Source organism: Carassius auratus, chromosome 21, assembly GCF_003368295.1.
Source record: "Carassius auratus strain Wakin chromosome 21, ASM336829v1, whole genome shotgun sequence".
NCBI lineage: Eukaryota > Metazoa > Chordata > Actinopteri > Cypriniformes > Cyprinidae > Carassius > Carassius auratus.
In genome coordinates this window covers 12,612,520-12,737,775 of record NC_039263.1, presented here as the reverse complement: position 1 = coordinate 12,737,775, position 125,256 = coordinate 12,612,520, and the positions used below count along the sequence as shown (strand labels likewise).

Sequence of the window (125,256 nt, the reverse complement as noted above, 5' to 3'; positions counted from 1 at the left end):
TACTGTGTAGATTTATTACGTACAAATAAAAACAAACAAATGCATGTATATATTCAAGAAAAATATGTTATGTTTATATATTAAAAATATATAATGGATGCAATTAATCATTTGACAGCACAAATATATATATATTTATTTAAATATATATATATATATATATATATATATATATATATATATATATATATATATTTTTTTTTTATTTATCATTATCATTTTATTTATAATTTAATATAAAGAAATTGTATGCAACAATAGCTGTTTTCTTGGCTGTTTTCTTGAGTATAAATGTGCTTAATTATTTTTTTGAACGGTGTAATTAATTTAATTGAAGTAGCTTACTGTTACAAAATGTATGTTATAATTTATTTGTTATGTCTTGTAAGATTTTTGTCACTTTTTATAGATGTTTTTTTAGAAACCTGATTTACACAGAATCATTAGAGTGTTGCATTATTGTTCACTGGACGGGCACTGAGTGTTTCTTTAGACACAAGCCAAGCATCAAGCAGTGAAGGTCACATGTTATGTGTTTGTGATGGGGGTTGGGTCTTTTATTCCAGTATACTTCAGTGTTTAAGCGATGAGTCACCGAGTGATTTGTACCTCATAGTGCAGGGACAGGGACATTGTTTCCCTTCCAGTGCTTTCATGATTGCCAGCTTAAAAATGTATGCAGATTTTTTACGGTCCCATCTCCACCACCAATGTGCTTCACATCCACATTTTGCCCCTGGCAGCATTCTGCTCACAAAGTTAGAAAATATGTTTTAAATAGACTTCACCATTGCAGGTATTTTTGAATATTTGTTTATTTGCACTGGTAAACATTATTGCCTTCAAGAAGCACTCTGGGAAAGCGAGCGGAGGCACACCGCTTTCACTCGAGGCAGATCGGGAAATATTTTATATTCACGACACTCATATCTACTGTGTCACAGCACATATCGTTCAGATTGAACACATTTATTTTTCCAAATGCTTCTGAAAACACTTTTATTTGATTCATTAGCCTAACCATTTGAAGTTGGAAAGCTGATGTTTTGCATTTTGAATATGTGCACTTTCCTCACTCAACAGAGCCGAATGACTGGATGTGTTTTCCCACAGCTCATTTCAACTAACTGTTATTTGCTCATCAGTGATTCCCCCTTTTTTGTGTCTAGACCAAGACCTAAATGGGCCCCGTGTGGAAAGCGAGACCTCTCGTCATCAGTTTTTATTACTAATTAAGACCGTTACCTCAGAGCATTCAATTCAATGAGGTCTCCAAAATGCACACCATTTTTAAACCAGGGAGATTATTTATGTCCGTCCCAAATGTATTAATCCGATAAACAAGTACATCAATTGAGTGGATATTTGAATTGCTGCAGTGCAAACCCAACAGTAGCAATTATTAATATGGTCCTGTACTCGCATTTCTCTTAATGGTGTATTTAGAAGGGAGATTACTGGTTTAGTCGACTTGCGGAAGTAAACAAGACATTATCTCGTAATCTTCAGCTGTGCACTGTCACTATTTTCCTCAAGCGTGAATCATGATCATTATTGGTTAGTTTCATCTACTCTGTGAGACGTCGTGGTGCTCCAAAATGAAGGTAGGTGATCACTCCATGCTCCATGCTCCATGCTCCATGCACTCCAAAATTTGTATGTTAATGAACAAGGAATGCAGTGTGAAAGACATTAGTATGATGGCTTGCTTGAGACTGCCTGTTTTTTTATTTTATTTTACCTTCATCCAGAGTTGATTTGTCTCTGGAGATTTCCTGCAAGGCAACCCAGCTGAAGGTCAGATTCTCCCTCTTAATTCTTATTTTGTTTTAAAAGTCTTGATGAAGTGTGATAATCATTGTCCTTGGAAATTATGTAGTCCATATGAGTTCTTTTAATACGCAGTTAGTGGATTTTAAAACTACAGTACACTTAGTAACTTCAGCAGTTGAAGCCAACACATGGCGAATGTGATTTGTATACGTATGCATACGTTTTCTTACAATCTGCTTATTCCCCAAAGATAGTTAGGTTTAGGGTTGGGGTTAGAGGTGGATCATATTGCTTTTTTTTTTTTTTATGTACATTTCTGTCAAAAATCTAATTGATATGAAATTCATACAAAATCACTTTGACTTTTCTCATAAAATCCAGTTGGTTGAAACATAAAACTGCAAGTCACTTGCAATAATTGTTACTTTAAATTATGTGAGTTTACACATGAATTACGACGAAAATTACGAACGTTGAACCAAAAATAATGAAGTTATAATATTAATTTATAAATGCTTTCACTTTTTTGGATTTTGATATTACTATTAATTGTTATGTTTACACTGTAAAAAGAAAAGTTTACACACATTTCCCTAACTCTACACTCTAAAGTCTGTAAGACAGGGTCCAGTGTATCTTAATATGAAGGGATTTTCTATATCTGCATTTTTATATTCTATATCTCCATAGAAAACAAAAATAGTACTGATAATTTATTGACAGGATATTATCGGTTTAGTTTATGGATATTTCTTTAAGCTATAACACACAACACAAAGCAATGCATAATTCAGATCGCAAGTAAAGAACCTACGAAAAATCTATATGGAAAATCTTAAATCATCTTTTCCACTATAGATAAAAATCTTTCCTTCAGTGTAGACATGACAATTAAGATAAGGTCAAATGGTTGAAAGCGTATTAACTTTACTCTTTTTGGTTCAGTGTTTCCTGGTTCAACCATGGTTGTCGTTTTGAATAATCCTTCAACTCTTCCCATGGCTACAACCTTCCAGTTTATTTCAATCTACCACCATACAACCATTATAGTAGCCAGAGCCATGCAGTTTACTAGGAAATACTTTGCGACATTTAAAATGTGAATCATTATTAAAGATTTACCATATAAGTGTCTGATGTACTTGCTCAGTAATGAAATTCTGTGTATAGAAGCATCGTGTGGCTTTAAATAATAAATGTCACTAGGACATAAAAAGTCAATTCAAACTTCCAATAGAATGTTGCACACTGAACTCTTCTGAAGTGCAACAAGAAATTAGGTAATAAAGGCTCAAAATCGAATTAACAGCAGTTGAGTTATTCATAGGAATTTGCATAACATCTGTCTTATCCAAATGATCTCAATCTGCTAATTACTGCTCATTTATTGTGTCTGCCTCTGTAATGTGTCCTGAGACAGAGGGAAGTGAACGTGAAATAAGGGTGCTCAGGTATGGTCTCATTCAACTCCAGAGCTTCCACTGACTGCATTTAGTCTGCATTTTAGACTCACGATTAAACAAAGGGATTCACTGTTGCATTATACTGGAAGAAGAACATGACAGGTTTTAGAGCATGTTGTGCAACCCCAAAGCAATGCTCTCAGGAGCTTCCAAACAAGAACATAATTGTGCTCTTAACAGATAAAATGCTTCGCTAAGCATTTTCCACAAATGTAATGAGCAAAAAAGGATCATGGATCCTAAAGATACATACTGTAAGTAGCATAATGCAACTTTGATTGTTGGAAAGCTGCAAATTATTCATTATTTAGCTTACCACATTTTCCAAAATAAAGCTGGTCTTTTTTTTACAATACATTTTAAGACAGCAAACCCATTGAGAAAGTAAAAAAAAAAAGTAAGAAAACAGCAAAGACGTTTTTAGCTACATAATTATAGCTAATAGTTGTTTCCGGCAAGGTGACATTGACATTGCTTGGGATAGTATCCGTTTAGAAGGAAAACGACCAATTTAAAAGCCAATATTTCTCGCTGGAAGGCTCTCTGGGACACAGCTGAGGGTTTCAACATTTAGATGATTCATCATGGTAAATTCTGGGATCTCATAAAGCCTGTATCAATTTATAGGATTCATCCATTTCAGGATCTGGTTGGAGGAACTGTGGCCTCAAAAAAATAACATCCAATTCAGAAAAGGTTACAACTCCAGGACGGTACGCCCCACGAAGCAATAATAACATTGAATGACCCTCATGCTCAGGCTTTATTATACTTTTCCAGCACATGATTATTATCACTATCCTTGTGCAATATATTGTGACATCATTTGCTACTATCTGCAGGATGAAGGTTTAGACTGGGTGCTTTTAAAATTGCTGTCTTTTTATTACACTTTGAGGTCCTTTGTAACATTTATTAATCCTTTCTGTTTGTTTTACACTGATTGTTTTCTGTATGAGAACGTTTTTTAATCTGCATGAGAAAAATGTATAAGTTTGTTATTGTTGTGAGAAGGGATGCACCAGTATTACAAGTCTGGATGGTAAACTGATCATTTTAAATTTTCAAAACTGATAATTGGTTAATATTCAAATAATATATTATTTTGTCTGAATAAATTAAACATCATTCAGTAAAATAAACAAACAAACAAATAAATAAATAAATAAAGGCTAAAATGGCTTCTAGGCAACACAGAATAATATAAAAAAATATATATTAACTTTGATGATTGATAAGAAATTACATTTAACATTAACTATGGCAATGGGATAATCTGATGGTGATCTGATACATATATATATATATATATATATATATATATATATATATATATATATATATATATATATATATATATATATATATATATATATATATTTATATATTTATATATATATATATTTAACCCTTTTGTTATGACCAGTTTAGATTTTCTAGTTGTTGGAAATACTGATTAACCTATGTTTTTTTTCTTGATTTTTTTGTGACTTTTTCTCATTTATCATCATGAACATGCTTGCAAAGTTTCAACATGCTGGTGTTTTTTGACATATACAAACAAAATTACTATTACGTTTGTGATGTTCGCGGGTCAATTTGACCCGCATATTTTAATGCTCTAAGGAAACTGTACTGACCCAAAATAATAAAATTTATTGGTTATATTTTGTTATTTTATTATTTTACTACTTTATGAAGCTAAAAAATGAGGATTACCGCACTTATTTCAATACAGAAAAATATTTTGTAAGCCACAAATGGTCAAAATTACCTATCATTTATGTTTTCAAGCTAACTGAAATAATATTAAACCTTTTTTTCTTTTATTGATATTTTGTGACTTTTTCTCATTTATCATCATGAACATGCATGCAAAGTTTCAACATGCTGTGTTTTTTTACATATAGAAGCAAAATTAATATTACATGTGTGATGTTCGTCGGTCAGTTTGACCCTCATAGACCGCCATTCAAAAGAAACTTTACAGACACAAAATAAAAAATAGATATTTTATGCATGTCAGACATCAGCTCCAGTTCTAAAGTGTAAGTGTATCTAAAAGTGCTCTAACCCTAACCAAACACACATCAAAAAGCTAAATCATTGTGTTCAAAATTAATGGCAAATTACAAAAGACAAACCTTAGCTACCCAGAGAGATTCTGAACATGGAGGGCAGAAACGTGCATCTGGAGTCAGACCCACAGAAAATAAAGGAGTGAACTCAGATGATAGGAAAAAAACGGAAGAGATGTGAGGTGTGCCCATTCAAGTGCGACAGCAAAACCAGCACCATGTGTGTGAAGTGCAAGAAATTCAAATGCCAAAACACACACTTGCTGTGTGCTCATGATGTCAAAAGTAAGTTCTTGACTTTATGAAATGAGTTTACAAAACAGCCAACTTAAGAAAAATAAATATTTTCATTATACAGCTACATTTAATTGTTCAGTTATGATGTTCTAAGAAAAAAAAAAATGTATATGCAAAATATACATTTATACAAAAGTCTGCATACTGTTTATTTTCAAATTTTGTCAAAACAAAACATCTTTCAAAATGGTTAAAACATTTTTTCATTAAATTATACCTTCAGATATATTTCTGGGGGAATATTTGACAAATGTTGATAATAAAAGTTTACAGTTTGTACCTGAATCTTTGTTGTTTTTCATAGTGTGATTTTTTAGGAATTGTATTGTATCCAATTAGGGTCAATTTGACCCGCTCCATAAAGGGTGTACACAGAAATCGAACAGTGCACAAGGGATATATATATATATATATATATATATATATATATATATATATATATATATATATATATATACAGTATAGAAAGTGGCAAAAAGGGAGGAGAGATCCATCAAGCGACTGGAAGAGTTGATGCTGTTCGATGGGCCTGTGACAGTAAGTGTTAAGATACTGAATCACTCGAACAAACACCCACACAGCTGATCCCGTCACTGACTCATTCACAAAACAGCAGTTAATGTCTTATCCCACCTGATCCCATGTTTTACTTAATCAGAACAGAAGATCTCCACAAAGGATGATCAGATCACACGCTCCTAACAACCAAATGCACCATTATGTTGTTAAGTGTTACAGTGTTTCAATGGAGCAAGGCTTTGGTGTTATGTTTGAGATTTTGTGTTAAAGAATGGAAATGTTCCTGACACATAAAAGAAAAAAGAAAAAAGTATTTGACGTAAATCCTAATTATGACATGAAAAATTGAAATTATGAGATTCAGTCATAATTATGAGATGAAGAGATAATTGATCAAATTTTAAAATTATGACAAAAAGTGATAATTACAAAACATTTTATGTGTTTGTGTATAATGTACAGTACTGAAACTAGATGAAGTGGGTCTCTTGGAGCATCTTGGAGACATTGCCACAGTTCTTCTGGATTTATCATTTGGAGAATATCCGCTTTACAACAGTGTCTTCTGTGTCAGCCGCGACACAAGGATACATTTTTTTATGTGTATTTACGTTTTAATTTGAATGAAAACAGCTCATCCGTGCAGTGTAGCATCTGTGATTCTGACAATGTCTTTCATACTTTTCTGGACCTTGACAGTGTAATTTACTTGGCAGTCAGTGGGACAGTCACAAGCCTCCTGGTTTTCATCCAAAATATCTTAAATTGTGTTCCGAAGATGAATGAAGCTTTTACGGGTTTGGAATGACATGGGGGTAAGTGATTAATGACAAAATGTACATTTTGGGGTGGAGTATCCCTTTAATGGTGTATCAAGGTGGAAGAATTTCTATCACATGGACAGATGTGATGTAGTGGGCATCAAGGAAATAAAGTAAACACACCAAGCATCATGTAACTATGAACATCACCCGGGCATGATGAAATCTCCCAATGTCATCTGAATGTTGTGAGAACAGAGCCAGTGGATGTGCTCGCTGAGCTGTAAGAATAGTATTACCCCACTGTTGTGAGCTGATAAGTCCCGCTGAACTTCCAGAGCCCCGATGGCTGCTTGCTGGAAACTCTATCAGCATGCTGCAGTGAGTTTGTCTCGAGCCAGTGAAATTAGACAATGCTGTTCCTCTGCTGTCATGCCTGTTATATAGAGGCTTAACACAAAGTGGCTTTGCTTCATTTTTCTTTAACAACACCCATGTTATGTGGTGTTGTTTGTACTTTGGCCATGAGTCACTGGGCCAAGCAAAGGAGCTGATGTGTCAATACCGAGGAAGCATTCGCTTTGGATAGTAAATGCTTGACAAATGCTGAGATGTTCTCATAAGGCCCTATAAACAAGAGGCACTTTGGCAGCAACTTATCTGCCATTGTAATGCAAATTCAGATCTCTCTCAAAAGGGCTGGCTTGGAAAATCACTGTAAGAAGTTAGTCGAAAACATTTCCTTGTTCAGTCATACATCCCTTGGCTGAGATTTCTTGCCATTTTTGTAGATTTTTTATTCATTTATTTTTATTTTTTATTTTTTGCAATCATTGCATAAACATGCATTTTAATGCATTGGGAAAGATAATTGTTGACTATAAAAAAAATTCTGAGTTATGGAACTGTGCAGTTATACCTTACATTACCTAGCAATGCTTTATAATAAATAGTTTTATTTCAGACTGAATTAGACTGGCTGGCACTTGACCCAAGAAGCTCACTCGGGGTCTTAACAATTAAGACATAAATAATAAATGCTTTTTATTTCAGCCTGATTGGTACCGCATAAATTATTCATGGATATTTAATATATTACAGTTTATAAGTGCATACATTTGCAGAGTTTTAAAATAGTCTCTGTGGCAATGAAAAGGATTTGAATGGTATTTAATTGAATACAACTGTCAAATGTATTTATGACATTTATTTTTTGGCACTATTTAGCCTAACATATTGCACTCCATTACTTTTTACAAACAAGTTCCAATGTAATTTTTTTACAGTGATTTTTTTTGCCAAATTGAAATTCTATTGTGAGATATAATCATTTTATTGGAACACTAAAGTAATGTAGGCCAGGGATGCCTAGGTCAGTCTGGCCAGATAAGTTCAGTTAAGGTCTTCCTTAAAAAAAAATTCTGCATTTAAGATTGTATTTTTGAATCATTGATGTTTTTTATCTTTTATTTTATCAGACTGCTGCATGACTATATCTACAATCTAAAATGAGTCATGAATCCCGCTTTAGAAACACACTCCCTCAGCATGACCTTCCTTCAAATTTTGTTGTCCCGTCACACAACAATATAAAATTACAATGGCATGTCCTTCATGAAAAGAAGTCAGAATGTTTTCTGGCACATGCCACTAGCTAATTCAATAATCTCTGTTCCTTTCCTTGCATAATGCCATCCTTTTTTTACAGTACATTTCATGACTGATTATAAAAAATAATAATAATTGACGTGTACAGATGTTTCAAATACGCATTTCTTGTCCACAGTTGTTTAATGGCCTTCAAGTTTGTGCTGTCAGCTTTTAATTCAGATCCTAAAACCTCTAAGAGCATTTATTCTTATCATTAAGTTCCAGGTAAACTCATTGCTTGATGCTGTCAGCTTTGTCAGATTTGCAGTCTATGCCTGTATGACTGTGGGCAGATATTGATCTTATAAAGATGATAAAACACTTTGTTATCTTGAGTGCAAGGACATGTGACCCTGTTTTTACTTAACTGCGGCTGTCAGATGTGTTTTTCACTTATTAGATGTGCATTATATCAAAGCAAACAAATGTTGGACACATTTTCTAGTTCCAGAGGGCCAAAAGATGTGTAAAACATTCAAATAACAGCACAGAATGTTCTTTTCCCTACTTGATCCTGGTTAGATTTCACTTAACTACTTGGGTACATCTTGTAAATCCAGATTTAGAACTTATGTCCTGGGGCCAATAGGTCCCTCCTGCTCCTGATAGATATTAGCCTCATCAGCTAGAGAACATCCATCATGCACAGGCCTCCTGCCTCTAGAGATTCACCCATGAACCTTTAGTGTCCGTCAAACTGGGCACTGCTGAGGCTTCCTTATTCTCTTTATGCTGGGGAAGTCTGCAGATACCTTGGTATCTAAGTTGGTATAGGAGCAGGGGTCTGACAGTGATGAATATAAATTGCATGAGTAACGGTATGCAGGGGTTTTGAGGGTCTTTCGATTATCAGGGGATGGAGATTGTCCACCACAGAAGTAAAGCCACCTGAATGTGTGAAAAGCCTCATAGGAACCAGAGACGTTAAAGGTATTGTTTAAGCCAAAATGAAAATTTTGTCATCATTTACTCACCATGTGAGTCGTTCCAAACCTCTATGAAATTCTTTCTTTTGTGTAACTCAAAATGATAATGTACTATAACCAGGGTAATCACTACACTTTTTAGTGGGGCATGTGCCCCAGTGAAATACCACTGTGCCCCAGTACAATATTGCTAATAAATCATTTTCTGATGGTGGAGATTAGAGTACAGACGTGCTAATATTATCCCTGATATTTTAGCAATAATGAGCAGTGTTTAATATGAGCTGTTTAGAATCAGAGCTAGCGATTCATGATTGAATTTGTCAGTCCATTCAGTCAAATGGATTTGTAAAAACGTCTGAAATCATCGGCGATTAAGTTTGATTTATTTACTTACACATTGAATCATTTGCAGCAGTTTCTCACGGCTTGAAGGGATATTTCCCCCAAATTAAAAATTCTGTCATTAACAACTCAATGTCATGTCGTTCCAAACCCATAAGACCTTCATTCATCTTCGGAAAACAAATTAAGATATTTTGGATGAAATTAGAAAGCTTTCTGACCCTCCATAGACAGCACAGAGACGTAGGACATCATTAAAATAGTCAATTGTGAATTCAGTGGTTCAACTGTAATTTTATGAAGCTACAATTCTATTTCTTCTCTTCTGGGATATCTGCCTCCATTATTGAGGGTACCACAATGCATGCATGTGCATTCCCCTGCTCGTAAACAAGGCTCAGCACGTGTGTGTTCTACATCAGCAGCATTATATTATGGGTCTCGCGATATACTGATATTGACGATAACAGTGATGTTAAAATCATGAAATATCGACATTGTGTTAATTTAGGGTGTGACGATATTGGTGACGGTATTGGTGATAACCACAAAATTTAAAATGAACAGGACACTTATAACACGACACACAAATAGCCTAATCCAGTGCCAGTACCTGGTTGACGTCCCAGGTGTCAGTGCACCTTAACGCTGACACGTGTCAATCAAGAAGAAGACACAGCGTGCGGCCGCACTACTCGGAGAAGAACCATGTTCAAACAGTAAGTTGCCATTATTTTACTAGTCAAGGAATGGGAAAAGATACATTAACCTGTTAACAGCAGTTTCCTGTGTTCATATATTTAAATAAAAGGGTGACTATTTTAAGTACCGCGTTTTCTTTGTTCTTTTACTTTTTGTATGTGTATTTGCAGTCAAGTCATGGCTGATACATGTACTTAGCACTTGATTTCTTTGTTCAAATCTATTACACAATTAAAAAACAAATCTGTCCACATTGCAACATTAAACTCTGTAAAATGTTATGTTGGTCGCAGTGCCATGCACTTATTGCCTCATCTGCAGGCTTTCTAGATGCACATTCAAACTGAATTAGACATTAAATTACAGGTAAACAAGTTAACAGATTAAAGTATCAGTATTGATGTTAATATTTATTCATCATACTGTTGAACTTGACAGTATTTTGTCTCTTTTTATTTCATAGAGAGCTTCAAAGAAGACAGAGATGTGCCCTGTGTTTATCGGTATCCATATGTTCACTGGATAAAAAGAAAAATGAAATAAAGTAAAAATGTATTTGGCTGATTCCCCAAGCCTTCTATAAATCCTGTGAATATTGTGAATTATTTTAGCCACAATAACCGTGGTTTGAAAAATCTAATACCGTGACAGCTGTCAAACGATTAATCGCGATCCAAAATAAATCACATCCAAAATAAAAGTTTTTGTTTACATATATGAATGTGTACTAAAATATAATAAATAAAAAAAAAAAAAAAAAAAAAATATATATATATATATATATATATATATATATATATATATATATATATATATATATATATATATATATATATATATCCAGAAGTCTGGAAGTATTCGGACACTGACTGAGTGGTAGTATCTTTGCTATGGGAGAGTCAGAGAGTTTCTGAATTAATCAAAAACATCTTAATTTGTGTTCCAAAGATGAAAGAAGGTCTTAATGTTTGGAAGAACATGATGCATAATTAATGTATGAGTAATTAATGACAAAATTGTAATTTTTGGGTGAACTATCTCTTTAAGTGAACTATCTCTTCTCTAACCTTCAGTTGCTAAAAAAAGTGGTCAGTTTATTCTTCAACATTTCTCTTCATGTTCCACTGAAGAAATAATATCATTTGGGATTGGAAGCAAAGTTTTGTTTGACCTTTGTACTTGCTGAGAGAAGAGAGGACTGAATTAAGTGAGAAATGCCATTGTGGTGCCTCAGCACAGACTGTGACAGGAGTAATGTACTGCTGTTAGTGGTAGGTCAAATGAGACGTGTTTGGGTTTGCCCTTGCTTCCAAGCACATCCCAGTGAGTACTCAGCTCAGAATACATTTCAGTCTCCTTTAACACATTCCACATCCCAATAACAATCATTAAATTAAGTGGTCTAAATGTATTTATCTGTATTTGGGTTGTTGAGGTGACATGGCATTTTCTCTGTCCCACAAGATAAAAATGTATATAATTAATATTGTCACAGAAATGTCATAGACATGTCTTTGTCCTACATGGACCTGTTGTGCCGAGGGGCTGGGGTGGGAGATTTAGTAACATGATGAAAATTAAATGTTGTCTCTGGTATTCTGGTCTGTAACCGTTAATGCCTTCAAGGGGCGTGGCTTTAGAAGGAGTGTGGTACGTTCGCTTTCAGTGCTATCAGGCTAAAGTTAGCATTTTCCAAGCTCTTCTTCTGCACTTTTAATATAAGTTACTCTTTATGTAATTGAAAGTAATATCAAACAATCATGATGTTGTTCTGAATGGCCCTGATGGTGTAAATTAAAAGTAAACAAATACAAAACTTGTTTTCTATAAAAAAAAAAAATGTTTTACATTAACTGTTTGCTCATAATGTACTCACACATTATATTCTTCTATAGCTCTGGATCATTCTACATGGGAATTACTTACCAAATGATTTTTTTCCCTCTATCTGCTGGTAGAGGATCATCAGCATAGTGATCACTTAATAAACACTAGCCTAGCCTCTTTTCTGTCTGGGGTTTCAGAGACACTCGTAATGGCCCCTCATTAGTGGCTCTACCTGAGAGAGTCCTGCTAAAGTCTTATTCCTGATGATCTCCGAATTCAAGCCAAGAAAGAAGTTTAATGCACATTCAGCGGAGTAATTAGTCAACCAGAAACAGTGGCTTTAGTTTGAAATAAAAGTAGATTTCTATTTTGAAACAAACAAGAATATATTATGTGAAATATGATGGGAATTTCAGCCCTCAGATTTCACTTTCTCTCTTATGTAAAATGCATAGCAGATTACAAACCTGGAGGAACCTAGATCACATATTTGGCATAAATAAGAGACCTATGAAGGGCATATATCATTTGCAGTCAGGTTGGATTTATGAATGATTTATGATGTAAATGACATCAGTTCAGGCAAAGGTTAGATCCAATGACTTGATTAAAAAAAGTTTATTTAATGTGAAACAAATATTTAACATTCAGTTGAAATTTTAAACTGCTAAACAGAAGTAGCGTTGAAGGTGACTCCAAGTGAGCTGACAAATACCTGATTAAATTACCAATATTCAAAGCATTGGGAAGTTTGCTCTGTTATGATTTATGAAACCTTAATCTCATATGTATCCATATGTTAGATTAATGTTTATTTCTCAGTTTAATTTACTCACAACATATTCCAGTGCCTCAAACATGTTGTATTTGTTGTTTCAACCTTGAGAAATGTGAAACATTTCACTGAGAGACATTTATTGACTTGTAGTGATGAATGTTGTATGCCCTTTCAATTTCCCTCCCAAAGCTTGTTGAATGTCACAACCTTGATGAAGAGGCCGGTTTATTGAATATTGATCTTAATTGCCAGGTCACGGCCCTGTCACTGCCCGACTGTGGACCTTGGGTCTCTGATGACCAATTAACTTGAAGGTTTGTCAGTTTTCATTCAGCTGTGGATCCCAAAGGGATCAAATGACTTACACCAAAAGGCTGCTGAGATGTATAATTCAAGCTCACAAACCTAGTGAATGAAACAAATAAAAAAATAAATCAGATTAACAGTATATCCGCATGCAATATATTGTGAATTTAATTTATTACATGGCTCTCTAGAATGGAGTTTAGCCTAAAAAAAATATGATGAGGATGGTGTGAAGGTTCTTTCATAAAAATATAAAGACACCTATATATTTTTGGTTGTAAAAATCCAATTTTATCATGCCAGATAAACATTGAGTTTTATTCTAAAGTTGATATTATAAAGAGAAATAAAAAGATAGTTTCCAATTTAAAAAAAATTATTTATTTTTTTTGTCTGTATTAAACATTTTGCTTTCTAGGGACCAATATTAGTCCAAATAAAAGCAAAAATGCATGAATAGATCAAATTTTATGCAGGCTACGATACTGAACCTCTATCACAGTTTAAAAGCAATGGGGATGCATAAATCAGACAATGTGGAAACATCTGATTTTGACTTAATTTGCTCATTCCTTTGGTTGAGGTCACCTTTGTCATACTGCTGTTTGGCTATTTTTCAAATTCATCTAGAGACTCTGCATCTACAGATGAATACCAGATGGTTGAGAATATGCTTTTCACTCTCCTTCTCACCATCCTTACCTTGGCCTCCTTCATTTCTTCTATTGCTCCTCCTATTCCATGCTTCAATGTTTTAAGTATCTTTCCCTCCCATGCTGTCCTAGTGTCACCTGAGCTGTAGAAACCACGTCATGTTCATTGAACCTGGAAAAGAACACAGAGCCAGACTCTGTGTTTATTGTCCTTGCAGTTAAAATCAATCTGAGATCAGCTCACACTGTCCACAAAACCAGATAGTTAGAGACCCAGAAACATTCCTCCAAGTCCCAAAAGAAGCATATGAACTCACAATACAAATGTCATCAAAGGCCACCCATTATAATTTGCGGGCCCACCCTTTATGCTCATACGCTCCCCATTTTTCACTCAGTTGCTGTATTTAGAGCTGAACCCTGAGGTGCCCTTTTCTACCCGTGGCCTATTTCCAGATGGACCACGTGGGCAGCGAACGGCAGAATTGTGATTAAATCTGGAGACCCACAGGTCCCTCAAAGCCTAGAGGCATCTCTCTGTTTTCCTCTTCGTATTGAGTCTCCTTTCTCTTTAATTAGTGAACATAGCTGGGGGGCGTACGTGGGTGTGCGGGTCTAGTGCACATAGCGGGCAGAAAGTGAAAGATTCTGATAATTTGCATATTACAAACATCAGCATTTACCTGAGGAAACCAAAATAAACAACGCCAGAGGTAGCCAAGACTGAGACATTTCAATCCATCATCCAAGTTTGGCTAGTGTAGGTGTTGAAGTATATTAATATTTGCCATTAACACCTTCTGCTTCTGTAGGTGTTTTTTAGGTGAATGAACTTGCCATTCTTCTGTGAGTGTCATGTGAAAGGGAGTCTCTTCTCCATATTAAGCACGTCCTTGATTTCACTCCTCCGCTAATGCTGTAATGAATCAAATCCTGCCCTTAGCAACAGTATTAGTCTCTCTATCTCTCATTCTCACTTTGTCTCTTTATCTCCCCCTTTTATTCCCCATCATCCGGTTTATCAGTCTTGTGTCCCTCTTTTCTGTCTGTTGAAATGTACAGATACATTATTAATCTGGCATGTTTTTTCATCTGATCTCTCCCATGTCTCTGAGTGGCACCTTCTCAGTATAAGAACAGTGAAGTGTCATTGTTTTTATTTATTTACAAAATAAATTTTCTTAAGGCTGAAATACACCACACAACTTTTAAAATGTGACCGGAATCATGCACTTACTGACTTTGTAAATAGTCACAGAGGAAAACTGGCCATCAAGCGCTAAACCACGGAGTATCATACACTAACAGACTTTAAAGTCCTTCCGATCACAACAAACTCATGCAGAAATGTGTGCATTGTTGCTAGGAGATGCCTGACAAATAAAAATCAATGGATCACTCGATGCACTCCCGAAGCCCCTTTCGGTGAACAGTTCTTAAAATAGCAGTTTTTTCTTAGCCTGGTGAATATTTTTATCATCTAAAGAACCTACTATAAAAAATGTTTTGTGGAATTGATTCGTTCCGTGATGTTGAAGGTTTATCATGGAAACTTAGATGCCCATAAAATAACTTTTATTTGTTTATTACTTATGCATTATTATTATTATTATTATTATAACTTATTATTATAATCTCTTTCTGATTTGTACTGTGTTATAAATTGACCTTCAGTTTTAGAAAGGAAACTATGTAAATACAGTTTATTATTAATGATATTTTAAATACAGTGAGTTATTTTTATTAATAATACTTATTAATATAAGATTTAAAAACCAAATGTTTAATTTCATATTATAGTTAGTGCAGTCAAATCGATTAATCATGATTTATTGCATCCAGAATACAGTTTGTTTTCATAATATGTGTTTACAGAGTATATTTATATGTATAGATAAAAAACACACATATACATGTATATATCTAAGATCACATCCTTGTTGATCCTGGAACAACATTCCAATCCACCAATCAGAATGGAGATATACATTTTCAGGAAATATATGTTTTAGGCTTAAAATAAGTGTAAGGTGCTTCTACACTCTTGTTAATCATTTCCCACTGATTTTAGGAATAAATTATGAGTAAGGTAAGGCTTAGGGGTAGGGATTGGGTTTTTGGACAATAATTCTGATCCAGGATCATAAAAAGATGTTGATCCAGGAACATATCTTACTTGGCAAAATCACAGCGACCAGATAGAGATAGTGTTCAGGAAACCTGTTTGAAACCAGTCATTATTATTTGTGCAGTTCTGTTAGATGGAGCTAGGCATGCAGAAACACTTCAGCTGTTATGTCTTGGTAATTTCCATCCAATCGTTCGTTTTCCAATTAAACTGTTTCTCCCTTTCTGTATCTTCCAGTTGAATCTTGGCTGATTAGATGACCGCTTTCTCTTTGTCTTTTGCTCCTTTTCAAGGCTGTTTCCTCTCCCTTCTCACAGTACACAGGCTTTGATCTCACTTACGTTTTCCTCCGTAGCTCTGAATCAAAGCCACTAACCTGCTCTTTTTTTCTCTCACTGAGCAGCATGAAAATAATAATAGACAGATGAAAGGAAGAGGTGAAGCAAGCAGACTGACTACCTACATTAACGAGAGATTAATTTCAGTATCGCCATGGGCTCCACACAGATTCACAGCTCACTTCGTCAATACCACTCCTACCGTAGCACGATTTATACAATCCATAATAAAGGTTCAGCTGATAAACTGCCATGATTCAAACTGATTGCCGCTGGCTCTCTGTCCGTTTTTTTCTTAAGCACTTATTGAGTTATGTTTAAGGAGCTGTTTGAGGTGAAGATGCTGCTAAATACTTCAGTTCTCTAATAATTTTTTCTATTCCTTGACCATTCAGTGCTACTAAAGGAGTGTTAAATGTTGATGGTTAAACAAACAACTTGAAATAGATAACCATCTAATACAGTTTGATATTTATTTCTCACAATTGTGACTATATCTCACAACTGCTGTTTGTGATTGCAATTTTGCCATAATGCAACTTTACTGTACATCTCACAATTGTGACTATATTTTTCCCAAAGCTGCAAACTTGTCTCACAATTATTATTTAATTTGTAATTATTCAGACTTTATTTATCTTACCTGTGACTTTATTTGTAGTAACTGTGGCATACAATCTTACAATTACAGCTTTTTGTCAAAATTGAGACTTTAAATCTCACAATTGCAAATATTAAAAAAAAATTGTGACTTTATATCTAACAATTACAAGTTTTTTCTCACAAGTGTGACTTTGTCATAATTGTGACTTTACATCTCACAATTGTGATTATATTTTCTCTGTAACTGCACACGTCTCACAGTAACAACATTATTTGCATAAACGATGATTTATTTCTCATAATTTCAGCTTTGTCATAACTGAGACTTTATATGACATAATTACAGCTTAATTTAACATAATTACAGCTTATAACTTTATTTGCATAAATGGGGAAGTCGTGGCCTAATGGTTAGAAACTTTGACTCGTAACCTTAAGATTGTGGGTTTGCATCTGACTGAGGTGCCCTTGAGCAAGGCGCTGAACACCCAACTGTGTGTGTGTGTGTGTGTGTTTGTTCAGTGCTGTATGTGTGCACTTTGGATGGGTTAAATGCAGAGCACCAATTCTGAATATGGGTCACCATACTTGGCCGTATGTCACGTCATTCACTTATTTCAACCTTGTCATAACTGAGACTTAGTAGCTATGACACAATTCCAACTTTATTTCTCATAATTGCCATGTTGTTTCTCTAAATTTAACTGGAACTTTATATCTTTACAGTGAATTCATTTTAACATTATCTTGCAGTTAGACTTGTAAATCTTGTAAACTTGTAAATTGGACTTGTAAATATATTATATTATTAAGAAAACTCTTTGAATGAGAAGGTGTGTCCAAACTTTTGGTCTGTACTGTATTATATATAAGCTATTTTAGATGTCAATTTTACATGTACTATAAATAAACGATACATAGATGAGAAACAAATTGTCCCACTACTTATAATAACCACCTTTACTTCATTATTGAAATAATGAAAGTGGCTCAATCGATATAACGTATTGCTTTAAATTAGAGTGTGGAATTCTGGCTCATAGTATGTAGAGGTCATTCCTCCCCTAAAGACAGAACTCCTTTCTCGTCCTCTCCTTCACCTGCTGCATGCTGGAATTCTGGGGGAAGAGGTTAACTCTGGTTTGTCCCATCAGTGCTTCAGTTAATGGATGTGTTATGTGCTCTGTTACAGGACGAGAGGGGGCTGGGAAGCTCACATCAATGATACATAACAGCAGATACAGTATTGTGTTAGGATGGTTTGTGGTTGGAAATGTGTATCTAAGTCGATGTGTGTGTGCATGTGTTTGCATGAAGTGCTATCCATCTTGTTCCCATATGTGTGTTTTGTTGAGGCCCTGCTGTGTACTGCTCTGAATACTTTCTCTCATGAGACTGCTGCTGCGGCGCGGACAGTGTCCCAGTGACATAACGTGCTTATCTTTGATTGATTTAGTTTGGTGAGGTTCAGAAAGATTGTATTTGTTTTCGGATTTCGTCGAAAGAGAATGCCGTTATAATCTAGCCGATTGCAATGCTGCTAGTAAATACATGGCATTTTGTTGAATCTATCTCCCAGCAGCCCTCCTCCAACCTAACTGCCTCTTACTCTCAACACCTCCTGAATGTGTGGGGGTCAGGACTGAGTTTTTCTGCGGACGTCTAGCACACTAGTGTCTTAAGGCATAATGAAACTTATTTTCATATTAGCATTCCTTGTTCCAATAAAATCAAATATAGAATAAATAGAATAGAATAAAACATACCTAAAGGAAACGTTCAGTAGTGTAACAGTTTGTTTTTACTAACACCACAGGCATACCAAGATCTCCCAAATCTATTATTTTCCTCTCCGTACTGTAATTCTGCCATGTTTGTCATCTGCCATGGCCAAATGTATTTTCGATGTACAATCGACCAAGCAATGCATTTTATCTGCCTCTGCTCTGACATGGTTTGTGGAGCATATGTTCAACACTGCATCCACCATAAATCAAATACAGATAGTCAGAGCCATAAGGACAGAGAGAGACAAAGAGACATCACTCCATGACTGAGATATTAACATTTTTGAACCTTTTAATGCCAAGGACACTCCAAAATGATAATGCTCTATAAAGGGACCCTTATCCTAAAGCATGGTAAGGCTCTCATGTATATTAATTTACATAGTTTGTAGGTTTGGATACTCCAGGATACTCCACTCCAAAATGAAAATTTTGTCGTTCCAAACTCGTAAAAGCTTAATTTGTCTTCGGAACATAATTTAAGATATTTTGGATGAAAGCTGGGAGGTTTGTGACTGTCCCATAGACTGCCAAGTGAAATGTCAGGGTCCAGAAAAGTATGAAAAGCTTCGTCAGAATAGTCCATCTGCCATTAGTGGTTCAACTGTAACGTTATGAAGGGACGAGAATACTTTTTTGTATGTGAATAAAACAAAAATAACAACTTTATTCAACAATTGCTTTGAAATATCTTCAATTGTGTTCCGAAGTTGAACCAAGCTTTTACGGGTTTGGAACAACATGGGGGTAAGTGATTAATTACCAAATTTTCATTTAGGGGTGGAGTATCCCTTTAACAAGGCCTAATAAGGGCTAAAATCAGAGCAGAAAGTCTTAAAGTCATAAACGCATGGCACAGAATTGTGCAGGGACTGCAAGAAAGAAATTTATATATATATATATATATATATAGAAATATATATCTTCCTCAATAATTTTATTTCCCATTTCAGTGTGTCCATTTCCATTTTGCAGTCTGATCAGAAGATACAGTAAAAGTTATTTCCACATTTGTAAAGGTTGAGAGGAGAGTGTTATTCAAGCTATAAGTTTCTTTTTTCTCTCTCTTTTCTTCTTTTTTTTTTTTGTAACAGAGATCTGTTGAAGCATAGCTAAAAATAATTAGAGTTAGTATTATAAGTATATTAGTGTATTGTAATAAAAAGATAAATATAAAATAAAGAATACAATTATACAAATTCTAAAAATTTATAAAATTATAAAAATTTTATAAATATTTTAGTTCAAAATCAGTAACAAAACAGAAAATACTGGCAAATAAAAAGTAATATATATATATATATATATATATATATATATATATATATATATATATATATATATATATATTATAAATGTATATAGATTTAATGGACTGAGAGATGAAATGTATAAATTAAGATTTATTTGTTTAGTTTAGTAGTTGTTGTTTTTTGTTATTACTGAAGTTTTTTTTTCTATGTGGCCTCCATGAACCTCAGTTTGGAACGCCCTTTTATCCCTCATCTAACTGTCGCTTTGTACTTTTCTTAGTAAGTTTCTTTTTCAGTTTCTTGTTCTCTTTTGTGACATTTCTGTTAGCTTCTGCTTTTTCATTTTCATGTTTTTCTCTCCATTTCTTCCTCTATATTTGGCCTGTGCCTCCATTCTCATTCTCAATATCAAAGAGGAGCACACTTGCGGACCATCTCAATTGGAAAGATGAGCTACACAGAATGCAGGAGAACATCACCTTTCCCGGCAGTCATATTTTTGACTCCTCATAGCCTGTGCACATAATCAGAGAGCTCTCCCTCTGCCTAGTCAACATTGATTTATCAGGGAAACTTTGTGGGTGATCATTATTCTGCAGGGTTCCTCCAGCAGCTGATAAGGACCATCAGGATCATCAATCCTAAAGGCTCATATGCTTGTAGATCAGAGAACAATCAGGAAGGAAGGTTTGGCCCTATTTTTGCTTCTCTGGCTGTGCAAGTGGAGCCTCATTCCTCATGGGACTACAGATATTTACTTTGTACCATGACTGTTTATCCCTGCTGCTGAAGCTACTGCTTTAACCTGCCAGATTTGGTGCAGAAAAGCTCTTGGTAGTTATTGGTGGGTTACTGTTCATGTGACAGCAACATGGATTGCAAGGACACACACATTTTGTTTCAGTTCAGTATAAATTAAACTTAATCTTGTGGCATGGTATTGACAAAAATAATATCAACGTGTCCCTCATTTTATGGGTTATACATTGAGGCATTTATATTGGAAGTGAATCCGTAAATGTCCTATGTCGATGTAAATAAAAGCAAATGTTAAATACACAGTTGTAGGTTTCAATAGCAAAGCCATAAGTGGTAGGCTAAAGAATATGTGTGTTCATTATATAATTGTAAAAAAGCTTAAAAAATAATTTTATGCAGTAAATTTCTTCGTTTTCATGACAACCTAAATCCTTGAAATTACCTTAAATGACCTTTTAAAAAATTATGAGCCTCAAATTTCTGCATTCAATTTCTGCTTTTAAAAAACTGGCTCCATTTACTATTACCATAAGTGCCTCACCACCACTATAACAATAACAGCACAGATGAACAATATTGTTGGAAGTACTTTAAAAACTGTTGTTTTTTTTTTTCAGCTGATGAAATATAAAAAAATAAACTTTATTTCTGCAGTGAAAAAGTAAATAAAGTGAAGCTGAATTTTTGTAAGTTTATTAATATGGAAAAATATATATTTTTTAAATGAAACATATATTTTGGAAAACATGTTTTACTCTAAAACTGTGTGAAAATCAAAGCTAAAGCTAAATAAGTTAACTTCCCATTAATTTCCAGTGCTGAAATGTATGACTGTGAAAAGTACAAGTCAACACAGTCTCACTCTCTACTCGTCAAATGTCTGACGCATGGTCAAGTGATCTGGCGTCACTTTTTTGACGCACTGGGTATACCTTTGGCGTTATTTTTCAACGTGCAGGTTAGTCCGATAGACTTCTATAGAACTCAACAGCGTTTAAATTTGACGTCTTGGTTCAGCACACCGCAACTACACTGAATAAATAAAAATAAATAATAGGCTACAAAAAAAATATATATATGACAGAGATCGTTTTTATCTGGCCCTCCAACTTGTTTTTGAGGTTTAAATATTCTCGCAATCTGATATTAAAGTGATCTCTGTGCCAAAGCTTAGCGCGTTCATCAGTGGTGAGTTTAACAACACTCAACTGCAGGTAAAACAGCATTCATCGGTGAGTTTGACCAAAGCAACACTCAACTGCAGGGAAAACGGCATAAAAAGGTGAGTTTAACAACGCTCCAAGGCGCGTGCAAGTAAGCAGTTTAACCGTTTTCTTACACACCATTCTCGCTTATCGCTTATTCATAGTTCATCATCTCTATGAAATCACGTTCAAGAAGTCTCATTCAGCACACATCGCGATACTTGCCATCAGTTTCCATGTGCCACAGGGTCGGTGAGTAGATATAATTAATTACGCTCTTTTAATGCCTGTTATAAAATGTATTCTGTCTTTATTAATCAGATTAGCGCCATATTGTTTACTCGCTGTATTATATCAGTCATCCTCGGCTGTCTTTGAGTTTCATTGCGTTTAACTAAATGAACACACCTGCTAACTAGTGTGATTAAACCCTGTCGGTCACGTGACGTGCCATAGACTTTCAATATATTCATTTCATGTCAAAGATGTAAATTTGTAGTAAAATCATGGTAACCACGGCATGTACAATAGCAACAAATTAAATTTGAAGTTAAAATCCAGGAACGGGACATTTACCATGTTTTTTCCTCAGTAACTGTAGTTCTACTATGGTATATTAATAACCAATACAACAATACAATAATCATCAAACTAACTTTGGTTGTACAACTGTAATTGTCGTTTTTGATGTGCTTTTATATGACAGATATCACACATTTACTGTACCATGCTTTTGATACATTTTTATGTAAATCCAAAAAAAGTAAATAAATAAAAGGAAACATTTTTCCCTTCCTGCAGTTCATTCATATCAGTTTATATTTTAAATATTTTGCTCACAAAACATTATTAAAATTCTGTTTATAATTCTATTTTATTTTACCCCCCTCCTCCTTTCTTATTTTTATTATTATGTATTTTTTTTGTTGTTGAAAAGATGTAAAGGAAGCAGTCATCCCTGTGGTGTTTGTGGAGAGGTTTTCCTTCAGAAATGGAGAAGACTGAAAGCTGCGGAGGCAGACATTTGCAGCAGTAAGTCTGTGTTGGTTTTACATTTTTATCAAACTGCTGTTATAAATTGCACATCATTTGTTGTTTCTTAAACTTTTGCACTGTCCAAATACCCACACTTGCCATCTTTGCACTTGACCAATCGATTATTTATTTGACGTCTTTCCTATGTTTAGGCCAAGTGTTCGAGTGAGCATGATGACCACAAGTGTGTGTCGAACTTTTCATCACCTGATGACAGTGGTTCCCAATCCTGATCCTGGAGAACCCCAGCACTGCACGGTTTTGGCGTCTCTCTTATCTCACAAACACACTTTTGAGGTCTTGGAGTCTTCACTGATGAGCTGATGAGTTGAATCAGGTGTGTTTGATCAGGGAGACATCTCAAATGTGCTGTGTTGGGCTTCTCCAGGACCAGGATTGGGAGCCACTGCCTTATGGGACACACTTAAGTGTTTACAGAGATTTATTTTTTTTTTTTTGATTATTATTCAACTTTGCATTTTAAAATAAATTCTAATTCTCTTTTCATTAGTCCCTATTACAGAGGACAATTTAATTTTGGGGGCTTCTAATTAAGTGAAAAAAAAGCAGTTGCAAATGATGTACAAAATAAATATACTTTTCTGTACACCAAGAAAACATGCAACACTTTGTTTTACTACCAAATTATTCTCAGTATCTAATTATTATTATTATTATTATTATTATTAATAATATTTCACATACATTGGAAAGGTTTCCGTGAGCAGATCAATTACACTACTGATAACATTCCTTTAAGCATGTAATATATTTTTTTATAATTCATATGAATATAGCTTGCTATTATTGACTAGCTTTTAATAATAGATGCATTTAATATATAATTATACAGCATCTTTACAGAGGCTGGTTTTATGGTCTAAAAGTAGCATGTAATAATATTTCCTTCCTTTCTGTCTTTCAGGATTGTTCGCAGATAATGATGTTCTTCTCGATCATGCACAAGGACTCACCTCTTTAACTCTTTATCTTCCCAACACACACAGAAATGCTCCCTTGATTAGTGTTTAGACTTTGCAGTGCAGTTTTGTTTTAGTTCTAAGCTTATAATGAATACATTGTGACCTTCCAGCAACCCATATATTGTATACAGAACCAGTGATCAAAACAATGGTTGAAAATAGTATTTTTATATTGATAAAGCATTGTGTTCTCTTTTTCAAGCTTCATACAGTAAACTTTACTTCTGGTGCTTTTATCATAAAAAAACAAACATCAGTTCTCATCAGGAGTTTTCGTAAAGGACGTATTCATGCACAGCCATCCCCTAGTTCCAGTCATGAAGTGAATGATGTTATTGTCAGTTTTATTTCTGCATTTTTATGTAGCAGGTGTTTGTTTTCCTGAACGTTATCTTTCTTCCTTTGTTCGGACAATCAGTGTTTATTTGATGCTGTGCTGATGGAGGTTTATAGATGATATTGCACACTTGACATGCATGTCTTCATGGTCTTTATTTTCTGAGTTTGAAACAGTGTGTTGTATCACTTTTTGGTCAAATAAATTCTTCAGTGTTCTCTGAAAGACTATCTGTATTTACTTTTTTTTTAAAATAAAAGTATTTGCAAAGAATTTGTATTCTTCATAGTGGCAAAAACAACTTATTGACAGAGGATGCAGTGCAGTTATATGGGCAATTTGTCTTTGAATCAGTTTTTTTAACTCTGTTTTTATTGCTAGATTTCAATTGGTAAAGAATGGCAAATCACAGAAAAACAAAAGTGAATAATTTTTATAGATTTAAAACAAAACATAACATGCAATTTAAATGTTACAAGCTAATCATTTGATTAGAAAATGCACCTGTCTTAGAAAAAAAAGAAAAAGATTTAATGAGAGGAATCGGTTCGATAGAACTGCGAATGCTGGCCATGTGCTCATCAATATTGCCCAATTTTTGTCAAGCTGAAAACAATAATTAGCGCATTTGCATTATTGTTGGAGGAAGGTGTAGACGTTAATAAAACACAATCTAATAGGTAGCAAATGTTATTGATTGTTAACCAATCTATCCCTTCAGCCGAAAAACGAAAGTCATCGGTCATAAATGGATAAGGAAGCGTGACGCCGCTGCTCAGCTTTGATATCATTGGCTGTCAATGTCCCTTGTCATCGCAGGGTTGTCTGTGGTTGGACTATCCTTTAACCCATACTAAACAGCGCATCGTGTTACAAAAGAACGTTTTGCTACTATTATCACATTAGTAATATATTAAGTCAACAATTAAGGGTTGCTATGTTGAGGAAAATTACCTCTTTAGCGAGATCCTAACCCTAACCCTAATCATAACTTCGATGAACTACAAAAAACAGCCCCTAGTTTCGCCTTTCCATATATAGAACGACGGAGGCTTGTGGGTAATGTAGTTTAAATCGTTTTATTGACGAAATGAAATAAATAATATATTTAATGGAAAACTGGATATATGAATAGTTTCATTGTGTAAACCTCTATGATATAATTGAAAGACAGAGTGAAATTTGGTATTTTAGAGGGAGCAATATTTAAAATGGCTTTATGAAACATTTCCATTTATTTCTGAAAACTGTGCCCGACATTATTTTATCAGCATAGCATAAGTAAAAATTCTTCTGGTTTTCTCTTTGATTCATTAATTGGACTCTGATTTACAGCCATTTCAAATGTACAGTTTTTGGCTCTTCCGGGGGGTGCTACTGGGCCCCTGGGGGTAGAAGGGCAGTAAAACCTACATGTATGTATTCTCCTCATAATGGACAACAAACTGAGCTGAGTCACATTTATATCTGACAGTTTTCACAGACTAACCTTTTCTTATTCTTATGTCATGAGCAGTAAAGCTTTTGACAGGACATGGTGAGGCCATCTGATGAAACATGGCAAAATTAGAAAGAAATGATTTAATAATAAAAATTATAGATTATTTATTTTATTTTTGAAGTTAACAGTAATAAATATAATGGATAAACCTGCAACAACATGCCATTATCTATTCCCCACTGTTAAGCAATAATCAAGGACAATTTATACACATTGTGATACTTCACTATTCCACAAGGAATAATTCATGGAGTACTCAGAATACTATATATATTAACTAATTAGCAACAATCAGTGTAAAAATGTCCTCCTCATCCCCTTATCTGGGTCCTCAGATGCTGAACATCAGTAATGTGCGTGCTCTTGGATTTAATGCAGTACAAGATCCATGTTGATCATTCCTGCTACATTCTCAGTTATCCCTCAAGTGTTTGTAACTATAAAGTAAATGGCTTTTCAAAATAATTCATCTAGTAAATCCCTTTATATAGATATATATATAGGCATATTTGTGATTAAATATATACAATACTAACTTTCTGGTGTATTGTTGTTCCAGGTGTCATTAATGTTTAAGCAAAAAATAATCCTGGTAATTAATATGTAGTTTTTCAAGTGTAGAATAAACCCATAGTAGCCTACAGTATCTAGTAAAATTATGAATTTACCAAGAATTTTCAACACACAATATTCACCATATTATTTTTATTGAAGCATAGACTATGAAGTTGATAAAGTAGCTTCAAGACAAACACAGTTCAAGGAAAATAATAATGGATCAAAAATTCATTAATATCATAAATTAATCAGTTCACACAGATGAGTGATGAAATGTCCTTAAAAGTAAAAATAATCCATCCAGTCAACTGTGATACAGATCATGTGATACATTTAAGACATGTGATACTGTTCCAGAAAATAATGATTCCCATCATCACATCTAAACTGGTTTCATCTCCCCATCGTGTTCTTCTTCTCTCGTGTCTGGAAACAGTTTGTGGTTGATATCCAGCACTGGTGTGGTGTAGCCTTTTCTCAGCCAGAGGATCTCTCAGTCCTAAGATCCCAGACCTGGTCAAAGTGAAACACACAATACAGATTAAGTTGTTTAATTGACAGAGAGCTCAGCTTATGTTCTGTGTGATTTTAGCAGGGTGAGCAACTATGACCCTTGTAGTACTGTACACTTACCATTCTTCAAGCTGTTTTAAGACCTTTTGAGAAGCTTTTTCTCTGAAGACAATTTACCACATCCTCTTCTTTCAGTCCTTTCAAGAGCATCACTTGGTCAAAACCCCTCATTTGGTTGATGAGATCATCTGTACAAATTAAAATACTGCAATAAAAATTTCATTCTGCAAGAATTAAGGCAAAGACTTGCTCATGAGACACCCCTTAGCATGTGACAGAATTTTTTGCCTCTATAATTCATCTATTGTTGCAGTAAATGTGTCTTTTTCCCCCTCTCTAATCTATCTTCAAAGTTCCTGACTTCTCTCACAAATGTGTTTTAGTGTAAGGCCTGGCTTCAAACCAATCAACTATCAATCCACAATTTATAATACAACATTTATAAAACTTGTATTCTTTTATTTAAGACAAACAGTTGGTGTTTTTTTTTTTTTTTTTTTACTTAAAGTTTAAAAATATTCGGGTCACACTTTGCCTACATGATTTAATTGTAATAGCTGTATATAATTTTTTTTTTATTAAGAATAAAAACATAGAAAGAATAAATTACGGCTGAGATGAACAGTCCTGTGAGATAAAATCATAAAGTGCTGTAACACATAACACAGCATTGCACAGCATTGCTTCAACACACACATACCAGAGGACTTCAGTCTTTGTTTGGGCTCAAGATGGCCGTCTTCATTCCTCATGAGCAAATCATTTCCTTGGTCTTCCTTCTCTTCTGAAAAACAAGATAATCTTACTCTGTGTGCAATTAACATTGCTCATTAAACATATAATTAAGTTAATTTAAAATAAGATTCAGACCAGAGCATTTGATGAGTAAATGTTGATTCAGAAATATTTTAAACAAATGTACCTGGGAAGAGCTGATCATGGCAAAATTCGCTGAGACTCAGTAATAGCTCTTTTAGTTTTTAGGAAGGTTTGTGAGGGTTAGCTCTTAAAAGAGCTGTTGAGCTTGAACAGCATTATCTGCAAACAATCCTGTAAGACAGAAAGAAAGAAAAATATTACTACATTACATGCATCTTATACATTACTGTGCGTATGTGTGTGTGTAATTATACAGCTATATTCATATATATATTAAAAAAAATTATTACAAGCTAACAGGACTGTTATCAGTAGTGCGCAAGTCTTAATAATGCCAAAGCGCAGTGCCCTTAATGAACACTAAACCCACATTATCTCCAATACCGCTCCGGAGCTCTATACCAGGCTTAGTGTATCCCATCATGCATCAATTTTTGGAATAAATTGTGAGACCTTTTGTCGAGATCTCACAAGGGGTCACGGAAACCTTTACAATGTATGTAAAATATTAATAATAATAATAATAATAATAATAATAATTAGATATTGAAATTAATTTTTCAATTAATTTATTTTAAAATGCAAAGTTGAATGATCAAACTAAAAATCTCTGTAAACACTTAAGTGTGTCCCATAAGGCAGTGGCTCCCAATCCTGGTCCTGGAGAAGCCCAACACTGCACATTTGAGATGTCTCCCTGATCAAACACACCTGATTCAGATCATCAGCTCATCAGTGAAGACTCCAAGGCAGATAAGAGAGACACCAAAACCGTGCAGTGCTGGGGTTCTCCAGGATCAGGATTGGGAAACACAGTCATCAGGTCATGAAAAGTTCGACACACACTTGTGGTCATCATGCTCACTCGAACACTTGGCCTAAACATAGGAAATACGTCAAATAAATAATCCATTGGTCAAGTGCAAAGATGGCAAGTGTGGGTATTTGGACAGTGCAAAAGTTTAAGAAACAACAAATGCTGTGCAATTTATAACAGCAGTTTGATAAAAAGGTAAAAACAACACAGACTTACTGCTGCAAATGTCTGCCTCCGCAGCTTTCAGTCTTCTCCATTTCTGAAGGAAAACCTCTCCACAAACACCACAGGGATGACTGCTTCCTTTACATCTTTTCAGCTAAAAAAAAATACATAATAATAAAAATAAGAAAGGGAGAGGGGTACAATAAAATAGAATTATAAACAGAATTTTAATAATGTTTTGTGAGCAAAATATTTAAAATATAAACTGATATGAATGAACTGCAGGAAGGGAAAAATGTTTCCTTTTATTTATTTACTTTTTTTGGATTTACATAAAAATGTATCAAAAGCATGGTACAGTAAATGTGTGATATCTGTCATATAAAAGCACATCAAAAACTACCATTACAGTTGTACAACCAAAGTTAGTTTGATGATTATTGTATTGTTGTATTGGTTATTAATATACCATAGTAGAACTATAGTTACTGTGGCAAAAACATGGTAAATGTCCCGTTCCTGGGTTTTAACTTCAAATTTAATTTGTTGCTATTGTACGTGTCGTGGTTACCATGATTTTACTACAAATTTACATCTTTGACATGAAATGAATATATTGAAAGTCTATGGCACGTCACGTGACCGACAGGGTTTAATCACACTAGTTAGCAGGTGTGTTCATTTAGTTAAACGCAATGAAACTCAAAGACAGCCGCGGATGACTGATATAATACAGCGAGTAAACAATATGGCGCTAATCTGATTAATAAAGACAGAATACATTTTATAACAGGCATTAAAAGAGCGTAATTATATCTACTCACCGACCCTGTGGCACATGGAAACTGATGGCAAGTATCGCGATGTGTGCTGAATGAGACTTCTTGAACGTGATTTCATAGAGATGATGAACTATGAATAAGCGATAAGCGAAATGGGTTGTAAGAAAACGGTTAAACTGCTTACTTGCACGCGCCTTGGAGCGTTGTTAAACTCACCTTTTTATGTCGTTTTCCCTGCAGTTGAGCGTTGCTTTGGTCAAACTCACCGCTGAGTGCTGTTTTACCTGCAGTTGAGTGTTGTTAAACTCACCACTGATGAACGCGCTAAGCTTTGGCACAGAGATCACTTTGATATCAGATTGCGAGAATATTTAAACCCTTAAAAACAAGTTGGAGGGCCAGATAAAAACGATCTCTGTCATATATAATTTTTTTTGTAGCCTATTATTTATTTTTATTTATTCAGTGTAGTTGCGGTGTGCTGAACCAAGACGTCAAATTTAAACGCTGCTGAGTTCTATAGAAGTCTATCGGACTAACCTGCACGTTGAAAAATAACGCCAAAGGTATACCCAGTGCGTCAAAAAAGTGACGCCAGATCACTTGACCATGCGTCAGACATTTGACGAGTAGAGAGTGAGACTGTGTTGTACAAGTGTATCCATTTTTGTCAGGACCATTTAACCTCTTCGAATCAGGTTATTGCTTATTTGTGTGTGTGTTGCAAAATCATAAGTTGCAAAACCTTTACCAAGCTTCGTACTATTCCAATAAATCTAAAACGATAAATTTTCTGGTAAAAAATTAGCATATATCACCAGAGGTTTAAACATATATTTATAACATAGAGCATTACATATAGTTCTAGTTATCTTTATAGTTATGTTTCAGTTGGTCACTTTCGATGTCACATCGATGACCATCGAATGAGAGGGGGTTCAGCGAAAAATCGGCAGCTGTCAGCAGGAAGTGGCTGTCACTGGCAGCAGGAAGTGGCTGCCAATAAAACCGGATGGCAGCTGTCGCTAATACCCGGAAATTGGAGGAGGCTGCCGGCGGCAACAAGACAAATAAGTAATTATATACGCTTATGATTATGTTTAATACTTTTTAAAATAAGTAAAAAGGTCAGTATTGTATATTATTTGATTTAAAATATTGATCAAATATAAACAAAGAAATAAGATCATTTTGCTAAACGTTAATTTCCAGCTGAATGTTTATGCATGCATGTATCATTGTTTGTGTGAAATAAAACAATTTGTATTTATATTTATATATATACACGAGAGTGGCACTTACTGGGTGTATGTTGTATATTTATTATAGGCTATATACACAAATGACTGAAAAGAGAGAAGTCTCAGAGACCTTTATTTAAAATCATAATTTGCGGTTATATTTGTAGTATTTCAAGAAACAACTATATATATATATATCTAGTATAAAGTAGCTTTTAAATTTGTAACTGGGTTAGTAAGTTGTCAAAGTCAGTGCTTTACAATGTAAACAGTATAAAATATATCCAGTAAGCAAGCAGACTAAAATATCAATCAGAATCACTAACAACAATCCGGAGGGATTTTCAAGACTCTTAGATCAGAACTGAGGAGTTCTGATGGAGTTACTTCTCCAGCATCTTGCACCAATCACTGTACAACCCAGGGTGGATGTGCATCTCTCCTCATTTTCCTCTTGCAACATGGTCAAGTCAAGCATTGTTTATTTATATAGTGCTTTTAATAATACAGATCAAATCAAAGCAACTTTACAGTATTAAATAGGAAAATAGTGTGTCAGTCAATAATGCAGAAGGACATTAGTAAACTCAGTTTGTAGTCAGTTTAAAAGGCAGTTTATCATTGAATTCAGTGAAGTCATCCTTCAGCTCGGTTCAGTTTAAATAGTATCTGTGGAATCATTTGCAATCATGTCAATGAGATCGCTGTAAATGAAGTGACCACAACAAAGCAAACCAGAGGCGACAAGGAACCAAAACTCCACCGGTGACAAAATGGAGTAAAAACAAGGTCTTTACAGGGGATCTGTATCTGGGGCTCTAGTTGTCCTGGTCTCCGCTGTCTTTCAGGGCTGTAGAGGTCCTTTCTAGGTGCGATCCACCATCTGGTCTGGATACGTACTCGATCCGCGTGACTGCAGTGACCTCCGAATAAAAAAGAAACAGATTAATATAATTGATGTTAATATCTATACGATGTTTGATAGGGAGCCAGTGCAGTGTTTACAGAACTGGGCTAATCCGGTCATACTTCCTGATTCTAGGAAGAACTCTAGCTGCTGCATTTTATTATTCATAAGAAAATGGTGACATTAATACCTAAATTGCTTTATTAACAGTAGACATGCATGCACAGCCATATTAATGATTATTCCCATTGCATCTTGTCATCATGTACAGAGCAGTGATTACATTTTCATGCATAATTTGCACACCTGGTAAGCAGTTGATGTAAACCTCGTCGCAGTGTCTGCAGGGTGTACATTTTGTTGAATTCCTGACATGGCTTAGACTTGTTCTCCATTTTGTTCCACCTGTATATTGAGATGAGGAGTATGAAAACAGCATTATTACAAAGATAAACATTCAGACATGGCAACTGAGAAATGTTATGTTATGGCACCTTTTTAAACCTCTAATCAAATATGTAAAAGAAAATACTCAGTCAAGCCAGCTGGATTGTGCCCTCTTTCGAAAGGAGTCTGTATACAGTACAGCAGACTTCTGAATTTGGAACAAACCAAAGACAGACTTAATATTGTAGCATCACCCTCCTCCAGGATCACGTAAAGAAGAATTTCCAACAGGACAGCATCTGGCAACTATTGGGTATTACAAAAAAAAAAAGGTGTCAATGCCATGGTTTTGTCTCAAGATACACATCAGTAATGTTTTTTTTTTTCTTTTCTAAATGCATGTTTACAAAAGCTACTTCAATGTAAAAATTATAGTAAAAAAAAAAAAAATTGTTGTGCATTCACATGCTTACAACTTCAACTGGTACACAGAACAGTTCTGCACATGCATAGTATTAGAGAAAACACACCTCGATAGTGTAAAAAAAAAAGGGATTCTTCTTTTAAGAACTCTTAAGTTAATGTATATCACACAATCTCCTGAAAGACTTAACATGCAAAAATATATGGTTAGTGTTGCACATTTATCTTCTATCATTCCAGTCAAACAACATTCTTTTATATTATTCAATAGACTGTTAACACGCTAACAAACGTTCAAATTTAATGGTACGTCAAACGGTAGGCCCCAAACAAGGTACACAAACAACGTTGCTACCACTAATTAGATTTTATTGAACAATTAAACCAAAGTAGGCACCAAGTCTACCAAGTCGTTCACCAAGATAACAATTAAAATCAAACTTACAACGCAAAAAAACATTAATTACTCCGATGACCAATTTCTGAACTTACCGTTTGATCAATCGCAACCATTACTGAAGCGTTTGGGTGCAGTTATATCTGATTGGTTGCGCCCACGTTGGTCGATACTGATTGGCTCCCACCGATCGGCAGGTCCCGCCTACCATCCGGCTGCCAGTTACTGCCTTCCGGCTGTCAGTTACTGCCTTCCGGCTGTCAATGGCAGCCACTTCCTGCTGCCAGCTGCCGATTTTTTATCTGAACCCCTGCTGCATCGAATTGAGAAGCTCGCCAGAGAGACCAATCTAATTTGAGTGTAAACTAAACGAGCCAATGGACATTGACATGTGATAATTGCATACAGCTGCCGCTCATCACAGAACAAACATAAATGGGCACTAGGTGAAATGCATATTCAGCTTTTCGCTTCAGAGCCAGGTGGGTGTAATTATTCTGCTTACCAACAAGCTTCAGTGTCTGAGAAGTCTCTGAGAGAAAGCCTCTGTGCACGAGTTACGGTGCTGCAGTGGGTAGTTGGATTCTTCATTGAGTGGGTGCACACTACATACTGCATTACCCCCTATAGCTGGATTTGGTCGAACAGACAGCACTCCTCAAAGAGTAACATGCTCAGTCGTTGTCAGGCTTGGGAGGGTTACTTTTAAAATGTATTCAGTTACAGTTACTAATTACTTCATAAAAAAAAGTATTCAGTAACGTAATCCAAGTACCACAATATAAAAGTAATGTAACTGATTACTTTTGGATTACTTCTGGATTACTTCAAGGTCAAATATTATTTTTTAAAAACAACAACATTTATTAAGAATTTCACAGCCCTGAATTAATATATATGTAAAGGACTATACAGACATCTAGTGCATGGTATTGGTATTACAGATTATTTTGTTTTATTTTGAAGAAAATATAATAAGAAAGAATTTTAAGGAAATGTTTCTTCAACAGGAAAATAGAGAATACAAATGCATTTTTTCCCAAGCAAATATAATAAGAACACAATTTTTTGACAATGTAAAATGTTTCTTCAACAGGAAAATAGAGAATACAAATTATTATATTTTCATTGGAAAAAAAAGAACAATTTTTAGACAATGGAAAATGTTTCTTCAAAAGCAAAATAGAAAATAAAAAAAAATTTCTCTCTTTGCAAATATAAAACTAATTTTTAAAAGTGCAAATGCTTCTGGGTTGGATGTCGAATCCTTCGATGAAGAAAGTGTTTTCGTTGCTGGAAGGCACAGTTTGCACTGTACAACGTTGTTTGCATTTTCTTCTTTAACAAAATAGCAGCGGAATTTCCATGAAATTAACGCGTATTTGCCCGCGGGCAGCATATCATTTAGCAGTAGTGATTCAATCTGCGTCTGAGGAGATTGTAGACAGCTGTTATTTGCGCATGCACCAGCGGGTGTCACACGTGACTCGCGTGAGTGATTAATCAAGCTTCGCTTAATATAGTGTTATTATGCCAAAATACTGATTTATTTAGTTTTAAATGAGACCATTGTAATCCTGAAAGTATTCCCCCCCTTTTTCAAAATGTAACTATAATCTGATTACTACGTTTTTTGACGTAACTGTAACGGATTACAATTACTGGATTTTTGTATCCTGATTACGTAACGCCGTTACATGTATTGCGTTACTCCCCAACCCTGGTCGTTGTTGAACTGCTTGAATTGCCACTCAAACAGTTTCAGAGGCTCCTGGGGCATATGAGGGGCATGGCAACATGGCATTCATCCAGTGCAAATTACACCGGCCTGCCACCAAACTTTCAGCTCGTGGTCAGACCTTGTGTTCCTTTGGGCAGGAGTGACCCTGTCAGCTGTTTAATTCCCTGACCGAGGGAACATTCAACACGGATGCTCTGGCATAAAGCTGGCCTGGCACACAAGAAGCCTGCGCAAATATGCATTCCCCCCAGTAAGCCTCCTTGCACAGACTCTGTGCAAAGTCAGGGAGGATGAGGAGTAGGTCCTGTCAGTGGAGCCTTATTGGCCCAACCGGACCTGGTTCCCAGAATTGATGCTCCTCATGACAGCCCCTCCCTGGCAGATTCCTTTGAGAAAAGATTTCTGGCAGATTCATCAGAGACAGGGCACCCTATGGCATCTGTGTCCAGACATCTGCAAACTCCATGTTTGGTACCTGGATGGGACACGAAGGTCCTAGGTGAACTACCCCAGGAGTTAGTGGACACCATCACTTCGGCATGGGCATCGTCTACAAGACATGCCCATACCTTGAAGTGGAACATGTTCATCAAGTGGAGTTCTTTTCATTGAGAGGACCACCAAAGGAGCTCAATCAGAGCCATGCTTTCCTTTCTGCAGCAAGGGTTGGATCCCTCCAGCCTTAAAGTTTACATTGCTGTAATATCTGCCGACCACGACCCTGTGGATGGTAAGACAGTTGGGAAGCTTGACCTAGTTGCCAGGTTCCTCGGGGGACGAATCCGCCTCCACCGCCCTCCATACCCTCTTCGAACCTGAGTCTGGTCCCCAGAGCAATTCAGTAGGTCTCATCTGAGTCCTTGCAATCAGTCAAGCTTAAGTTTCTGTCAGTGAAAACTCTGCTCCAGGTTTCTTTGGCTACCATGGAGAGCATAGGGAACCTGCATGCATTTTCAGTCAATGAATCATGCCTAGAGTTTGGGCCAGCTGAATCCCATGTATATCTGAGACCTTGGCCCGGCTGTTGGCCAGTGTTCCTACCACTCCTTTCAGGGATCAGCACTGCTCCCGGAGGAGGTAGACCCAGCCCTAGTTTTGCTCTGTCTTGTCCATGGTTTAAGACTGTACGGGGGCTGGACACAAATCTTCAGGACCTCAGAGCAGCGCATTGTCTGTTATGGAGGCCAGCAAAAGGGGAAGCTGTCTCCAAGCAGAGGACTGCCCACTGGATAGTGGACGCCAGTGCTTTGTTTGTGAGCTCACTCCACCAGGAGTATTGCATCCTCCTGGGTGCTGGCGCTTGGTGCCTCGCTGACAGATATTTGTAAAGCTGTGGGCTGGGTGACCCCATAGGTTCTATAGTCCTTGTGTTCAGCCAGTATCCTCTGGAGTTCTCACCTCAAACAGGGAAAGACACCAAGAGGCCCTTTCTAGTGTCGGCTTGCTATGTCAACTCTCTCTAAAAGAGTTTCCTGCTGGGCAAACTCTTATGAGCTCCGCCATCACCCTCACCCAGCCAGATGTGGCAGATCATCTGGCACCAGGCCTACACTTTATTTACAGCCGTATCACACTGCAGCACAACACTGGTTGCCCACTGAAGCTAAGCAGAGTTGAGCTTGGTTAGTATATGGATGGAAACCTCCTTGGAAAACTAGGTTACTGCTGGAAGAGGTGTTAGTGAGGCCTCACTCTGTGATCTGTGTGGGTACTAACAAATTCCCTCCACAGGCCCTTGTAAATCATAGCCTCTTAATAATCCCCTTCCACTGAATTGGCTCTATAACTCTCTCCTGTCTATCTGTAGCTGGTGTGTGGTTTCCCAGGCAGTCACATTCTGCCTTCTCTGTAAAGAAGTGAACCACCTTAACATCTTCCATATGAAGAGAGGCCCTAAGGGGTCATCCCATATGTGTAAGTGCCACCTACAACCCACCCTCAGGGAGGATGTGGCTTCCACAACGTTCCCTTTTCCACTGAAAAGGGCAAGTTTTCCCAGTGTAATCAAACTCATACTGAGTAGATCATACACGAACAGCAGTGATTGGCCTTCCTTGAATAAGCTCTGTCTCATATTCTAATTAGGGATACAGGAGACTTGTACTGACACTGGAATGTGCTGCATCCATGGTGCTTCATTGTCATTGACATGAGACGTCATCAGTGTGACGTCTCTGTTCCCACCTTCAGAGAATGAGGGTTATGTAACTGAGACATTATTGTTTTTTGTATGAAAGTGCCATAACTTTTTTCTTTTTAATTTCCTTCTCTTTTCTGGAGGCTGAATTTTTTTTTTTTTTTTTTTTTTTTTTTTTTTTTGTGGTAATCAGCATTGTGCCACAAGTGCTGTTGACTTGTACTGAACCCAGAATATTCCTTTAAGATCTTGAGATGGACAACTGAGCCTCTGTAGTCTAACCACAATATTACCATCAACTTTTTTTTTTTATTTTGCAAAAAAATCAGCATGAAAGAACATTGCCAGAGCTATTTACCCATGATCAGATGGTCAGTCCCAAGATAGTCCCTTACAATTATAAGGTCAACAAGACCACATGTCTGGTATCAGTGCACTAATTTGTCATCTTCTTAATTTCTGTAAAGAAGGCGTGACACAGGACAGCTCGGAGGGGATTTAAAAATGTTTGCCTGACAAGCAAAGCCATTTTGTCATCAATGTTTGTCTTCATCTGCCACCTCAAAGTGAACAAACAGTGAGAGAGGGCCATTATTTATTCAGAAGGCTTTAGGTGTAAAACTAGCTCGAGCTGTTTTATATTTTAAGGCATGCTGCTTTGATTTCTTAGAGCTATACGACTGCCCTAACTGATGGCTCAGTGGCGGATTATAAAACAAATTTTACAACTACACAAAAGTTATTTTACAGCAAACTTGTTCTTGGGAGTATTCAATTTTGATTATAGCTAGAATCATGAAACTACATTTGTGTGGTATCTCTTTTTCAGTTTTCTCTCTAAATAATAGCAGCTTCTGTCTATCACTTAGCATTAACTCTTTATCTTTTGTGTTTAAACTTCCATAATATTTTATTGCACATGTAATCAAACAAGTATTAGTGAGAAAGTGTGATGAGGCATGTTCTTCCATGTGAGCAATGAAAAATGTTTTGAGGATAAGAAGGCTATGAGTATAAATGTGCCGTAGATAATTAATTCAGTTTTCCAATTAAAGTTCTCAGTGGGAGTTTTTCCCCTCAGGGATTTACAAGCTTTAAATGAAGTAGGTAGTGAAGTGTAACTACATCTGATGGAAAGGTTGACGTATTTTACAAGTGAGAGCACTGAAAAAATATCTGATAACATTTTACTGGCAATACCACAACACTTTAACTTAATTGTTAAAAAAAAGATTAATGGAGTAAATCATTGTAAAAATTGAGGAGTTTTAAAAAAAGATTTAAAGGCTGTTTCTATTGTGTCTGAAATGATGATGGTTTTTGTAAGTCTATAACTGTTTTTATTATAAATGCTTCATTTTTTTTAAAATTCACTTGCAATTAAAGTGATGTGTGGCCAAGTATGGTGTGCCAGACTGCTGTGGCACCCAGGGAGCAGTTGAGGGTACAGTGCCTTGCTCAATGGTCTCACCTCAGTCATAGTATTGAGGTGATAGAGAGCACTGGTCATTCACCCAAGTCTAACTCTATCCAATAGGCCACGACTGTGAATGCATCACATTTACATTCTGGAGGCCTAGAAAGAGTGAACCACTTTTCTAGGTCAAGCAGCATCTTAATACTGACTGACATGTGGTGCCTGGAATTCTGTGTCACTTGTTGTTCACAGTATTATGATCTGAATTGTGCGGCTGATTGATTCTTTCAAATCCAGTGGGGCCTATTATGGATTTAATGAAGCAGACTTTAACATGGTCTTTTAGATCCACTTTGATCTTTAATGCTATAATGGGGGGCATCTGTGACGGCATTATAATGGATTAGCTAAAAAAGTGTCTTGAAAATAGATGCATTTTGGAGCTACAGCATGACATGATGGGACTGTTTAGTGTGTTTTAATGAGTGCACATTTCCATGTAATCCTTCAGTGATATGGAGGTAAATATATTTGTCTTGCTGTTCATGATGGACAGCCCTAAATGCCTCCATTGATTTATAAAGATGATATAATTAAACAAAGAAGTGTAACAGTTCAATAAATGTTAATATTTAGTAACCCTGACAAAAATAGTTTGCAACGAATCCACAGCAGAATTAACCGCTTATCTCTGTCTCTGGGCAACACAATGTCAAAATCAATTTGACAGTCAAATACATTTTTTAACTGAATTAACAAATTGAGTAAATGATCCAATGAGTCTTTCATGAAGTAAGTCACATGTCCCAATGTTTTGATCAATGAATTGGTTGAGGGAATGATTTAATGACATTTAATGAATTGAATGCTTTTTTTCCCATTTGTTTAAGTAAGAGGTGAAGTGCATCACCAGAGTATTCAACGTGCAAATTTTAGGGGTGTAATTTTTGGTTTGAAAACACCACTCACATTAAAAAAATATTATACAATATTGTATAATTATGCGAATTGGGACTTTATAACAAGTAAGTATTTAAAGGAAATACCTACTCAGACAGTACACAATTTTTATATAACCAATGTTGCTACTAACTAATGTTTTAAATTAGCCTGCAGAAAGACTCCATGAATATCCTACTAGATTATTTTTAGAATAAGAATTAGTTCCATTTGGGGCTCAAGCCCCTGCCCCATTAATCGCCAACACTAAAGTGCCCTTGTGGTCCGGTTTGTGTGCCCCCAGATCGGAATTGCAACTGTGCCCTAGCAACATGGCTTATACCCTGCCCCTCCGGAGGTCTGTGCACGCCCGGGTAGAAGTACCAACTCAGTGTTTACAAAGCAAACATGCAAAGAAAGTCAAACGACCTTTACAAAAAACATAAAACAAAGATGCTGGACAATTCTGATGTTGAGGGGGGAAAATGAAATGTTTTTGACCTACCCTTCCTTTTTTAAATGAAGTTAACTACTAAACACGCGTGACCTTCCAATGTGATCATGCAATGTGTGAAGTCGCAGACACACATCGCGGAGCTAGAGCAAGATGAGCATTTTTTATTTTTTTATGTTTCATCTCACAATTCTGACTTTTTTCCTACATTTCCAAGAAGGAAAAATCACAATTGTGAGAAAAGGTCTGAACTGTAAAAAGTCACAATTAATTTGTAAAAAAAAAAAAAATGTATCTCAGTCCTCACAATTCTGGCTTTTTTCTCTAAATTGTGAGTTTAAATAAAGTGATGAAAAACAGTGAAAAGTCTGAGTGCTGTTGTTATTTGAGCACTTATAGAAATAGAAGGGATGGGAAGCATGAGATTGAGGTGGGATTACAGAAGAATCGTCATGGGAGTGAAGTAAGTGTTTGTTCATATTCCTTTGCATTGTGACTGACTTAAGGTGAACAAGCATGATCCTCCCAAATGTTCGCTTAGAGCTCCATTTTATTACCTGTGATTTTCCTTCATCTTTATCCCTAGAAAGTGGCTTGCGTAAGGATTCATGTTCCATTCATTGGGAAGAGATAACTTTCATCTAAGAATTCTTAATGCCCCTGATGACTATATTTAGCTATTTATGTATTTGTTGGTTTGCTTTTTTTACCCTCAGCCAGTCCTGCCGCACTTTGTTAGTCATTTGATACATAATTCATTTATGCAACATGTATATGTGTTGAAGCAAGTCAATTGAATTTTCTGGCTCAAGGACAAAGGCTCAGCAGACTTTCTTCTGTGCTGAATCCAGGCAAATTCATTTCAGTGATGGCAGTAAGAGTAAATAAACAGATGGATCTTGTGGTGATCGTGAGTGGAGTAGTAACAAAAGGAGAAGGGCCTTCACAGTTGGTTTGCGAGTGAAGAGAAGTTGTCAAGGGTGTTGTATAGGGCTCTTATGCGCAATGACTTTCTGTATATTTGACCAAAAATCTAAGCCAACTCCCTGTTAATGCCCCCAAAAGGAACATTTGGATCCTGGCCCAGTTTCTAAAGCACAAACAAAGCAAAAACACATAAACAGGGTTACATGTAGTTCAAGTATGCTGGAATGCTATGGAGTCAGCATTGCATACACTTAAGAATTGTAAACCTAGAAGTGACACTTCATGAAATGCAGAGATGCTGACCTGCCACCACAAGATTGCTCCAAAGAGACTTCAATTGCTTTAGATCTGCTAAATTACAAAGATCAGTAACTAACAGCAGAAAACAGGTATTCAAAGATGTTGTAAATAGTATAAATTCATTAAAAAAATAATTTAAGAAATAATTAAATTAAAATTCCTTTAAATAAGTTTAAAAATGCATGTATTTGAATGTTAATTTGCATGTTTGATTTAAACATGTTGGCACTTGAAATGATGATATCATGATTTCTTTTAACTATCTGTAGAAGGAAAAATAGTTTCACTTCCTTTTTGTTATCCTTCCACAATTCCCATGAAAATCTCTGTCTTGTCACTTTATCTTTAGCAGTGTGCTTGTGTCATTTTTATTAAGTGACAGTAACAAGACCCACTTTCACAAGATTAAAAGGGATCCATTGTTTTTTATGCTCTGTATCATTTTTGTGCTTGACTTTACTTGCAGAGATGGATAAAGAAAAGAGAAATGGTGAATTTGTTAAGATAACTGTCTTCTTGTTTTAAAATGATTTTATCTTTTCATTGTAAATTCAAATTTATGATTAACATTATTGTTGCATTCATTTGTAAAATCTGGCGTCGTGAAAAATCTTCCATTCATCTTTTGTACAGAAAGGATCTCATTCTGATCTAATTAAACAGACACATTAGAAACTGTTGCATTTGTATAATGTCTATGTAATTTTAGTTTACTATGTTCAGGGATTGAAGATTAAGTGTATATAATGCAAAGAGAAGACTGAATATATGACTTGCAGATTTAGCACATTTTTAGGAGGGGTAATTTCCATTCCAAAGGCCTTGAAGCATTTTAATGAAGCCTGGGTGAATTGAATTAGACCTGATCTATGAGGTAATGACAGCATCCATATGTTACATCTTGTTTTATGCAGCACATTCTTCAACTCTAAGTGTCATTTACAAACATTTAGTGTTTATGGTGTGTGTGATGGAATGGGATGGGATGGTCTACATCAAACCAACCATGACTTTTCATTCACATGGAGTCTTTAAATACAATTTATTTTTAAAATGACCTCATGAAATATGCAGGATAGATTCTCTATTGAAACTTCAAACTCCTTGATGGAAGTTTGACCGAAATGTGGTGAATCAATAACTTTGTAGTCAATTGAAACATTTATTGTTTAATTTATCTTAAAATAAAATATTTTGAGGAACTTTTGCAAAATCTAAAGAACTCTTTCCCTCGCTAAAGAACCTTTAGTGCAAGGTTCTTCCCTCATTGCCAATAAAAGAACTTTTATTTTTAAGAGCGTCGTTCTGTAGTCAACATTCATATGAAGAATAGGTTTATCATTTTCCATCTGCAGTAGTAGCAAGCACTTCAATGCCATCTCAAGGTCATTTGTGACGCTGTTGTTGAACTGATTTCTTCATGCCAACGTGGCTTCAGTTGCTAATTAAACAGATAAAAGCTAAATATGTAATGCATTTGTGTCGCTTCCTTTATAGGTTCTCAGAGGACCAGATGCATTTCAAATAAACTTCAAGTGATATAATAAAAATAAAGTAATTATCATTGACATTCATTCACGCTTCTGTTATCTTTTCCTTTTTTGTCACAAACTATTAAGCAGTGCATGTTTACCCTTTGAGACTGTGCTAATGGTCTTATTTTTAATTAGTAAGAATACACCATAATTGAAAATGCATGATCACTACATCTTTGGGCAATGCAGCCACAGCCTGTTGAGAATAAAAGAAGGATAATGATGTAATCCTGCCACTTTCGAAAGAAAGAAAATACAACATAAAATTCTCACTTTGCTAAAATATCTTCAATACTGAAATCAATCTTTCAGGATTAAAAATGAGGAAGTTTGTGTCTGACAGGCAGCCGCTATGTCATCAAGACCTTGCAGTGTTCAACAGGTAGAATATATATATATATATTCACAATGGTCAACATCATCAATTCAACAATGTTTTTTGTTTTTTTCTGAATGCCATTTAGCAGAAGAACTGCCATTTTTCAACCAAAGCATTCTCATTATATGAAATTGCAGGGAGTTGGCTGTCCTGTACTTTTTAAACAGTGAACTTCTGTATCATCTCTGAATGATTGTGATAAAAATGGGATGCTATGAGTAAAGCAGTCTATCCTCCATGTCATTTATACATAAAGGCGCAAGAACATGTTTCACACAGTAAGCCCTATAAATTTAGGAGTGATGTAACCTGACTCCAAGATATCAAAATTAACATGTGGTTTAAAATGTGTGATCATTTTGATGAAGGTATATGACAAAACGGATCCAAATATGATGTCAACTCTTTCTGACACCCGGTCTCAACTTGTCAGCATTACAACTTACACCAAATAAATAGTGAAATAGTATAACAATTTTTTTCAAAATAGTATTCAATAATTATATATATATATATATATATATATATATATATATATATATATATATATATATATATATATATATAAATCAAAATAGGCAGACACTCGTCTATGTGTTCAATCTGTCAAACACAAACCTCAGTAAATGAACAGCAGAAATGTGTGCATTTTGTCTCTGTCTGCTAATAGTGATACATTACTGATCTATTTATAACTCCACCCTACACCACTCTCTCTGACACACCTGCTAGATCTCTGAAGGAGGGAAACATTCTGGAGCAGATCGGCTGTACTCCAGCCGTTCAATGGCTGCAGGGCAGCGCGCCAATCTCAGACGTTATCGGCACCATAGATTTATTGCGACAGAATTTTTTTTTTTCTTTTCTTTCTTTTTTTTTTTTTTTTAGCGTTTTCGCAAGACACACACAAGAGAAGGGGGACTCCATTTTTTAAGACGCTATAAATCTGCCCGGGTGCATTCGGCAAGGACTTTAAATGCAAACACACCCTCGGGTGCGCGGCGGAGAACGCCTGTTACGCGCGAGGCGAGCGCGAGACGGGGGCATTTCCGAGCACATCTATTAAATGGTTGAACTTTAAAATATACGACAGTGGCTTTGGGAACGAGCATTTCACCTGATGGATCTTCAAAAAACTCTACCGCGTTGGCAATGGGGCTGTCACATGCCAACGCGACCGAGAGGAGATAACTGGGGCAACTGAAAATATCAGTTTTTCTTCTGAATTAGTCTGTACAGCATACTACATATGAGACCAACGACAACCATAATTCCAACCGAGAATATTTCACAACGCCCTGAGACTTAAGAAACAGAGTCTTTGAGGAGGTGAGTGCCATTCATAGGATGTCTACATGCCTAGATGCAGTGTAAGGCGAATCAAAATTGGGTTATTTGACACCTGTTGTGAAAGCAATAGTGTCCAATAAACAGCGTAGAGGGATATTCACGAGACGGTCTTTATCGGGTGGCATTTTTTTTTCTCAAGGAATTCTGCATCAAAAAAGTTAGTCTGGCAGTCTAATAATGTAAATTTTAACAATTCACTTCAATCTTAGTTTGCTTTTTTTGGCAGTAAATATAAAACTTTAGCTTTCAGCTTTCTGGTCAATCATGAAATAGCAATACAATATTTACGAATAAGAAGCGCTGAATCTGACCGCTGTATCAGGAAACATTGGATGCTTTATATACGGTCACGATAATACTGCATATTGTCTTATGCATAATTAAACCTAATCTAATTAACATCCACATTTAAATTTCGATAATAAAATATTGACAATAAAATGCCACCCAGTGATGCTTAACCTATTTAAATAGTGTTGGTGTCGGAGGCGTTCATTCGCGGTAAGAGCAAGGTGATATTTGAAGGACTAGTGATGTATGGCACGAGTGAGTTATGGCTTGTCACTCCAGTCTCCAGGGGCGAGGGGACTGAAGGCTACAAGCCCGCACTCCGAGCTCTTCGCCTGGGCTGTCCGTGGAAACGCAAGCGGCAGGGATTTCGCTCGAGTTTTGCTGGGACCTCAGCCTAAAACGCTGTAATAGTCCATATATTTTCTTCTATATTACCAATATTATAATAAACGATAATGGGTCCGGAAAAGCATGAGTTAGAATTGCCTTTGCCCTACGTGGATGTGTCCGGTCCGTGTCCAACTTACGGAGAAGAGGAAACGGAGCTGTGCGTCCAGAGTCACTCAGAGCCGTGGAGGTAACAGAGAGGCGTCTTGGGCTCACACACAGCATGTTGTTTTTAGGTTAACAGAGTGGAAAACTATGCCTTTAATGATTTTAAACAGGGGTCGAACCCCCCCTTTGTTTTGTTCTTCATTATCAGAGGCAGTTTAGCTGTTATTGAGGGGAGAGAAGTGTTCTGTGCAGATCGTTTACTGGCACTGTGTGAGAGAGCTCTGTTGGTCTCTGGTCTTTGAATCATAATTGAGTGTCAGGGACTGATGCCTGATTTTTAGCTTTCACAGAGACCAGACAAACAAAAAGCTTTTTGAGCTGTAATAGCCTATTAGACATCTGTTGAAGGCTGGTGATTGAGCTGATAACGTTGCATTTATTTAGGCTATTTATATGAAAAGTGACAATTCTCGTTTTTGAATGTTTTGTCACGTGAAAATATGCTTCATGTAGTAACCAATTATTTAGTGCATTCATTCAAAACAAATCTCTTGACTGTTTTAACAAGACATTCAGTTTCATTAACATATTTGATTTTACTGGGCTGAACATATAGAAATTGCGGACAACACTTAAGAATAGGGAACACATATTCACTATTAAGGACTGTATGACTTTTCCCTCAGTAAACTGCTAAATTTGCTGCTTATTAATAGTAAGGTAGTTGTTAAGTTTAGGTGTGGGGTAGGATCAAGGGATCTAAAATATGGTCATGCAGAAAAAGGCATTAATATGTGCTTTATAAGTACTAATAAACAGTCAATATGCTAGTAAAATGCATGTTAATAAGCAACTAGAAAGGATAAATCCTTAAAATAAAGTGTTACCAAAAGAGCAAACTGGAAACAACTACACATTTCCACTTTTACATGATGTGCTATAATTGTCGTCTTGGTTTGCTTTAGTTTATCTTTATGGTCTCTTGGAGCTGGTGTTTCAGCTCTAAACTTCACATGCACATTTTATATTGAAAAAGGTGACATTTAAACCAAAGTGAATGGGTTGAACTGTGTTTTTGATGTGACTGTTATGAACACTCAGTGTTAAGTGCTTCACAGCATGCAAAGGGTCCCTGGAGCAGCTCTGACATTTCTCTGATGCAACTTCACTCACGATGTCAGATCTTTTACCGCTTCTCTACCTCTTTCCTCATCTTTTTAAAGAAAATTCATAAGATTAACATTTGAAGACTGGCATTATTTGTGGACTAAACATTCAGTTTTTGCATTTCAGTCAAAATCAGCTTCAGTCTGCAATTTCAGTCACCTTGTGTGAAGGACACATGATTCTGTCTCAGATGCCATTTGGATGATTTTGTCTTTATTCAGTACCTTTCTTAGGCTTATTACCCTTTGTTTGACTGAATGTCTTCTATTGCTTTGAGGATGCAGCAGTTGACCTTGTGAAGGTGCATCCTTGTTGTTGTGGCTATGTGTTTCTGTTTTGGTCTTTAATGAACTGGAAAACATGTAGTTGCAGCATCTGTAACCCAAATGGTAGTGAACCCTCTTTAAAAGGTCCTGGATCATAGCCAGGAGCAGATGTGCAAAAGCAAAAAGCCAAGATAGCACCTGCTACACACGATGTGTAAGAGCCTCACACCTCTTCCGGTACCGGACGATGTGTTTGTCCCATGAGACCCTATGAGTCAGACCGGATAAAGGATGTCTGGGAAGAATCCATTAATATAGAATCATATGTTATTTATCATGCCAACAGTGGATGTCACTTCCTTTCAGTCTCCTGCTCTTTCTCTATCTGGCGCACTAAGGGCTTAATGTGACTCCAGTTTCGCTCAATATCTATTCACATCAGCATTTACACACTGCATGTGAATTAGATTTGGGGCAGATTGGTATGCATATAGGCTTTGGAATAGAATGTTTGTCAAGGTTACTCTGGCAACCTCAGGATAATGTACTTCAGAATCCGTTACCAAAGCAACAACATACAGTACAATTTGCCCCTGGTTATTTGTAATGTGCATGTCTTTTAGCAAATAAGTGCCAAGAAATGGAACAGTTTGAATGACCTTGTGTAGACTATTTGAAATGCATTGTGTTAAATTATATTTTTATTTATAAAGAGCTCCATCTACAGTACCGTTCAAAAGACTCTGTTCTCTGTGGTTGCATTTGATTGATCAAAATGACAGAAAACAGAATTGTGAATTATTATTAGAATTAATTATCAAATTATTTAATTATTTTATAAATGTATATATTTATATTACATATTTTATTTATTTATCAATATATTTAAAAATGGAATTAATTCCTGTGATGGCAAAGCTAAATTTGTAAAATATTCAAATGTTAATATATTTGAACATTTAATGCATTAACTACATTTTCAAAAATGTCTAATATTCAAGTATTATATCTTTATAACATTAATGATAAGAACAGTGCTCAACAGTTTTGTGGAAACTACATTTTGTAGGATTTTTTGATGAATAGAATGTTCAAAAGAACACCATTTATTATACTTTTTTTTCAAACAGTCTCAGTTTTGATGAATTTAATACTGAATAAAAGTATTAATTACTGATCCCAAAAAATGTAACATTATAGTGTTGATATCCAAAAGTGAATCAACCGACTTATCAATGGCTCTTTTGAAATATTCATGTGTAGCTGCCCTTAACTGAACCCAGTATCAATCAAACTGCACCCAAAGCTGCCTTCAGCTAAAGCCTCTGTTAATATCTGTGGTAATTACAGTAGCACAGATCCCTGTTGTACAGCTAGGGATCGTCCTTGGTGAGCATCTCCACAAATTAGCTGCTTCACTCCCTCTGTCACCTCCTCGTAATTTTCCCTTAATTCACATGAAACTGTCTCAACAGAGGCTTTGTGTCTCTGAGTAGAATTAATCAAGGATTCCCCATTATAACTTTGGAAACTTTGGAAAAGCTTGGGGTTTGAGGTATTTTAGATCATTTTAACAGCATCTAAGCCTTAAATGAGTAAAACAGACCAGACACTTGAGACACATTCAAGCACTGATGCCCTGACAGTATTTCAAAACAGTAAGAAAACAAAAACCTAAAGCCCGTGGAAAATGTCTCATCTTTTGGCAGGCTGCTAGAAACAGCTCCACGATTACAATCCATGAACAATTGTGCCACTACATTATACAGCAACTTATCTACCTTGACACTGTCATTGTTCTACTAAATAAAGGCCCTGTTGTGCTCACAGGGGGAAAAAATCAATGGCTTGAAAGAATGAGCCCTCAGACAAACGTTTACAACGGGGCCATAGGTAGTAGAAATGTAGGTAACACTTTAGAATAAGGTTCCATTAGTTAATGTTAGTTAACTACTTTCGTTAACATGAACTAAGCAAGAACAATCCTTTATTAAAAATAGTTATTAAAAATCATTAACATTATTTATATTTATAGATGTAATTCAGGGCTCAACATTTTTTTTTTATCATCAAAGTATATGCAGTACTTGTCAAAATATTATGATTAAAAAAAATTTAATCAAGTCTCTGCTCACTAAGGCATTTATGTAATAACGGTAATATCGTGAAATAATATTATAATTTAAAATAGCTGTTTTCTGTTGTCATATATATTTAAATGTAGTTTAATAGATTTTAAAATAATTGAGCACCAATAACAACTGAGTATAAAATCAATCAGCATACTAGAATAATAATGCTGAAAATGTAGATTTGCTATCACAGGAATAAACTACATTAATTCAAAATTGTAATAATAATTCACAATATTATGTTTTTACTGTATTTGTGATTAAATAAATGCAGCCTCTGTGAGCATAAGGGACTAACTGCATAAATACATAAAGAAATCGTGTGTGTGTGTGTGTGTGTGTGTGTAGTTCTAAAATCTAAAAAATGTGGAAAATCCAATCTAAAAAAAAATCTTTTTATTTATGAGTTTAAAGTATTTGTTAAATCCCTATTGAATCTGGAGAAATCGCTCAAGCCCTTTTGACAGTAGTGACAGAAAGAAAAATTTAAAGCCAAATGCTTCTCCAGTGAGCTCATATAAATCAGAGTGACAAGATTTTTGTCACATTTTCATCTTTTTTCTTTGTCCCAAGTAGCATTCTGGACGCATGAGCTGTATATGTATTTGTGGTAAGTACATGAGGTCCATTTATTCAAGCAGCCTCTTACACTCCCATATGACCAACAGAAGCAAGACGAGTGGGTGTATATGCTCTGCTGTGGAATTATGTGTGTGTGTACATGTGGGCATTTATGTATTTGAATGGTATCCTTACTAAATGAACTTGATTGAACACACCCACAGTTGTAAATTCATGCACCTTTCACACAGTGGTGTACTGTGCACTGAAGAACCTGTTTGTCTGCACTCCATCCTTCTTTCTAGGTCTAGTCACTTTCATTCAGCAACAGACATGAGATCATTACTCACTTTTGGAGGCTTCGGTGAGGCTGCAGGCACAGTGGTTGCGTGCTCATCGATTCATTTCAGTTGTTTGTTGTTCCTTTGAAGGGTGAAGATGCCTTTTCACCATGTAAGAGCTGGGCTGCTCTACACAGACAACTACCTGAGCACCTCTCTCTCCGAAACTAGTGAAGAACAGCTTGCCAACATCTCCACAGAGGAGCTTGGCGGTGAGTGAGTATGTGTGTGTGTGTTTTGTTTGGATGGCTGCTATTTGTCTCAGTGTCAATGTCTATACTTTTAGAGAATTTTAAAGTATTGTTTGCCCCAGAAATTAAAATGTATTTAATTTAATTTCATTGTTTTATTACTCTTCCTTGTTCCTTAACCTGCTGTTATTTGTTTTTATTGAACACATAAAAACATTTTATTTTTATTCACAAAAGTTTCATAAAATGTTCATATTGACCACATTAGTAAGGTAAAAAAATAAAAAAAATAAAAAATAAACTTTTTAAAGTTTTGTGTAACACATTACAAATTATGTGTTGTACTTAAATGAAGCATGAATTTTGGTTATGACACATGCAAGAACCAAATGCCATTTTGGGAACAAGACATCTGGCACATTTTGAATTGAATGTGAATGCACATGAGATTTCATAGCTTAAGCAGAGGGGAAGATTTTAAGTTGATTTTAGTTTGTGCCTCATGCAATGGAAGAAAACTTAGAAAAAATGGATATATTGTCCATTTTAGAGTTTAATTGCCACCGGTAACTATAAATAATTCTAAATTAATTCATTTATATGAAGAAATTCCTCAGAAAAATATAATTAAATTGGTTTGGAACAATAAAAAAGATGGTTACATGATATAAATGTAGCATTTTTTGGTCAACTTCTTCATCCTCAATGTTTTAACATGATCATTCAGTGGTACTTAATAACAACAACCAAAGGAAACTCAAACTTAAAAAAATTACTGGAGTTTCTACAGCTAAATCTTACAGAATATTACTTTTTAAACATTTTACAAGATGTAGCTGTAATTCACAATGCATTATGGGTCAAATAAGGTTTTACAGTTGTTAACAGTATATTTCCATGTCAACTGTAATTCATTTACAAGAAGCAGGTGTTGTCACTGTAGTGTGGCATTATGGGATTGCGCGCGCATTATTCAAATCTGAAATCCAGCCGAGTGGAGCAGTGCGAGAACGATTGAAGATTAGAAGCTTTATTCATAATTCCTGGTAAGTTGACTTAATTTTACTTAAGAAATATATCCTTTTATATTTAAGTTCATGTGAAAGCGATATCATGTCACAATAGCCTCCTATCATGACATTTAGACAAGTGGCCTTGGTAACTAATGTGCAGTAAACTGGAAATTGCTATAATAGCATAGTTCTGCATAAATAGTCAAATTCTGCATTTTTCTCATTTTGGAAGTAAAATTTTCTTATTGACAGCATTTCAAGTAGTGTTTACCTAACTTTTAACATAAAGCCCAATACGAACGATTGGCAAAATTTGTGTGAAATACATGAGGTAAATGTTCAACTTTTGAGTTTATTTATAACATATGATATAAGTAGCATTTTCCAACATTTATTAATTGTATTTTCAAAAAATTGTCATTACACAGTTGTAATTTTTAATTTTTGCATTGTACGCCATGATTGGTGGTACAGTTCTACAATGTGATATTATAATTTGATTTATAATGATAAAATGTAAGAGTTTGTTTATATATTAAAATATATGCCTTTTTGGGTGTTTATTTTGGTATAATTTATGTAAATGCATTTAAAGAAATCACAAGATTATTTTCTTTATTTCTTGTAGGTGCAAAAAATAGCAGCTGATATGGAGAAATGACTGATGCTTCAAGACTAAAGCTGATTATATTAGGTAATGTATTCATTCTTTAAAACATTTTATAAACTTGTAAATTAGATTACATTTTATATTGAAATACTGCATTGTAAGTTACATTATTGCTTATATTTATTCATTTCAGGTGCACCTGGTGGCTTTTGACTATTTGAGGGTCAGATGGTTGTGAATTCATACCTCAACTTTGTAGCTGGATTTGTAGTCTTATTTGAACTTCAGTCTGGCGTCCCGGGAGCAGGCATCTTTTTCACACGTACATTTTTTCAAAGGTTACATGTTTTACTTGAGTAATTTCATTTGCAACAAAGGTTACTAATTTAGTTAAAGGGATACTCCACCCCAAAATGTCAATTTTGTCATTAAACACATTAAACCCCCATGTCGTTCCAAACCCGTAAAAGCTTGGTTCATCTTCGGAACACAATTTAAGATAATTTGAATGGGAACCAGGAGGTTTGTGACTGTCCCACTGACTGCCAAACAATTAAAAATGTCTAAGTCCAGAAAAGTATGAAAAGAATCGTTAGAATAGTCCATCTGCCATCAGTGGTTCAACTATAATTTTACAAAGCTATGAGAATATTTTTGTACGCAAAGAAATAAAAAATGATAACTTTAGTCTACAAAGTCATTATTTTTTATAATAATAATAATAATAATAATAATAATTCCTTACATTTATATAGCGCTTTTCTAGACACTCAAAGCGCTTACATAGTCAGGGGGTATCTCCTCATCCACCACCAGTGTGCAGCATCCACCTGGATGATGCGACGGCAGCCATAGTGCGCCAGAACACCCACCACACACCAGCTTACTGGTGGAGAGGAGACAGAGTGATGAAGCCAATCAGCAGATATGGGGATTGTTAGGAGGCCATGATGGTCGGAGGCCAATGTGCGAATTTAGCCAGGACGAGGTCACACCTATACTCTTTTCGAAAGACATCATGGGATTTTTAATCACCACAGAAAGTCAGGACCTCGGTTTAACGTCTCATCCGAAGGATACGCACCACATTGATTTGCTGTTAATGTTCAAATCAAAGCATAAATAAACATAGAAAGCATATCCGCGTGACTCTGCTGAGACAGAACAGCATATGCAGTTTGTGTCCAGCGGATATTCTCCAAAATGGCGCTACGCTAATGCAGAGGAGACGAATTGTTATTTTTGTTTTCTTTTCATACAAAAAGTATTGTCGTCGCTTCATAATGTTACGTTTGAACCACTAATGGCAGACGGACTATTCTTATGATGTCTTTCATACTTTTCTGGGTCTTGACAGTGTATTTTAATTGGTAGTCAATGGGACAGTCACAAGCCTCACGGTTTGCATCCAAAATATCTTAAATTGTGTTCCGAAGATGAAAAAAGCTTTTACAGGTTTGGAACGACATGGGGGTAAGTGATTAATGGCAAGATTTTCATTTTGGGGTGGAGTAACCCTTTTAGTACTGGTAAATGCTGATTGTATTGTATAAGTGGCATTTTGACATTTATTTTATTGAGCTAGATTCATTCAATACTTAACTTTATCCTGATGCTTCTACTTGTTTTTATGTGCAGATGTTTTCTTGGAATCACAACACTCACTGGATACAAGACGGATACAGATAGGCAAAACAAGTGGAAAGGTCTCAGAGAAGAGAGACAACCCTCGTGTGTGTGCTCATCTCAGAAAGTCGATGGACTTTCAGTATGTGTTTATTAAATTGTCTTTTGCAGGAATATTCTTAATTTAATAGAACATAAGCTAAAAAAATAGAATTTGTGATTTAATGTTGATTCCAGCATTTTATTTAAATCCTTTTCTTTAAAACGTTTTTTTTTAACCAAAATTATACAAATTCTGTTGATTGAACTTCATTTTTATAGAAAGTTAATGTTCTACTCAGAAAATGTATTTTTTGTTTTAACAAGTGTTTGTAGTTATTTTTGTGATGCAATGTTATTTTTATGATACGATTTTAACTGTTGAAAGACTGAACATTTTATTTTACCAGTAAAACCTTGCAATGTCTTTCTGCCAGTTTTAATAAATACTTATTTGCAACATCATTGGCTTGGTTTTTATGAATTTGTCAATGTATTAAGATAGAGCTCATGATAATGCATTTATAAAATTATTCTTTACAGAATTTTCAAGTTATTACAACATCATCTTGGATTTAGGGGTATTTACAAGATCTTATTTGTAACTTTAGTTGCCAGGTAAATACTACAATTTAATACAATTACAAAAGAATGCTGTAAAATATATTTACATGATTTTATCTCCAAATTTTGTTTCCAGGTAATTACAAAATATTGCTGTAAAATAAACTACAATATTAATTAAATGTTACTGTAAAAAAATACTGCAATTTACTGTATTTCACCTACAGCAATTAACTGTAATTTACCTTGCAGTAATATATACAGGATTTTATTGGCAACTTTTTGCCAGTAAAATCCTGTAAATTCTACAGTACATTTTTACAGTGCATTGTTAATTCGCTTATGCCTGTGTGTGATAAACATTATAAACCCATTACAGTCACTGCCCCACTGCAGTCCATTGTAACTGGAAATCTCACTTTCCTCATCTGGAATGTCTTGCCGGTCATGTGTTGAGGCAGTGCCTTAGGGCACACAAGAAGAAAATCGATGGTCTGACTGCTGGGTTAGAAGGTGTCATGAATACAGTGGTTGATTTGAAGAGATGTCTGAACTGTGAAACTCTCAGATGGAATTAATGTTTGCAGCACCTCCTTTGAAAATGATTGTTTTGGCAGACTAGGAACCGAGGGCTGGCCACAGTGGGAGGTTCTGTGGTTTGCATATTCATGAAATGAGGGATTAAATGTGAGAGTAGCAGTTCAGACGAGATCTGTCTTTGCAGAAAGAAAAATTCTTGAGGGAGATAAAGAGGACCTTGTTAAATAATGAGCCACTGACTGAATCAACTTATCAATTCAATTAACTCACATTGAATGAAATCTAGTTGCCTTGCTATAAGCCTTTGGACATTTGTCTAAATCTGTTAAAAAGTCACATGTAAAGCATAAAAAGAAGCTAAAATATAATTAAGTCAAGACAAAGAGGCTTCTAAGAAAATGGGGCATGTGGAGAGGATTGGCTTTTGCTAATGGCAGAGGAATTAACCCACATGTCCTAATGAGATTGACATTTTGTTCTTTTATGCTTAAGGTTCCAGGGTCACCCAATGCTTTATTTTTTAAATACCAAGAGTAAAATACTTTTTTTAAATGAATTAACCTATGGTAGTTAATTCCTCTACTTAAATCCCTCTTTTTATTATGTACTTTCAGAAAGGTCAGTTATTTTGGATGTGTTCACACTTTGGCAGGTTTGGTTCAATTAAAATGAACTCTGGTGTGATTGTTTAATTAGTGCGGTTCCTTTAAATAAGTGCAAATGCTGCCATTTAAACCTTGGAGAGCAGCAAACATGTCAACTGAGACCCACTTTGTCGGGTGGTCTCGGTCAACATCCAAACAAACTCTGGTAAAGTTTAACTGAATGATGCAATACATTGTATGTGTAACTTTTACACATGGAGTTCTCATCCAGTAAAAATACAACCATATGAAATACAATGAGCCCAATTAGCCCAAAACGCAGCACTGTTTTGGATGTCTGGTTGGTTCCATTGTAAATTCTGTGTCATAAAAGCAGTCATATTAGGTTTATGCCTTTTGTTTTGTTTTCTTTAGGCTCTGTGTTAAAAATGGCCATGTGAATGCTGTTTTATTTGATTTGATTATATGTTAGACATCAACTAAACATTTCTCACGGTGCCTATTTGAAGTATATTATCAAATTTTGTTTACAATCCATTCTTACAAGATTAAGAAAAGTCTTCAAGTGACTAAAGTATCAACCTGACACTTCAAGGTTAAATATGTTATGAACTATTAATACAAGACCATTAAGGTATTTCCGATGCCAACAGATTTATTTAAAGGAATGCAAAAAACATCCAGGCTTTGGGAAATGCAGGAAGCGCTCAGTTCAGCATATTACAAGGCAAAGGCTCCTCTACCTCTTTATCCCAAAATAACACCAAAGTGTGTCTTTAAGATGGCAAAAAGGTTTCATACACCTCAGAAAAGATACCAGATATGCGTGCTATTTTGGTTGTTGCCGTTTGTGATTTGGTGTGGGTTGCTTAACCCGAGCTGAACTGAAAAACCGGCTCTGATGCCCTTTGAAATGGTGGATAAACGTTCAGTCACAGCGCACTAAATACACGGCTTTGAGAACAGAACGAGCTGCATTTAGTATTTCTGCTGTTTGTGCGATAGTACACTGTGTTACTGCTGAGAAAAGCAAGCGTTATATAATACATGTCACCTAATGCTTGCCGATGACGTGCACATTCCACTTGAATTATAAATGTGTCTATTGGGTTATTTGTGTTTACTGACTGTTCTGCATTTCTGTTTTGTCTCGTTTCTCTGCAGAGATTCGAGAGGCGTTCCGAGTTCTAGATAGGGATGGGAATGGATTCATTTCAAAGCAGGAGCTGGGTATGGCCATGCGCTCTCTGGGGTACATGCCCAGTGAGGTGGAGCTGGCTATTATCATGCAGAGACTGGACATGGACGGTGAGTCAGTCTCTTTCTACATCTGTCTTATTCTCCACACAAACAAAAGAAGCGTCTGTCTTCTGATCATCTGTGAAACAGCTTTACATTCTGTCACAGACCCCTTCCAGTCCTCGCACTGGACAGATATATGATATTCTGAACAGTTCATGCTTAGAAGCAATCACAGAACTGAACAATTTATCCAGCACAGTGGGGCTGTAAATACACCAGTGAGTGAGGTGAATTCGGAGAAGCCTGCATCTTACTGAGTGTGTGTGTGTGTGTGTGTGTCCGGCTTCAAGGGTCCTCAAGGTCAGGTCATTATTGACTGAATGGTTTGAGAACATGCATTGATTTAGCTCTTAAAACCACCTGGAAGTTTGTATTTATTTATTTGTTTCTGTAGGACAGTTACAAGTGTTGAATGTAGCTTACAATGTGGGTGTAGGAAGATTTTTTAGACCTCATAATATGAATTTTGATTGATAAAGATCAGTATTACATCCGTTTTATGATGCAACGAAATAAAATGTCATTTCAAAATATATATTTTTAGGATCTTTATTTGGCATAAATGGTTATGAAGAACCTTAAACATCCATGGAACTTTTCAAATGCAGATAAGGATCTCTATAGTCAAAAAAGGTTCCTTATATTTCTAAAATGTTCTTTAAAATGGTTCTTTTAGGAACTGTTCACTGAAAGGTTCTTTGGGAAACCAAACATTGTTCTTCTATGGCATCATTGCTAAAACCTTTATTTTTAAGCTGGGCTGCATCTCAGGTTTTGACTCTTAATCATAAACCATATATAACCTCAGTACAGAATGCAGATATGAATGCACCTCTTTATTTCAGTAATAAATATTTAAGATTCAGCAGTAGACTGGAGATAAAGTTTTGCAGCACAGTGGGAACATTAGCCTGATAACACACTTATCACTTTGAGATCCACTGTCGCTCTCAGCTGCTGTCGCCTTTCGTATAGCTCAGACAAGTCATTTTCTTCTTTTCAGGAAAGGTTGAGAGAAAGATTGATAGCTGTTATGCATGCTTACCACTGTTCACACGCCATGATATTTTTGTTTTTGTTTTTGTTTTTAAAAGAGTTCTGGTCGAATGTCTGTCAAGAGCATGCACCTTAAGGAGATGATTAGATTCAGTTTAACTTTAAACTATTAATGAAAAAAGGAGTTAGCAGCTGCAAATTGATCAAAATTTTAATTTGCCTGGCGCATGATATTGGCTTTATTGAATGAAACAGCACAGGAAACCAATGGCAAATGAAATGTGAAAAGAAAAAGATCATTGTCAGTTTCAGATGCAGGCTAATGGTTAGATCAAGTCAATTTGAATATATCAGATCTGTAGCCTGCTTAGTTCAAAGACATAAACAGTTTCATTTAGCTGAACCGCACCAGTAAAAACAGCATAACAAAGTAATCACCAAAGCGGTGCATGCAGATCCTTTTAAATTATAATAGTTCCTGAGACTTAGGTAGATGTAGATTAGTGATCCCTGAAGGGCAATTAATAATTCTGTTCTGTTCTGTTCTTTAACTGATTTTAAGAACTTTAACAAGCTGTTCTCCTGAGGTTGAATGTAAATAGTTTCTAGCGACAGGAAACTGCTGTGCAACGTAACAAATTTTCAACCAGTCAGAATATATTTAATGATTATATTTAACTGCTTGTTTTAAAATGTGTTGATTTTAAATATTAATCTAAAGGAATAATTCACCCTAAAAGATGTATATGAGTTTGCTTCATCATCAGAACAGATTTGGAGAAATTTTGCATTTCATCACTTTCTCACCAAGGGAGGCTCAGAAGTGAATGGGTGCCGTCAGAATGAGAGTCCAAACAGCTGATAAAAACATCATGCTTTTTTTATGTGAACTAATCTTTTAAGTGACCATTAGATTACAGTGAAAGTATTCCAGATATGAAAACATCATATACAAAGATATTTATTCAATATGGACAAATACGATTAAAAAAACAAATCTCATTCAAACTGATAACCAACATGGTACTAATATACACTATATACCCAAGATCCTTAATTTTTTTTACTTAAACCAATTAAAGCTCTTTTTGTCATTCTCTCTGATTCTAAACCAGATCTTCTCTTTCTGATGCAGGTGATGGACAGGTGGACTTTGATGAATTTATGACAATATTGGGACCTAAACTTGTTTCTTCTGAAACCAGAGAGGGCTTCTTAGGAAGTACAATAGACAGCATATTCTGGCAGGTATGAAAAGCATCCATCTGTTTTCTGTATCTCAATGTTCTCTTGTCTTGTCTCATTATTTGGGTGTACATTTGTATTCTGAGTAGGCAGATAAGATTACGGGTCACACTTTGCCCTCTTCAACTGCTTCCTCCGTCCCATGACAACTGGTGAATGTGATTCTTCTCAGCCTGTGGGCTTCAAAGTGAGCAGGCAGATCTTACCATTTCAAAGTGAACATCCATTCGTATAGTGAGGAAATCACTTCCAAGAGTTTCACTTCCAAGAGATTTCTTTGAGCATCGGGGAAGGCATATTAATTGAAAGATTTGCCACTTAAAAAGGAAGTATAGATCTGAATTAGTCATCACAGGCATTTGGGCAGCGTTTTCACTCTCTCTCTCTCTCTCTCTCTCTCTTGCTTGGTCTTCATCTCTGCTTTTATTAAATAAGAATTTAGACCGAAAAAATTGCTGACTTCCTGTCTTGATTGAGCAGTGTCTGAGTTTATGTTTGCATGTCAATGTGTAGCGTCTTTCCCTCACAGAGGAAGCCAAGCGATGTGAGTAGGAGTGAGGAACAGCAAGGTCACAGACACTGGTTTTCTCGAAGGTGATTTAAATGCTCATCTCAACACACCTTTCGTGGGACACAGTGACTCATAACTGCAACAGTAATCTATGTAACATCTTCGCACCAGCATACCAAGCACCCTCTCCCTCTCTGATGTTATTATGAGGCCAATACAAGTCTAATAACGGCACAATGACAAAACCTCCTGGGAAATGTTGTGTTTTGACAGAGCAGCTGTTATTGGTATCATTTCGGTTTTCTACTAGAGATCCTAAACTTTTCTTGCACAGTTCAGATTTTGAATATGTGGTTTAGTGTTATTGTTCAAAAACTTGAGGTCAGTAAAATTAGTGACCCTGGACCACAAAACCCATTATAAGTAGCACGGGTCTATATATACTGTGTGTGTGTGTGTGTGTGTGTGTGTGTGTATATATATATATATATATATATATATATATATATATATATATATATATATATATATATATATATATATATATATATATTTGTAGTATTAGACAACAATACATTGTATGGGTCAAAATGATCAATATCTCTTCGTTAAAGTTCATCTTCAAAAATCATTAGGATATTAAGTAAAGATCATTTTGTAAATTTCCTACCATAAGTATATCAACTCTTAATTTTTTACTTTTAATTAGTAATATGCAGTGTTGGGGGTAACAAGTTACAAAGTAACGGATTACAGTAACTATATTTCTTTTTTGGGTAACGAAGTAAAGTAACGCATTACACTAATAATATTGGTAACTACGCTACTTTACTAGACTATAGGAACGCGCTATCCTGAGTTACACATGCCGTGTTTGCCTGTGTGTAAAGTTCTGGGCCGGGTTTCCCGATAGCGATTGATCTTAGCACTTAAGAGTGTTTTATACGAGTAATTTATCGATCGTTCGTTATTATTTGACGTGTGTTTCCCAACATTGCATGTAAAGCAATCACACGTAGCTGTGCTTCAAGTGCTACCTAGGAGTCGCTCTCCGTTTGTCAAGTGCTGAAATGTCATCTTATAGACGGTTCCATCGGGCGCACGCGCCTGGCCCTAAGTTAACTTCCGGTCTGTGTTGTGTATATCGGTCTGGCTGCGGTGCCTTCTACAAAAGCAGTTTAAGTTAAGGTGATGAGTAGATTTTCCAAAAGGCTTTGTTGAATGAACATGAGCACATACTGCATGTTTAATAATAATAATAATTCCTTACATTTATATGTTTAAATATCAAAACGACAGACAGGTGTTTTTATATCACTGTATTTCTGAAGTAAGACTTGCATGTTATATGCCTGATAAAGCAGTGTTTGTGAGCTCAGCGCTGCTTTGTTTCCAGCTGTTACTGGGGAAACCTCTATTTCTCGCGCTTTAAAGCATCTCCTGAACATTTCATAAGGCTATTTTAAGAAAAATTGAATAAATGAAGTTTTTTTAATGCATTTAAATAATTACACATGCTAAAAAAAATCAAACATATGGTGAAGAATAAATAAAACATTTCATAGGGCCCTAAATATGTAATCTTTTTTAAACTTTTAATAAAATGCTGTGAAAATGTATAAGTGTTATGATTCAAATTAATTAGACATGCTTTTTGATTAATACAATTACATTTAACCATTAAAAAGGAGTTGAGAAAAAAATAAAACAGAAAAAAATGGAATCTAGAAAAATTAAAATGGAAAACGGAATTTGGAAAAAATTCCCTAAAAATTTTAAGTAGTGAGGTTACTTTTCAAATTCAGTAACTAGTAAAGTAATCTCTTTACAATTTACAGAAGTAACTAGTAACTATATAAAAAAATTTGAGTAACTAGCTCAACACTAGCAATATGCATTGCTAAGAACTTCATTTGGACAACTTTAAAGGCAATTTTCTCAATATCTTGATTTTTCAGATTTTCAAATAGTTATATCTCGGCCAAATAATATCCTATCCTAGCAAACCATATGTCAATGGAAAGCTTATTTATTCAGCATTCAGATAATGTAAGAATCATCTGATGTAAAATTTGACCCTTTGTGTTCCAGGATCACATTTTTTTTTTTTTTTTATAATTTATTTAGCAGGGATGCTTACTGATCTAAATCGATCAAATTGATCAAAATCTTAATCTCATTTATTAATTCATAAAAACCTAATTCTACAAATATAAATCATCAATTATTTTTTCGATTTGTAATAATAATACCAATATTAATAAAAACCAAAACATTTAAACAGACTACAATGACAGATTTAAGTTAATGAACGATTTACACTTAATTTATATACATTTACAGTACAGTACATCAATCCTGTTACCTTTTGATTTTTTTCCAAGATTTTTTTCTTCAAGGTCAAGTGCATTTTTGCAGGCATTATCTGTAAAGTTCCTGTCAAAAGCTGTTTGCGTCATAAAACTATTCTTATAAATATTAACGCACCATGTCTTTGACATTGAGGTCTGGTAGATTGATGGCCTCTATATAAAGAGTCACACACAGTGCATTGGAACCAGATCATGTCCAAAAAGCTGTTGATTTTTAAATCTGTAGATGTGAAGTCATAAACCAGTGAGATAGAAAGTTAGCTCTGATCTGTCAGCAGAAAGAAGTTGTGTGTGTCCTCATAAGGATGTCATCTCAGATTGGATTTGCATGCTGACTAGGACATTTTTCATCCCAAGAACCTCGAGGCCCTTTGTGTAACATGACAGACTGAGCACGTATTAGTGGGGAGCGTTTAAAAATGTTCTTAACAAGATTGTCAATGGGGACGTCAGAGTGGAGCCAAGAGCTAGAGGCAATCGTGGATTATTAGGAACACATAGCCATAAACAAGCTTGTTTTCCCCACCTTGAGGAACACACACCTGGGGAGTGTGTGTGGTGTTGTTGCCAACAGCCCTGTTTTGACAGTGGAAATAAAAAACAGTCAGCATTAACCAGCATCACTAACAGCACATTCTAGCTAAACATGATGTATAATTCATGTGTATTTCTATTTTTGTTTTACTAGTGTTTGTATTACTATGTTGTATTACATGACAAGCACATTTCTGATGTTTTCTACGATTCTTGAAAAAAAAAAAATAGGAAAAATAAAAAACTAAATTCACATTTTTTATCGTACTGAGCCAAAATGTTTATACACTAGTGTAAATATATAAATATTTGGCAAATGAAATTGTCCCATTCATTTGTGCTTAGTAATTAAGCAGAATGATTTATGCAAACTTTACACAAATCAAATCTCACGAGACCAAATTCACATTTATGTACAGAAATTGTACAATATTATAAAATGTATAAAAAATTATTTTATATTCCATTTCTGGAATATAATGTCAATAAATAACTGATAACAAAAATATCTGAGCAGAGAGGGAAAAAATATGAAACTGACTTGATATTGTAAGTCAGTGCCAAAAAAGCATGGAACTTCTAAGGCTCATGAATATTAATTAGGTGATGTAATATTAGAACAAGCTAATTAATAATCAGCCCGGTCTTTTCTCTAGATAGTGACATCACAAGCCACAAACTTTGCAAAACCACTGGTCTGTTGGAAACTTTGAGCTGGTCAAATAGTCTACAGACATAAAATAAAAATGTCAACACATTTTTAGCGCACAATATTTTGCCTACAAGTGGATTGGGCTATAATGTCCTAATGGATTTGTTTGTTTGAAATCAGCTCTATGTTTAGTATTCATGCAAGTAAAAGGCAATAGTCCTGTCTCTGTTGTGTTATGAAATGAAGATTAAAATATTTTTTGACAGCTAGTTGAAGGAGTGGGTGAATAAACAGAAGAAAGAGAAACTAAGAGAAATATGAAAAATGCAGTGAGCCAAGATTATAGAAGAATTCAGGAATATCCCCAACAGTCACGGCAATATTACCGAGTTTGTCTCTTTTTCAACTCTCCACAGCTGACAACTCAATTAAGCCGTGAATCAGCCCGGCGCTGTCCTCCTCCATGTCCGGCCCAGATGAATGACACCAGCATCTCTCTAACATCGTCTGCTTGTATAGCCAGCGGCATCAATGCTACGCTAGAGCCATAACTGTCTGATAGGAAACTAAAAACCTCTGTGGAGGCATTTAGAGCAGCATCACAAACAAACTCAGCAGGATTGGATACACAAATATTCACTTTTCAGAGCCATTTGTGCTGACGAGTGTAGAAGGGAGATTACCACTAGGCAGTGAATTTAAAATACTGCAAGCTTTTAACAACACAAGAAGATGGCCACATTTGTGCAATCCACAAAGGCTGCATTTTTTGATCATAAAAGCAATAACATTGTGACTCATTATTAGAAATTAAAATGATATATTTAAAAATGTGATTCAAGTGAGTGACAATACATACAGCCAAGTATAGTGACCCATACTCAGAATTTGTGCTCTGCATTTAACACATCCAAAGTGCACACACACAGCAGTGAACACACACACCATGAACACACACCCGGAGCAGTGGGCAGCTATTTATGCTGCGGCACCCGGGGAGCAGTTGGGAGTTCGGTGCCTTGCTCAAGGGTACTTCAGTTATGGTATTGCCAGCCCGAGAATCAAACCCACAACCTTATGGTTAGGAGTCAAACTCTCTAAACATTAGGTCACTACTTCCCTTATTCCTGTGATGGCAAATCTGAATTTTCAGCATCATTACTCCAGTCTTCAGTGTCACATGATCATTCAGAAATCATTCTTATATGCTGATTAGGTGCTGATGAATAAAAAGTTGAAAAGGAACAGGCTTTATTTAAAAATTATAAACTTTTGTAACATTATGCACATTTTTACTCTCACTTTCAGGCATTTCAATGTGTAAATGCTGCATTAATAATGTACCAAAATTATAGTAGCATTCAGGTATTTGACGTATGTATCATGTATACATGTTTGTGTGTATGTGTGTGCGTGCGTGTGTGTGTGTGTGTGTGTGTGAACGGAATGTGTTTATATTATTTACATACAAAAAACATTTACTTCAGTGAAAGTTTAGATTTTGCATAATTTTTGAATGAAAATCAAAATCAAAATTATAATGTTGTGCTTTCCAAACTGAATTTGGCTGTAAACAACGGATTCGAAAACGCCCTCACCTGCCATGATTAAAAACGCTGTGTAAACATACTGTAAACATTGTGTCAACTTATTATGCAAGTATGATGAACAGCGATAAATGGGCGGATGCTGAAGTGCAGGCACTTGCAGCAAATGTAAAAAAAATATAGTTTTAAGTCATAATGGGTGCTCCTAATATTAGATGAATATGATTGGTGATCATAACATTTAAAAATCTTATCAACCTGACCACAAAAGAGATTTATTTCTGTTACAATATACGATCAGTGCTAAAACAAGGAATCTTTTTTGTTGTTGTTGTTTTCGTTGTTGCTAAAAATGAACATTCTGACGGGGAAAGTATTTGAATATAAATTGCAGCAGGGCATAATATATCATATCATGAACAAGATGAATGACTGTCAATGCACGGATCACTCAGAATGCAGACCATTTTTTTCCAAACATCATTTGTCTACCTGTGGACAGATTTTTGGCATTGCAGCGTTACCTTCTCCATCTTGCCTTCACTCGACAACATGTGCTCCCATTTCTTCCCTCCCATTGGCAGTCGCAGCTCATTTGCATAAAGTGCAACTTTTCTCAATTTTGTCACATTGCTGGACACGCCCACGCTTGCGCGGTGCTGCCGGAAATCACAAACTTCTGGTCATTTTATCACTGCAAATGGCTGCATGTTAAGTTGCTGCTCTTTGAGTAGATAAATGTGTATGTACATAGGTTAATGACACCTGTTTTCTGCTTGTAATTCTCTCATCTGCAATTATCCTGTTGATTGCCTTCTATCGTCTGAACACTTCAGCTAATGGAAAGGGGATGAAAGTAGGACAGATTCATTGCTTCTTTCACACTGGCGGTCATTAACATGATGAGATAACAATCAGGCCCACGAGCAGATGGGTCCTAACTGTGTCAAATGTCACATGTGGAGACTGTGACAGAGACACTGCATTGGTTATGTCTTAAACCTCGTAAACGGCTCATCGACTGTGTGAGTGTTTTCGCCTATGAATGCTGATCACTCCATGCATACATGCAAAACTGGATCACAACAGACTCTGTGCAATTTAAAATTAGCCAATATTTAACCAGGTCCCAGTGCAAGTACTTGATATAGAGTAGCCGCTGTTAGAGAAAGTAGTTTTTAATATTGGCCCAGGTTTCGTGGAGATGAATGAAAAGGAGTTCATTCAAAGTAATGGATGGCGGATAAACCCCAGACCCTCCTGTTACAATCGCCCTGCTCCCAAACGCACCATTCATGCCCAAATGCCATCTGTTCAGTTCACAGATCCCAAAGTGACAGTTGCAGAACTGGCAGCTGAATTACAGGCTGTTAGTGCCTTGGAAATGATTTCACAGAAGACAGTTGTACGTGTCTGTGTCTGTGTGCTCGTAGTTCAAGGGTATTATAGTAGGGGCATATCACTGCACTTCCTCAAACGATTTTTCAGTGCTTTTTTGGCAAGCAGTAATAAGATGTTGGAGTCTCTGATAAGACACCACAGACGATCCGGTCCCCCCTGATGTCTTGACAGAGTGATATAGTATCGATTGGCAGACTGTATGAGATATTCTGAATCATCTCGTCTTGATTAAGGATCGGCTTACTTAGATTCTGCTGTGGCTTTGAAAAAATCCAGATAAAAGCAGGAGATAAAAATAGGTCTGTCAAATTAACATTTAATTTAATACAGTTAGTTATTTTAAAATGAACACATTTAATTATATATTGAGAAATGTTCCCTCAGTGCAAGCAGTTTGAACTGAAGTATTTCCTCCTAAAGGCAAAGTATGTTTTTTGATTCCACAGACTGTTCAGAGAGAAAGATATAACAACAACAATAATATTGATAATAATAATGTAATATTTAATAATATTAATTAAATTTAATTAATTATTAAATCAATTATATTATAATTTAAAAATTGAAGTATAATTATTAAATAATTATATTAATTTAGTAGTAGTAGTTGTAAATAGTAGTGTTGTTTTATTTATTACTATTATTTTTTTGTAATTTCTTTACTCATCTTCCACAATAATGTCTTCATCCATTTAATATTTATCCACAGCCAGGCCAGAGAAAAAAAATGATAATAAAATAATAATAATAATAATAATAATATTTTGTCACAATAATGTTTTTGAATGATGTAGGGTATATTATGTTTTGAGTCCATATACTACTTCTACCACTACTACTAATTATTATTCAATTTTTTTTATTAAAGCAACAATATTTTGACTTCTAAAGGGCCTTATAAATAAATAATAATTATTATTAATGTATTATTATTATTATTATTATTATAATTATTAATAATAATTTTAAATAAAACAATATTTTAACTTTTAAAGGGACTTTTTTGTAACTTACTCGGCTGTCAAAGTAATGTCTTTATACTATTGTAATTTGGTAAATATTCACAACATACTATTATTTGCATTCAATTTGAATAATTGTTGTGGAAAAGTGAAATTCATTTGAATGTTTTTTAGTAGACTAGCACTAGCAAAAGTATACAAAGATTTTGATTTGACCATCACAAATAACTTGATCAATGCCAACCAGTAGACTGAATTTCACGCTGCGTCTGTGGAGTCAGCTGATATGGTCATTCGCTCGTCTCTCCTCACATTAGTGAAGCTTATCGCTCTATACCAGCATTAATGTGGCTCTGAGTTATAGAGGAGAGCAGGCAGACAAGGAATGGGAGAGAAAAAGAGCCGAGCTCCTATTTGATTGTGACAAATGTGTCTGGACACCTTCAACACGGCACTTACTGCCCCGTCCCTCGCTCAGTGGGTCACCCAAACACATCAGCCTCTGACAGATTCCTTCATGGCCCATCTCCCCCAGCGCGCAGATCCTCTTAGCCGTGTGACATGAGAGCTGGCACAAACCAGACACACTTTTAACACCACTTCTAGGCTTTGGAGTGGACGGCAATAACAAAGTGTGAACTTGAAATATTAAGACACAATTGCTCTACTCCAAAAACATATCATCCATGAAGACTCCTCAAAAAAAAAGATAGGCAACTTAATTATGTTGCTTTTTAAGATGCATCTTTTTGGACAGATTTCTGTGGCAGCATCATATAGAGCCTTCCCAGAACGCAGAGCTCAGTAAAATATCAATTGCGGATGAAGCGAGTGAGATGCTTATTACACATGAACTTATATTTCATTAAGTCTTAATGTAAACAGTTCAGACTAATGAAAAACTGATCATTTTAATCAATATTTGTGTTTGCTGTTTATTTTTATGCTTGAGTGTAGTTATTAGTTTCACAACATGCTAAAATCAAACTAAAAGTGGTCCCCGGTATTGTTTCTACCTTATTTAATCCATAAAAATGTGTTTTGTTGGTGTAAATGAAAGCATATAGGTTGATTCAGTGATGTTAAATAATTAGTTCCTGAAGACTGAGGCGGTTAACTTGGTTTTTGGAACAGGTTTAGTATATTGTAATTAAGAAAGGCATGGTTGAATACAAACTGTGAAAGTTTAACAAGCAATGTGTAAATCATCTCAATAATTTGCCAGTAGAACAGGCATTTTAACTCTCTGAATTAGTTTATTATTATGAATTTGTTTGTTCTGTCTTTCTTTATGAGAGCTGTTCCAAATCATGTACCAATTAATCATGTACCTGGCATTAAAACGAGAATGTTTGGGTAATTGAAACGTTAATCACCTTCTCTGCTGGGTGATACTTCAGGATTGATTGTCAAAGATGGAAATCAATACAGGCTTTTAGTGCCTGCACTGTAAAATAAGCAACACAGTGAGTGTAAATCTGAAATAATCAGAGGCCACTCAAATGCCTGTCATATCAAACAGACTGCGTGGATTACAGCCAAAACACACACACACAAACACACACACACACACATTAGCATTTACTCACACAGTGCAGACCTCCTACAAGATCGCTCCTGTATTGGTGTCATAAATGAAGTTCAACTGAACGTGGAGAAAAAAAAGGAACGCATAATGTGACAATATTTTTTGGATTGATTTCCCCCCCTGAATTTATTGTTTAAATTTTTCATGCTTCATATTAATGTTTTAGTTGGAACCATGCTAGTTTAATGCAAACATGATTCCAAAACAGTTGAGATGCTGTACAAATTGTGAATAAAAACAGAATGCAATGATGTGGAAGTTTCAATTTTCAATATTTTATTCAGAATACAACATAGATGATATATCAAATATTTAAACTGAGAAAATGTATTGTTTTAAGGGAAAAATAAAGTTGATTTTAAATTTCATGGCATCAACACATCTCTAAAAAGTTGGGACAAGGCCATGTCTACCACTGTATGACATCCCTTCTTCTTTTTATCACAGTCTGCAAACGTCTTGGGACTGAGGAGAAAGGTTGCTCAAGTTTAGGAATAGGAATGTTGTCCCGTTCTTGTCTAATACAGGCTTCTAGTTGCTCAACTGTCTTAGGTCTTCTTTGTCGCATCTTCCTCTTTATGATGCACCAAATGTTTTCTATGGGTGAAAGATATGGACTGCAGGCTGGCCATTTCAGTACCCGGATCCTTCTTCTACGCAGCCATGATGTTGTAATTGATGCAGTATGTGGTCTGGCATTGTCATGTTGGGAAATGCAAGGTCTTCCCTGAAGGAGACAACGTATTGGATGGGAGCATATGTTGTTCTAGAACTTGGATATACCTTACAGCATTGATGGTGGCTTTCCAGATGTGTAAGCTGCCCATGCCACACACTCATGTAAACCCATACCATCAGAGATGCAGGCTTCTGAACTGAACGCTGATAACAACTTTGGTTGTCCTTGTCCTCTTTCGTCTGGAAGACATGGCATCCAAGTTTTCCAAAAAGAACTTCAAATTTTGATTCGTCTGACCACAGAACAGTTTTTCACTTTGCCACAATCCACTTTAAAAGAGCCTTGACCCAGAGAAAATGCCTGCGCTTCTGGATCATGTTTAGATATGGCTTCTTTTTTGACCTATAGAGTTTAAGCCGGCAACGGCGAATGATACGGTGGATTGTGTCCAACGACAATGTTTTCTGGAAGTATTCCTGAGCCCATGTTGTGATTTCCATTCAGTAGCATTCCTGTGATGCAGTGCTGTCTAAGGGCCTGAAGATCACGGGCATCCAGTATGGTTTTCCGGCCTTGACCCTTACACACAGACATTGTTCCAGATTCTCTGAATCTTTGGATGATATTATGCATTATAAATTCAAACTCTTTGCAATTTTTCTCTGAGAAACTCCTTTCTAATATTGCTCAAATATTTTTCACCGCAGCAGGGGGAATTGGTGATCCTCCGCCCATCTTGACTTCTGAGAGACACTGCCACTCTGAGAGGCTCTTTTTATACCCAATCATGTTGCCAATTGACCTAATAAGTTGCAAATTGGTCCTCCAGCTGTTCCTTAAATGTACATTTAACTTTTCCGGCCTCTTATTGCTACCTGTCCCAACTTTTTGGAATGTGTAACTCTCATGAAATCCAAAATGAGCCAATATTTGTCATGACATTTCAAAATGTCTCACTTTCAACATTTGATATGATATCTATATTCTATTGTGAATAAAATATACATTTATGAGATTTGTAAATTATTCTGTTCCTTTTTTACTCACAATTTGTACAGTGTCCCAACTTTTTTGGAATCAGGTTTATAAAAATATGAATACCTACTATATATAAAAGCTTATTATTAATATTAATTTTCAAATGATTAATTGTGATAAATCACATCCAGATCATCAAGATTTTGTTTCCATAATATATGTATGTGTGCTGGGTTTATTTATTATGCATAAATAAATACAAACACATGCATGTATATACTTTGAAAATATTTACATGTATATACATTTATATATATATATTTATATTATATTTCATATTGTATATACATGTATTTAATATATACGCTTACCATATTTTTCTTAAACATGTGTTTGTATTTATACATAATATAAATACATGCATATACACAGTATATGCATGTAGTGTGTTGGATCGTGGTGTGTAGTAGTGTGTTGGATCGTGGTGGACTCCTACAATATACTTTTCAAATCATCTCATTATGTAAACCATAATTCAGAGAGTAGACTTTTTATGTTCAAGCACACGCTAACTAAATTAGTGTAATTATTCTGATAGAGAGCCTCAACACCTCTAAAACAACTTGCAGTAAATTGCCTCACTTAATTCCATGCACTTATTGGTCATATGAAGAACAACAGCATTAGAAGTGATCAACACCCCTTGTTAACACAACAGGGATTCAATCTTTTCTTGTTTTATTGCATCATAATTTTTTGGCCTTTTGGCCATTTTTATAGATTGAAATGTAGTGTTTCAGATTGCTGGTGAGTTTCCATGAGTGTTAAGCTTCTTCACTGATTATACTCTAAGCCACTGAGAGGAAAACACATAAAAGATATAAGAAATTATATGATATTACAGAGTTCATAACTAAGACATTTATAGGTTTCTTGCATATTTTTTCCTTTTAGAGTATAGTCAGTGCTGGAAAAAGAGTTGCATTTGAAGTTGAAGGGATCCCATGAGAGTGTCTGGATGGGTGTGAATAGCTGAATGACAGAGATGCACTCAGTGCCGTCATCTTGCTCCTCAGAAGAGACAATCCCAGCTGATAATATCTCATCGAGGCTTTACGCTCGGCTTTGTGTAAGTGACATTGTCTGACAGGCCTCCGTGATAACATCAGACAAGCGTTGGTTCTGCATCTGAACTGAATCCCCAGGAGCTTCTAAAGGGCACAGGTATGTGTGTTTGTTATAAGAGGTTGTTGGTTGTTGGTTGTTAGCATGGTCCAGTTAATTATTGCTAGTAGACGCCAGAACCACACCATCTGAGGGTGAAAGGCTTCCATTCAAAGATCACTGTGTGTTTGGATGAAAAAAATATATAATTTCATTATATTGTAGTATAATATGATTTCATTATTTTATAGATATTCCTGGTTAATTTAAGTAAGAATAGTAAATTGAAAATTAAATAATGTAAATGTGTATAACTGTTTTTTATAGGAAACTATATTACTTTAAAGGGACAATAAGTAACTTTTTAGGTATTTTATTATCTAAAATCAATATTTTTATTCATAAATATGCCCTCAATGGTGTACAAATACCTATGCCAATGTTTAAACTAATCCTCGTAAATGAAGAATTTATTATCTTTATATACATGGGACGGGAAGGTCGACGGAGGCTTCCATGTAGTTCCGCCATCTTGCAAAACTATAATAGCAGAGAGGGACAAAAAGTACTAAGCCAACGCGTTTCCACAACGCGTTTTCGGTCAGAGCCAGAAACGCAGGTGCAGAGCAGTGAGAGGCGCTTGAAACTGCACCGGCAAGTTTAAAAGTCTGGATTGCATTCTTATTATGGACCATACATATGCCGCGCCACAGGAGAAGAAAACATAGTCGCCAAAACAGTCAAAAATAGAACGTAAAAGGAAACGTGACCGTAGATTACAGAAAACAAGAGTTAATGTCGGGGAAGCTTTTTCTAGGTGGAAAGAGCTAATGCTGGATAAAGATTTCAAAAGAGACGCTGAAGTGGCCAGTTTTCTTCTCGACAGGTAAGTCAGTGTTACAATCTATATTACAATATTTTTTTTATATCTAACAATGCACATTATTCAGATGTTTTCCACAGTCAGTAATTCATACTGTAACATTCGTTTGTTTGTTGTCATGTTGCAGTTTGTTTGAAATAACACACCTGTTCACCTGAAGGAAAACTCGACGAAGTGCTATTAGAAGACATCCCGTCAAAGCTTTTTGGTACATATCGCCTACCGTAGATGCAACGCGCATTTGAAAAAGCGAGGCGCTGGAGAGCAAAATTAGTTTGAATGCAAAATACAATTTCACCACTAGATGGGAGTAATTCCTACTTACTGTCCCTTTAAATATTTATTTCTATTTATAAATATTTATTTGTTGAACATATAAAATTTATATATGTATTTATATATATATATATATATATTTATATATATATATATATATATATATATATATATATATATATATATATATATATATATTATTGTAAAGTTATTTACTTGGTTATCTTTTTTAAATCTGATTAAATTAAGTTAACTACCAATAATGAGCATGCATCTCGACTGGCTTTTTGGTTTGCTGAGTTAAAAAGTATGCAGATATATAATGAAATCACTACATTTAAATGATGTACATTTCATATGCTTGAACAACATCAGTGAAAACATTTTAGAACGACTTGCAAAGATTTCAAGAGTCTGGAATAAATGTGTTTGAGTGGATGGAAGGACACGCTCCGCAATGTAATACATATTTTCTCATACAGTTCAATAATTGATTGAGTCTGCCAAAACAGGCTAACACCCCCACCACCAAAAGCTCATTCAAGGCTTCCGAGGAGACCCTTGACACAGAGTTTGCCGGGAAATTGGAAAAGTTCAAGTCTGTCTCTCGCAGTGATTCTGAATTATTGAACCAGCCCAAATTTGCCTGCTCTTCTTTCTTCTTCTGGTTCTTCTTTATTCAGCTTTCACCCAGCTTCAGGTCACAGTGACATTGCAGTTCAATGAGGAGAGTCTCTTAGATGAGTGTGTTTCAGTTGAGGATGCTTTTGGTTGCAGACCAGTAAAGAAGTGAGGAACTACTGGACACGTCAGCATTGATGTTGAATCTCATTTTGCATCAGAAAGACTGTCTAGTGTGTTGATCAATTTGTGTGCTGTGCTTCTATTCAGTGTTCACCACTGCCTGAGCAAAAATGAGTGTGATTGAGCAAGTAAACACTTGATTAATGTAGTGACTGGCTCGTCTGGTCATTTTCCTCTTTCCCTACTAGCTTCAATTCTCCCATAATAAATGACTGTAGGATCTGAGCACTGCCCCACAGACGAGCACTGACAGCCCAGTCGTGCTGAGATTTGACAACAGGCCTCTTGTGTTTCCACGCAGTTTGACATGCAACAGATGTCCCTGGAGGAGCTCAAACACGTCCTGTTCCACGCCTTCAGAGACCACCTCACCATGAAGGACATCGAGAATATTATCGTCACCGAGGAAGAGAGCTTGAAGGAGAACTCAGGAAACTGCCAGACCGAATTCCAGGGAGGTAAATAGCAATGAGAACCATTTCATGTTAATTGACGGATCCTGCAACAGTTTGCTGGACTCAAGTTTACAGACACTGGAAACTTTGCAAAACTCCGATGAGGTGAAGCTTAAAGTTCTGACAGTAACTCGAGAATTGAGTTCTGTATGAATACTTCACATGATCAGCAGAGCGCAGCAGGGAATGGCCAGTTTTTCTGAAGCCAAGAGGTATTTTTCAACACAGGCATTCCAAAAATTCTTCAAGCCTTGAATCAAACCAACTGGCTCGGAGTTAAATCAAACCTTTTTAATTCAAATCAAGGTACTTAATGGATTTAATGAGACGATGAAGTACTCCTCCTATGAAAATAATCATATTTAACATTATTGGCTTGTTGTCATTTATGATAATAAAGTACAATATCACATTTAATTACATTTAAACAAAAGTATGTAACTACAAATAATTAAGTATTTAGAGTATAGTCAATAAAGTCATTTTCAGTGCATCTTAATCTATTGAAATCTACAGAGGCATGTATCATGGTGTAATAAACTTTTCAACTTATAGTGGTTTATAAAAAAAATACTATATAATCAACTAATTCAATTCATACAACAATTATATTTAAAATTTGAATTACGTTTATTTACATTTTGATTGATTATATTTGATTAATTATATTTATAGATGAATAAGTAGTAAGATTGTTGTCGATATGTCATTCACAATGCTTTATGGAAGTGAGAGCGACTTTTCTGATTGGTCGATCTAATGTATACTTAAAAAAAAGCTGAAATTGCATTGACTTTCAGCTTCTACAGGAGCATGTATTATGTTTATAACTGACTTGTAGACAATTATTGTAATTATACAAATGAAATAAAATATATTTTCAAAATATTTAATTGCAAATAAATAAATAGTGTTGTCAATAATGTTTGCAATGCAATGCCTTAGTAACAGCGACTTCTCTGATTGGTGCATCCAATGAAAAGCTCGCTTTTTTAAATGAAGCTAAAATCACATTGACTTTTGGCTTCTGCAAAAGCATTTATCATCGCTTAATAATCACAGTGCTCATAGTAGGTCTTGAAAGGTTTATATGTTATCATTAAAAATCCATTTCTTTATTGATTTTTACATCTGGAGCCAGGCTATTAGGCTCTATAGCCTGGTGTGTTTGCCCAGAAACTGGGCATTTAATGAGATGAGAGTTCTGTGCTCTCAGTGCAACATAGGTTTTGTTTGGAATGAAAAGCATCTGGTAAATGAAAGCAACTATAGTGTAATATTTTCTTTACTCCCAGCATTGATTACTTTTGAATTTCACCCACGTTACTGAACCAGATGTTTTCATCAGCCAACAAAAGTAAAGGGAATGAATGGAATTCAGAAACAGGGAAATTATCGTAAAAGCTGGCATGCAATTATGTTTCAGCAGTTCGATATTTAATCTCAATATGCAGCACAGAATAACAACACAAATTGAATGGAATTGAATCTGCTGGCCTAAGAAAAAGGTGAATGAAATGTAACAATTTCATGCCTCGAAATCCAATTAGTCTGTCACAATGTTTTAAAATATATGCTTTATTGGCCCACACCGTGCCCTTAAACGGTTTCACATTAATATTTCTTTCTGTCTGCGTGTGTGTGTGTGCGATCATGAGTGTGTCAAGTCCAGTGAGGCAGCTCAGCCGAGCCGAACGTTTTGTTTCATTATTGTTTATATTCAAAGCCTCATTATGCACTGAGATCAGCAGCAATGCTGGATCATTGTTTGGATGGCTTATGCTCATTGTGTGCTTTCATCTCTTCTCATTGATGCTCTTTTACAAATGCTCTGTTCTACTCCATCAGTGCATTCGAAAAAGAAGAATCGCCAGACGTGTGTCCGCAAGAGCCTCATCTGCGCTTTTGCAATGGCCTTCATCATCAGCGTCATGCTCATCGCAGCCAATCAGATGTTGCGGAACGGCATGGAGTAGCCCCGCCCACTGTGAACCCTGCTTGATCTGACCTCTCTTGAGAAACATGCATCAAAAACTCCACTTTCTTTTAGTTCAAAGAGCTTGGGGAGCCCACCGAGCAGAGGATATGAATCCCGAGAATGAGTTTTGTGTTTTATATTTATTTCGCCAATTGTGATATTGACAGACTCTTAAACTGCAGTAAGGGATGGATGTCCTCCATCATCATCTTGACAGGAACATGCAAGGGCTCCTCACTGAATACCATTTAATGCAATAACATCCCGTGTCCCTCCGCACTTCAGCGTGTTTTTCTCATTCCTGTCTTTGGAAGGCGAAGACTTTGTACTTTATCTCGCTCCAAGTCATGTCAGATGGGAACGATGAGGAGTGATTGGCAGCCTGTCCAGTGGAGCCGCTGCAGGATGTCTGGCATCAAGAGCGTGTGCATGTTCATCTGAGATGCACTGCATGTTTTGTTCGCAGCATTGCGGCGTTGAAGCTTATTTATGGAATCTATTGAATATATTCTTGAAGGGACTGTGTGTATTTTAAGAATAGCATACTACCATAATATCACTTTTACAGTATGCAAAGAAAATCACAAACTACCACATGCAGGATATAATCTGCATCACACAGTGCATCTTAATGGTTTGAGTATGATTTTATTCTCCTTCTTTCATTGGATTGTCAATTCTTATGATATCGAGTTGAAAAAAGGAAATTATCATTTAAAGTGCTTACATTTTCATAACAGAGAGAGGATTAGAGAAAAATTATGATTCAGGAGAGAGAAAAAACATGAAATATATAAAAGTTTTGTTTAAAATGGTTATTAAATAGCAGCTGCTGAACTGAACATGCAATGTGATCAAGTTTAATGACAACGACATGAAATATTACTGTCTAAAACATATATCATCGCATACAGTGTACTTTTTCCACCTACTGTCTACATTAACAGTTTGGGGTCAGTAAGATTTTTTTTGGAGGTAAAGAAATTAATTATTTTTCAGCAATGGTGCATTAAAGGGATAGTTCACCAAAAATTAATTACTCTTGTAGTTTCAAACCTGTACGATCTTCATTCATCTTTGAAACACAAATGAAGATATTTTTGATAAAATCCGAGAGCTTTCTGACCCTGCGAAGACAGCAATTCAACTGACACATTCAAGACCCAGAAAGCTTGTAAGGACATCATTAAAATAGTCCACATGACATCAGTGGAAGTTTTACTAATTTCTTCTTTGGTTTGATAATCAGATGAGGGAATAAATTACCCAATCTCTTGTTCTGTGTGTCTACTACACAAAAGAAGAGAGTATAATACTCTCTTTGATTTTAAATATAGTATCAAGGTCTTCTAAATGTCTGCATATATTGTCTGGTTAAAATATATGACACTGAACTTCTGCGGAAGTGTCTATGCTACATAGCTGGACTTTTTGGTCCATTTTGAGCTTTTATTCACTCTCAGGCTCAGAGAGTCAGTGAATGCAACACAAATTTGTTCTGAAACAACCAGAAGTCAACTGGTTGGTCTCTTCAATAGCACTTTTCCTTTTACGGTTACAGTCTGTGTGTAATAAAAGTATTCGTCTACCTGTTTGTCTATATATTTATAATGTGTGTGCACATCAGTCCCTTTCCCCGTGTTCCTTATTATTGTGTATAGCCCACTTACACCCGTTTGTCACAATCCCCTGTATATTGCATGTGTATTTATGCATATAGTGCCACACAAAAGTCGTCTTTGGATTGTCTGTTCGACTGTGTCATGTTTGCATGTTTAGAATACTAATCCAAGGTCTGTACCGCTTGCAGGCGTTTGCTGAGAGCATCAGACTAAATTTCTGAATTCCCATTGTTTCCTTCCTGTGAGCAAATATTATACGAAACGGTACCAGCATTCTGGGCCAAAATACACTGCAAAGAAAAAAACGGATTATTAAGGAACCGTTTACTGGACAAAGTTCCGGTCAGTTTTCCAGAATGTCACAAAACGCTTGATTGCATTTTATTCTCAGTCTGTGATTTGGAATGAGGAAATTTCCAAAGGAATTGCCCCATCTAGTGGCCTATTCTGAAGACGTGACGTGATAATCGTATGAAACGAAGGAAGCTAACTTTTAGCATTGTGACGTAACACTAGTAAAGAAGAAATGATATAGCAGTGTATCCTTTTCCAAAAAGAAGTTGGAATGGGAGTGAAATTCAGTATGAATTCCACATATATCAATATAAAGTGTTGAACCTTGTTATTTTATTTAATAATATAAGACTATTTGTTAAATGTCCCTTTCATTTATCACAAAGGCAGATTAGTGGACTAAAGTTTAGAAATCTCTTGTATCATTAAGTCATTATTCTATGTATCCCTCTGCTTGTTGCCATCTTGTCATTGTACTAAAATTACCCTCTAGTTTATGGGCATTTTTGGATTTATAAATTGGTAAAGGTCTGTCTTTTATATTTGGTTGATTAATAATATATATTTTTTTTTTAATCTTGCAAAGGTTGATGGAATTTTTCATTTAGTTGACTCTCAATCCAGATCCTAACTTCATCGGAATTTGAAGCATGCCAAATAAAATTTTATATGTATGTATTTTTATTGAGTATATCAAAAGAAGGATTATTAATATGCAAAACGGTATACATATTTGCATGCAGGATGTGGATTGACAGATTCAAGCAATATGGTTTTTAAACAAAAATGTATCATTACATAAAGAATATGAAGAAATAAAAGAAAGGTATTTATTGAACATGACAATAAATGTCTTTGCATTCAATTATTGATATGATGATGAAAAGAATTTGTATAATAATGATTTTTATTATTGTTGTTGTCTGAGCCAGTGAGGGGAAGCATTGGATTTTCTACAAATAAGACTACAATTGTGTTTTCATCACCAATGAACCCAGCTGTACAAATTAAAATAAATGATTGAATCTATTGTTTTTCTGATAAAGAATAACACTGCTAATGGATAAACAAGTCTTGATCTCTTTAATTTTAAGCAACTACAAATCGTTTACACAAACTGTCCAAGGTAATGAACTCTAAAGGCTCTTTAATACTTCAAAATCTGTACTAATGCTTCTCAGTTGGTAATGTGTCTGTACTGTATTACCAGGTCAAATGGTAGACAGCTGTGAACCCAACCGTGTAAACATAAAATAAAATAAAACGTTTACAGGTCATTTTGAATTTTACAGCATCCACAGTATATGTAATCATAATACATGTATAAATATTTAAAAGGCACTTAATGTAATTACAATAATACATTTAGAGACAAAAAATTATGATTTTTCTTAGGAAAAATGACTTTGCCAGAGTGTTACTAGAGTAATATTCAGGTGTGCAAGTGTGATAATAATGGCTGTATAGAAGCTATAGTTTTAAGTAACTCAAAGCTTCCTTTAGAGAAACAGAAAAAAACTCATTACATAGCACCACACAACTTTAAATCTCTCAATGAGACTAATGTTAATACTGCTGCAACATAAAGTAGCATTGATGCTGTAGTGTTTCCACTCTGAGGTCAGCATCAAGCAGTTCAAGTGAAGTCCAGCTGGTTCGGTAATGCAGTTCATTCATATTTGTGGTTTTAAATCATATCCCAGGTTTACATTTTTTTGACAGTTGTGGGCCAATTTATTATTTAATAATTATTTTTTTATATATTACTTGTAAGATGCAAACAGATGGCCATTTTTCTTTTTTAATGGCCATTAAATATTCTCAAAAGCTGAGGACATTGTGTTTCAAGTTAAAACTTAGTTAAACTCTGGTTGAGCTTTTGCCTTATAATTATGAAATCTGTAAGACTGGAATTAATAAAAACAAAAAGCTTGAAAAGCTTAAATGGCTTCTTTCTGCATTCCCAAAATCGAAATGTTTGTTTAAACAAAGAATTCTCTTTCGATTATAACATTTACATTTCTCTTTGTCTTATTACACTACTGTTCAAAAATTATATTCAGTAAGAGTTCTTTAAAGTTTTCAAAGAATGCTCTCATGCTCACCAATGCTGCATTCATTTATCCAATTGCAGTAAATGCGTTAATATTGTGAAATATATATTTTATATTTATATTTTAAAATAATTTAATCCTGTGATGGCAAAGCTGAATTTTCAGTAACATGCATCTTTCAAAAATCTGCTTATAATATGCTTATATAGTGTTTAATAAACATTTCTTATCATCAATGTTAAAAACAGTTGAATGCTGGTTGTCAAAACCTTAATAATCCAAACTTTTGAACAGTAATGTATGCTGTGCAATATAAAATCACGTGCTTAAAAGAATAAAAAAAATAAGCATGAGGCACAATTTGATTCTAAAACTCTTTTTCCTAACAACAGAACTGTAAAGAGTCCAGAAGAGGCAGCTGGTATGAAGCGTTTCTCTAAAACTCAGTGTGCATTGCACTAATGAAATCCCTGGATCCGATCTCACTGGGTTTCATGAAGACGCCCTCCATTGTTTTCCAGTAGCTGTGTGAGCTGCTGACCATCATGCCGTGCACTTCTCTCTGGCCGTGGATGGGTCTGCCGTACTGTTCTCCCGTCACAGACAGCAGAGCCTCGGTGGCCGTGTGCCGGAACCGAACTGACTCATCCCGCTGCCAAACAGAGCCTGCACACAGAACGGTCCACTCGTCCAGATGGTCACCCTCCCCATTCTCACCAAAGGCACTGACCTCCTAAATAGGAAGAGTTTTTGAGTAAACTTCCACAGCCTTTTGTGCCATCAAAATTCTGCATAGAGTACCTATACATTACAGTGTGTTTTTAAAACCTGATTTGAAGAAAGAGGAGAAGTAAAGTAGTGGCTGTGTAGATTGCGGCCCGTGTTCACATGAGTCAGTCGGATGTTCTGTCCACACTGTACCGGAGTCCCTCGATGACATGAAACTTCACTGGTGCCCCGCACAGTCCAGTAACTGTTACTGTCCTCCACCACGGTCACACCGGTCACCGACTGCTGACCACTACCTGGAATTATCATTAACAGTTCATAGACAGACTCTATGCTGATGCTGCTTTTATTATTAAGAAAGAAAATAAATACTTTTATTCTGAGGATGCATCAAAGGATGCATTAAATTGATTGATTGATTAACAATAAAGACATTAACGATGTTAAAGTTATTTCTATTTCCTGAAAAAAAATTTTTTATTATTTTCCTGAAAGATTCCTGACAAAAAAATAATTACAGTTTCCACAAAATATTAAGCAGCACAAATGTTTTCAACATTTATAAGAAATGTTTTTTGAGCAGCAAATCAGTACATCAGAATGATGACATTGAAGACTGGAGTAATGATACTGAAAATTCAACTTTGCCATTAAGCACTGAATTACATTTAAAAAAAAAAAATTATATATATATATATATATATATATATATATATATATATACTACTCCAACATATAACTGTTTTTACTGTATTTTTTTATCCAATAAATGCATTCTTTTTTCCAAAACATTACAAATCGTATTGACCTCAAACTGTGTATTCTTTTAACCCCCCAGAACATTTACAAAGTAATCATATAATATGTTTTTAATGGCTTTTTAAAACTGTTGTTGTGTGACCCTGGACCAAAAAAACAGCCATAAGGGTAAACATCTTTTGTTGATCCTGGATCAATATTATGGTCCAAAAATACAGACTTAACCCAATCCCTACCCCCTAAACCTAAACTTACCCATAATTTCTTCCTAAAATCTGTGGGAAATGATAGCTGATTAACAAGAGTGTAGCTGCACCTAATCCTGATTGTAAGCCTAAAACTGACATTTCCTGAAAATTATGAGAGGGAATTGTTTCCAGGAAAATGATTGGTTGATTGGAATGATGTTCCTAAATCAACAAGGATGTTGATCCAGGAACATGTTGTACTTGGTCAAATCATGCTCACTGTTTGTTAGGAAGGATAGGACACAATTTGGCCAAGATATACAACTACAGTAGACAACATTTAAAGTCGATCAAAAAAGTTCATCAAAGTTGCCCTAAGACAAGAACGCATTTTGGTTTTTGGTTCAAGGGCAGCTTTGATGAAAGGTTTTGATACACTTCAAATGCTGACTACTGTATTTGAGTATCGGGAAAATTAAGGTGCAAAAAAAATGAAGTTTTGATATATTTACGGTAGGAAACTTACAAAATATCTTCATGGAATACGATCTTTACCTAATATCCTAATGATTTTTGGAATAAAAGAAAAATCGATACTTTTGACACATACAATGTATTGTTGGCTATTGTTTCAAATATACCCGTGCTACTTATGACTGGTTTTGTGGTCCAGGGTCACATATTCTATAACAGGTCACACGTTTATATCTCTGTCATAGAGATGAGGCGAGCAGACTTGATGAATGACAGTCACTCACCAGATCCATAACGCACGTCATGAGAGTGTAACCTGACGTTGTGTTTTACATTGAGCAGCTTCACCACCGACCCGCACGTTACAAACTTCAATTCACTGCCGGAGGAGAATGTAAACATACATGACAATAACACTGTTAAAGGCAACTGCGCCCGAGAGAACCCCAAACTATCCATGACTTGCTTTCGAGAGACTAATCACTATAAACCGTAAAATATAGAGCGCCGTCTTCAGGCTCGGAGATACTACATTGGCAAAAACGATATTTAATTTGTTTATTTCTTCATTCAAATATATTTAAAAATAGCTGAATGTTTTTTTTTTTATTTATCTTGCACGAAGAAAGGTATTTATACTTCGTCCCTGAGCGATAATTATCCGTAACACTTCACAATAAGGTTTCAACTGTCCAACTACATTAGCTAACCTGAACTAACAATTATATATTATTCGAACTTATGTATTAATCTGAGTTAATTTGAACATTTAAAAATGCATTATTTATTAAAAACCAGCAAATGTACTCTTCCTGACCGGAAGTTAAATCTGTATACCGGAACTAGAATCCGACGTAACTCTCAGCCATTTTTTTGTTGTTACTATCAAGCCTTTTCAAAAGTGACGCTTGCCTCGTTCTTCGTCTAAGAGCTTATTTTCAAGTCTTTAGTCGAGCTTCCTCGAAAGGAAAAGTAAGTGCGAATTCGTGTTCGATGTCTAATTTCAGCTAGCGTGAAGTGTTTTGTAAGAGTCGTGTTATTCCTGAGGTTGTTTTTCCTTGCGTTTACGCTAGCTGTTAGCAAGAGGGCCTTGATTTCTTCCACAGCCGCGGACAAAGTCGTTACGTAATCATTTAAAAAACAAACAAAAAAGCTTTTTATGGTTTACGTTCGATTCATCGCTTGGTTTATGAGTGTTTTTTAAATAGTATTTTCGCGTCCCAAATTCCTTGGCTAAGCTAAAATCCAGCTAACTTAGCCGCATGGATTTCAACTACACCGTTATTTGTGTTTTGGTATATAAAAATGCCTGTATTTACAAAAATGTTGTAATCTGGTGTTATATTATTACATGTAAACATCTTACACTCTAAATCATATTAAACAAACCAATTGTTGTTTTGAAAGTCGTATGTATTAATAATCAAGTTATAAGCCACGAGTGAAGCTGATCTTTGTCAGTCTTTTGTTCCTGCGAGAGATGTGTCAGATGTATGACCTGTTTTGTTATTATTATTAAACTGGTTTTTACAAGAGAATTGTAATGATGCCATTATGTCAGTGCAATATTTCACTCTTTATTACAATGAATTCTCCTAATCCTTTGAATGCTATAGTATATTAGTCACAGTAATACTGTATTTCTGACAGATCCTTGTAATAAACAAAAGTTTGCATTTTCACACAGGCCTTGCAAACATGTCTGACTTCATTGAGAGCGAGGCTGAGGAGTCGGAGGAGGAGTTCGAGGAGAAAGACCTGAAGCCCAAAAAGCAGCAGAGATTTATGGAGGATGATGGTATGATTTATTTCTACTAAAAGATAGAGATTTTTAATATGATGGCATGAATCCGAAGGTGCTGAACATGAACAGTTTCTTCATAGTTCTGTTCTTGGAACATTGTGTCATTGGTTGTGTTCTGTGTTGTCGATGTCTCCAGAAGAAGAAGAGGAAGAAGAGAATATTGAAGATCAGGATGAGCATGGAAACCTGAGAGGCCTCATTGATGATGGCGATGTGGAAGAAGAAGAAGAACCCCAGAGTCCCAGAGAGGATAGTGACTCTGGTGAAGAGGTCCGTCATCGCCGGAGAAAACGAAGTAGGTTACTCTGAATTTAAAGCCATGTCAGTAAATCCCTCTGCGTTCTGGTGTTTGTCAATTCACTAGTGCATAATGTTGTTGTTGATAGGACCAGAGGAAATCAAATATTTAAAGCATTATTTTTCTGGAGGTAACAATTAAAGGAATAGTTCACCTAAAATAGATTTTTTTTAAGTTTACTCTCCCTAAGGCCAGCCATTTTGCTTCTTCCTTGGAAAAGATTTGGAGAAATTTACATTGCAAAACTTGCTCACCAATAAATGACGTTCTCTCCTGATTCAGACAAGATGGGGTTTTTTTCCACTGTAATATGGATAGAAAACTCATATTTTAGCCAAAAGAAACTGTTTGAAGTTAAGGTGTTTGATGAATTTGTTTACTATGAACAATTATGATTCCATTGAAAAAAAAAGAGAAAAAAACAACTAGATAATAGGCAAAATTACATACTGGTTTCTGTATTGTGTTTTTCACTAAACAATTTGTCTTTGTATCTGTCAGGTTTTAATGACTATCTTGATGATGATGATCTGGACCTCATCGAGGAAAATTTAGGAGTAAAAGTGAAGAGAAGGGTGAGTCTCCAAACTTCCAGCCTCTGCTAAATTTTCTAATTTGTATTCATTTAACTGATACTAGCTAAACACCGTTTTGAACTCATGAACAAATTGGTTCAGAAAAAGAAATACTCGCGTGTGAAAACCATGGATGATGAGGGGGAAGATGATGAGAAAGACATGATCGCCGACGAGATCTTCACTGGCGAGGGTGACGGAGATGGAGAGTTGGAGGAAGGAGAGGCTGTGGACACACTTCACCCAAGAGATGACGAAGAGGAGGAAGAGGATGAGGAATCCGGTAGGAAATAGGTTTACCCTATACATCATGGATTTGTATTCATATTTTAGAGTTCTGTGTAATTTTGATGATTTTTTTTGTTTTCAATGTTTGCTAGATATTGATGATTTCATTGTGGATGATGATGGGCAGCCCATCACTAAAAAGAAGGGAAAGAAATTCTCTGGCTACACTGATGCGTAAGTGATGTAAACATTAAAACAGTGGTTTGTTTATGAAAATATAGACATCTCTATGTGCTATGAATGACTAAATGGCCTTAAACCCATGACTTTATCTTCTCTGTAATGTTGCTCCTTTTCTGACATTTTTAGTGCCTTGCAAGAAGCTCAAGAGATATTCGGAGGTGACTTTGACTTTGCCGAGTTCGACACTGAGGCATATGATAATGCAGAAGAGGAAGAGGAGGATCAGGAGGATGAGTCATGGGATCGGCCAAAGAAGCAGACCAAGAGAAGGGTTGGCCGCCGGAGCATATTTGAGATCTATGAGCCCAGCGAGCTGGAGAGCAGCCACATGACTGATCAGGACAATGAGATCCGCTCTACAGACATGCCTGAAAGATTCCAGGTATGGAGCAGTGTTGGCCTGTAAAGATCTATATATATCTTTCATTTGCAGTATGCTGTCCAATGGGAAGGAGATCAGAAACTTCTGCATGCCCTGTACCAGTGGGTTTCCCTTTAATTCATAACCTCATGTCATTTGCAGCTGAGGGCCATCCCTGTAAAGCCTGCTGAGGATGATGAACTGGAGGAAGAAGCTGAATGGATTTACAGGAATGCCTTCTCCACACCGACCATCTCCATGCAGGTGTGAACGGAGTATTTGTATAACATGACTTTTGTTAGCATATTTTAATGGCGCCAAGCTAACTTTTAAGCTTGTTTTGTTGTTGATTTGCATTGCAGGAGAGCACAGACTATCTAGATCGTGGGACAACCACTAATTTCAGCAGAAAGGGCCCCAGTACTATTGCTAAAATCAAAGAAGCTCTGAACTTCATGAGGAACCAACACTTTGAGGTATAGTCAAGGGGAAAAAACAGGGTAAAATAAACTCGACCGACTGCTCATCTGGTTTTAACCCCTCTCTCTTCCATCTTACAGGTTCCCTTCATTGCATTCTACAGGAAGGAGTATGTGGAACCAGAGCTGAACATTAATGATCTGTGGAAGGTGTGGCAGTGGGATGAGAAGGTAAGGGCTAGTCGAAATGTTCTCTGAATGCAGTGAGGTTGCTGCTTTTTCTTCAGTGATGTAGAAATGATTTATGGCTGTCCTCCTCAGTGGACTCAGCTGAAGACCAGGAAGCAGAACCTGACACGTCTTTTCCAGAGGATGCAGTCTTATCAGTTTGAGCAGATCTCCGCTGACCCTGACAAGCCACTGGCCGACTCAACTCGTCCTCTAGACACAGCTGATATGGAGAGGTACGAGTACAAACCTAATGAACGTTCTAATATTTTCTGCTTCGACCAACAGTAATCACACCACCTTTCTGCTTTCACAGACTGAAAGACGTCCAGTCTCTTGATGAGCTGGGAGACGTCTACAACCACTTCCTGCTCTACTATGGCCGAGACATTCCTAAGATGCAGAATGCAGCCAGGGCCAGCAAAAAGAAACTGAAAAAGATCAAGGAAGTGTCAGAGGAAGATGGTACAGCTTGGTTTCCTTTGCATAATTTGTTCAAATAATGAGCAACCATGCATTCGACTAAAACTGTTTTTGTACTGCTAGGGGAAGAGGCAGAAGTGGAGGAGGAAGAGGAAGAAGAGGAGCAAAAGGGTCCAGATCTGAAACAAGCTTCCCGTAGAGATATGTACAGCATCTGTCAGAGCGCAGGCCTTGGTTTGTACATAAAGTACAGAAATAAGACGATATGCATCTTTTAATTTTTTTATTTGTGCTGGCAGAGTCAAATGTGCCAAACATGTTTTCTGACAAAATGTTTTTATAGTTTTTTTTTTTTATATAAACTTACAACAATATATTGATTCAATTTATCTTTCTCTCAGACGGTCTTGCCAAAAAGTTTGGTCTGACCCCAGAGCAGTTTGGAGAAAACTTGCGAGACAGTTATCAGAGGCACGAAACCGAACAGTTTCCTGCCGAGCCTTTGGAGCTGGCCAAGGACTATGTGTGCAGGTAATGCATCATTGCAGACGTGTGTATTTTAATTATTATAATGTCTTCTTTTACCCACCGCATAGCAGTTTTCATATTTATTCGTAACTCCAATTTTTTCATAGCCAATTTAACAACCCGGAGGCTGTTCTGGAAGGTGCTCGTTACATGGTGGCCATGCAGATTGCCCGTGAGCCTCTGGTCAGGCACGTGCTCAGACAGACCTTCCAGGAGAGGGCCAAGATTAACATCAAGCCAACTAAGAAGGGCAAGAAGGTTGGTACTTAATGTTAATTTAGGAGTTACAGACATACTTTGTAATATGTGGTATGTGACCATTATGTATTACACAATTATTTTATTAATTGTTCTGTTTTTGTTTATCTTCTACTTTCACTTAACCATATTCATCAAGGAAAGGGTATTAGCAGAAAAGCAACCTTCCCACTCCAGCAGAGCTTTGTTGTGTTAGAGCATTAGCTAGAATGTTCAGTTGATATTATGTAGGTTGTATGTTGTAGGCATAGTTTCTACTGTGCTACAGTATTACCGTAGTAAACCTGTCCTTCGATTCAAAGCCAGACTGAACTAATGTGCCAATGGCTGCATTGTCTGCTCATTCATCAGTAAGTCCACATCAGCTAATATCCGTCATGTTTCCTAGGACGTGGATGAAGCACACTATGCCTATTCCTTCAAGTACCTGAAGAACAAGCCTGTGAAAGAGCTCAATGGAGATCAGTTCTTGAAGATGTGCCTTGCTGAGGAAGAAGGCCTGCTCGCCATAGACATCTGCATCGACCTTGTGGGAGTCAAAGGGTATAGTTGTGTCCTGAAATCTTTAGCTTTAGATCAAAACACCGAATTGAGTTGTCAAGGGTTGTATACAAGAGATACAGATCAGTTGTTTTTGCCATATCTACAGGTACGGAGGAGATCAGACCTACTTTGATGAAATTAAGCAGTTCTACTACAGGGATGAGTTCAGTCACCAGGTGCAGGAATGGAACAAGCAGAGAACTCTTGCTATTGAGCGTTCCTTGCAGCATTTCCTGTATCCTCAGATGGCCAAGGAACTGAAAAACAAGCTGGTTGCTGAAGCCAAGGACAATATTGTTAAGGTACCACCTTAACTGCATGTGTTATATTACATTTGAAAATACTTTGAGTACCAAACTGTGGTCTAAAATAAGTTGATCTGAGTTTCTTGTGTTTTCGATAGTCTTGTTGCAAGAAGCTGTATAACTGGTTGAAGGTGGCTCCTTATCGGCCTGATCAGCAGGTAGAGGAGGACGATGACCTCATGGATGAGTCGCAAGGAAAGGGTATCCGTGTTCTTGGGGTGGCATTTGCTTCTGGCAGGTACATGTTTGTTCTGAGTGAGCAAATAGATTCCACATGATTTTGAATTGGGATGTACAATAAAACCTAATATTTATTTTTTATATTAGGTAATTTAGTGCTGACTTAAATCGGTCTCAACAAAATTAGATTTTTCCTGTTCTCCTGTAACTTTATATATTATTGGCCATAACATCATTATAATTATCAGCTTATACTTTTGAATGGTATCTGTTTTTATAGAGATACACCAGTGTTCTGCTCCCTCCTTAATGGTGAAGGAGAGGTTGTGGACTTTCTCAGGCTTCCTTATTTCCTGAAGAGGAGAAATGCGTGGAGAGAGGATGAAAGGGAGAAAAAGGTGAAAAAAACGGAAGCCCTGCGAGACATTTACTATTCAGTTGTTTGTTAATTCAAGTTTCCATCAATATTGGCACGTTTGAAACATTCGATTGTGTTTCCACAGCTTCAAGATATTGAAAACCTCAAGAAATTCCTCCTTAGTAAGAAGCCACATGTCGTTGCTGTTGCTGGGGAGAATCGGTGTGTTCAATATTTAGTTTTTGTATTTAAATATCCTATATCCCTGTTGGACCCCCACATGTTGATGCTTTTGTTTGGATGTGTGTAGTGATGCTCATATGGTGATGGAGGACATCAAGCGCACCATCAGTGAGCTGGAGCAGGACTCCTCTCTGCCTGCTGTGGGAGTGGAGCTGGTGGACAATGAGCTGGCTATGCTTTATATGAACAGCAAGAAGTCTGAGGTCAGTGCAATGAGATAAAAACATACATTTTACTCATTAACCCTTGTTGAAGGCTCTGTGCCTTTTCTAATGATTCTTTCGCATACTGCTCCTCTCTAGGCGGATTTCAGGGACTATCCACCTCTGCTCCGGCAGGCTGTGTCTGTGGCTCGCAAAATTCAGGACCCCCTAGTGGAGTTTGCCCAAGTGTGCAGCAGCGATGAGGACATCCTGTGTTTGAAACTGCATCCCCTGCAGGTACAAGCTCATTCCTGCATCCCTTGACCACCTTTTTGCTATTTACGTTTAAATACCTTTGATTTTTCTCCATGTATTTGTGTGAAATTCTGCCTTGGAATGTCTGTGAGTGTTGTTTTAAAGAGTACTATTTATTATAGCCATTTATTCTTTTCCTATTTTGAATCATTTGTTTTAAATTTAGTTATTTTAGTACTTCAGTAGCTTGTCTCGTCATTTATGGAACCAAATTTTTAAGTTTAGTTAACAGTAACAACACTGACACATCTACACTACTTGAGTGTCCTTTTAAACAGGCTTGAGATGAAGGTTGTAAATCACTTCTCATGCATTGTTTAAACGTTCCTCAGGAACATGTAGTGAAAGAGGAGCTGCTGGGCGCTCTTTACTGCGAGTTCATAAACCGGGTGAATGAGGTTGGTGTGGATGTGAACCGGGCCATTGCTCACCCTTACACCCAGAGCCTGGTCCAGTACATCTGTGGCCTCGGTACTAGAAAAGGCTCACACTTGCTTAAGGTGAGATCATCTCAATAAGATCATTATTCTCACATTGGATATTCATGCTGTTGTTTCCACCTAATTAAAGTCCTTCTGTTAGTCTAGCCGATGGGGTTGAGTTTTTAATCTCAAGATATTGAAATCATCATCTGTATCTTTCAAATGTTCCCTTAGATTCTAAAACAGAACAACACTAGGTTAGAGAACCGAACCCAGTTGGTCACCATGTGCCATATGGGACCCAAAGTCTTCATTAACTGTGCTGGCTTCATCAAGATCGACACCGCCTCTCTTGGAGACAGGTAAGATGTTGTATGCAGTGTTTGAGAATGGCCTGCAGTTCACTTTGAATTGTGCTGCATGCAGCCAGAAGTTGTAACATAAGAATGTCTTCTTTCATTCTGTAGTACTGACTCCTACATCGAAGTCTTGGACGGTTCTCGAGTGCACCCTGAAACATACGAGTGGGCACGTAAGATGGCAGTGGATGCTCTAGAGTACGACGAGTCAGCAGAAGATGCCAACCCAGCCGGAGCGCTAGAGGAGATCCTTGAGAACCCAGAGAGGCTCAAGGACCTGGATCTAGACGCCTTCGCTGAGGAGCTGGAGAGACAGGTCAGCTTTGTCATAATGTTGCGGAATTCACTTGCATAAACTTCGATAGTGGGGGCGTTTATCCAAGGCTGCGAATCAGGACACAAGCGGTGCTTGACTTAACCTAATTGTTTTTCCTGTGAGCTTGTGTTATATATTGTTTCTTTCTTTCAGGGTTATGGTAATAAGGGAATTACACTGTATGACATCCGAGCGGAGCTCAGCTGTAGATATAAAGATCTGAGAGCCCCATACAGGCCTCCCAACACCGAGGAGGTCTTTAACCTGCTCACCAAGGAGACTCCTGAGACCTTCTATATTGGTAAATAATACCGGATCGTTTTTAGGTATTTTAATAGTAATGTGAAGTGACATTCTGTAGTTCTAAACTTACAGATACATATTTTCAAGTATTCTGTGACATTTGTGGTGCTCCCTCATTTGTTTCAGTCTTCATACTGTTGGTAATATCTTCCTGAATGTCTGTGCTCCTCTAGGTAAACTGATCACATGTGTGGTGACTGGCATTGCTCACAGACGGCCACAGGGTGAGAGTTATGACCAGGCCATCCGTAATGATGAGACGGGTCTCTGGCAGTGTCCATTTTGCCAGCAGGACAACTTCCCTGAGCTCAGCGAGGTGAGTGTTGGTTCTGTTACCTTTTCAAGAAGTTACATTTGATCTTTTAGTGAAATTACTTGTGTTATTGTTGTTTTCTTAGGTTTGGAATCACTTTGACAGCGGCTCCTGCCCTGGGCAAGCCATCGGAGTGAGAACTAGGTTAGATAACGCTGTCACAGGCTTCATACCAACAAAGTTTATTAGTGACAAAGTGGTGAAGCACCCTGAGGAGAGAGTCAAGGTGAGCAAATCTCATCTGGTGTTCATTTATAAACGATATACATATATACACGATATACACAAAGATATGGAAGTTTGGAAATTTGTTTGTTTACAGACTGACTTTTGTCTGGTTCTCTGCTGATAGGTTGGCATGACCGTGCACTGCCGCATCATGAAGATTGACATCGAGAAGTTCAACGTGGATCTTACCTGTAGAACATCTGACCTGAGTGACAAGAACAACGAATGGAAGCTTCCCAAAGACACCTACTATGATTTTGATGCTGAGACCGATGATGTGAAACAGGAAGAGGAGCAAAAGAAGAAGCAGCAGAGAACCAGTCAGTATATTGACCAAAGCTTTTTTCAGAACACGAATTTTATCATGTTTAAGTGACATGACTTTTTGTTTTCGGTCTTCAGCTTACATTAAGCGAGTGATCGCTCACCCGTCCTTCCACAACATCAACTTCAAACAAGCGGAGAAGATGATGGAAACCATGGACCAAGGTGATGTGGTGATTCGGCCCAGCAGTAAAGGGGAGAACCACCTGACGGTCACATGGAAGGTGGCTGATGGGATCTATCAGCATGTAGACGTCCGTGAGGAGGGTAAAGAGAATGCGTTTAGCCTTGGACATACTCTTTGGATTAACAATGAGGTGAGCTGTTGTTGTGTCACACAAACTATTGGGGTTGGGTCTTTTCTTGTGTGTGTGTTTTTGGCTGCATTTATTAAAAAATGCCAGTATTGTGAAATATTGTTACAGATATTTAAAATGAATTTTGTGTTAATGTTTATTTTTAAATGCAACTTATTTCTGTGATGCAAAGCTGAGTTTTCCGCATCATTATTCAATTCTTCAGTGCCACATGATCCTTCAAAAGTCATTCTAATATGCAGTTTTTTAAAAGAACAGCATTTTTAAACTAGATCTCTAATAAAAGTCATGGTTGTCTGCAGGAGTTTGAGGATCTGGATGAAATCACAGCCAGGTATGTCCAGCCCATGGCTGCATTCGCACGAGATCTGCTCGGCCACAAATACTTCCAGGAGTGCAATGGTGGTGAAAGAAAGGTGTGTTATCATTCTGAGTGTGTATGCTTTTCCTTTTATCTTTTTTTTTTTTTTTTTATAGATAAAGTGGCCCTTATAAATTGTACAGTTGTGCATTTATCCTTTCTTGCCTTTTGTACAGAAAATGGAGGAGATTCTCATAAGGTCCAAAAAAGAGAAGCCGACTTTCATCCCCTACTATGTTTCAGCTTGTAGAGACCTGCCAGGCAAATTTCTGCTGGGTTACCAACCTAGAGGGAAGCCAAGGTAACACTCATTACCCTACCAAAGCAGGGCACAGCTCCCATTTATACACTGCATTTGTAAATGTTTGCCTTTTGTTTTGTAGGATAGAGTATGTAACCATCACTCCAGATGGCTTTAGGTATCGCTCTCAGATGTTCCCTACAGTCAATGGTCTTTTCCGCTGGTTCAAGGACCACTACCAGGAACCTGTGCCAGGTTAGTAGTCTCTATCTGCACCCCAGCTCTGGCCTAGCGCTCTAATTTGTGCTTGTAATATAATCTTTCTGTTGTCTCTCTGAAGGTGTCACACCAACCAGCAGCAGAACGAGAACACCAGCATCAGTGAATGCCACACCTGCCAACATCAACATTGCCGGTATGTCAGAAATGCTGATGTCTTCCCTGAAAACAACTGGACTTTTTTTTTTTTTATGAAGTAATGTATTTTTAAAACCCATATCTGTCCCTTCGCTCTCAGACTTGACTCGAGCCGTCAACGCTCTCCCGCGAAACATGACATCCCAGATGTTCAACGCCATAGCGGCGGTTACAGGCCAGGGCCAGAATCCCAACACGACGCCGGCCCAGTGGGCCTCCAGTCAGTATGGTTACAGTGGCGGCAGCAGTGCAGGAGGTGGCGGCAGCAGCAGCGCTTATCATGTACAAAACCTGCACCTATGCACTCAATCACCTATTTAACTCACTGAATCAAAACCAGGCCCACTAATATTTCACATTCCTTCTTTTTTCCTGTTTTTTTTTTTTTTTTTTCAAGGTTTTCGCAACGCCCCAGCAGCCGATGGCCACGCCCATGATGACGCCCAGCTACTCTTACACCACACCTGGCCAGCAGCAGGCCATGACCACACCCCAGTATCCCAGCAGCACCCCACAGTCCTCACACGGACACCATCAGCATTCGTCCTCCACACCATCGTCCTCGTCATCGAGAGTGCGGACACCACAGCCCAAGTGAGTGCTGCCTCTGCCTTATTGAAAATACAAAACCATGTCACATGATGAATTGTCTGCGTGTAAATATTCAATTATGACTTCTGGTACATAATCCATTACAGAACAAAGTACTAAAACTCCATTTGTGTTCCCTGCAGGGCAAGCTCCCACACCGCCGTGGATTGGGGTAAGATGGCCGAACAGTGGCTGCAGGAGAAAGAAGCAGAGCGGCGGAAGCAAAAGACGCCCCGTATGACACCTCGACCTTCACCCAGCCCCATGATCGAGAGCACGCCCATGTCCATCGCCGGAGACGCCACTCCCCTCTTGGACGAGATGGACCGATAGGAGTTAGGGAAGGGGGGTGTTCAGACATCTCGTATAAAACCCAATCCATCCACATCCCATCTCTCACCCTCCATCTTTTGCTCTTTCGCTGCTAGCAGTATTTCTTCGAGTCATTCAGAGCTACTGATACAAAGACAAACACTTGAAATGTGGTGACGACAAACCGATTTAGGAAATGGACCTACAATAAACGTTTGTTTCGAGGGTTTTCTTTTTTCTTTTCGTTTTTTGAAGTATGTGCTTAACGCACCTTTTTCATTTCAGTTTTTTAACTCAATCTAAAAGGATAGGCTTAAAGCATGAGACATTGCATGATTTGTGCCTGTGAGAGCTGGTAGTTAATCAACGTTAAGATCATTAGTTCAAACCCACTCTGAGAGCTTTTCTTTTTGTATCTGGCTTAAACGTTTAAATAAAACCCTGTTTCAGTATGAACCAGAGCACTGTAATGATTCGAAAAGCTGTGTTCTGTTGAGCTGTTACGCAAAGAATGAAGCACTGGGAAGCTTTGGACATCTATTTAGTAACTCATTTATCAGCTAAAACGGAAGTATGTGACTTTAAAAGCGATCCTGTAAATGTCATGGTTTTTTTTGGGGATCATTACAGTGAACAGAAAATGCATTTTAAATTCAGAACATTGAAGAATGATGGTTTTAAGGTCATCTTTGAGCTCTCAGAGTTCAGAATGAACTTATACAAGTAAACTGAACTATTGTGCTTAAAGATACTTAGACCTCTGATCAGTTTTTTGCTTTTTCAGTTGGGGGGCTGTTGGTGTTTGTGAATGTGTCTTTGCTCTGTGTTTGCACACTGCTGTTTTTAACAGTGTTTTCCTTCATGTACAATCCTGTGTATCGCTGTAGACAGAAATTGTAACATTTAAGCAAAGTGAACTTTATGAACAGGCTCCTCATACTGTGACAGTATTTCAGTATAGAGAATCTTCTGAGTGCTGGGAAGTGTTTCTGATTTGATCATGTGTTCTTTTAGCATTGAGGCTGAACTATGCTTTTAGGTCAGGATGGGAACAAGCTCAGTCTCCATAGCATTCTGTTCAGTGTGTTTCACTGCTGACATCCATTTCTTTCCTTATATAAAAGTTGTCCAAATGAAACCTTTCTGTTTCGTGTTTTTATCTGTGTAACATTACTTAATCATCTATACTGATTTTACTTAGTAAAGAAGAGTGTTTGTCTTCAAGCTTCAGACCTCAGGCAATTAATTTCAGACTGGGATTGTAAGATGACTAAGAGATCCTTGTCACATTGGTTGGAATATTAATGCTTTTGCTTAAGAGACACAAGCAGTTTCCACAAGCTGTCAAAATCTAGCAAAGCTACTAGTGGACAAAAATACTAACAATTGCATTTTTTTGAGACCGTTTTGTGATTTTAGGCTTTATTCTCTCTTGAAGACTTGACCGGACATATCAATCGCAATATAATTCTCTTATAGTGGGATCTTGAACTGCTCATTTTAGCTTAGCAATTTTTGCATGAATGGTACTTCTCCATTTACATCTTAACAATCCTTCCATTTAGCTCACAGTGGGAATCAGAGCCTGTGGTCATAAGTGCTGCCATATGTATCATATTAGCCAGAGAAACTCATGATGCAATGAAAAACAAGCCCCATATTTACAAAAGATCTACTCCGAACCGCCAGGAGGGTATTGAATGTGACCTCTTAAGGGTTCTGCACATAAACTGCTGTTTGCTAAGACATAAATGTGTCTCAAATGTGAAGACAGGACTCATTACTGTCAAATTACAGGGATTTGCATCGCTTTATGTAATCGACTTGAAATGCCAGTAAGTAATGACACCAAGTATTTATAGACAGATTTAACCTTCTTTGTTACTGCTTGGGACATAAATTCACATATTTTTGGATAAAATGTCACTCACTTGATCCTGGTAATTTGATGGTCCATGAAAAACTCAATTGCAGTGTGTCCACATAATAATGCATTGTCATTTTGCATGTTACTTTACAAATTGAATATTGCTACCGATATGCTTCCATATAATAAACAAGTAATACAATGTTGATAAAGAAAAACGCTTTCCAATTCAAATCTAGGTAAACACATAGAACTATATCATGGATTTATTAATACACTTTTAATTATGATTCTCATCTCACTGGCCAAGTCCTCTGTTTGTGTTCTATTTTTCATCCGCTCAAATATGTGTGTCAGGGCATTATGGGACATCATCCCAAAGTCTGGATTCTGAACATTCCTATTGCTATTTGAAATTATAATTATTAGGATAAATTATAATTTATTCCTGTGATGCCAAAACTGAATTTTCAGTCGTCGGTGTCACATGATTCTTCTCTGTGCTGATACGGTGCTCTACTAATAATGGTTCCTAATATGTTGGTAAAAACTGTAATTTATTGTCTGGATTCTTTGAAAAATAGAAAAAAAACATTTATTCTGAATAGAAACATTTTGTAACACATAAAGATATTTACTGTCACTTTTGATCAATTTAATTCATGCTTGCTGAATAAAATAATTAATATAATGAATCATGATAACTCACAATAATACTGTTCTTACTGAATTTTCTTATGTGACTAAAGTATTTATGAAAACATCCAGATTTTATTTCTGACATCAGCTTAGACACACAAAATAGCTTGATTGCAATCAAAACAGCTGCCGTCTAAAGTCTTTTAGACATGTTTCTCTCCCTGACAGTGCAGACACGGCCCAATACTCTGCTCTGATCTCCTCAAAGAGTCGAATGGCACTCGTGCTCCATTTGGGCCAACTGATCGGGTGCTATGGGAGAGAAAGATTCAGCTAGACTGGGGATTGTCAGGATTTTTTAATTCTTTGAAGAGATCAACTGAAATTAACTCACACTAAGATCCTTCTTGGTTCCCACGAGGAAGAGGAGAACGCTAGAAGGGTCATTGTCTCTCATGGCATCCTTAAGCCACTCTGAATAAACAGAGACGGACTTGATTTGTGATTATTCAAACTGTGTTTGAAACCAAACAAGTGGTACGTACTGTACCTTGCATGATCCAAAGAGTTATAATTGCTCAGGTCAAACACAACAATGACGGCTGGAAGACAAAAGATAACATTGGTTTTACACAATCCCACAGCAAGGGTATGCTTAATGTAGTCTGTTTTATTACCTTGAGCTCCCTTGAGCTGTAGTATGTGGATGCAACACATCTGAATCTTTCCTGACCTGCTGTGTCCCACCTGCAGAGAGAGACAGAGATCTGTGATTGAAGGATGCAGCCATATGAATGACTGGTAAAGTAATACACGAAACTCACAACTGCAAACTGAAGGGCACCCTGAAATCTCTCCATCTCTAAATCCACTCCAATAGTCACCTTTCATGTCCTGTCAAATGTGTCTTTGCAGAATCTCGAGGACAGAAATATTAATACATCATTCAACCTTTTTATTCACAGGTATAGTTGGGATGTTATGTTAAAATGTATGTTTTATGTAAAGCACAATTAGATCTGAAGTGAGGATAAATTAAAAGAGAGAAAAAGAGTAACTTTCACTGTTTTCTGTCCTTGACATGCCTCTTTAACAGCATCCCTCATAAAGTACTGAATAATAGCCCAATAGAAATGTGTTAGGTAAGACCTTAAAAAATGACAAGAAAAATAAAAAAGTAAGATTTTTTACATAATAATCTTGTCCAGTCGATGAATGAGTTTTGAGCAACAAAACAGCTTGGGAGTGGACAAAACGAATAACTAATTAAAATGTAAAAAGAATAAAAGTTTTACCAAAGGAAGTTCACAGATGATCCTGTCTCCTTTCACAGGGGGTAGAGAGCTGATTTTGTGAGAGCTTTAACAAGACCACGCCAATACAGCTGCAAATACCCAATCATTCTGTCCGCTGATTAATAAAAATGTAAGAGAGAAAAAAATAATAAAAACAATGATGAACATACATAAAATTAAAAACACTAAGTAACATTGACATTAATGGAAAATTATTTTTTATTTTGAAAGAAATTAAATACAATTTATCTTAAAAGGAAGACGTCTTTTTTACATTCTACAAGGAGCCTGTTTTAGACTTGACAGTAACTTTATTTAGTCGACACATTTTTTGAAGTTATCGTATGATAGTTACTTTTCCCTCTCACCGCGTGACTGTGCTCAACACAAACTCCGGTCTCAAGCTTTAATGTCTTAATGTCTTAAGTGAACTACACAACCCAGAATGCCTAGTGGTGTTCTCGCGATGACTGCGTGAATTAACGTGAACCCCTGCGATATACTGAAGGAAACCCCTCTGATTCTTCCTTTCCCAACATGGCCCCGAAGGCGAAGAAGGAAGGTGCGTCAGGTTTATAGATTTTATGTTATAAAAATAAGGTTTATTGTGATTAAAAACCGCTACATTTTCACTTAATTGTAGTAGATGTATGTATGTTTCTCTCTAAGTGTTTAATTATGCGTCTGGAGTGAAATAACATTGTTTATAATGCAAGAAGTGCCGGATTGAGAAGTCCTTCGTCACAACCGCGGCTAGCAAGCTAATATAATTGAGCTGCATCCCCTCAGTCTCATTATATCAGACTCTCCCAAGTTTTAAATCCTTTAGCCAGTTCTTATAAACTGGTTGTTTACGTTCTATGTGGATTGTACAGAGTAAAATATAAGTAAATGACAACTCGATAGCTTCTCTTCGTTAGCTAGTCACACACACGTGGCTACCCATATTCATCTATTTCTCATTCATTACAAGTCAGATTAGAGAATAAAATGGTCTGTAAATAAGCCCCTTAAAGCAACGTTGTTTTTATATTTGTGAACATTTGTGCGTTTAATAGCTGCTGTCTGAATGTAAACACGTTAATATCGAAGTACAAATGACGTAAAAAGTATCTTATTGTGAAAGTCTCTTATTTTATCATAACGCAATTGAATGCTTATAAGGGACATGAAAACGGACAACTTTATATTAATTCATTGTATGTCTCATAGTCTGATTTTGGTTTAATATTGTATGGTCATAATTTTGTCAACAGCTGTACCGGCCAAGACTGAGGCCAAGTCCAAGGCCCTTAAAGCCAAGAAGGCTGTGCTGAAGGGTGTCCACAGCCAGAGGAAGAAGAAGATCAGGACCACCCCGACCTTCCACCGGCCCAAGACCCTGCGTCTGAGGAGGCAGCCCAAGTACCCCAGGAAGAGCGCTCCACGCAGAAACAAGTGAGACTCTTTAATGCATTATTAACTCTAAAATCTAGTGTGCATTGCTTAAACTTAAGTTGCATTATGGTCTACAAATGTCCGGTAGTCTTGAAAGCAGACATTTTGAAGTATGAAATGATCTGATTAAGATTTTTTTTTTTTTTTTTTTTACACTGATGCATCCCCATTTCACCATTGAGATATGGTTGAGGCTAAATAACATAAATATAATTATAGTTTTTACGGAACATGCCTGAATTTCAAATCAATATCTCTCTCTCTGGCTCTGTCAGGCTGGACCATTATGCCATCATCAAGTTCCCTCTGACCACGGAGTCAGCCATGAAGAAGATTGAGGACAACAACACTCTGGTCTTCATTGTTGACGTCAAGGCTAACAAGCATCAGATTAAACACGCCGTCAAGAAACTGTACGACATCGATGTGGCCAAAGTCAACACACTGATCAGGTAGAACTTGGTTTATTCAACCCTTAAATGATTATATTATGAATATTTAAAACAATCTACATCAAAATGCTTCAGAACAATCTAGATGCATACAAGTAGTATTACAAACAAATAGTAATAGTTTTTAATTGAAGTTCTTGCAGCTTGTCTTAGTTTATAAACAAGCAGTTGTCGATTGCAATAGAAATATCTAAGAAACCTTCAAATATGGATTAACAATAAAAAGAATAATTATTCTCAAATGCAGTGTTCTCAAAGGAACCACTTATACAGAGGAAAAGCATGGTCAGATTTATGATGCTTTCTGAATACTTTATTTATTGCTCCCTGCAGGCCTGATGGTGAAAAGAAGGCATACGTTCGTCTCGCACCAGATTACGATGCCTTGGATGTTGCAAACAAGGTAAATTAGTGAATGTACATCAGGGACCTTGAGTTTAGCTCCAACCCTAATCAAACACACCTGAGTATGTTCATATTTGTATAAACAATAGATTTATTGATTGATTTATAGATTGTCAGATTCATGAAGCTAGATTGGAGGCTGAGGGAATTTTCAACCTCTGCAAATGTAAACTATGCTTCTGCCTGAATTGTGCATTCAAAAGAACCAGAGATTTGTAATTTCTTTTTTGTAAATCATTTGTGCTTTGACCTGTGCTGATTGTCTTCTCTTTTTCTTACAGATCGGCATCATCTGAAGTGCTCTTGGTCAGATGTACAGAAGAATAAATGTTTGTAAAAACAGTTTTTGTTCTTGTGGCTTTATTTGTTTACATTTCTAGAAATTAAAATAAGGTTTGAGAATATGAGTTTGGTTAAGCGTAGTTTTTTTTTCACACCCAAAAGTGTTCAAGTTGTACGGACACTAAAAGTAAACCAGAGCAAAGCAAATTAATATTAAAATTTTAATCACAGCAGATGTGTATTATTCAGTATTTCTGAATAATTGTAATTAAACAAATTGTTACATTTTTTACAGGTGAAATGAAAACTGAAAATCTCAAACTGAAACATGTTAAATAAAATGCATTATTAATGTGAGCCAAAGCTAAGCTTGCTCAAAATGTTATACCAGGCTCTGTATGAATACCATAATAAATATAACAAATATATATTATAGGTTAGACTTAAAGCAGTTCATTCTCCACAAAGGGATTCTCAGTCTGAAAAAGGTAGAAGACTCCCTATAACAAAGTCTTATTGGACATGGCATTATCCTGTAAATAGTCATAAAAGGCCAGGAAATAATTAATATTCTCGTTTAATAAAGCAGTATTAACCTTTTCACATGTTAAACTTTTATTAAAAATAAAAAAAAGCTAATGTACATCCTTTCAGTGAACTAAATCTTGTACCACTGGTTTCAGGGAATTAATGAAGTGTTGCAGTACTGAGGTAGATGTGTTGCTGAAGCAGCATCACGTCTAACACATTAAGACAAGTAATTGAATTGTCTTTGAAGGTTGCATATCTGTTGATGAGGCTGAAATAGAAATGTATGAGGCCGATGTAGTTTCTGTATTTGGATGCAAAGCTTGATTTAATTTCTTAATAGTATAATCTGACACACTTTATGTGTAGTCACTATTTTTTGGGAAAATGCTTCATATAATAAGTCATTGACATGGTTTTACATCACAAAAGGTGTCATTTCCTAGATGTCAATTTACTACACTGCTTCCTATATGGGTTCAACATCACCCCTGCTTAGTATAGTTTAGTGATCCTCAAATCTGGCTCGCGAGATCCAGTTTCCTGCAGAGTTTAGTTCCGACTCCAATTAAACACACCTGCCTGTGATTTTCTAATGATCCTGAAGACAATGATTAGCAAACCCATGCGTGTTTGATTAGGGTTAGAGCTAAACTTCGCAGGAAAGTGGATCTCGCGAGCCAGATTTGAGGATCACTGGTATAGTTAAATGTTGTTTTCCATTATTAATGACTGAAAAATTATTGTTATACAGGTAAAAGCAAATTTCACTAGTTACATATTTCAAATGTTTTTTTTGTGAAAAAATATCTGCCAATGGTGATATGAACTAATCCCACTGGCAAAATTGTTTTCTGTTTTTACTTTGATTAAATTAGATTTGTTTTTCTTTATTTTTTGAGAAAAACAGATTTAACAATATTAAAAGGAATAGTTAACGGAAAAATGCAAATTAGCTCAAATCTACTTAGGATATCCAAGATATAAATGAGTTTGTACTGTCAACGAAACAGATTTGGAGAGAATTGTGATTGTAGTAAATTCATCAAGTCAATTTTTTAATTTCAACTTGATGCTTCTGGCTTCAATCCAAATCCTCTATCATTGCTTTCTCCGGTCAACAAGTCATTTTGTGTGAATCAGGAGCGAAATATGCACAGATCAACAATTGTGAAAACAATCCAAAACTGTTCTAAACAAATTTGTCAGTGGATTTTGATGTGAGAGGACAATGAGAATGTCTTTTTATTTGGAGGAAGCATTATTATGGATAGAGGGCTTGTATTTTGGGCAGAAGGAACAGTTTAAAATGCCTTGATGGATGTTTCTTACAAACGCAGCCTTTTTGCTTCACAAGACATTAATTAATAGATTGGAGTCGTATGGATTACTGGCAGAATATTCTGATGTTTTTATCAGCTGAAAACTCTTATTCTGCTGTCTGTTGGCACCCATTCACTGAAGAGGATTCATGAATGAAAGGTAATGCTACATTTCTCCAAATATGTTCCAATGAAGGAACAAATGTATCTACATCCTGGATAACCAAAAGGTGAGTAAATCTTTGTACATTTTCATTTTAAAGTAAGGTCATGTTTTTGCTTAAGTAAATGTTTCTTAATGTAAAAATGTCTTGATATTTGAACTGGAACATAGACACTTCCCATGAAAATCACTTATTGCAGTGTAAAACCCATCTGTGCTAACAGATCCTTAAATGACTGGCTTAACCCTTGTAAAAAATTTTGGAAGAGTTGAAGATTTATTCTAATAAGTGAAAACTTTTTAAAATGTCTCTGATTCACATCAGACTCTCTCTAGTGAGGTTTGCTCATTCTGTACAGGCATTTTCTAGATAAACGTTGTGTTAACAGTCACTTGAATGCAGTCTTTGGTTTAGGACCGAGTGACATCAGCCTCTGATGGTTTAGTCCTCAGCAAATTTACGAGCACTACTGCGAGAACGCCCATTGCTGAAGAAGTCGGTTCGGAGGAGGCGGTAGAAATAGATGAGAATCATGATGTTCATGAGCATCATGGTTATCAGGAAGTAGAGGGCATGATCCAACGTCGAGTAGTGGTGTATGAGGTACCAGGTGAGGTAAAACTGTGCCCCGAGCCGGAAGGTCACATAGGTCACCACATTGAGCAGTTTGTTGACGGTGTAGATGAAAGAGTTCTGGGCCATCTTAGCCAGTTTGAGCAATAAACGAGTGTGTAGGAACACGCTGTTCACCTCCACAAACAAAGCCACCACTGCGCCTGCCACATACTGATGAGTGAACACAGCATACAGGAAACACCAGATCACCTACAGGAAAACAGAACAGAGATTTGGAGAGCCAGGGATAGTTTACACAAACAATGAATGTTCTGTCATTAATTACTCATCCTCATGTTGTTCCAAACCCATAAGACTTTTGTTCATCTTCAGAACACAAATTAAGATATTTTTGATGAAATCCGAGAGCTTTCTGAAAGCCCTCCGATTTCATCAAAAATATCTTTATTTGTGTTCTGAAGATGAACAAAGGTCTTCCAGGTTTGCAATGGCATGAATGTGAGTAAGTAATGACAGAATTTTTATTTTTGGTTGAACTATCCCTTGAAAACAACTACTAGTTATTGCTATACATCACAGTGTGTTTGATTACTTAAAAAATGCATTATTTTAACTGTGAGGATGTAGTTAGTAACACTGTAAATCTTGCAATGTTTTATATATTTTCAGTGGGGGAGGGGGCATATTTATAATAGTAAACTTTCTTATCTGGGGATGAAATTACATAAAGCTTTTTAGTGTTTCTAATATATGAAAGTATAAGAGAGTGACATATAATTCAATAACTTTCTTCTGACCAACATAATCCATCTCTCAACAATTTATTCCCTCTCTTGTAAAAGTCATTGAAGCGCTATCATGGATTTTGTTTTTCTTTGGCTATTGGAGCAAATGGTGGAAACTATTCTTATAGTTTCTGTTTACCACTATAAAAGGTTACCAATCTATGATGACTTTCACTTCTGAGAACCCTGGAAATGTGAAAAGGGTATTTTCATTTAAAAGTGATTTTGGATATCTGTTTTTATAAGAGATGCACCGAAATGAAAAATCTGGGCCGAAAGTGAAAATAAACATTTAAAAGTGTATTTTGGATGTTTTTGTCTAAAACATGACATGAAAAGTCAAATAACCCAAAAATTTCCCAGTGAATGACAAATCATTGTTTCTGTCTGTAACCAATAGAAAACATTACCGTCTACAGCCGCGAGAGGGCGCTCTATGTCTTCAGTGTAGACTACAGGAGCAGTGAGCAGCATAGACCGCCCTCTCGCGGCTGTAGACGGTAATGTTTTCTATTGGTTCATTTCTCTTGGTTCATTTCTCTCCGTTCACGTCAAATTAATTTTGATAAATAAGTCGCACCTGACTATAAGTCGCAGGACCAGCCAAACAATGAAAAAATTGCGACTTATAGTCCGGAAAATACGGTAACGTGCAGTCAATCACTGTAGCAGTGCAAACACCTCACTTCAGGACTACGCTTGAGCCCCGTCTAATAAATCAATAACTTTATTGCTTGAGAACTTTGTCCTGAATCTCAAGTTTTTAATGGAGAACAAGATTGACATTATCCAGTTCTGACTAATAGATTTTTTATGGCTTCACCTAACCTTTTAAAACATTTTTCATGACCTTTTGTGATTAACTGTATTGACTTACCATAACATGGTGAAGTAAAAACTCCCAAGATGCTTTGGCATACCCACTAAAGATAATGTCAGCAGCATCCTGAATGAAGTATCCTGTTGAAGGAGATCATGTGGAAATTTTTTAACAAGACAAAAAAAAATTGTATAATACATATATATTGTATATACATATACATCTACTCTCAAATGCACAGTCACTTTCTTGTCTTGTGGATTCAAGCTGACATTCCTAATGCTGTTAAAGTATGTAGGTGCTTCTCATCTACATGATTAATATGTTTCCAAATGTAAAAGCAAGGTATGGTAGCTTATTTAAAACAACTCCAGCTTTAACTATTCAAAGTCTGAGAGAAACACAACTTTAAAAGATGTGAATTCTTTTCTACAACATCATTCCAAAGACCTGAGTCACAAACAGCTCAAACTCTTATCAGGAGACCAGGGTTTCACAGAGGCGGGACGGGCTCCTACACAGCCACAAGACACGAGTTGCATCATTTTGTACTACTGACCAGATGAGACGACGACTAGCATGTATGCTGATGGGGTGTAGGTGGAGTGGATTTCATGCACCATCACAGGATGCTGTATGACGCTGTCGGGACATAGATTCATGCAGACTGTTGATCATATTATCCAGATCATCAAAATAATACTGCGCTTAACTGACAAAACACAGTGGAAAAGTCCACTGATTATCAACAAAAAAACACCCACAATGGTGAAACTCTTGCTCTTTTTTTCTTGCTAATTTGAGGTCTGAACTGATTTATACTATGACAATTACAATGGGGTCATTTCTTTTTAGTTAGTTGCACTCTCATCCTCTCATTCAATCCTGTCTAGCATGCTTTTCCAGTTTCTAAACTGAGATATCTGTAACTGAAGTTTAAGTGCTGTTCATGAACATTCAGTAACGTGCGTTTATTGGTAGACACTGCTATTAGTACAAACTATAGCAACGTCTAACTTTAAACACAAGCTGTCAAGATATAAACTTAACTCTAATATACTTTGACTCTATGTGTACTCAAGATACTAAAGCTTGGCTCTATCTTATTCAAGAATTTTGGTTTGTAAAAATAGTTAAACCCTTAAAATATGATAAATGTTTTAAGACAATTTATCGAAAAACTTAACACATTTGACATATTTACAAGACAAAATACTGAAGAAAACAATTGTTAAAAATGGTTTATGAAATTAAAAATTGTATGAAATATTAGAACTTGTGAAGAATACACCATATAAAATTCTAAAGCTTTATATTTAAGCATAAATTTATAATATATTTTTTTTTTCATGCTTACAAAAAATAAGTTAAGTCATTAAAATATTATTGCATAATTTGAATTAATTAGTAAATGTTAAAATATTGATCATATATATATATATATATATGGAATACATCAAATACAGTGATTTAATGTTCTTGCTGTAAAAAAAAATCACTGAAAAAAATGAATGAAAACAACAACTGACCAGGTGACGGCCCAGATGCCAGTCAGCAGTGAGTGGACGAGTGACACTGAGAGGTTTCTCCATTTCCACGTCCTCCAGGGGTCCGCTTTCACCGTCCCGGGTCTGGGCACAGTCTGCAGGAACCTGTGAAGGATCCTGAAGATTACAGAACAGCACAAGACATACAGGGCCGGAAGCTTCTGGACTACATTCAGCCATGTGTCCATCCTCCAGACTCTTTATTCTGCGTCTCTCCTCTTCTCAGACAGCGAGTCCTTGTTGTTTCCTTGCAGATCTAAAGTTTCTGTGCCCTTTCCGAAAGCATCCACATGAATTGCCTTCAAATTCTTGAACCAGTCCCTGCTTTTCTTGTTCTCCTTGTAATTGGTGACCGTCTTCCTTACACCAGTACTCTTAGAATGTATTCTCCACCTTCTCGTCTCTTCCTCCACGTGCTGGTGCCTGTCATAGGTGTGGTATCTGTCACAGTACCTGTTAGCTGAACACCGATTGGCTGACGATGAATGGATCTGTGGGAGTGTTATAACAAGGAATGATGACTGAATCTTTCACTTCAACTTTTTTTGTCCATCTCCCTCCCTGTATTCCACGATCCAGCAAAACGCACCATGCATGTAGTGATAGAGTCGCATCAGCTGTGTGTGTGTGTGTGTGTGTGTGGGTGAGTGGAGAGCACAACAGAACAATAGAGGCCATTTAACCTCACAGTCATACTGTTGTCCCTAATAAATGAAATGGCCAGTGTCCTGCAGCTGGACCAAATGACTTCACTCACACTGTCACAGCAGAGAGGAATGACTTACAGAAAACTGGTTGTTGTGTTTGATCAGTTTTCAGATGGGATATGGGACAACTTGATCCATAACAAAAATCATGTTTGCTGGCCATGCAATTTCATTTAACATTTCACTCAACTTATAGAGTGGCCCCTAAAAGGATTTTTTAGTTGCACATGAATGTATTGGATATATTTAGATATAAAATACCAAACCATGTGGCATCTACAAACAAATGATGCTAAATCAAAAGAAACAAATAAAGTTTTCTGGTGTTGCAATGATTTATGACACCTTATGGCTTCCCACTAAAGTTTGAAAACCATAAAGCGTCACAATAATTTAACAACAACAAATATGCCATCATCATATATCATGATTTAAAATTATGGGTAAAACATTTCTTTAATGTTTTTGAGAAGTATCTAAAAATACAGTAAAAACAGCAATATTGTGAAATAATAATACAATTTAAAATAACGTTTTTTCTGTTTAAATATATCATTTCAAATGTACTTTTTTTCCTGTGATATCAAAGCTGAATTTTCAGCAGCACATTATGAAGTCATTCTAATATTTTAGTTTAATATAGAATTATATTAAATGGCATTCATATTTAAAGTTTTACTTAATATTAAATATTTTTGAAATTACACACAGTTGTTTCAAGTGTTTAAATGTAATTGTGAATTGATTAAAAAAAAGTTGTGAATGTGTTCTAAACATTTAGGATTTAAGTCCATTTGAATTACAGCTCTTTAAAACACACCTATGCAAAACTCTGAGGAATATTTGTAATGGATTGTTTAGGCAGTTTTGAGAGCTGTATGGCTGGAGTGGTGTGTGGTGTGTGGAGTGTGACATCTGCTGGTGCAATTGAAAAAGACCATTTTGAACTATGGGCTTCTGTTCTTGCAATGAACTATGGGAGATTTCAGGTAGGAAATCTGAATAAATATTAGAGCATAAAAAAAATCCTGCATAGATTACTTTGGAACTTTATATATAACACTTTGGATAAACTTTAAATTCTATCACGCTACTGTAGGCTACTTTTATTCATATGACTCGGTTTTCTCAATCAAATGGTATTGTAATATTAAATACAAACATTGTACACTGATCACTGTGTGGAGAGGTCTTAATAATAATAATAATAATAAATTAATAAAATGTAAAAATCACTGGGCTAAAGACTTTGATCTTTTCTGATGAACACAAATGTCACGAAAGAAACTGTCACACAGGTTACAAGTTCTATTGACAGAGTCATTTGACCCAGTGCTCTTCTGGTCAGTGGTTTAAAAGGTAAATACAGTCTTGTCTGTCGTGATGTTTGGAGCTATCCGGTTTACAGGAACACTTCTCTGGCCACACAGACTCAAATAGCCCTCCATTCAAAGATTGCTTGTTTTCCAAATCTGTGGAAAGTCTTTCACTGAATGTGATGGGCCTACTGCTTTACGGTAGAAGTGAAAAGCATTACCAAATATTAAAAAAACATAAACCCACACAAAAGGACTGTAGCTGAACTTTCTGTGGAATCCTGACAGCACAGATTCAAATCTAATCATGAATCTAGTTTGGTCAATAAGCATTATGTATAAATCAGCAAATCTGGTAAATTTAGGCATCACAGTCTCTTTATGGATTGCAGCTTCCTAATGCCTGCAAAAAAAAAAAGCCTGTTTAGGTGATCTGTTCACAAGTGGTCAGGCAAGACACCTTCCATTTACTTACATGTGTTTCATATGTACAGTATGAGCAAAAGCAAAAGTATTAGGCCAGTAGTATTTTCACCTGCAATTGTTTTGGAGTCTGACAGCAGCCATTGCTCCACACTGAGATCTGATCTCGTCATCATCAGTCTGTCTGGAACAACATGAAGAAACAGAACAAACTGAGACAGACTCAATCCAGAAGAACTGTGGAAATGTCTCCAAAACGCTTCAAGAAACCTGCCTGCAAAGCTATGTGAAAAACAATGTGCAAGTGCACCTAAAAGCTTTTTTAACGCAGTGTGGTCACACCAAATGTTGGTTTAATTTAGTTAAGTTAATAGAAATTAATTAATCAAATCTATTTATGGCATTATTTTTGAAGGCATCGTCACTTTACAGCATTTTTACACAAGTGCCTAAAACTTTGCACAGTACTTTGCAGGTTTCTTGAAGCGTTTTGGAGACATTGCCACAGTTCTTCAGGATTGAGTCTGTCTCAGTTTGTTCTGTTTCTTCATGTTGTTCCAGACAGACTGATGATGACGAGATCAGATCTCTGTGTGGAGCACTGGCTGATATTTCTTACTGACACACTACAGCAAAACATACAAATAAATGCCTTTTTTTGTTTTGTTTGTGAAAATACTAGTGGCCTAGTAGACTTTCGCACAGTACTATATTTAATATGACCACTTGTCTTCTGATTTACCAGAAAAATGTGACAGTACACAGCTTACACAAATGAACAGGCTATAATATAATATAATATAATATAATATAATATAATATAATTCATGTACTATAAACATTATATATTCTCATAAATTGGGGTGGGGGACACAGGGTGGGATGTCTGTAAATCATCTGATAGTATTTTCTAGACAAACAACACTACATTTCCTGTGAAATATGAAACCTATAATCTTTATTTTCCATTCAAAATGTATGTAAATATTTTGTAATATCTGTTTCAAGGTCACAAACCCAGTTCCATCCATGAGAAGAATTTTTTTTTTTTTTATATGACATGCTTCATTGGCAGTTCTCTGTAGCAAAATTTGAAGTTACGCTGCGTTACGTTTTGTTTAATGCAGTGTCAGTCTATAAACATTTTCCGAGGTTGCTAAAAGTTCATTCAAATCTTGATTAACAGCTAAATAATATAAAAAATAAAAAAGAATATCTGCGTCATCACGGTACTCAGCAGCAGCCAATCCAAATCACTGCATGAGAGTACCACAGCCTTCAGCAGTGAAATCAACAATTAACATTAAGATTGATTCATCTAAACTGTATATCAGATCTGATCCAATCTCAGCTAATGACGAAGATTCTGGGCCCGTCCTCTCTCATAGGCGGCAGGATCTCTATGTTCTCTATCAGGATGTGCTTGTCCTCCCTCTTCAACGGTCTTTCTGGCTGACAAAGGTTGCTTCTTAGATCTTCAAAACACACGTTCAAGTCTTTGAAGAGGTTTAACATGCTCACCCCGATCACAATAACCAAGAAGCCCCCGATGGTGCCCACCACATCCACTCCTGACATGGCTCCCCATTCTTTAAAGAGAATCACGGAGGTGCTCAGGACTACAGTGGTGAAGAAGACGTAGTAGATGGGGTACACCAAGAGCGTATTGAAGGTATCCAGCGACTTATTCAGATAGTTGACCTGGATGACAATGGATCCAATTAGGGTCAGCAAAAGAATCCAAGTGAGAGGGTGACCGACCACGGAAAGGTCAGAGAACATGGTGCGGATCGCAATGCCGAGCCCCTTGACCGAGGACACGGTGAACGATCCGAGCAGTGAGCAGATGCTGATGTAGACTAATATATTGGTTTGACCGAAGCGAGGAGAGACGTAGAAGATCAGGACCAAACAAGTGATCAGCAGGATGCTGGCAAACACCAGAAAACCTTCAGGAGAAGCAGAAAAAGCTGTTGGTATCCATTACAACATGTTTTCAGTTCTAGACCTGATGTTATCTAAACACTAACCAGGATCCAGCAGTTTTTCTGTCATTTCTGTAAGCGTTGTCACCTCTTCCTCTTCAGGTGCATGTATAACCATTATAGTGCTTCCGAGTATGCTGAGCATGCAGCCAATTTTTCCAAGCAGATTCATTGTTTCTCCAAACAAGTGGGAGGACAGAACTGCACTGAAGAGAGTAAATAAACATTAACATTAGTACCTTTCCATTTAGTTCTAATAGAAATTCAATTAAAAAAAAACAAAAAAACACACAAAAGGCCAAAAACAGAATCAATGCATTCGTAATGAGAAATAGACATTCAAGGGATTCATCTGTGGTCTCATGACTTCAGCAGATAAAGGTGGAGATCAGTGCGGGAGATATTCTTGGTACATGTTTATAATAATCATATCATGATGAATTGAATGCTTGTTATTGTAAAGGTTTTCCTATTATATACAATGCATCTATACACTGTATCGAATTTACATATTAATGTGTTGTTGGGGCAACATGCAGTGAAAAAATAAGTCTAATAATGGGAGTAATAATTGCCAAGATTTTCATAATAACATCTAATATTTCATAGGAATATTGAAATATAATTTATTTCCCTATTCATTTGTTGCGTCTCCCAAACTGCACAATAAAGTCTTAGTTAATGTCAGCCATGTTTAAAGAACAAGGAGTGGTCATGGTGAAACTTCCAAACATTTGCTGTCTCTGGAAAGCCGTGCATGTGCTCTGTACACCCTTACGAAAGGAAAATATATTTACCAATATATTTCTTAAAATATATTGTGATATATTGTAATATATTATTTTCCCTTTTTATTTTCTAATATTTAATATATTTTAATACATTTAATAATATATTGATGATACATATATTATATAATATATTGCAAAATATACAAATGATTTCCGCTTTTAATATATTGCAATATATTGGAATAATATAAATATATATAAGAATATATGCCTAATATATTACATGATATTTTCCAATATATTGCAATATATTTTTGTTTCATAAGGGCAGCACATCCAGACTTAAAACTGTGGCACGTAGAGAAATTCATTAAAATATAATAACCAATACTAAGGACTCAGGGTCTCAGGAGGCTATAGCTCGGATAAAAATGTGCTTTATTTGCGTAAAATGAATTGCAATTCAGGATGTTTTACATTACAGTCATAACTATTTCAAAATATACTAGTGTAGCCCTATGGGAATTTTGGATATTTCCTAAAATCATTATTTTTATTTTGTTTATTTTCTTTAAAATGTAAATTTCATGATGTTAAAAATGTATAAATAATGTTTGTGTGTGTTAAAACATTGAGTTAATTAAAATGTATATACCCGGAAAAAAAGATCCAATCAGCAATCGGGGTGAGAGGTCGCGAGGTGGAGGAAGGAAGAGATCGGGGAAAGAAGATTGGGGAAGAGGAGTGAGAATCGCGCTGTGACTGTCACGTTAGAAATTTGGTAAAACACCAAGTTAATGTTTGTGATAGTACATGTACTTGTAGACTGCACGAAGAGTGAGTTACAGACATTTTTATAGAAGTTTACAGTGTGTAAGCGTGAAGTTTATGGTTTTGCGGAACTCGGTCAGAGTTTTCCACGAGGAGAAAGAGTGAACTGCTAGTCAGAACGATTTAGTTATAAGGACTTTGCCAGCGAGTAGCCTGCTCGGTTGCCTTTTTGTGCATCGTCTGAAAAAATGCACTCATCTCCAGAACCATTCCCTGCATAGCTGTCGGACGACGTCTTCAATCACCAGCATCGCAAGCATCGCGTTGCCGCGGCGTGAATGACGACACGCCTGTCAGCGCTACAACAGCAGTGAGTTTTTTTTTTCTGCGCCACAGCGCGAAGCGGCCATTGTGTTTAAGGTCTCCCCGCTCCCAAGCCACACTTCAGGCCTGCAACGTGTCCTCCTATGACTGTTGGGGTATTCATTTTATCTCATTGAGTGGCCATTTAGTCATTTTGCCGGCTTTGTTTTAATTTTGGGGTTATTTAATTGTGTTTCATTTGAATTGCACTTGATATTTGAACTGTATATATTATGTACATATTTTATTTTTCCAGTAAATAGTTCAAACGAATTTCTGTTGAAGATTTGCATTACATTGGGTTTATGACATTTATAATTTTGATACTTGAGGCAACATATTGAGTTTATAATAGACTGGTTTAAAGTGAAAGTATTTAACACTACTGATTAAGATAAGTGATCTGTGAATTGACGTTTATTTCACTTACATTATTGATAGCCATTTAAAACGGGTGGAATATTAATGAAACTATAAAAGTTTGTTGATTTAACCCAGCATTTGAGAAACCTACATACAATTAGTGTTTTACCTTAATTTGGATATAAAGACATTGCATCACCACTTTGCATTAGTTAAGTTGCATAAATTAGAAGCTGCTATTAAGGTAAACAGTAACAAGTGATAATTAGGGAATTACATTTAGTGCATTAATTAATTTAGAGAGAGATTTTTTGATAAATAGGAATTCGGGGAGCGTACTCCACAATAATAGCTAGACATGCTAGGGGGCGCTACATAAAATGGGGGCTCGTCCGGGATCAATAATTAATGCAATCAACTAATTTGTAATTTGATGCTAATAGCGTTAGCTGTTAAATTGTTGAGAGTTTCTTAAGTAAATTTTCATAAGATACTAAATACGCTAAATTAAAGTAATATCTGTTGACAATTAGCTTGGATTTTATTTATTAGCTATTTAAAAAAATAAAATAAACAATAAGTCAAATAGTTTAAGCTAAAAAACCCAAAAGAAAATGGAGGCTAAGTGTAGCACTGCAGAATTAGTTCAAGAGCTCAAAGACTGGTGCAGAAGAGAAGAGCTGGATGATGCACATTCCCTCATGGTACTGATTCCAGAAGACGTTGCAAATGCCCAGATTGAAGAAGCTCTAGGAACTATCAAAGCCTTAGGGCGAGTGCGAGTGAGAGGACGGACTGTTAGTCTGAAGCTGGATAGCCACAGGGTGCTATGCGAGTGTAAAGAGACAGTGGACCCCACCAAAGTCCCTCCTGAATTGTTGCCAGAGGGCAAGATGAAAAAATGGATGATTGTTATTGCTTCTGAAAGTCATAATCCGTCGACTCCGTTTAAGAGTCTGTTCGAAGAACCTCCTGAGAGTGGCTCAGCAGAGTCTATTATTCGTGCGGTGGGTGATTTGTTGACTAAGATGGGGACACCATCAGGTGACAACAGCAGTTACCGTCGTCTGAGAGTGTTCTCCGGTACCTTGCCAACTCCAGTTGGAGAAGAGTCTCTTGAGCATTGGTTAGAACATGCACGTCTGATGGTCGAGGAGAGCGAGTGTTCCACTAAGGAGAAACGACGACGTATCATGGAAAGTCTGAAAGGTCCTGCGCTAGCTGTTGTAAAGGCTGTGCGGACTGCTGATCCAGAGGTTAGTCCTGCTCTGTGTTTAGAAGCCCTTGAGAGTGCTTTTGGGTCTGCTGAGACCGGCGAAGACCTGTATTTTGCCTTTAGATTGCTACAGCAGCAACCAAAGGAAAAGTTGTCTGACTTTCTTAGGCGCATAGAGTTGTCATTGACCAAGGTAGTTCGTCGCGGAGGTCTCCCTACAAGCCGTGCTGACCGTGCTCGAGTGGAGCAGCTGCTGAGAGGTGCTATTCACTCCGATATGATGCTTGTCCAGCTCAAACTCAGGGAGAGGAAGGAAAATCCTCCATCATTCTTGGAACTGCTGAGTGAGATCAGAAGTGAAGAAGAGTACGAGTCATCAAGGACGAAGCTGAACACCTCTGTTCAGAGAGTTCACACAAACCCTGCTACAGACAATAGACAGGATGATGTTGAGCGTTTGAGAACAGAAATTCAAGAACTCAAGTCGATGTTCACTGCCATGAGTACTGTGCCTAACAAGGTAGGAGCAGATAGCAAAGGACCTGTGTTAATGACAAAGATGCACACTCCAGAGATAGGTAGTGATAGTGAGGTAGCTGTTTTAAGAAAACAAGTGAAAAACTTGCAAAAGCAAATGACAAGCCATAAGCTAAAAGTCTCTGAATCCCCTACTTCAGTTCTTCGAGTAGAGCCATCAAGACAAACCCATAGTGAAAATAGAAAGCAACCATCTAACGACTCGGATGGGAACTTTTGTTATCGCTGTGGTGAAAACGGCCATTACTCTGCCAAATGCCAGAATGCTGAGAATCAGGCCAAAGTTATTCGAAAGCTGATACACGCTCTAAAGAAAGCTAAACAGGGTGATCTATCTTCTCAAGCATCAGGTGATTGTCACACCGTGTGCTCAGCTAAGAAAAGCGAAGTAACCACCCTTGAAAGAGGCATTCCTCCAGGATTGATCGGGCCCTGTTCCATCATCCCAGTGAAGATAAATGGCCAGCACTGTGATGCACTTCTGGATAGTGGCTCTCAAATCACAATTATCTTCGAGCCCTGGTATGAGCACCACTTACCTGATGTCCCAATCCAGCCAGTGTCAGGGTTGGCAATATGGGGTTTAAGCGAAACCAGTTACCCCTACCTGGGATATGTCGTAGTGGAGATGGAATTTCCAGAGAAGGTTACCGGGGCAAAAGAGACACTTTCCGTCCTTGCTCTGATTTGCCCAAGTTCAAAAAGTCCTGAAAAGACCCCTGTGATCCTAGGAACAAATGCAAACCTGTTCCAGAGACTGTCTATGCTCTGCAAGGAGACCACAGGAGTGGACATTGCACAGACCCTTGGCATAAAGGCAAAGAACTCCATTTGTCACACAGACAAACCAACAACTGAGGGTGAAGAGGATGAAGTTGCATGTGTGAAGTGGATGGGTCCAGGCTCACTAACCTTACCTCCTGGTGGTGAATGCTGCGCCATCTGTGAAGTGGAGTTGAAGAGGCCTCTGGGTAAAGACATGTTAATGGTTGAGGCATCACCCACCGCTCCATTACCATCCGGAGTACTGCTGCAGCCTATGGTCGTGCATGGTACTGCAGTGGATGATCACCTCACTATCCTTATCCAGAATGAGTCAATGAAAGACACCGTCATTCCAGTTGGAACTGTCTTAGGCCAGCTGTGTCACGTTGATCCAGTCATTCCATCTCTGAAAGTTGAAACTGAGGCCGCGACTGTACCAGAGTTAGACCCGCAACTGATCCAGTTTGGCGACTCGCCCATACCATTACAATGGAAAGCACGACTCCGTCAAAAGTTATGTAAGCGAGCAAACGTATTCTCATTGTCTGAATGGGATGTTGGCCTGGCAAAGGATGTGGAACACCATATCAGGATGACCGATGCAAAGCCATTCAGAGAACGTTCAAGACGTTTAGCTCCTGCAGATATTGACGATGTTCGTCAGCACTTGCAAGAGTTGTTAAAGGCTGGTATAATTAAGGAGTCACGTAGCCAATATGCATCACCAATTGTGATTGCCAGAAAAAAGACTGGGCGTATCAGAATGTGTGTTGACTATAGGACCCTTAATAGGCGGACAATTCCAGATCAGTACACGACTCCTCGCATAGACGATGCGTTGGATTGTTTAACTGGGAGCAAATGGTTTTCTGTCCTTGATTTACGTAGTGGCTACTACCAGATCGCCATGGCGGAGGAGGACAAAGAAAAAACCGCCTTCATTTGTCCCCTTGGATTTTTTCAATTTGAAAGGATGCCCCAAGGCATAACTGGAGCGCCTGCGACGTTCCAAAGACTTATGGAGAAAGCTGTCGGCGATATGAATCTCCTTCAGGTGTTAGTTTATTTGGATGATCTCATAGTCTTTGGACGTTCTTTAGAAGAACACGAAGAACGCCTCATGCGAGTGTTAGATAGGCTTGAAGAGGTAGGGCTAAAACTCTCCCTTGACAAGTGTCAATTTTGTCAACCCAGGGTTAAGTATGTGGGTCACATAGTGTCCGCTGATGGTGTTGCTACTGACCCTGAAAAGCTAGAGGCAGTCGCTAGGTGGCCTATGCCCACAGACCTTAAGTCATTGCGGTCTTTTCTAGGTTTCTGTGGGTATTATCGACGCTTTATAGCAAACTACTCTGTGATTGTTAGGCCCCTCACTGAACTGACAAAGGGTTATGCACCCACCCAGCGTGGAAGGAAGCAAACCCCAGACAAGACCAAGACATATTTTAAAGACTCAGAACCATTCAGTGACCGATGGGATCAGTCCTGCACGGATGCATTCAATCGTATCATTCAGTGTCTGCTCAATGCACCGGTACTGGCATTTGCTGATGCCAATAAGCCATATGTTCTACACACTGATGCAAGTTTCAAAGGGCTTGGTGCCGTACTGTATCAGGAACATCCAGAAGGGTTAAGACCGGTGGCGTTTGCCAGCAGAAAGTTGAGCTCTTCTGAACAGCGATACCCTGTACATCAGCTAGAGTTCCTTGCGTTGAAATGGGCTGTCGTGGATAAATTTCATGACTACCTTTATGGAGTCAAGTTCACTGTATGCACCGACAATAACCCGCTGACTTACGTACTTACAACGGCCAAACTCAACGCGACAGGTCATCGTTGGCTTGCCGCCCTGGCCACTTATGACTTCGAAGTAAAATATAGGCCTGGAAAAGCAAACATTGACGCTGACTTGCTGTCTCGCAACTTACCTGAAGACGGTGAGTGGGATGACATGTCTCAGAATGAAGTGAAGTCCATATGCCGGCGGTTGGAAGTGGCTGTATCTCCAAATTCGTCCCCCAGATATGTGGAACAATTAGGAGCTTTGCCAGCCTGTATACCGGACGTGTATTCATTTCCGTCTCAGTTACACCTCAGCTCACTGGAACAACTATCAAAAGCTGACTTGATGACTGCCCAGAAGAGGGATACTGTGATCAGACGGGTGATTGAGGCATTGAAACAGGGAGTTTGGCCTAGCAACAAAGACTTAGACCCAGAGATGCTACTGATGAAGAGGGAAGTTGGCAGACTTGTGAGAAGAGATGGACTTCTGTACAGAGCAAGCAAGAAAGATGCAGAGGAGGCATTACAGCTTGTGCTGCCTGCTGAGTTCAGAGAAGCCGTGTTGCACTCTCTTCATGATGACATGGGCCATTTAGGTGTGGAGAGGGTAACGCAACTCCTAAGAGCAAGATTCTACTGGCCCAAAATGGCTCATGATGCAGAGGAGTATGTGAGGAATTGTGGACTGTGCATTACTTGTAAAACCCCTGCCAAGAAAGCTGCCTCTCTACACCAAATCACCAGTAGTGGTCCTATGGACCTTGTGTGTATTGACTTTTTGTCAATGGAGCCCGATTCCAGGGGCATTAGTAACATCCTGGTTGTGACCGATCACTATACCAGATATGCACAGGCCTTTCCTGCAAAGAATCAGAAAGCCCTGACAGTAGCTAAGATCCTAGTTGAAAAGTTTTTCATTCACTATGGCCTACCTGTTAGGATTCATTCTGATCAGGGAAGAGATTTTGAGTCGAGACTGATAAGAGAACTGCTGACAACTTTGGGCATACGGAAATCACGAACGACTCCGTATCACCCTCAAGGGGACCCCCAGCCGGAGCGGTTCAACCGTACGCTGCTCTCTATGTTGGCTACATTAGGGCAAGAGAAGAAGAGATCCTGGAGTCAGCATGTAGCTTCATTAGTGCATGCGTACAACAGCACAAAAAGTGATGCAACGGGATACTCTCCGTACTACTTAATGTTCGGTAGGGAAGCTAGACTGCCTGTAGACCTGTGCTTTGAAACTTCAAAAGATGGAACTCAGGAGAGGAATCATTTTCAGTATGTTGAAAGCCTGAAACAGGACCTGAACAGAGCCTATCAACTGGCTAGTCAAGCTGCTGACAAGACTCACTTGAGGAACAAGAGAGCATATGATCAAAAGGTCCGTTTTCAAAACATACAGGGAGGAGATCGTGTTCTTCTAAAGAATCTCGGTCTAAAAGGGAAACACAAGCTGGACAGCCGATGGAGTTCCATACCCCATGTAGTGGTAGGAAAGATGCCAAACTTACCTGTATTCCGTGTGAGACCTGAGGGAGGCAGAGGCGGAATAAGAACCATCCATCGTGACCACATATTACCTATTGGGCAATCTGTGAGGATCCCAGTGGAGCAAGCCTGTGAGGAAACCACTGTGATACCCAGAACACGTTCAACTCGAAAAAAACAAAGACCACCGATAATGAGGCAAAGAGAAGTCTCAGAGATGACTGATTCCTCATCTGATGTGGAGTGTGACCATAACAGTATACCATACCGGGATTATGTGGAACGTCTACTGAAGAGAAAAGAAGTGTCTGATGGAGTCTCAGATTGTTCACCGTGTGAAGACGCTATAGAACCAAATTCGGTGCAGTCAGCAGAAGAATTAGAGTCCAACATAGAATATGACGAAGAAGATCAAGCAGTGACAGAGGCAGATTCGTATGATTCAGGAACAGACCTGGATGCTGGGCGAAATTCTGTCTGTGCACCTAAAGAAAAACTGAGCTCTAAAACAAAAGTTAATAGTGTACCTGGACCAAGATTAACTGAGAAGAGACAAATAAAACCAGTATTGAGACTTACATATGATGAACCTGGAAAGTCAAGTGAGCAACCACTTACCATAGTTCACCGAGGAATAATTATTAAACTAGGAAAACATTAGGTTTCCATGTAGATCATAATTAGGAGCTCATAGTAAAAAAAAAAAAAAAAAAAGGTTAATTAGTCTACATAGTGGAATGTAGGGATTTTGTTTTATGTCTAATGAGGACATTTAGACATTTAGTAAGGGGAGGATGTAGCCCTATGGGAATTTTGGATATTTCCTAAAATCATTATTTTTATTTTGTTTATTTTCTTTAAAATGTAAATTTCATGATGTTAAAAATGTATAAATAATGTTTGTGTGTGTTAAAACATTGAGTTAATTAAAATGTATATACCCGGAAAAAAAGATCCAATCAGCAATCGGGGTGAGAGGTCGCGAGGTGGAGGAAGGAAGAGATCGGGGAAAGAAGATTGGGGAAGAGGAGTGAGAATCGCGCTGTGACTGTCACGTTAGAAATTTGGTAAAACACCAAGTTAATGTTTGTGATAGTACATGTACTTGTAGACTGCACGAAGAGTGAGTTACAGACATTTTTATAGAAGTTTACAGTGTGTAAGCGTGAAGTTTATGGTTTTGCGGAACTCGGTCAGAGTTTTCCACGAGGAGAAAGAGTGAACTGCTAGTCAGAACGATTTAGTTATAAGGACTTTGCCAGCGAGTAGCCTGCTCGGTTGCCTTTTTGTGCATCGTCTGAAAAAATGCACTCATCTCCAGAACCATTCCCTGCATAGCTGTCGGACGACGTCTTCAATCACCAGCATCGCAAGCATCGCGTTGCCGCGGCGTGAATGACGACACGCCTGTCAGCGCTACAACAGCAGTGAGTTTTTTTTTTCTGCGCCACAGCGCGAAGCGGCCATTGTGTTTAAGGTCTCCCCGCTCCCAAGCCACACTTCAGGCCTGCAACGTGTCCTCCTATGACTGTTGGGGTATTCATTTTATCTCATTGAGTGGCCATTTAGTCATTTTGCCGGCTTTGTTTTAATTTTGGGGTTATTTAATTGTGTTTCATTTGAATTGCACTTGATATTTGAACTGTATATATTATGTACATATTTTATTTTTCCAGTAAATAGTTCAAACGAATTTCTGTTGAAGATTTGCATTACATTGGGTTTATGACATTTATAATTTTGATACTTGAGGCAAGATATTGAGTTTATAATAGACTGGTTTAAAGTGAAAGTATTTAACACTACTGATTAAGATAAGTGATCTGTGAATTGACGTTTATTTCACTTACATTATTGATAGCCATTTAAAACGGGTGGAATATTAATGAAACTATAAAAGTTTGTTGATTTAACCCAGCATTTGAGAAACCTACATACAATTAGTGTTTTACCTTAATTTGGATATAAAGACATTGCATCACCACTTTGCATTAGTTAAGTTGCATAAATTAGAAGCTGCTATTAAGGTAAACAGTAACAAGTGATAATTAGGGAATTACATTTAGTGCATTAATTAATTTAGAGAGAGATTTTTTGATAAATAGGAATTCGGGGAGCGTACTCCACAATAATAGCTAGACATGCTAGGGGGCGCTACACTAGTCCTCTCACTCACAGACGTGTAAAGTTTACACAGCATTGTGTGGAGCGAGGGTAAATAAGGGAGGTGCCTTTACCTGATAAGAACACTGAGAGCTCCTAAAGGGGTCACCACTGTGGCTGGAGCAAACATGTACGCCGTGAAATTTGCCACTTCACCACCACCCACTGTGAAAAACAACATGATATAATCCAAGTCTGTCAAAGGCATCAAAGAAAGAAGACTGACAGATGCTTTGCATTGACCTTACTTGTCAAAAGGCCTCCCCACCACAGCCAGTCCTTCAGGTACCCATGACCTCCCTCAGCTAAACAGACAAGCATTTTCACATATTCAGTTTGTTAAAGAACACAAAACAGAGCCTGCTGCTGATTCTGTCATTATTAGCTAAGCACAAACAAAGAAGGAACCGGTTTCAAGTTTCAACCAATTTCACACTTCAGTCAAGTCAGATAATTATCATTAAATCTAAATACCCTCATACACAAAACCAGTCAGTCACTCAACAATCTGAAATAGAAACATCTAATAAGGGTTATTTCATCAGAATTTGATGGCACTTGTGAAGCCTCTGTATTATGTAAATACTGATGTAAATGACCTGACCTGCTCTCGTCTCCCCAGTACTGGCCAAACGCAGCAACGCCTTCTTCTTTAGGATAATGCTTCCTCCTATAAGAAAAGCTGAGAGCACGGCCAGCGTCAAGCCTGTCCAGAAATTGTAGTTGCTCCATTTGTCGATGGTGAGAGCTGCTGCGTTGACTGTAGAGTTTTTATTGAGGTTGTCTACACTAAAAGACGTGTTTCCAAATCCCGTGTCAAACACACAAACAGAGGCGGATGTGGGACAGAAGATCCTTATTACTGAACCTTATCACAGGAACAAAGAGGAACAACATGTTACAACAATAAGTTACATTACCACAGTATTTGTTTGGAGTAAAATACCTAACAAAATTGTTCAAAACAAATAATGGCGCTCAAAAAATTGCGTATTCAAATGAATTATTTTGTTTTAAGAAACATTTTTAAAAAACTGTTGAAACAGCTAAATCAACATTGCTAAAACCGCAGCATTTCATCACAGTATGGCAAGAAAGGGCAATGAACTCTTCACTACCATTTTGTTACTTTTTATTCAACATTTTAATATATATATATATATATATATATATATATATATATATATATATATATATATATATATATATATTATATTATATAAATTATATTATATAAATTATTACAGAATTTTGGTTTGAAATTTGTAAGTTTAAAAAAAGAACTGACAACAGCTGCACAACTTAATATAGACCTATACAACTAATTTTAATTTTAATAAATCATAATTCATGGCCACCATCTTATTTCTAAATCACATACATTTATAAATCACCTTTTAAAGATAGTTTACATACATTCATGGTCAAAAGTTTTGGCAGTGACATACATTTTGTGTTTTGCAAAGTTTGCTGCTTCAGCTGTTGTGGTGTTCATTCACTTTGTTTCTAGATTATTGGCCGAAACTTTGACATCAGCCTGGTGTCAAGAAGGGCAGCAAAGAAGCAACTTCTCTCCAAGAAAAATGTCAAGGACAGACTGAAATTCTGCATGAAGCACAAGGATTGGACAGCAGAAGTTATTTTCTCTGAAGCTCCCTTCCGACTGTTTGGGACACCTTTTGGTTGTTCAGAGAAGAAAAGGTGAACGCTACCATGAGTCATGTGATGTGCCAACAGTGAAGTATCCTGACACCATCCATGTGCAGGGTTGCATCCTGCAAGAGCAACTTCTTCCAAGGATCCATAAGCAGTTTGGTGATGATCAGTGCATTTTCCATCATGATGGAGCTCCATGTGACAAAGCAAAAGTGATTAAAGAAGTGGCTCAAAGATCATTACATTGAAATTTGGGATTTGTGGCCAGGCAACTCCCCGGATCTCAATACCATGGAGAACCTGTGGTCAGTCTTCAGAAGGCAAGTGGACAAGCAGAAGCCCACAAATTGGAAAGAATGGATCACCATCAGTCAGGATTTGTCCCAGAAGCTAATATCCAGCATGCCAGAGCAAATTGCAGAGGTTATGAGGAACAAGGGTGAACACTGTAAATATTGACTTTTTTTTTTTTTTTTTTTTTTTTTTTTGCCAATAAAAGCCTTTAAAACTTATGATATACTTTTTTTATATATATACCATATAAACATGTGGAAAAATAATCTACAAATACTGAAGCAAACTTTGCAAAACACAAAATGTATGTCCCTGCCAAAACTTTTGGATATGACTGTAGTTTATATATATATAGGGAACAATGGAACCAAAGGTACAGGCATAAACAATTAACTGTCATTAACTGAGAGGCTGACATCATACAAAAAGTACTGTTTGTTCTTTAAACAAAGATGTTATCATGTCAATAAACATGATGTCATTCATATCGTTTCCAAAGAACATGATGAGTCGAAACTAATAACTAGCTACTATAACATGCAACTATTACAAATAACCACCCAAAATCAGTTTTCATATTACATTCACTCAAACACATAATAAAATCATATTGCAAGTTAAGTTATGGTAGTCTTTGAAGAAAACGACAACAAAAAAACTCTTACCATTGATACATGAATCGGATGGCAGGTGTATGTCATTCATTGTGTCACCTACTGTTATTTACACGACGGGTTCAAACTTATCGAGATGAAGCCATTTAAAAACAGAACATTTTGTATCTGAGTAAACTACGAGGTAAACCTATTTCGTTCGGACTTCGCCTCGGTTCATTTGAATATGCCAGAATACGCGTTCTGCGTCGGTACCAACCCCGCGCGTAACTTCACAGCAGCACTAAAGAAGCACAGTGGAGGAAAACACGACACCTGAGATGCGCCACGGCCCACGAGCAAAGCAGGTACACTGTCACGCCCAAACAGCGGGCATGCGTAATAACGAGCCAGCAGTTACCAACTGCACTTCACAGTAACGGCCTTCCTGGTAATACCATGAGCAGAACTCAAACACACGGTAAACTTCCTATTTAAACAAGACCTTTATATTGATTGATGGGGGAGGACGTGTGTACTGTCACGAGCTGCCTTTAAAACTACATTTTACAACATTAACTTGTAGGATAGCTAAATGATACAGATCAAATTGAGAGTAAGACATATAAGCCTACATATAGCATAGGATTATTATATCCAATAAAATAGCCTAGCTGTTATTTGCTTGCTTGTATTGTAGCCTAATCTCAGAACAGCAGGTACCTGATACTGCTATATGGTGTGCACACAAGTTTCTCCAGAGAGCCGGAGAACCAGTTTGGCTTATAACGGGTTTGAGCAGAGACAAAGAAGAAAGACATGCTTATATTGGCTGTCAAGTGTTCTTTACATATTAAAAGAGACAGTTTAGCAGCCTTACTATATTTTGATCACTGGATGGGCTTAAGTTCATTAAACTTTAATCTCCCTCAGTGTTATTCGATATGTTGTTGTTTAGCAAGTTCTGCATTCCATTTGGAGAAGGATCATAATGTGCTTTGATACTCTTATGAGAAAGATGAACTTTGAGACATGAGTTGTTGTATGTGCAAATCAATTTGAACATTCTTTGTCACGTTAACATTTTAATAACGTGACCTGTTCGAACTAGATTGGTGAGCAGTTATTCCGTTGCGCTTGGGTGTGCAAAAACCAGTTTTTTAAATAGAGCACCTGGGCCGTTGCAGACGCCTGGAGACTGGTAAGCTAGGGCAAGTGTGCTTACATAAACCTCCCTTGACACTGGCTGCATAAGCACAAACTCCACTAAACTGCATAAGGTGATTATTGAGGGTGCAATTGTAGGGTTAAATGTTACGAATCTTGCAGTCATAAAAAGTTGCCATGTTGCAAAATGCAAATATATACACGAAACATTTGAAGAATACCTGGCAGACTAGGTATACCACTGTTCTACTAACGTGTTTGACAAAACATCCCAGGCATTTTGACAAAAACCTTTATTTTGTGTTCAAAATTATAGAACAGTACCCAATGTAACACAAAAGAAGATTACAACTACACTTTTGGAGGGTTACAGCTGTCAGAAATTAGTAGTGTAGAGGATCTTGCTTTGAATGACTTAAGCACATCTGCAGCTACAGGACATCAACAGTTTCTCACACTGTGAGAAAACAACGTTCTTAGCTTCAAGGAACGGCTCTACCCATTTTGCAGTGTGACGGGAGAATTGCATTTGCATTGCAATTATAGGCTGATGGGAGATGCTTGCAGGGAAGCTGTACCGCATGCTGAAGAAGGAGGTTCTGATAAACATTTGTTTTCACCCTGCCATTTTGCTATAAGAATCCCAACTCCTGCTGCAGAAAACATCCCTCAAACCCTGACACTTCCTCCATATTTCACTGATTTGAATGAATATGTGACATTGTAAACCGATACCTGCAATATTCGAGAAATCTTCGATTTAGAATGACTTGCTTCTCTTGCAGTGGCTGAAAGAGTCGTCCCTTTGGCCTTCTTTGCACTAAAAATCTTTTAATCTGCACTGTTTGTTCACTTCACTGGTTTGCACTCTATCTGCCATATGCCTTGCGCTGCTTTATTTAACATTATTTACATTTGTATTATATGTCTTTTTTACTGTATAGTTTCATCTTATATTTTATATTTGATCTAGATTTTTAGGCTCTACTGTTAGTGTTATCTGTATGCACCAAGGGTTTGAGGGTAACGCAATTTCCATTCTCTGTATGTATGTACTGTACATGTGGAAGAATTGACAATAAAGGAGACTTGACTTGACAAACTTCTTTCGCAGGGTTTTAGTCAGCCCACCATCTTACAGTCTCAGTGAAATTAGGAGGAAGGCTGCCAGGTTAATAGGGTTTGCCATATAATTAAGGAAATTGACACCAGGTGCCAGATTAACACAAATAACTGGGAGGTATCTCAAATTTTGATCAGTGTTCGTTTTCAAATATCATATTTATGTTTTTATACTGTGCTTCTGAATACAATTAATTTATGAAATATCCTTAAAAGGACTTTAATAGGACTAAGCAGTGACCTTTGGAAAATTTGGAAATTATAGATTGTTTTCATCTAACATTGATCTCTACTGTATATATATAAAACACTTTTTATAAATATATATTGGTCTGATTTCACCGGATCTCTCTCTCTGTGAAAAATGTTTCAAATATTAAGTTATATAAATCTGGGAGGCATCAAACAAAATGAAATATCCACTAGCAAAATGCAACACATACGCCAAAAAGCGACGAAATATTACAGGACAATTGTATAAACGGCCAGCTGATGTCGCTGCAGGCTAATAAACACAAAACACA

At 36.7% G+C, this 125,256-nt stretch overlaps 6 protein-coding genes and 1 long non-coding RNA gene across 8 annotated transcripts; 3 read left to right on the top strand and 4 right to left on the bottom strand.

Moving 5' to 3' along the window:
• Positions 1–43,707: 43,707 nt before the first annotated feature.
• Positions 43,708–78,263, top strand: caln2 (calneuron 2). 2 transcript variants are annotated; one of them, XM_026196054.1, is made up of 6 exons: positions 43,708–44,294; positions 49,659–49,780; positions 55,921–56,064; positions 58,190–58,302; positions 72,952–73,108; positions 74,954–78,263. In XM_026196054.1, the coding sequence occupies exons 2-6, from the start codon at positions 49,666–49,668 to the stop codon at positions 75,079–75,081; spliced, it is 657 nt and encodes a 218-aa protein (XP_026051839.1). In that variant the 5' UTR covers positions 43,708–44,294; positions 49,659–49,665; the 3' UTR covers positions 75,082–78,263. The 2 variants fall into 2 exon arrangements, with proteins under 2 accessions (XP_026051839.1, XP_026051838.1); XM_026196053.1 differs by lacking the exon at positions 43,708–44,294 and adding an exon at positions 44,916–45,183.
• On the bottom strand, positions 78,064–81,717 carry sdf2 (stromal cell-derived factor 2). Its single transcript, XM_026196056.1, has 3 exons — positions 81,488–81,717; positions 79,882–80,078; positions 78,064–79,786 (listed from the first exon to the last, which is right to left on the bottom strand). The coding sequence occupies exons 1-3, from the start codon at positions 81,660–81,662 to the stop codon at positions 79,490–79,492; spliced, it is 669 nt and encodes a 222-aa protein (XP_026051841.1). The 5' UTR covers positions 81,663–81,717; the 3' UTR covers positions 78,064–79,489.
• Positions 81,718–82,022: 305 nt separating this feature from the next.
• supt6h (SPT6 homolog, histone chaperone and transcription elongation factor) lies at positions 82,023–94,297 on the top strand. Its single transcript, XM_026196052.1, has 37 exons — positions 82,023–82,175; positions 82,891–83,001; positions 83,144–83,302; positions 83,807–83,880; positions 83,983–84,163; positions 84,261–84,342; positions 84,478–84,733; positions 84,875–84,976; positions 85,075–85,188; positions 85,273–85,362; positions 85,453–85,595; positions 85,676–85,824; positions 85,906–86,016; positions 86,184–86,313; positions 86,418–86,568; positions 86,957–87,111; positions 87,218–87,413; positions 87,515–87,654; positions 87,877–87,994; positions 88,100–88,176; positions 88,265–88,400; positions 88,500–88,637; positions 88,988–89,155; positions 89,312–89,439; positions 89,545–89,752; positions 89,906–90,053; positions 90,229–90,371; positions 90,454–90,594; positions 90,721–90,916; positions 90,999–91,237; positions 91,540–91,653; positions 91,775–91,899; positions 91,982–92,094; positions 92,180–92,254; positions 92,357–92,538; positions 92,654–92,850; positions 92,991–94,297. Exons 2-37 carry the CDS (start codon positions 82,902–82,904, stop codon positions 93,178–93,180), a joined length of 5,169 nt encoding a protein of 1,722 aa, XP_026051837.1. The 5' UTR covers positions 82,023–82,175; positions 82,891–82,901; the 3' UTR covers positions 93,181–94,297.
• A 1,403-nt stretch (positions 94,298–95,700) lies between these two features.
• LOC113038547 (uncharacterized) lies at positions 95,701–97,375 on the bottom strand. Its single transcript, XR_003274795.1, has 7 exons — positions 97,316–97,375; positions 96,961–97,075; positions 96,490–96,814; positions 96,343–96,412; positions 96,216–96,267; positions 96,060–96,139; positions 95,701–95,977 (listed from the first exon to the last, which is right to left on the bottom strand). It is a non-coding gene; the product is annotated as an uncharacterized LOC113038547 (long non-coding RNA).
• Positions 97,376–97,392: 17 nt separating this feature from the next.
• Positions 97,393–99,658, top strand: rpl23a (ribosomal protein L23a). The gene is made up of 5 exons (XM_026196058.1): positions 97,393–97,522; positions 98,217–98,397; positions 98,673–98,849; positions 99,183–99,252; positions 99,536–99,658. The coding sequence occupies exons 1-5, from the start codon at positions 97,498–97,500 to the stop codon at positions 99,548–99,550; spliced, it is 468 nt and encodes a 155-aa protein (XP_026051843.1). The 5' UTR covers positions 97,393–97,497; the 3' UTR covers positions 99,551–99,658.
• A 1,196-nt stretch (positions 99,659–100,854) lies between these two features.
• Positions 100,855–106,092, bottom strand: tlcd1 (TLC domain containing 1). Its single transcript, XM_026196055.1, has 4 exons — positions 105,261–106,092; positions 104,291–104,373; positions 103,789–103,871; positions 100,855–102,375 (listed from the first exon to the last, which is right to left on the bottom strand). The coding sequence occupies exons 1-4, from the start codon at positions 105,464–105,466 to the stop codon at positions 101,992–101,994; spliced, it is 756 nt and encodes a 251-aa protein (XP_026051840.1). The 5' UTR covers positions 105,467–106,092; the 3' UTR covers positions 100,855–101,991.
• Positions 106,093–108,776: 2,684 nt separating this feature from the next.
• On the bottom strand, positions 108,777–122,555 carry nipal4 (NIPA like domain containing 4). The gene is made up of 6 exons (XM_026196051.1): positions 122,516–122,555; positions 120,505–120,768; positions 120,149–120,205; positions 119,975–120,065; positions 109,755–109,915; positions 108,777–109,673 (listed from the first exon to the last, which is right to left on the bottom strand). The coding sequence occupies exons 1-6, from the start codon at positions 122,553–122,555 to the stop codon at positions 109,072–109,074; spliced, it is 1,215 nt and encodes a 404-aa protein (XP_026051836.1). The 3' UTR covers positions 108,777–109,071.
• Positions 122,556–125,256: the final 2,701 nt, after the last annotated feature.

Excerpts from the sequence above, each read along its gene's own strand:
- tlcd1 (XM_026196055.1), bottom strand. The coding sequence starts at position 105,466 with ATGGACACATGGCTGAATGTAGTCCAGAAGCTTCCGGCCCTGTATGTC. Across the intron at positions 104,374-105,260 it reads GGCATCTGGGCCGTCACCTG|CGTCATACAGCATCCTGTGA; the intron begins GTCAGTTGTTGT and ends ATGTCCCGACAG. Across the intron at positions 103,872-104,290 it reads GCTAGTCGTCGTCTCATCTG|GATACTTCATTCAGGATGCT; the intron begins GTCAGTAGTACA and ends CTCCTTCAACAG.
- rpl23a (XM_026196058.1), top strand. The coding sequence starts at position 97,498 with ATGGCCCCGAAGGCGAAGAAGGAAG. Across the intron at positions 97,523-98,216 it reads CCCGAAGGCGAAGAAGGAAG|CTGTACCGGCCAAGACTGAG; the intron begins GTGCGTCAGGTT and ends TTTTGTCAACAG. Across the intron at positions 98,398-98,672 it reads AGCGCTCCACGCAGAAACAA|GCTGGACCATTATGCCATCA; the intron begins GTGAGACTCTTT and ends TGGCTCTGTCAG.
- sdf2 (XM_026196056.1), bottom strand. The coding sequence starts at position 81,662 with ATGGATAGTTTGGGGTTCTCTCGGGCGCAGTTGCCTTTAACAGTGTTA. Across the intron at positions 80,079-81,487 it reads TGACGTGCGTTATGGATCTG|GTAGTGGTCAGCAGTCGGTG; the intron begins GTGAGTGACTGT and ends TGATAATTCCAG. Across the intron at positions 79,787-79,881 it reads CTCCTCTTTCTTCAAATCAG|GAGGTCAGTGCCTTTGGTGA; the intron begins GTTTTAAAAACA and ends CTTCCTATTTAG.
- caln2 (XM_026196053.1), top strand. The coding sequence starts at position 45,062 with ATGGGTCCGGAAAAGCATGAGTTAGAATTGCCTTTGCCCTACGTGGAT. Across the intron at positions 45,184-49,658 it reads AGTCACTCAGAGCCGTGGAG|GGTGAAGATGCCTTTTCACC; the intron begins GTAACAGAGAGG and ends GTTCCTTTGAAG. Across the intron at positions 58,303-72,951 it reads TAGACAGCATATTCTGGCAG|TTTGACATGCAACAGATGTC; the intron begins GTATGAAAAGCA and ends GTTTCCACGCAG.
- supt6h (XM_026196052.1), top strand. The coding sequence starts at position 82,902 with ATGTCTGACTTCATTGAGAGCGAGGCTGAGGAGTCGGAGGAGGAGTTC. Across the intron at positions 83,002-83,143 it reads GAGATTTATGGAGGATGATG|AAGAAGAAGAGGAAGAAGAG; the intron begins GTATGATTTATT and ends CGATGTCTCCAG. Across the intron at positions 92,255-92,356 it reads TGCCAACATCAACATTGCCG|ACTTGACTCGAGCCGTCAAC; the intron begins GTATGTCAGAAA and ends CTTCGCTCTCAG.
- nipal4 (XM_026196051.1), bottom strand. The coding sequence starts at position 122,555 with ATGAATGACATACACCTGCCATCCGATTCATGTATCAATG. Across the intron at positions 120,769-122,515 it reads ATCCGATTCATGTATCAATG|GTTCAGTAATAAGGATCTTC; the intron begins GTAAGAGTTTTT and ends TCCTGTGATAAG. Across the intron at positions 109,674-109,754 it reads AGAAAAACTGCTGGATCCTG|GTTTTCTGGTGTTTGCCAGC; the intron begins GTTAGTGTTTAG and ends CTTCTCCTGAAG.